Here is a 144179-nt window from a genome sequence, read left to right on the forward strand (position 1 = left end):
GTTGTTGAGAGGAAGAACCGTACGCTCATCGAAATGGGGAAAACGATTCTTGATGAATACAAGACACCAAAACACTTTTGGGCAGAAGCAGTTTAGACAGCTTGACATGCAACGAGTCGTCTATATCTTCACAATCTACTCGTCAAGATGGCATATGAGCCTCTCACCGGTAACAAACCCCAAGTTGGATACTTTCGGGTATTCGGCTCAAAGTGCTACATTCTTGATAAGCATCGTCGTTCAAAATTTGCTCCTAAATCTCATGAAGGTTTCCTACTAGGTTATGGCTCAAACTCTCACACATACCATGTCTACAAAAGTTTCACCCGAAAGGTTGATGAGATGGTAGATGTGAAGTTTGATGAATCTAACGGCTCGCAAGTGGAGCAATTGCGAATTTATGTAGGTGACAAAGATCCTTCAGAAGCAATACAAGACTTGTCTGTTGGCAAGATTTGCCCAACGGAGGTAAAGGAGAGTACCTCGTCTATCCAAGTGGAAGCCTCAACTTCACGCCAAGGTGAAACAAAAGTTGACTTAAGAGGCATCCACAAGTGGGACGCATCAAGACGATGGAAACGAGGATGTACAACAAGACGAACCCCGTCGACCTCCCTCTCCACCTCCACGAGAGAACAACAACGCCCCAACGAAGAAAGACAAGAAGAAGAACAAGACAATGAAGAGGATGTTCCACCCCAACCCAAACAAAAGCTCTCACGAGTTCGAGCAAGGGTCTCAAGAGATCATCCCGTCAAACAAGTCTATGATGATATTCAAACCGGGAGAATTACTCGCTCTAAAACTTCTTTGGCTAATTTTTGTGAACATTACTCATTCATTTCTAGTATTGAACCTATTAAGGTTGAAGATGCTCTTGATGATCTAGATTGGGTGAACGCCATGCATGAAGAGCTACACAATTTCGAGAGGAACCAAGTGTGGACGTTGGTTGAAAAGCCCGATGAGAAGCTGATACGTATCCAACGTATCAATAATTTTTTATTGTTCCATGCTATTATATTATCTATTTTGGATGTTTAATAGGAATTTATATGCTATTTTATACTATTTTTGGGAGTAACCTATTAACCGAGAGCCCAGTGCCAGTATCTTTTTTTGGCCTATTTAAGAGTTTCGCAGAAAAGGAATACCAAAAAGAGTCCAAACAGAATGAAACTTTCGCGATGATCTTTCTTGGACCAAAAGGAAACCAGAAGACTTGGAGATGAAGTCAGAGACGCAACAAGGTGGCCACAAGGCAGGAGGGCACGCCCCAGGGTGTAGGGCGCGCCCCCTACCTCATGGGCCCCTCGAGGGTCTCCTGACCTAGCTCCTTCGCCTATATATATACTCTTATACCCTGAAAACATCCACGGAAGCCATGAAATCACTTTTCCACCGTCGCAACCTTCTGTACCCATGAGATCCCATCTAGGGGCCTTTTCCAGCGTCCTGACGGAGGGTGATTCGATTACGGAGGGCTTCATCATCAACACCATTGCCTCTCCGATGATGTGTGAGTAGTTTACCACAGACCTTTGGGTCCATAGCTAGTAGCTAGATAGCTTCTTCTCTCTCTTTGATTCTCAATACCATGTTCTCCTTGATGTTCTTGGAGGTCTATTCGATATAATATTCTTTTGCGGTGTGTTTGCCGAGATCCGATGGATTGTGGATTTATGATCAGATTATCTATGAATAATATTTGGTTCTTCTCTGAATTCTTATATGCATGATTTCATATCCTTGCAAGTCTCTTCGAATTATAGGTTTAGTTTGGCCTACTAGATTGATCTGTCTTGCAATGGGAGAAGTGCTTAGCTTTGAGTTCAATCTTACGGTGTCCTTTCCCAGTGACAGAAGGGGTAGCAAGGCATGTATTGTATTGTTGCCATCGAGGATAAAAAGATGAGGTTTTCATCATATTGCTTGAGTTAATTCCTCTACATCATGGCATCTTACTTATTGCGTTACTCTGTTCTTTATGGACTTAATACTCTAGATGCAGGCAGGAGTCGGTCGATGTCTCGAGTAATAGTAGTAGATGCAGAATCATTTCAGTCTACTTGACACGGACGTGATGACTATGTTCATGATCATTGCCTTAGATATCGGCATAACTATGCACTTTTCTATAATTTGCTCGGCAGTAATTTGTTCACTCACCGTAATATTTGCTATCTTGAGAGAAGCCACTAGTGAAACATATGGCCCCCGGGTCTCTTTTCCATTATATTTAATCTCTTTTACATCTTACTAGTTTCCGATCTACTATTTTGCAATTTTTACTTTCCAATCTATAAACCAAAAATACCAAAAATATTTACTTTACCGTTTATCTATCTCTATCAGATCTCACTTTTGCAAGTGACTGTGAAGGGATTGATGTCGGTGTCAAAACCGGCGGATCTCGGGTAGGGGGTCCCGAACTGTGCGTCTAGGCGGATGGTAATAGGAGACAAGGGACACGATGTTTTTACCCAGGTTCGGGCCCTCTCGATGGAGGTAAAACCCTACTCCTGCTTGATTAATATTGATGATATGGGTAGTACAAGAGTAGATCTACCACGAGATCAGAGAGGCTAAACTCTAGAAGCTAGCCTATGGTATGATTATTGTTCGTCCTACGGACTAAAACTCTCCGGTTTATATAGACATCAGAGAGGGCTAGGGTTACACAGAGTCGGTTACAATGGGAGGAGATCTACATATCCGTATCGCCAAGCTTGCCTTCCATGCCAAGGAATGTCCCATCCGGACACGGGACAAAGTCTTCAATCTTGTATCTTCATAGTCCGGGAGTCCGGCCAAAGGTCATAGTCCGGTCATGCGGACACCCCCTAATCCAGGACTCCCTCAGTAGCCCCTGAACCAGGCTTCAATGACGACGAGTCCGGAGCGCAAATTGTCTTCGGTATTGCAAGGCGGGTTCCTCCTTCGAATACTTCATAGAAGATGCTGAACACAAGGATAGTGTCCGGCTCTGCAAAATAAGTTCCACATACCACCGTAGAGAGAATAATATTTGTACAAATCTAATATGCTGACGTATTCTGCAGCGTGACATCATGCCATGGCCAAGCCTTTATTCGAGTTGTTTTACGTCCCACCTCAGCGCGTTTAGTGAGGCGGTTTCCTTGGCACATCTTGTCAAAGCAGAGATCATGTCCCCTTATTCTGGGATTCTCATCAATACGGGCGTGGGTAACCCAACCGCGCCATTAATCACGGTGCTTGGGAGATAAGCGAGTTTTACTAGGCTGGTGGGGGTACATAGTTTCGTCCGCCCATATAAGGGGATAAGGATCCACCCTTTCCATCTACGCATTCTTCCTCCTTTGCTTATCCATCTCCGTGCACTTGAGCTCCAGCGCCCAAGTCCGCACTTCCCACCTCAACCTTCTCCAACCATGTCCGGAGCGGGAGGCAGGTGGATGGCCTCCTCCGTCATGGAGGGGCACATCAAAAAGTTGAGGAAGGCCGGATATTTGTCCAATGATATCGCGCACCGGCTCCCAGATGAGGGACAGCTCATCCCCACTCCTAGGCCCCATGAGAGGGTGGTGTTCCTCACCCATTTCCTCCGCGGACTAGGCTTCCCACTCCATCCATTTGTCCGGGGGCTCATGTTCTACTATGGCCTGGATTTCCACGATCTGGCCCCAAACTTCATCCTCAACATCTCGGCGTTTATCGTCGTGTGTGAGGTCTTCCTCCGCATTAAGCCCCACTTCGGCTTATGGCTAAAGACCTTCAATGTCAAGCCGAAGGTAGTGGGCGGCCGGCAAGCGGAGTGCGGAGGCACCATGGTGGGCAAGATGGCCAACGTCACATGGCTCGAGGGCTCCTTTGTGGAAACCATCAAAGGGTGGCAATCGGGGTGGTTCTACATCACCAAGCCGCGTGACCCTGAATGGGCAGCGGCCCCCGAATTCCGATCTGGCATCCCCACATGGCTCACCTCCTGGAAAGAGACGGGCCTGTCATGGGGTAATTCGGAAGAGGTGACTGGACTCCAAACCTGCGTCCAAAACCTGATGGACAAGAAGGTTAAACTTGTCACTGTAATCCAGGTCATGCTCTTCCGCCGCATCCTCCCGTGTCAATGACGGGCTTTTAACTTGTGGGAATTCGACCCGGCCCAGCACCAAACTTTGTCCAGGCTTTTTGACACAACGCACGAAGATGCCTGGAAGGTGCTATTCAAGGGCTCCGAGGTTCACCCTCCCACCACCGAGGATCGCGGATTCTGCGTGAAGTGCCAAGCCAGTGCGGTAAGTTTATTCTATCCATCATAGGATATTTGTTTTTCATAGTTTGACTCTATGCGGGATCTAAGCTCCCATTCCTTTAACAGGACTGGCAGAAGAAGTCCGGACAGATCGATTGTCCGGCTCCTTTGCTCGAAGACCCAGCAGATGCCCGCTTGGCGAAGCTGCTGGTCCCGGCACCTCACGTGGTGCCGGAGAAGAAGGCCACGGGAACTCGAAAGAGTTCCCGGCGCCTGGTAGTGTCGGATTCGTCCGATGACTCCGAAGCGCACTCCTCCCATGAAGGCGAGGAGGAGGAAGAAGAGGCATCTCCCCCTCCAACGGGGGGAGGAAAGAAAAGGAAGGCTACCCCAACTAGGGGGGCGGAGGGTCCAAGAAGGGGAAGACCCTTCTTCCGGACTACGCCACCGACGCCGAAGACGGCGGAGAGGAGTGGCCATCCAGGGCCAAGCCCTTGGCAACATCGTAAGTATTCGGATACTAGAATAACTCATGGCGTTCCTTTAGTGCACAGTATCTTCTAACGCCGAACATAATCATGCAGTCCGCCCAAGGCCTAGCTCGACGCTTCGTCGAGTGGATCCCTGGATTCGTCGGATGTGAATAGTCTTTCACTTCTAACTGCTACCACCCCTCGCCCCACGGACGATGCCGAGGTGGAGTCCTAGAAGGGGCCAGGCCAGAAGGAGGTAGCCCCGAAGGCGCCGCAAGGCGACCTTCCAGGCTCCAAGCGCAAAGGGGATAAAACCCCAGAGGGATCTAAGTCCGGTCCTGAGCCGGACGCCGCACCAGAACCTTCAGCGGTTCCGGAGTCCGGCAGGCGGCCCCTTCGTAAGAAGGGCAAGCCTACGACGCCGGAGACCTCCGTCCAACCAGAGGCACCAGATAATTTGCTGGAGGTGCTTAACGGCGCCTCCATCGACGAGGAGCACCACACTATTATGAGTGCGATGATCCAGAAGGTTCAGTCCGCCAAGAGTGGGCTGACAGAAGCCTGTGCCAGCCTTCTAACAGGCTTTGAGGTATGTGTTTAAGACATGTAAAAATATTACCGCATAGACAGTAGCCCCTGATGCTCAGTTCGGTGTTCGGAAAGAAAAGCCGGACTGAGGATCTGAAAAGATATACGCAGGAGTCTAACAGAAATATGTCAATATGGGAATGCAGGCTGCGCTGCTGACCTCTGCCGCACTGACTGCGGAGGTCGATGCATTGAAGTAGAGCCTTGAGCGGTCCGAGAACGAGCTCGGCCTTGCCAAGAAGCAGCTCGAGGACAAGGAAGGTAAGTAGTACCTTATTTAAGTATATAAAAATACCTGGTTGCAAATAATGACAGGACCAACGTGAATGTTACAGGGGCCACAACCAAGGTGGCAACCCTGAAGGAAGTGATGTCCAAGGCCGAAGACAATGCGGCCGTGGAGCGCACCGAGCGAGAAAAGCAGGAGGTGCGGGTGGAGGAAGTGCGGCAAGAGCTCCATGCTCTTGTGAAGAAACACGAGAGATTGGAGCTTGACTCAAAGACTCGAGAGTCCGAGCTTGCCTCGGCCCTTGAAAGCGCCAAATCCGCCAAGGCCGAAGCCCAAAAAGCCCTCCAGGAAATTGAGGCGATGAAGAAGATAGCGGCGGGTAAGGCATTCTTTATGCAAAGCAAGCATGTGAAAGGGAATTACTTGTTACTTACCCGAGTCCGGAGCTCTCCGGGAGCATTCGCAGATCTGCCCCACAGTGTCTCCGACGCCGCCGCATTCTACTGAGCCAAAGAAGGGAGCTCGACGGAGAAAGTCTTCTGGTCCCAGTATGTTGAGGCCGGACACCCGGTGCCCTTGAGCGACCAGCTGAAGCAGGTGGTCGAGCTCCATAAGGTAGCCGAACAGGCCATGAAGGGCCTTATAGGCTGGCTGTGGCCTGGGGAGGTCCTGTCTGCGAGCTACTTTGGACTGGTGAGGCGGCTGGTGGATGCCTGTCCATGGCTTGAAGTCGTCAAGTGCTCCATATGCATCGAAGGCGCCCGTAGGGCCCTTGCCCGCCCTAAAGTGCACTGGGGCAAGCTGGATGCTGAGAAGCTGGTGACAGATGGGCCACCGGAGGGGAAGGAGCATCGCAGGCCCGAAATGTATTATGAGGGCGTCCTGAAGGGTGCCCGCCTTGTGGTGAATGAATGTATCAGGGATGTAATTTTTGAGTAAACTCGCTCGTGTTTATCTTGTGCGCTGAAAACTTGTTCATATGCACTAAGCAATGCTGTTTGAATTTAAAATATTACCTTCTGTGTGGTCGTTTATTAAATTTGAGAGATGCAAGTCGTCGGCTTCTACCCCCATGCCACGAGTGCTGGGGTGTTCCGGATGAACCTGAGCACTCTTGTTCCCATTCTTGGGTCCTTCGAGGGAGGCGCTCAGCACAACGAACAAGGCAATTGGACTATAATGCTTTATCACTCTCACTTAGCCATAGAATTCTATAATTTTAAATTTCGGCGAAGCCCCTAGTATTCAGAAGACCGAGTTCGAGGCGCTATCCACGCCTAGGCCGGACAAAGCCAGCTCCTCGCTCTAAGCGGCATAAGTCTTTAGGGACTCGAAAAACCTCTCGAACAGCGACCGACTCTCGCCTTATCATGACGGTCAGTTTTAGCTTTCTCTACTGAGGTGCTTAGCCCAGCTCAACTGGGGCACAATCGCAGTAGTCCTCCCAGCGCTACCTTAGCCGGTATAACGGAACGTAAGGTACCAAAACATGGGAGCCGGGCAAACCCAACTATTGACCCAAGACATGATTCGGAGCCGATGCATATAATGCTATAAGTTCGGGGTGCCGCACTCGTGAGAGTGTTCGGACTTCTCACACCATATTCTGGGGTACTCAAGCCCCTGGTGTATTGGCCGTACCAAAGTGTACGGTTGCATGATGTCATAACTGAACATACTTACATAAAATATGAATGCAATAATAGACAAGAGTTGTGTATTATTTATTAAAAGGCTGTTGTGAAAGCAGAACGATACAAATAGTGCGATAAGCAAGAGATGGGATTATTTGGTATGTCCCCCTCCAGGGGCAAGCTGCGGGACTTTATGTAAGACAGGTATTTAGCTCGTTAAAGAGACCACCTGGACATTCGACGTAGCTTGCTGCCTCCCTGGATGTTGCATCGTGTGTTCGGCGATTGTACTGCCGGACAGGCCTTCCAGAGAATGGAGTCCTGAAAGTAAGAAAAAAGAAATGGCAAAATTTGGAGCCCCTAGTGCGGTTGAGCCGCTTGTTGGGCGTGCCGTGGTTGTGCCCCTTCCCTTATGCCCATGGTACTTCCAGAGCGTAATTATGTACGCGTAACACTGGTTGCACAATTTCCCGAGGGCTGGGGTTGGGGCCGCACTGCTACGCTTGCTCAGAACGTGCCAGGCGGTCTTGTTGTAGGTTACTCCGGGCGCGCTTGACGATGTCCGGACCTTTAATAGCCGGACTTGAGAATTGCCTTGAGAGGCTACTTTGTACTTCGCCGCTAGGGCCGCCGTATGCTCCTCTCTTCGGAGAGAGCGTTCGGTGTTTCCGTTGACCGTAATTACTCCTCGAGGGCCTGCCATCTTGAGCTTGAGGTATGCGTAGTGCGGCACCGCATTGAACTTTGCAAATGCGGTTCGTCTGAGTAGGGCGTGATAGCCACTGCGGAACGGGACTATGTCGAATATTAACTCCTCACTTCGGAAATTATCCGGGGATCCGAAGACCACTTCTAGTGTAACTGAGCCTGTACAGTTGGCCTCTACACCTGGTATGACGCCTTTAAAGATCGTCTTTGTGGGTTTAATCCTTGAGGGATCTATGCCCATTTTTCGCATTGTATCCTGATAAAGCGGGTTTAGGCTACTGCCGCCGTCCATAAGGACTCTGGTGAGGTGAAATCTGTCAATGATTGGGTCTAGAACCAATGCGGCGAATCCGCCATGGCAGATGCTAGTGGGGTGGTCCCTTCGATCGAAGGTGATCGGGCAGGAGCACCATGGGTTGAACTTTGGGGCGACTGGCTCCAACGCATATACGTCCCTGAGTGGAGGCTTCCGTTCCCTTTTAGGGATGTGGGTTGCGTATATCATGTTCACCGTCCGCACTTGTGGGGGAAAGCCCTTCTGTCCTCTATTGTTCGGCGGCTGGGGCTCCCCCTCGTCATCGCTATGCAGCCCCTTGTCTCTGTTTTCGGTGCTTAACTTGCCTGCCTGCTTGAGCACCCAACAGTCCCTGTTGGTGTGATTGGCTGGTTTTTCGGGGGTGTCGTGTATCTGGCACAAGCGATCGAGTATTCGGTCCAAATTGGACGGGCCCGGAGTACTTCTTTTGAATAGCTTTTCCCGCTGACTGGGTTTAGAGCCTCGGAATCCGGCGTTAACTGTCGTATCCTCCGCATTGTCACCGTTAATGCGGCGCTTGTGTTTGTTGCGATGCGACCTGCCATTGTTGTCCTTGGTATCCGAATTACCAGGGCTCTTGGTCATGTTATTACTACGAGCTAGCCAGATGTCTTCTCCCGCGCAAAAGCGGGTCATGAGTGTTTTGAGGGCTGCCATGGATTTCGGCTTTTCCTGTCCTAGGTGCCGGGCAAGCCATTCGTCACGGATGTTATGTTTGAAGTCTGCGAGGGCCTCTGCGTCCGGACAGTCGACTATTTGATTTTTCTTGGTTAAGAACCGTGTCCAGAATTGTCTGGCCGATTCCTCTGGCTGCTGAATGATGTGGCTTAGGTCATCGGTGTCTGGTGGTCGCACATAGGTGCCCTAGAAGTTGTCAAGGAATGCGGCTTCTAGGTCCTCCCAGCAACCAATTGACTCTGCTGGCAAGCTGTTAAGCCAATGCCGAGCTGGTCCTTTAAGCTTGAGTGGGAGGTACTTGATAGCGTGTAGATCATCGTCGCGGGCCATGTGGATATGAAGGAGATAATCCTCGATCCATACCGCAGGATCTGTTGTGCCATCGTATGATTCGATGTTTACGGGTTTAAAACCCTCGGGGATTTGATGATCCATTACTTCATCTTTGAAGCATAGTGGGTGTGCGGCGCCTCTGTACTGGGCTATATCACGACGTAGCTCAAATGAGCTTTGTCTGCTGTGTTCGGCCTGGCCGTATTTTCCATGTCCGGCATGACGGTTATCGCCACGTGCCGTGGGGCGCCCATGCGATCCGTAGATCGATCTTGTTTGCTTGCCTTGTCCTCCAATATGTCTTGCAGGTCTGGCGCGTTTCCCCGTGCCTTGGCATAGTGACGCCGGGGTGCGGCTTGAGTCGATGGCCGAGAGGCCTCTCTGTCGCGGCCACGAGGTGGCTGGTCGGCCGCGTCGTATGCTAGTGATGTAGGTTTAGGTGCTTCCTCCTCTAATCGGGGTAGCAGCCTGCGCTTTGGGTAGCTCTTGGAGGGGCGTTCGAGTTCATACTCTTCGGCTGCAAGGACTTCAGTCCATCGGTCGGCTAGCAAGTCTTGGTCAGCTCTAAGCTGCTGCTGTTTTTTCTTGAGGCTGCTTGCCGTGTCCATAAGCCTGCGTTTGAAACGCTCTTGTTCAACGGGATCCTCAGGCACGACAAATTCGTCGTCTTCGAGGCTTGCCTCGTCTTCGGAGGGAGGCATGTAATTATCATCCTCGACCTCCCTGTCTGCCGCTCTCTCATGAGGGCTGGCTTCTCCATCCTCCTGTGTTGAATCCTGCTGGAGGAGGTTGTCTTCGGCACTGTCCGGGGTGTTATTATCTCCCGTGTCGGAATCACCATTTTTGCTTTGGCGGGATTTAGAGCGGCGCCGCTGACGCCGGCGCTTAGGCTGCTTCTTGGAGGGGTCGTCCTCCATTGTTCCATCACCATCCCCTTCTTTTGGGGTGTCCACCATGTATATGTCGTATGACGAGGTGGCCTTCCAGTGCCCTAGAGGCGCTGGGTCTTGGTCGTCTCCTGCATCGTCGTCCATACCGTCGATGTCTTCGGAGTCGAAATCGAGCATGTTGGTTAAATCATCGACAGTGGCTATTAAGTGGGCGGTGGGTGGGCTTTGAATTTCTTTGTCGTCCGCATCCCATCCTTGCTGACCATAGTCCGGCCAGGGCTCTCATGATAAGGATAGAGACTTTAGTGAATTCAGAATGTCGCCGAAGAGCGAATGCTGAAAGATGTCCGTGGCGGCGAAATCCATGATCGGTGCCCAATCAGATTCGATCGGCAGGGGCGCGGAAGGTTCGGAGTCCAGAGAGGAGTCCGGCACCTTGGAGTCGCGAGCTTCGCAGAGGACAAGACTGGTGTTCGGCTCGATCGCCGTAGAGGTCGCAGCCCCGCGAGGCGGTGTCTAGCCATCTGTCCTCGATTGGTGCAGTCGGCTCCGAACTAAGGGTCGGAGCGGGCACCGGGGCGGCCTCCTGGGCACTGTTCTGCGGCAGAGCTAGATCATGCCCATCGCGACAGTGCGGCGCGCCCGGCCGTGGCTCGAATCCGTCGAAGATCAAGTCTCCGCGAATGTCGGCCGTGTAGTTCAAGCTTCCAAATCTGACCTGATGGCCAGGGGCGTAGCTTTCGATCTGCTCCTGATGGCCAAGCGAATTGGCCCGCGGTGCAAAGCCGCCGAATACGAAGATCTGTCCGGGGAGAAAAGTCTCACCCTGGATTTCATCGTTGTTGATGATCAGAGGAGCCATTGGGCCTAAAGATGACGACATAGAGGAACTCTCAATGTAAGCACCAATGTCGGTGTCAAAACCGGCAGATCTCGGGTAGGGGGTCCCGAACTGTGCGTCTAGGCGGATGGTAACATGAGACAAGGGACACGATGTTTTTACCCAGGTTCGGGATCTCTCGATGGAGGTAAAACCCTACTCCTGCTTGATTAATATTGATGATATGGGTAGTACAAGAGTAGATCTACCACAAGAGCAGAGAGGCTAAACCCTAGAAGCTAGCCTATGGTATGATTGTTGTTCGTCCTATGGACTAAAACTCTCCGGTTTATATAGACACCGGAGAGGGCTAGGGTTACACAGAGTCAGTTACAATGGGAGGAGATCTACATATCCGTATCGCCAAGCTTGCCTTCCACGCCAAGGAATGTCCCATCCAGACACGGGACGAAGTCTTCAATCTTGTATCTTCATAGTCCGGGAGTCCAGACAAAGGTCATAGTCCGGTCATCCGGACACCCCCTAATCCAGTACTCCCTCAATTGACAACCCCTTTATCACGTTGGGTGCAAGTTGTTGATTATTTGTGTAGGTATTCAGTGACTTGTGCGTTGTCTCCTACTGGATTGATACCTTGGTTCTCAAACTGAGGGAAATACTTACGCTACTTTGTTGCATCACCCTTTCCTCTTCAAGGGAAAAACCAACGCAAGCTCAAGAGGTAGCAAGAAAATCTTTTGCGCTTAGTAAATTAGTGTTTGTGCCAAGTGTAACCTTTAGGATAGCTTACAGTGATAGTTGTGTTGATCCTGCTGAAAATCAGAAACTTTTGCGCTTACTAAATTAGTTTTGAAATTTCACAAAAACGTGGTTTTGGTATGATTCTTTTTGCTATAGATTGGTACAGAAATTTCTCAGGTTTTCCTAATTCGGATGGATTTTTGGATTTACATAAGTATTCAAGAGTTACAGATTACTACAGACTGTTTGTTTTTGACAGATTCTGTTTTTTGCGTGTTGTTTGCTTATTTTGATGAATCTATGGGTAGTATCGGAGGGGGGGGGGTATGAACCATGTAAAAGTTGGAATACAGTAGATATTACACCAATATAAATAAATAATGAGTTTTCAATAGTACCTTAAAGTGGTGATTTATTTTCTTATACTAATGGAGCTCATGAGTTTTTCTGTTGAGTTTTGTGTTGTGAAGTTTTCAAGTTTTGGGTAAGGATTTGATGGACTATGGAATAAGGAGTGGCAAGAGCCTAAGCTTGGGGATGCCCAAGGCACCCCAAGGTAATATTCAAGTACAACCAAAACCCTAAGCTTGGGGATGCCCCGGAAGGCATCCCCTCTTTCGTCTTCGTCTATCAGTAACTTTACTTGAGGCTATATTTTTATTCACAACATGATATGTGTTTTGCTTGGAGCGTCTTATATGATTTGAGTCTTTGCTTTTTATTTTACCACAATCATCCTTGTTGTACACACCTTTTGGTAGAGACACGCATGAATCGTGATTTATTAGAATACTCTATGTGCTTCACTTATATTTTTCGAGCTAGGCAATATTGCTCTACTACTTCACTTATATCTTTTTAGAGCACGGCGGTGGCTTTATTTTATAGAAATTGTTGAACTCTCATGCTTCACTTATATTATTTTGAGAGTCTTTTTCAATAGCATGGTAATTTTCTTGGGTTATAAAACTAGTCCTAATATGATGGGCATCCAAGAGGGATATAATAAAAACTTTCTTATAAAGTGCATTGAATACTATGAGAAGTTTGATTCTTTATGATTGTTTTGAGATATGAAGATGGTGATATTAGAGTCATGCTAGTGGAGTAATTGTGAATTTGAGAAATACTTGCGTTGAGGTTTGTGAGTCCCGTAGCATGCACATATGGTGACCGTTGTGTAATAAATTTGAAGCATGAGGTATCTCTTTGATTGTCATCCTTTGTGTGGAGGTCGGGATCGCGCGATGGTTAAATCCTACCAACCCTTCCCCTTGGAGCATGTGCGTAGTGCTTGGTTTTGATGAATTGCAGATTTTTGCAATAAGTATGTGAGTTCTTTATGACTAATGTTGAGTCCATGGATTATATGCACTCTCACCCTTCCACCATTAGTAGCCTCTCTTGTGTCGTGCAACTTTCGCCAGTACCATACACCCACCATTTACCTTCCTCAAAACAGCCACCATACCTACCTATTACGGCATTTCCATAGCCATTCCAAGATAATATTGCCATGCAACTTTCCACCGTTCCGTTTATTATGACACGCTTCATCATTGTCATGTTACTTTGCATGATCATGTAGTTGACATTTTATTTGTGGCAAGGCCACCTTTCATAATTCTTTCATACATGTCACTCTTGATTCATTGCACATCCTGGTACACCGCGGAGGCATTCACATAGAGTCATATTTTGTTCTAAGCATTGAGTTGTAAATTTTCGAGTTGTAAGTAAATAGAAGTATGATGATCATCATTATTAGAGCATTGTCCCATGTGAGGAAATAAAAAAATAGGCCAAAGAAGCCAGTAAAAAAAGGCCAAAGAAGCCAATCAAAAAAATGAAACAAAAAGAGAGAAGGGGCAATGTTACTGTCCTTTTTCCACACTTGTGCTTCGAAGTAGCACGATGATCTTCATGTTATAGAGTCTCTTACTTTGTCACTTTCATATACTAGTGGGAATTTTTCATTATAGAACTTGGCTTGTATATTCGAACGATGGGCTTCCTCAAATGCCCTAGGTCTTCATGAGCAAGCAAGTTGGATGCACACCCACTTAGTTTCTTTTTGAGCTTTCGTACACTTATAACTCTAGTGCATCCGTTGCATGGCAATCCCTACTCACTCACATTGATATCTATTAATGGGCATCTCCATAGCCCATTGATATGCCTAGTTTATGTGAGACTATATCCTTCTTTTTGTATTCTCCACAACCACCATTCTATTCCACCTATAGTGCTATATCCATGGCTCACGCTCATGCATTGCGTGAAAGTTGAAAAAGTTTGAGAATACTAAAGTATGAAACAATTGCTTGGCTGAAACCTGGGTTGTGCATGATTTGAATATTTTGTGTAACGAAGATGGAGCATAGCCAAACTATATGATTTTTTAGGGATAAGCTTTCTTTGTCCATGTTATTTTGAGAAGAGATATCTGCCTTGTTAGTATGCTTTAAGTATTTTTTTTATGTCAATGTCGGTGTCAAAACCGGCGGATCTCGGGTAGGGGGTCCCGAATTGTGTGTCTAAGGCTAATGGTAACAGGAGGTGGGGGACACAATGTTTACCCAGGTTCGGGCCCTCTCTATGGAGGTAATACCCTACTTCCTGCTTGATTGATCTTGATGAATATGAGTATTACAAGAGTTGATCTACCACGAGATCGTAATGGCTAAACCCTAGAAGTCTAGCCTATGAGATTATGATTGTTGTCCTACGGACTAAACCCTCCGGTTTATATAGACACCGGAGGGGGTAGGGTTACACAGAGTCGGTTACAGAGAAAGGAATCCACATATACGAATCGCCAAGCTTGCCTTCATGCAAAGGAGAGTCCCATCCGGACAACGGGAGAAATCTTCTGTCTTGTATCTTCATAGCCCAACAGTCCGCCAAAGTATATAGTCCGGCTGTCCGAGGACCCCTTAGTCTAGGACTCCCTCAGTAGCCCCCGAACCAGGCTTCAATGACGATGAGTCCGGCGCGCAGATTGTCTTTGGCATTGCAAGGCGGGTTCCTTTTTCGAATACTTCAAAGTACCTGACTTAAAGAGCGATATTCGGCTTTCCATTTAAAGTCGCGTTCCTCGGCTTCTGCACCTTCATGATTTCGTCTTCCACGTGTCGAGCGAATGCGAGAGGTCGGGGCATTTTTGCATTTACCACCTTGACCCCATGAGAAAATTGCCTATTTAAGGAGACGGGGATTTTCAGATCTAATCCACACCATCCCCCCCCCCCCACCGAGGAATCCTTTGAGCTTACCCGCAAAAGCCACCCCAACATGGCTAACGCTCCCAGCTATTCCTCCCGCTCTCACGGCCCCAAACAGGGTGATTGGGTAAAGTGCTCCGTATCCCACGGCTAACTGGTGAAGCTGCAGACCCAGGGATTTCTTCCCCCCGCAGATCTAGTCCCCGTTCTAGCCGGATTGGCTTCCATTAACGGTGGGGAGTAGGCGGAGGAGTTCCCCAACCCATCCAGGGGGAACGGGTATGTTTTGTTCCCTATTTGTTGGGAGGCGTCGGATTTCCAATCCATCCATTCCTTTGAGGGCTTGTGGAGCACTATGGCCTCCAACTGCACAACTTTACACCTGCCTCCGTCCTGCATATTGCGGGTTATGTTTCTCTTTCCGATCTATTTATGGGTTGTGAGGCTCATTTCGAGTTATGAAAGAAGTTGTTTTGCCTAGTCCCTCGCAATCAGGAGGGATCAATATTCCAAGTGGGCGGAGCCGAGATATGGCGCATTGCCGGCACCGGATACCTATCCGGCACGCCGAAGAAGGCATCTGAAGAATGGTCTTCTGAATGGTTTTATGTCGAAGACGTCTCCCTTCCTGACCCAATTAGGAGGGGTCTTCCTGAATATTCAAGTACTCCATTGAAGAAGCGACTTAGCTGGCGTCCTCGGAGCCTCAAGGAGGAAGATAATATGGAAGTCTACTAGCTGATGAGCAACATAAAGATGCTCGCTCAATCCGGATTGTCAATAGTCGAGGTTATGGCAATATCCATAATGCAAGGGATTCAGCCACTCCAATACCGAGGGCGCCCTATGTGGCACTTCAATGGAGAAGATGATGCCACCCGCTATGGTCGGAAGGGTCCGGATACTTCCGCTGCTTTGGCGAAAATACTATCCGGATTATACAAAGGGGAGGAGGAGGAGTTCATCCACATTAAGCCCAGGGATGGATTTTCCATGTACAACCCTCCCAGCTGGGTGAGTTTCCGTCCCACTATTCTACTCCATCAACTCCTTGAATCCTTTTCCATAAATATTAATCCGTCATTTATAACAGGAATGGCGGAAAGTCGCTAGGGAGATCCACAGCCCCGCACCACAACCAGAGGACCACAACTAGGCCCTTGATCCCGGATTCGAAGAGGATCCGGATATATTCGTGGAGCTCGGGGAAGGGGTGTTTTACCAGGCAAGCTGTGATGGCACCGAAGTGGCCATCATTGCTGCCTACCCTGGTCTCCTCCCTACATTGCATGTAAGTAAATAGGAGACTTGTCCTTTGGGAGAATTTCCCCCTTCCGCCTTACCCACCGCATTATATCATGCTCTAAAGGGGAGGCGGTCGGCATGCCACGCTGCACCTAAGGTGTCGCATAAGAGAGTGGCACCTATAATGAGCAAGCCTTCAAAGAGGAAGGCAAGTAGAGATGTGGTTGGGCCTTCATTGAAGAGGTATAGTTTTAAAAATGCCCCATGGTCGTCATCTTAAATTATGACACTATATGTTGTGTCTTATCAGGAAAAACATCCGTCGGACTGTGTCCGGGGATCCTGCTGGTCATGCCTCTACTAGCCGGATTCCAGATCCTGTCACGAGGGCTGAGGCTAACGTGGAAGCGACACCGGATTGTCCTTCTGTGGAGGATTCGAATAAAGTATCGGCTACAAACTGCAAAGTGGAAAGCGCCATGAATCATCGGCGTCAGCGGGCCGCTCTCCGCGACCCTGGTTTTTCAGAAGAGGATTTCAATGCCTTCAACTCGGGTGATGCATACATCCGAGCTGCTCGAGATGGTCTTTCCAGAGCCACAGATCAGTATTTGAAGGACATGCGGGTAAGTTCGTACTTGCACAATTCTGATAAGTATATACCAGTAGCCCCCGAGACTTGAAGCAGTTTAAGAAACTGATTTAAGAATCGTTGTATACCCAGGTGCTCAAAGAGAAGAACGAACTATTGTCTCAAGATTTGAAGAGGTGTCAAGCCTAGCTAACTGTTTCTACCACCGAACTGGAGAAATCCAAGAAGGCAGCATCTGGTAATGTTCCCCTCTATCGAGAAAACATGATCATATACCAGAATTATTAATACAGGTGTGAATCTTATGACAGAGGCACCGGAGGTCACACAAGCGGAAAATCGAGGAGCTCAAAGGCAACTGGCTGCGAGCGAACGTATATTGACACAAGTCAGGACGGAGAAAAACAAACTCCAAGATGCCAACACCAAGCTCGGTGAAGAGCTAAAAGATGTGTGAGCCCAGCTAGCTGACTCCGTGAAGGAGAATAAGAAGCTGCGAGGCGGCATATTTAGTATGTGTTTAGACTTACCTTTACATAGCTCGGCAAGAAAATAAACTGACTATAATTATGTCTATAGGTATATTGATGGAGCCGTCCTGAAGAGGACGTGTCCGGATTGTCGAGCGATCTGCTACAAGAGTTGTCGCAAATGCACGAGCGAGCTTGGCAGGCGATGCAAAGTATTGCCAAGGCCTTGTGGCCATCCGACTCCCCTCTAGGAAATGTGGAGGGGCTTGTACAGCTGTTTAGGGGAGCGTGGTGGCGCTTCCGACTATGGAAGATATCAGACTACCGTGAAGGGGCGCAAGAGGCCTGGGCCATGGTAAAGACACGGTATACCAAGCTCGACCCGAATCACATGGCCCGGGTCAGACCTCTAGGGTCAGATGGAGAAGAAATTCCTGTTAGTTTGGTATATGACCAGGTACAGGTAGCCGCCAAGTATTCCCAATAGGATTGTAGGTTAGATAGCCTTTTGGATGGCATAGAAGAAGACGTTTTTTGAGTCTAAGCGACTATGTACTTCAAATGACAAATTATGTCTCTAGATGAATTATAAATATCACGGCGGGCCTTTTCGCTTCAACCTCTGGACCCGAGGGTGAGGAGTGCTTCCGAATACCCGCTCAGTAATATATACCAGGGTATGCGTGGAAACCTGGCGTAGGGGTCATAGTTGCTTGAACAGACAAGTATCTTGCTAGTTATGCTATATTATATTTCGATCGTAATTAACATCTTCCAGAGAGAATAGTTTCGTTAATGGTTCCTTTCGCTCGGTCGACATGTGTTAACATGCATGTCTGTACTGTGATTGAAAAAATCGCAGCATGCCTAACATCTGGGGGTTCATAGTGTAATGAGTAAATAACATCTTTAGTTCGCCGACCAAATATTCCCTTAAGAATGCTAGCTTTCGGCTTCACCTAGTCTGAGGTACATGTCCGGATAACCCGGCAGTAACAATCGCAGAGGTGCTCCCTTTATGCCCTAGCCGAACTAATGGGAACGTAGGGCATAAGCACCGGAGCTAGGCAACCCATCTTGGACAAAACTTAAGTCATATCAATGCATATAATGGCAAAGAAAAGGTACATATGCGGAAAAGACACATATGTGGCAAGCTTGATGCTCTAAAAGTAATAATAATAATAATAATAATAAGCTTCTGTACAAGAAGCCCCTAGGTATACTTCGACATACAAATTTTAGAATGTGTGCACCGAAGGTTCACGGTTTACCCGCACAAAAGCTTTAATGCTTAAGAAATTAAATGAAAAGAGAGGAAAAATAAGTACGAAAAACAAAAAAGGAGGGGAAAGGAGACGAACGAAGAGTCCGGCGCTAGGCATAGAACCTTTGGAGTCTGGCCGCGTTCCATGGGTTCGGCTCTAGGCGATTGTCTAACGCATCCCGCAGGCGGTACGCACCTCTGGTGAGGACTTCATCGATGATGAAGGGACCCTCCCACTTGGGCTTGAGTTTGTCCTTTTTGTTCTCCGGTAAGCATAGAACAAGTTCACCAACATTATAAGTCTTGGCACGTACTTCTCTGCTTTGATATCTGCGAGCCTGTTGTTGATAAAATGTGGAACAGGCCTTTGCGACGTCGCCCTCCTCCTCCAGGGCATCTAAGTTGTCCTACCGATCCAACTTGGCTTCTCTCTCTTTGTACATGCGCACTCGAGGTGAGTCATGGATAATGTCGCAGGGTAACACAACCTCTGCACCGTACACCATAAAGAAAGGTGTGTATCCAATAGAATGATTGGGTGTGGTCCGTAGCCCCCAGAGTACGGAGTCGAGCTCCTCCACCCAGTGCTTGTCTGATTCTTTCAAAGACCGCACTAGTCGGGGTTTAATGCCGCTCATAATAAGACCATTGGCTCGTTCGACTTGACCGTTAGTTTGTGGGTGATAGACGGAAGCATAGTCGAGCTTGATGCCCATATTAGCGCACCAGGCCTTCACCTCATCGGCTGTGAAACTGGAGCCGTTTGTCGGTGATGATACTGTGTGGAACACCATAATGGTGCACAACACCGGATATAAAATCTATCACAAGCCCGACTTCGGCCGTTTTAACTGGTTTGGCTTCTATCCACTTGGTGAATTTATCCACCATAACCAACGGGTATTTTTTCTTATGGCTTCCTCCTTTAAGGGGTCCAACCATATCAAGCCCCCAGACTGCAAAAGGCCAAGTAATGGGGATTGTTTGTAGAGCGGTGGGTGGCATATGGCTTTGGTTGGCGACAAGCTGGCATCCAACGCAATGTTGGACAAGGTCCTGTACGTCTGCTCGGGCTGTCGGCCAGTAGAAACCTGTATGGAAGGCCTTGCTTACAAGGGCCCGAGCCGCGGCGTGGTGACCGCTGAGGCCGGCATGAATTTCAGCCAAGAGCTGTCATCCCTCTTCCTTGGAGATACATCTTTGAAGTACTCCGGTAGCGCTTTTCTTGTAAAGTTCTCCCTCGTGGACTTTGTAGGCTTTAGAGCGCCGCATGATGGAACATGCTTCATTCTGGTCCTCGGGAAGTTCTCGCCTATTAAGGTAGGCCAGGAAGGGTTCGGTCCATGGGGCGATGATCGCCATGATGAGATGGGCCGATGGTGTAATTTCGGTGGCTGAGCCGCCGATGATATCGGTGTGTTCGGAATCTTGGGTTGTATTCGGATCCGGATTGGTATTGCTGCTTTCCCCTTGCCACACCACGGATGGCTTGAAGATCCTTTCCAGAAAGATGTTAGGTGGGACAGGGTCGCGCTTAGCGCCGATGCGAGCGAGGACATCCGCCGCTTGATTACTTTCACGAGCCACACGGTGGAACTCGAGCCCCTCGAAGCGAGCCAACATTTTGAGAATGGCGTTGCAATAAGCCGCCATATTTGGATCTTTGGCATCAAAGTCTCCATTTATTTGAGATACTGCGAGGTTTGAGTCCACGCGCGCTTCCAGGCGTTGTATGCCCATGGAGACGGCCATCCGAATACCATGCAATAAGGCCTTGTATTCGGCTGCATTGTTGGAGTCCGTGAATAATATTTGTAGGACGTACTGAACAGTATTCCCGATAGGGGATGTTAGGACAATGCCTGCCCCTAGGCCTGCCAGCATTTTTGAGCCATCGAAGTGCATGACCCAGTTGGAATATGTGCCATACTCTTTAGGGAGTTCGGCCTCTGTCCATTCAGCGATGAAATCGGACAATACCTAGGATTTAATGGCCCAACGCGGTTTGTATGATATGTCGAATGGGAGGAGCTCGATGGCCCACTTGGAAATCCGACCCGTAGCATCGCTGTTGTTTATTATGTTGTTAAGAGGTACTTCTGAGGCCACCAGTATCGAGCACTCTTCAAAGTAGTGTCATAGCTTCCGGGATGCCATGAAAACCGCGTATGCTATTTTTTGGTAATGAGGGTAACGGGATTTGCATGGTGTGAGGATAGTGGATACATAGTATACCGGCTTTTGGAGCGGTAATTTGTGTCTGTCCTCCTCTCGTTCGACAACGAGTACCGCACTCACAACTTGGTGTGTGGACGATATGTCTACTAACATAGGTTCGCCGACGTTTGGAGTGGCCAGGATTGGGTTGCTTGCTAGAAGAGCCTTTATTTCTTCCAATCCGGCCATTGCCGCGTCCGTCCACTCAAAGTGATCGGTGCGCTAGAAAAGGCGATAGAGTGGCAATGCCTTTTCTCCTAGCCTGGAGATAAAGCGGATCAAAGTTGCCACACATCCGAATAGTTTTTGGACTTGTTTAAGGTCCATTGGTGTAGCCAACTGTGACAAAGCTTGGATTTTAGCTGGGTTTGCCTCAATTCCTCTATTGAAAACGATGAAGCCCAGAAGCTTTCCGGTGGGAACGTCGAAGACACATTTTTTCGGATTGGGCTTAATGTCATAAGTTTGGAGGTTGTCGAATGTAAGACACAGATCATCTACTAATGACTCGACGTGTCTGGTTTTGATGACTACGTCATCCATGTATGCTTCAACTGTCTTTCCGATTTGTTTCTCCGCGCATTTTTGAATCATGCGTTGATAGGTGGCACCGGCATTTTTAAGCCCGAAAGGCATAGTGTTGAAGCAGAAAGGCCCGTATGGGGTGATAAAGGTCGTTGCGTCTTGATCGGACTCCTTCATCTTGATTTGATGGTATCCAGAATATGCATCGAGGAAGCACAGTGAGTCGTGTCATGCGGTAGCATTGATGATCTGATCAATGCGGGGGAGGGGGAAAGGATCCTTAGGGCAAGCCTTGTTGAGGTCTTTGAAATCGACGCATAGGTGCCAGGATTTATCCTTCTTTGGTACCATCACCAGGTTTGCTAGCCAGTATGGGTGTTTTATCTCTCTGATGAATCCGACCTCGAGTAGCATGGCTAGATCCTCTCCCATGGCTTCTCGTTTGGGTTCGCAAAAGCGCCGTAATGTTTGTTTGATCGGCTTATGTCCCTTCAATATGTTTAGGCTATGTTCGTCCAGTCTGCGTGGGATTCCTGGCATATCCGAAGGGTGCCACGTGAATATATCCCAGTTTTCACGTAGGAACGCACGCAGTGCGGCATCGACCGTGGGGTCCAGCTATGCCCCGATGGATGTTGTCTTCATGGAGTCCGTTGGGTGGACTTGGAATTTGACTATTTCGTCTGCTGGTTTAAAGGAGGTGGATTTGGATCGCTTATCAAGTATCACATCGTCCCTATCCACCGTGGAGCGCAATGCGGTTAATTCTTCAGCCGTGAGGGCTTCGGACAATGCCTCAAGGGCCAAGGCGGCGGTTTTGTTTTAGGCGTGGAGTGCTATGTCCGGATCACTGGCAAGATTGATAATTCCATTCGGCCCGGGCATCTTGAGCTTCATGTACCCGTAATGGGGTACAGGTTGGAAGCTAACAGGGTGTGATATCCATTGTTGAAAGGGCCACTTGAAAGGTTATTTCTTCAGACCGATAATTCTCCGGCGTGCCGAATACCACATCGAGTGTGATTTTTCCCGCACATCGCGCCTCCTGACTGGGAATAATTCCTCGGAAGGTCATATTACTTTGCTCAATGCGGCTCTTGTCTATTTCCATTTTGTTGAGAGTTTCCTCGTAAATGAGGTTTAGTCTGCTGCCTCCATCCATGAGCACTTTGGTAAGTCAAAAGCCGTCCACAATTGGACTAAGGACCAATGCGGCAGGTGCCTGGACTATTCTGAATTTTGGTTTGTCACTGGCTTTGAAAGTTATGGCCGTGTCGTTCCAGGGGTTTATTGCTGCAACTTGGCAGACTTCAGCGAGGCCGCGGAGTGCCCTTTTGCGCCTATTGTTTGAGGCAAAATTCTTGAAGACTATCAATACTGTAGGGTTGTTGTCTTCCATAGGATGTTGCTCTGCGGTGTTTTTGGGGAGGAGATCCTCGCCGCTCTTTGCCACCTGCCGGAGTATCCAGCATGCTCGAAGGCTATGGGTTGGTACAGTATCCGGTGTTGTGTGTATTTTGCATGGCCTATCGAGCCATCCCTCCAGGACGGTTCTGCGCCCCGTAATGGGCTTCGATTTTTTATTTATTGGATCAGGCGACCTACGAGGGTGCATCCTTTCTGTCTGGACGAGGTAGCAGAAACCGGCAGCTCCCAAGGGGCTGCCTGAGTTTTCCAGGCGCTTTCCATTGTGCAGTACTTCTGTACTATTGCTGCCAAGTCAGCGAAGTGTGATACGCGACGGCGATTGATTGCATTGAGGATTCCCTCGTCCATGCAGTTTTTGCAGAATAATGAGATTGCGTCCTCATCGCGGTAGTCCTTGATCCTGTCCTTGACAAGGCGGAATCTGGCACAGAAGTAATGGACCATTTCCTGGGACTACTGCCTGATGTGGATAAGATCGCTTGTCTCTGGGTGGGTGGGTGGCTTTAAATCCGAACCCTGGCCCAATCTGAGATCCGGAGTTTGAGAAATTTCCGAGCTTAGCAGCTCAGGCTCCGAAGTATAGGCCAATTTGTCTGGCCCACAGTCCGACTCTAGGTTCAGGATAGGAGGCGTATCTGCCTGTGGGTGGGTATGCGGCTTTGTGAGCTTGGAAATCCAAACATAATTCGTCCTCGATACAGAGGGAGAGTTATCGCGTTGTTCCTCCACTACCGCTATCTGATGGGTGATCGGCGGAGATTCAATCTCCCTTTGATCGGGTTTAAGCCCAATCCGATCGTAGTACGTAGCGACTCCCAAGGCGGCGATGCGATCCAGGAGTTCGTTTAAAGACGACAACTCCGTCGGATCCATATGCTCGGAGTATTCCGAGCTGATGCGGAGGCAATTTTTGATGACACAAGAAGTCATCGTTGGCCCAAGAGCTAAAGGGGCGGTCATAGTGAAGCCGCCCAGCCGGAGGGCTTAGCCTGAGGCCAGGGCTCCTCCGGAGGTGATGTTGTCCTTGATAACAAGGCGAGCCATCAATCATATCTTCGATGTCACAGTGGAACTCTCAATGAAAGCACCAATGTCGGTGTCAAAACCGGCAGATCTCGGGTAGGGGGTCCCGAACTATGCGTCTAAGGCTAATGGTAACAGGAGGCGGGGGACATAATGTTTACCCAGGTTCAGGCCCTCTCTATGGAGGTAATACCCTACTTCATGCTTGATTGATCTTGATGAATATGAGTATGATCTACCACAAGATCGTAATGGCTAAACCCTAGAAGTCTAGACTATGAGATTATGATTGTTGTCCTACGGACTAAACCCTCCGGTTTATATAGACACCGGAGGGGGCTAGGGTTACACAGAGTCGGTTATAGATTAAGGAATCCACATATCCGAATCGCCACGCTTGCCTTCCACGCAAAGGAGAGTCCCATCCGGACACGGGGAGAAATCTTCTGTCTTGTATCTTCATAGCCCAACAGTCCGGCCAAAGTATATAGTCCGACTATCCGAGGACCCCTTAGTCCAGGACTCCCTCAGTCAATATTAAACTTTTGTTTTGAATCTTTCAGATCTGAACATTCATGCCACAATAAATAAAATTACATGGATAAATATGTTAGGTAGCATTCCACATCAAAAATTTTGTTTTTATTATTTACCTACTCGAGGACGAGCAGGAATTAAGCTTGGGGATGCTTGAACGTATCTATAATTTTTTATCGTTCCATGCTATTATATTATCTGTTTTGGATGTTTAATAGGCATTTATATGCTATTTTATATTATTTTTGGGACTAACCTATTAACCAAGAGCCCAGTGCCAGTTTCCATTTTTTGCCTAGTTTAGAGTTTCGCAGAAAAGGAATACCGTACGGAGTCCAAACGGAATGAAACTTTCACGATGATCTTTCTTGGACCAGAAGGAAACCAGGAGACTTGGAGATGAAGTCGGAGATGCAAAGAGGCGGCCGCGAGGCAAGAGGGCTCGCCCTAGGGGGTAGGGCGCGCCCCCTACCTCGTGGGCCCCTCGAGGGTCTCCTGACCGAGCTCCTTTGCCTATGTATACTCTTATACCCTAAAAACATCCAGGGGAGCCACGAAACCACTTTTCCACCGCTGCAACCTTCTGTACATGTGACATCCCATCCAGGGGCCTTTTCCGGCGTCCTTCCGGAGGGGGATTCGATCACGGAGGGATTCTTCATCAACACCATTGCCTCTCCGATGATGCGTGAGTAGTTTACCACAAACCTTTGGGTCCATAGCTAGTAGCTAGATGGCTTCTTCTCTCTCTTTGATTCTCAATACCATGTTCTCCTCAATGTTCTTGGAGATCTATTCGGTGTAATATTCTTTTGCGGTGTGTTTGCCGAGATCCGATGAATTGTGGATTTATGATTAGATTATCTATGAATATTACTTGGTTCTTCTCTGAATTCTTATATGCATGATTTGATATCTTTGCAAGTCTCTTCAAATTATCAGTTTAGTTTGGCCTACTAGATTGATCTTTCTTGCAATGGGAGAAGTGCTTAGTTTCGGGTTCAATCTTGCGGTGTCCTTTCCCAATGACAAAAGGGGCAGCAAGGCGCGCATTGTATTGTTGCCATCAAGGATAAAAAGATGGGGTTTTCATCATATTGCTTGAGTTAATTCCTCTACATCATGTCATCTTACTTATTGTGTTACTCTGTTCTTTATGCACTTAATACTCTAGATGCAGGCAGGACTCGGTCGATGTGTGGAGTAATAATAGTAGATGCAGAATCATTTCGGTCTACTTGACACGGACGTGATGCCTATGTTCATGATCATTGCCTTAGATATCGTCATAACTATGCGCTTTTCTATCAATTGCTCGGCAGTAATTTGTTCACCCACCGTAATATTTGCTATCTTGAGAGAAGCCACTAGTGAAATCCTATGGCCCCCGGGTCTATTTTCCATTATATTGAATCTCTTTTACATCTTACTAGTTTCTGATCTACTATTTTGCAATCTTTTACTTTTCGATCTATAAACCAAAAATATTTACTTTACCATTTATCTATCTCTATCAGATCTCACTTTTACAAGTGACCGTGAAGGGATTGACAACCCCTTTATCGCGTTGGGTGCAAGTTGTTGATTTTTTATGCAGCGACTTGTGCGTTGTCTCCTACTGGATTGATACCTTGGTTCTCAAACTAAGGGAAATACTTATGCTACTTTGCTGCATCACCCTTTCCTCTTCAAGGGAAAAACCAACGCAAGCTCAAGAGGTAGCAGAAGCACAATGTCCTTGGAACCAAATGGGTGTTTCAGAACAAGCAAGATGAAGATGGACAAGTTGTACGCAACAAGGCTCGTCTCGTTGCTCAAGGCTACACTCAAGTCGAAGGTATGGACTATGGTGAGACATATACCTCTGTTGCTAGACTTGAATCCATTCGCATCATACTTGCTTATGTCAATCATCATGATATCACTTTTTATCAAATGGACATTAAAAGTGCTTTTCTTAATGGTGAAATTGAGGAGGAAGTTTATGTCAAACAAACTCCCGGCTTTGTTAATCCCAAGAAACCCGATCATGTTTACAAACTTCACAAAGCTCTTTATGGTCTTAAACAAGCTCCTAGAGCATGGTATAAATGCTTGACTAAGTTCCTTATTGAAAAAGGTTTTGATATTGGAAAGATTGACTCTACACTTTTTACTAAAAGGGTTAATGGTGAATTATTAGTGTGCCAAATTTATGTGGATGATATCATATTTGGTTCGACTAACCCTCATTTTAGTGAAATGTTTGGAAGGCTAATGTCGGAGAAGTTTGAGATGTCTATGATGAGTGAACTCAAGTTCTTTCTTGGTTTGCAAATCAAGCAAACAAAGGAGGGTACCTTTGTTTCTCAAACAAAGTACACCAAGGAATTATTCAAGAAGTTCAACATGCAAGAATGCAAAGGTATGAGTACCCCCATGCCTACTAGTGGACATCTTGACTTGACAAAGGATGGCGAACCGGTTGACCAAAAGGTTTACTGTTCTATGATTGGTTCATTGTTATATCTATGTGCCTCCTGTCCCGATGTTATGCTAAGTGTGTGCATCTATGCACGATATCAAATGGCCCCCAAAGAATGTCATCTTAAGGCTGTGAAAAGGATAGTGAGATACTTAATTCACACACCAAACTTTGGCATTTGGTTTCCTAAGAGGTCTTCCTTTGACCTTGTTGGCTACTCCGATTTGGACTATGCCGGTGAAAAGGTTGATAGAAAGTCCACTTCAGGTACTTGTCAATTTCTTGGTAGATCTCTTGTGTCTTGGTCCTCCAAGAAACAAAACTCGGTATCCTTATCCACCGCCGAAGCGGAATACATTGCCGCCGGTTCATGTTGTGCTCAATTACTTTGGATGACCCAAACTCTTAAAGATTATGGGATAATTGCTTTGTGATAATGAAAGTGCTATTAAGATTGCTCATAATCCCATACAACATTCTCGAACTAAGCATATTGAAGTTCGTCATCATTTCATTCGAGATCATGTTGCCAAGGGAGATATCAATCTTAAACATGTTCGAACTGATAAGAAATTGGCGGATATAATCACCAAACCGCTTGATGAGAAAGTACTTTGCCGTTTAAGAGGTGAATTGAACATCATTGATGCCTCAAACTTGGAGTAGAAACTCCATTTGGATGCATGCAAGGCATGAGCCTTCACATGACTAATCCTTGATATTTTCTCTTATGATGATGATCGTATGTCTTGGATATACTTGTACCCTTGCATGCTATCTAATTCTTGTAGGTACTTGGATAAGCTCAATTCTATGAGATTGCAACTCACTCACATCCAAAGCGATCTCTACATCGCCAAGTCTCTACAATATGGTGGTTGAAGACAAGGAAGCATGAATCCTTTCTAGACAATTTCTATATATCAAATTTCATTTGGTATCAAACATCATGATTGCCATTTCTGATACACAAGTTCTCTTCCTTGCAAAACTAACCCATGTAGGAAGATGAACTTCAACTACAAGCGATGCTCCCAACTCTTGATGAACTATATCAACATTGAGCATCCTACACAAGTTCACCTACATGATCAAGATCAACACCACCACCAAGGTATGTCATTCCATCTTAGAGAAGCTTTACCCCAATACATAGGTTAAAGCAACTCAACAAGATATGAATACATCAAAAATGCTTAAACAAAAAATGGCAACCCCATTTTGAGCTTAAACGATGAGTATGACCTATGATCAAGTGTCTTCACTTGACTCCTAAGTTAATATACTCTAACATAGGTGACTTTGTCGTTGACCAATTCTACATGAAGTTCTCTAGTGTTTCTCTGTTCTTGCATTTGTCTCCTGCATGTTTGTTTCCCCTTTCAAAAAAAACTTCATCTAGATTTCATTTCTTTTCTCTGTTATTTTCTGCATTCCCTGCATTTAATTCATTGCAAATCCTTTAGTTAATTCCTTGCAAATCTTTGTGAGATCCTATTTGCCTAGTGAGCTGAGATGACAAAATCTTTCTCTGTGTTGAACTCGGCCTCACCGATCTTTTCTTTTCGGCCAGACCAAAACAACTCGGTGTCACCGAAGAAAAGGACTCGGTGTTACCGATTTTCACTACTGTGGAAACATTTTTGCCATTTGCATCCTGCATTTTTAATCCAGCTCTACTCGATGATTCTTATCCTCTACTTGCATCACAACCTACATGCTGCTTTGTCATGTGACTCCAGGACCAAACCTATTTGACTTATACTCCAGAAGATCCCTTCTTGGAAATTGATGTCAAAGGGGGATAGAGAGATCACATCAAAGCTTAATCACATCAAAGGGAGAGAGAGACCCTATGGGAGAAAAAAGAATTCTTAATCTTCCTAGATGCTTGGAATATTCCCAGATGCTTGGTATACAAAGAGGAGAGAAGTTGCATGTCTTTAAGACGGGAAAGACATGTCAGTAGAAGATGTTTCTTTATGTTCCTTTTTTTCTTTGATTTTCTATTACCCTATCTTCTCCCATTATCCAATATCAGATTCAGGGGGAGAAAGACATCTAAGGGAAGAAAAACTTTGGAATTCATTGCATATCTTTACCCCTGGGGACATGTGAATATCCAACTAGAGTACTAAGTACTCACTCTCTACATGTCATCCCAGTCTTGGTACTCTTGTGGTTTCTCGTTCTTGCTCTGATTAGTAGATGTTCCTGTGTTATCTAACCCTGTTTTCTCAGGTTCATCCGTTCCAAAGTCAGCTCAAGACCACAAGGTAAGTATATGCATCACAATCATGTGCATGAGGATCTCTTGCCGATGTACATATTGTTTGCAAGAAGGACTCATGAACATGTAGGTATATTTTCTGCATTTCACATCATTTGCTCTGATGCATATAGCCAAGATACATGTAACTCATTGCCTGCTCTTACATGTTTATGCATTCACATACTTTCATAATCTATCTTCACATGATTGCATACATGTAGGGGGAGCCAATGCCTGTTGCATGTTCTTCCAAAGCTTTACTTGTTATACTTCATATCTTTATCTAAAGCTTTGATGTATGTTGTCATCAATTACCAAAAAGGGGGAGATTGAAAGCACAAATGCTCCCTGGCTGATTATGGTAATTAATGTCAACATATCTCTTGTTCGACTAATACTTCTACCTAGTATATTTCAGATGAGTTCAACATTGGAGTGGCAGGACAAGAGGATGTGGAACCCCTTCAAGATGCTAAGGACAAACATTGGCAAAAGCTCAATACTCTACATTTTCACTTTACTGATCCAAGATCACATTGAGTCCATAGGAAAGCCCATACTATTAAAAGGGGATGAGGTGTTGCTTAATGACTTGCTTGCTCAAAGTGCTTAGTGATATGCTCCCAAACCCTCAACCACTTTCTCATTTCCACATATGTCCTAAACCTAAAGTCAAACTCGGCCCCACTGATTTGATCTATCCGGCGCCACCGAGTTCACTTGACATAGCCATATCCAGAAACCCTAATCAGTTCGGTCTCACTGATAGGGATCTCAGTCTCACCGAGATGGGATTGCAAACTCTATGTTTCCCTTTGTAATGTTTCGGTCTAACCGAAATGAGAAATCGGTCCCACTGAGTTTGCCTGACCAAGTCTCTATTTGCTTATTACTGAAATTGGTCTTACCGAGTTCATGTGATCAGTATCACCGAGATGAGGTTTTGCCCTAACCCTAGCACATCAGTCTCACCGAGTTGATATTGTCGGTCCCACCGAAAAGCCTAACATTCACATTTTGAACCAAGTCGGTCTCACCGAGTTACACTATTCGGTCCCACCAAGTTTGGTAAATTGTGTGTAACGATTAGATTTTGTGTGGAGGCTATATATACCCCTCCACCCCCTTCTCCATTTCGGAGAGAGCCATCAGAACGTGCATACACTTCCACTACTCATTTTCTGAGAGAGAACCACCTACTCATGTGTTGAGACCAAGACATTCCAATCCAACCACAAGAATCTTGATCTCTAGCCTTCCCCAAGTTGCTTTCCACTCAAATCATCTTTCCACCATATCCAAATCTGTGAGAGAGAGTTGAGTGTTGGGGAGACTATGATTTGAAGCACAAGAGCAAGGAGTTCATCATCAACACACCATCTATTACCTTTTGGAGAGTGGTGTCTCCTAGATTGGTTAGGTGTCACTTGGGAGCCTCCATCAAGATTGTGGAGTTGAACCAAGGAGTTTGTAAGGGCAAGGAGATCGCCTACTTCGTGAAGATCTACCCAAGTGAGGCAAGTCCTTCGTGGGCGATGGCCATGGTGGGATAGACAAGGTTGCTTCTTTGTGGACCCTTCGTGGGTGGAACCCTCCGTGGACTCGCGCAACCGTTACCCTTCGTGGGTTGAAGTCTCCATCAATGTGGATGTACGATAGCACCACCTATTAGAACCACGCCAAAAATCTCCGTGTCTCCAATTGCGTTTGCACACTCCAATTCCATCCCTTTACTTTCTCGCAAGTTGCATGCTTTACTTTCCGCTGCTCATATACTCTTGCCATGATGGCTTGAAATGTATTGTGAATGTTTGAAATTATGCTAATTTCCAACCTCAACTTGAAAAACTTAAAAACTGCTACCTTTACTTGTTGAGGGTCTAATCACCCCCCCCCCTCTAGACACCTCTTCTCGATCCTTTCAAAATCCTAACAAAATAAAATGACGCTCCAAGTAAAACTCATATCATGTGAAGAATGAAAACATAGCTCCAAGTGAGGTTACCGATAATTCACCCCGGGCATAAAAACCGAAGACTGAAAACCAAACCTGAAAAGACCGAGACCGAACCCGAAAAGACCGAACTAAAAAAGACCAAATAAACTTCGGTCTGCAAAACTACATGACCGAATTTAATACGGTCAAATCGGTCCTCTACCCTACAGGACCGAAAAGACCATATAGACCGATCTAAACTCCTAATGTCTCAGTTGGTAGGTCGCGTTCCGGGTTTTATTTTCATCCCATCATTTTCGTCCCACCATTTTCGTCCGGTTTTTTTTCGCTGGTTTTTTTCGTCGTCCTTCCCTAACCCACGCACTAAAAAAACCTACGCTCCTCTGGATCCCCTCGACGCACTCTCCTCTCGCCACCGCGGACCTGACAGCGGAGGGGCGGTCTCGCCGCCGCAGACCTCACAAGGAATTCCCCTTATCAGATCTGGCGGAGGGAGACCCTATGTCGAACCCTCCCTACCTCTCGTTCCTCCATCCCCGTCGAGCGTCGCCGCCCTCTCCCCGATCCAGATCCGCGCCCCATCTTCTGGCCTACCTCTTGCTGAAGTCGTGGTGTTGGTGGTCAGGGCCCGATCTCTCTGGCGGGTCTGGATGGAGGGCGGGGGAGGGCGGGAGCGAGCTCGTCGTCTCCCTCGCGCTCGACGCCAGTGGGGACGCGGGCTTCGACGCGACCGCCTACATGGGCGCGCTCCGGGCGCGGCGCTTCGGGAGGTGGATGTGTTGGTCATCGCGGATGGCATCCATGCACGACCTCGTGACACAGTGAGTGCAAGATTCTGTTCTTTTGAGTCTCGCTCCATCAGAAAAAGAAAGAGACGATGAATTTCCTCTTGAAATCGCTCAAATTGGGCTTACTCTTTGCTTCCCCTCTGCCTATAGGAACTTCGCCAAACTTTCGATGGGCGTCGTGTGCGTCACAGACATGCAATTCAAAAGGCAGAGGTGCATCAAATATGTATGCCAATTGGTGCTTGTATTTGTTGTCCCTTTTAGTGTGTATCTCTGATGATTTTTTGATGACCGGCTTCAGTTTTTGAGAGCATACACAGTAGGTACTTATGTGCTAAGAATTTTGATGGGTAATCAATCTTAAGAGAGTAAAAGGATTGTTATGATTTTTCTCACGACTAAATGACACAACGGCAGATTTTTTATCTACACGAGAACATACAGATTCGGTAGCACACCTAGAACCAGAAAGTGCCAAGAACATAACAGGCAGTAGTGAGTTGACAATACAATAAGCTAAATTGTTGTTATGATTTCTGTTGTAACAAGTTGAAGTTATTAAAAATAATAATTGAAGTTTCTTCTAACAGCACCAACTTCAGTTCAGTTGTTAGAAAATATCTTCAGTTCAAGATTTAGGAACAATCAGTTGGCTTAACTGTCAGTCTGAAACCAACCATTCTTTTGTTGCAGTTCAGTTAACTCAAGCTATTACAATTCACTGAGCCGCGGCATCTCTAGGGGCAGCGGAAGAACCGTGGGTGTGATCCGTGAGCACAGTCACGCAGATCTGTGGGGAAGCAACATGCAGACATGGATGGAAGATGGGAGACCTAGCTCTAGCTGCCTGAGTTGTCCACCGGCAAGATGAACCCACAAGCGTCGTGGTGGACAAAGAGGTGTGTTCCCAAAAACTTTTTGTCTTGTGTCTGGCATGCTTGAAATTGCTGAATTGAAAAGTAATGTAGGGTGGGTGGATGTGTGAAATTAATATATTGGATTTGCCAGCCGTGAGTACTGCTAGATCACTGATGGTGCTTTGTTCCTTATGTTGTTTGTCTCTGCATCTATAGAGCTTTAGCAAATGGTGCTCTGTTCCTTATGTTGTTTATCTCTGCACCTATAGAGCTTTAGCAAATGTACATACTGATTCATGCATGCACTAACTCTGATTGATACTACAAATGCACACATGGTTGTGTAATTTTTTTCCTCAAATACACATGAGTGTGTGTACAATATTAAAGGAGGGGATGGGGGTAAAGAGATACAATCCCAACTGCCCACATTATCTAAGCTCTAAATCTCGCGTCTGCCCACGTTGCCAAAGCCCCAAGGAAGGCTTCGACTCTCCCTTCAGGATGCCCGCTCTCTTGGGGACTTTGTGTAAATTGGTAACTATCTTAGTCAGTTATAGAAGTAGTATTAGCGGTGTGAAATTACATCTTTTGTGGAGACGCTAGCACTGAGAAATTGTTGGCATATTTGGTTAAGGATAAGGTCTGGAAATGGAGGTTTGTTTTTATAAGTAAGCTATATTTCATTCTACTCCTGCCATTCTCAGCAATAGATAAATTATAAAATGTATGTACGGGTAGCCATGTTATGATTGATGCTACAACACACATAATTATATACTAAGTACTTATCTTCAGAATTTTGTGCATTGTCTAATGTGTGCATATGTACTTGTTGCTGTTGTTGTGTGTGGAAAATAAAAGGGAGCAGGGCATATGAGTTTGTACTGATAATGACACATCTAAAATATTTTATTTGGTTTAGTTATCTGGCCATACATTTTTTTTGTAACAACGCGCTGTCGGTGGCGGCAGAAGTCCAGTGCGGCGAGACGGCCGGTGTGTGCACTGGGGCACTGGCGAGACTCCCTGACAGGCATATTCTGGTGACTACTTGTGTTCTCGTGAAATCCATCCTCTGATTACATTGTTTCGGCATGTTTAGCTCGAAGGAACCACTACCATGTCCACCCAAAAAAGGGAAGCCAACATCAGGGAGTTCTATGGCAACTAAACAAACGTCCTGCACAATGTAGAAAAACAGGACAAAAAAGCATTTGTGATTTGGATATGTGATACTGAAAAATTCACACTATTTATCTACTACAGCTGTGATATTTCCTTCCCTCGTGTAACTGGAACAGGGGACCAGCAACTCCGACGACCGGAGGTAGAGGGTTATTTGCTCGAAGAAGTATGTGCTGCCCAACTGCAGCCATGACATGTGCATCAAGTGCTACAGTCAATGGTCAGTAGGAATACAACGCATGATCCCAATTATTATTTTTCCTACCATGTTCATTCAACTAGAGCAAATATGTTTGGTGTTTGGTTTAATGCGAGCTTTGGAGATATCACTCAACACTTCATTCTGGTGTTATTAAGTGCTTCAGCAGACACAAATGTAGCATATTTTTACTGATAGCAATGCACTATGAGTAATTAAGCTGGTGTGACCATCATTTATTGAAAATATGCTGCAACCTATGCATCTGCTTACTAGTATTGTCCTTGGCAACTTCAAACCAACTTTTATTTTAGTTGATTCCACCTTCTATGGTTTTAGAAATTCATTGTTTTTGTATGCTTAATTGAGCAGAGCTCGTTCATAGTGATCTTCTGCCAATGACACAAATGTAGGAATGAGATACACATGCAATGTAAGAAACAGAGAAAGGAAGCTGAAAGTTGAAAGCATTATATGTTTTTGTGACTATACACATTAGTATTGCCTTAAAAATTGAATAAGGAATATTTTTATTTGGTATGTACCACAAAATGTGTTCATCCAGTAGGTGATGGTTTGGTCATTCTTCTCCAAGGTGTGGATCTATTTGGACTTTTGCAACTATGCTTGTGCCTGGTTTTACTGATTACGAGACATCTCCAGATGATTGGTTATCTGGCCATATTGTCCAACTGTATAAGCTTTGTGAGTTCTTGAGATCTTCCTCGTTTTAGCTAATTCAGTGTTCTGTGTAACAGTGATTTTGCAGAGATATTGGATGTTAACTTATTCATATCCTCATCCTAAAGATCATATGACAAGTACTTGATATAATTTTTCTTTCAAAAATTAAAACACCTAGGTGATTATCCTGGCTATCATATTTGTACAAGGAAGATTATCATAATAACTAAGCAAATTTTTCTTCATGTTATTATGCAGTTTAGGTAGTGAGCTTTCTTTTTGCAGATTTATACAATGCCTAATTTGATTCAACAAGGATAATGATACTGCAAGGCTTGAAAATTTTAGACTATGATCACTTTTTATGCCAAGCTGGAAATTTGGCGTGCCTTAAAGCACCTATAGCTGGACTAGCAAATCCTTGTGACTCAAACGCCCTACGGATGTGTCTGCGAGCACTGTCCAGCCACTCCTCAAAAATCGCTGCCCACATCCGTGTATCTCATATCCAGTCCACATCTGTGTATCTCATATCCACTGACCTGTCATATCTCATGTCTTATATATGCAACCAGTAAATTATTTGGGATGCCTGGCTGTATGGGTGGCACCAACCGTCCCTGTTATTGCCTCCAGGGTTGGTCTGCCCCTCTTCCCATATGTCGATGCCGGTCAGTGTGCTCCTGGTTTCTACAGAAGTAGAGGCGACCAGGAGGGCACGTATGGGTGTGTACATGGAAAGGACCACTATGATCATGCTCGATTTGCTCCGAGCAGGAGGACTATGCATCAATCCCATCGCCATCTGTGAGATCTCCCTCTTCAAGGATGCGCAACATCCAAACATATGGTCAGTACCACCACCCTCTTGTCTTCCTCTCCCTCCAGGCATGGTGCTCGCCGTTAGGGTTAGGGTTTAGGGTGCCTTTTGGTCCCTCTTGTATGGGTGGATAGGCTTGATGTGTTTTGTTCTTTCTTTCTTTGTTGCCACGTAGGTTGCAGGACGAGGTGCACACCTGCACCATGAGAAGTGCATATGCCGACTCATCCCAGAGACCCGAACTTCAAGAACTTTCTCGTCAGGCGCCTCATGTGGAGAGGCTTTGAGAAGTTAGGTTTTCCTCAAGGAGGATCTTCTAACCAGAATAAACATTCTAGCCCAAAGCTCCAACTCATATGGGGACCAAAAATGTACCATTTTGATGATCTCCATTCCTTGTGAGCAACTTGACAGAGGTATACACATTGTTTAGAAAGTTAGGAGCTCCATTCATTTTGATTGGTCGGTAAATTGTAATGTTGGTGGCTATTGTTCATGAAGTGTTTCCGCCACGCAGTCGAGTCCAATTCCTCTGTTTGGAGCTGAAGCAAGTTGTCTCCTTCGGTCAGGTCGCCCCCTATTTTTCATGGTGGATGAGATTGGAGGGTGGGGGACAATACCTACTCTGGAGTCACTAGGTCTAAGTGTGGCAAAGTTAGGTCCAGGTAATTGTATTTTACTAATAATCAGTATTCCATTTTACGTTAGTAGATATGTTACGTTGGTAGATATTTTTTTTGCAATTATATGTTATAGTTGGTATTGTTTGCGTATGTGCGTAGTTAGAGAAGGAAATATATTTCATGGAGGAGAGAGTGCAGCTTTGGGAAGAGGTCTTAAATACTTATGAAAGAATGATCAGTTCAAGGTCTACAAAAACATTAGAAATGGCATGCTTGGTCCAGACTACACCAGTTCGTTGGGATTACTTGTATCATTTTGCAATTTTGTCTTTCATGTATATTATTGAAATAATGCACACATGTTTTTTTTGAAAAAGAGTCATGTCGAGCATAATCCTCATGTAAATATTGAGGTTCGAACCAATTCCCCCCTTTCCTCTCTCGTGACCGCGCCGCCTCCTCGCGGGCGGCCGGCCGCGCTTCCGTCCCCCTTCTCCAGAGGCCTTCCCCCGCCACCTTCCCCCCCGCCGCCGCCGGAATGCGGTGCGGGCTTGCCCCGGGCGGCGCCGGTGGTGGCGGCCCCTGCTTTTCCCCTCCCGGAGGCGACCTGCGCGGGGTGGCGCGTTTCCTGGTGGTGTGCTCAGGCGGCGGCGGTCCGGCGCGGCGGCGGGGCAACCTGGCGCAGGCGTGGGAGGCTGGCTGCACGGTGGCGCTGCCGTTGGCGGCGGAGCTCGCAGTGGTGGGGGTGGCGGCGCCTGCTCGGCCCAGATCTGGGCCCCTTCGGGCCCATCTGGGCCGCGGCGGGCCGGCGGCTTCTCATCGACGGCGGAGCCCCCTGGAGGTGCAGTTCGGGCGTAGGAAGGCTGGGTGGGGGCGGCACCGTCGCCGGCTTGCTGCAGCGGGGCGGCAGCGGCTTTGCGGGCCCGAGATGGGCCTGGCCGGGCCTGGGGTGGCCTGGTGTGCCACTGCGGCCACGTCCGGTCGGCACCCGCGACGGTGCTGGAGGCACAGGCCTCCCGCACAATGGTGGTGGAGGTGGTTCCCTCCGGCGCGGCTCCGGTGCTCCCCCTCCCGATTTCTGGCGCTCCTCTCTCCATCCTCTAGGCCTCGTGATGGCGGTCTCAATGAGGCGGCATGGATGACTTCAAGACCGTGGTGGCGTATGCTGGTTGGCGGTTGGCTGGCTGGTTGGCTCCGGATCGGACGGATAGTGGTGGTTGGGATGCGGGAGAAATCCCTGCCGGTTCTTCCGGCGCCGACGCGGTGTCGCCTGCGGGCGTCGCCTTTCCTTCCTGAGGGGCGTAGGTGTTACCCATCCTCCACTCCTCTCCGCGTGCCGGGGAAAACTGTAGGACATGTCCGGGCAGCAGCGTCGTCGACGTCGCACCCCTTCTTGGAGGTGCTGCTTGGTTACGCGGCGATTCGGAGCCTTGGTGTGTGGTGGGACGAATCCGGAGGGCGCAGCGGAGGCGGATCATCTTAGCTTTGCCGAGTTGCCGTTGTTGGCATTTTGTTCTTCTTTTTTCTCTTTTGGGCTTGATGTGCTGTGCGCCCCAGCAGTTACCGTGTGATTGGTGGAAGTTGCTTTATTTATAAAGCAGGGGGAAACCCTTTTTCGGTAATATTGAGGTTCATATTTCTAAATTTATTTTCTCAATACAAACTTAGAGCCTGGCATACAAACAAAAAGCATGTTTATATCAAGATGTAGTGCATTCCCAGCCTGAAGTGATGTTTTTCTGTTTGATTGATTTTATTTCTAGCCAAATTACAAATGGACTAGATCTCTCTCAAAGCTGCAATCACGAGTTCTTGCCAATGGTTAGATTGACTTTTATTTCTTTTTGTAGGCTATGAGGTCTGGTTGAGCTTGCAAATTGGAATTGTTGAAAACCTTAGCCTTCCTGATCTAGCTAACAAAGATGTATGTTTCAGACAATTAACATTCAAGTGTTAGCATACTTATACCCCAGGTGCAACACACGGGCTGATTAGTTCAAATTTATTTGTTTTAAGCGTTTTGGTAGGGATGGTGTATGTGGCACTTAAAAATGCTCTAAAAAATAATATCTTGTCTTCACGTCTTGCTTGTGCACTGCATAATTATATTGTCCACAAATAACATACAACAGTAATACGTTTCTATCTACCAATGCATACTTGCACTGCAAGTCTATAAAAATTAGGTGTTGAGATACGGATGATACTTATTCAACATGCTTTAGTTATGCTTCTTTGAAAATCCAGTTGTAGATTGCAGTGAAGCCCCATTTAGATCTTGGCTCTAATATTATTATTGTCTTATGACTCATGACAGATTGATATGCGATCCCATGACATAGCATATGTGGTACCGTGGTAGTCACATTTGACGGTACTTCTGATTGTTTGCTAGATTACAAGATAAAACCAAGTGCTTCTGTAACTTGGTTGCAGTTTTGATAGGAACATGAATACTTGTGCCATGCCATGGAGCATGTTTGATTAAAAGGAGTAAGTCAACATACAGCTTGTTTCTTATGTTTTATTTATAGAAAATGATTGTTCCTTGTGAGTCATCTTCTTCTACAAATGCGCAGCATAGTTGCTCCAATATATTGAGCAGGGAAGAAGTTTGTTACAAGCATTTTATAGAGTTGACGCAAGAGACATCCGACGGGATACATGGGTAGGGACTTCGTGAAAGGCGGACTCCATTTAATCCTTTCGAGCTGCTTACTGAACACCAAGCCCTATTTGATATGCTTAATGATTGTCATATAGGTGAAGGAGTCAACGAAGAAGCTTCCATTCAGCATGGTATGTTAAGGGAAGAATATCCGAAGCAAACCTCTGCTACTTCTCTGTTCCCTTTCATTTGTCATGGGCAGGCAAATTGGTTAAAATAGTTATCGGCAGGGAATACCTTAGGAAGGTAGGAAGACCTTAGGAAGAGCGGGTGGGAGGAAGGGAGGCTTGTGCTATAGATGTAGGCGAACAATGGTCCTTGGAAATTATTAGTACTCTACAAAATGTCTGTCCCCTGTGATGCCTACAATGAGCGAGAGAGGGTGGAAGGAAGGGAGAGCGGAGGAAGGAAGATGGGGATATATGTAGAGAGAGGGAGATCAAAAGAAGGGAGATGGGCATATATGTAGAGAGAGGAAGATCAGAGAGGGAGGGGAGATTTACAGGACAATTGTTGTTGAGCCACTCAAATGTGTATGTCTCTGTTGCAACGCACAGGCAATTAACTATAGAAAAAATCAAGGCTATTTGTTTAAAGTGACATTTATTCAGCGTGTTCCAACCTTTACATGCCTTAATTATAGAATAATCTAATATTATGATTTCTCCAGTAAGCAGTATACTAGGAATTTGAATTTGTGCTCTAGGAAAATTTGAACAGACATCGTCCACGCCGATAATTTCCTGCTACATCAGGTTGAACAATTTTGTTTATGTTGTGAGTGTGGTAAATATTCTTTACCACTGGCCACATATCTCACTTGTGTTGGTCCCCTAGAATATGTTAATGTTTAGTTTCCAATTTTTCATCTATCAAATATCAATGGACTTTACATGGTTTCTTGCAAAAATAAAATTAAAATTGACTCACATGGCTCGAGTTTGTTTGCTCAGGAGGTTTCTCTCATAGATTATAATAGTCTGTGGCTTAAAAGTATTGTCGGTGCTACAAACGTAAAACTGATGAAAGAAGAACATATTTGTACCTTATTGCTGGCTGACTATACACACAAGAACCTCGAAACTCTCATTAATGCGTTATATATTTAGTTGCAATAGTATTTGATTTTTCATGAAGCAATATGCTTACTTTTTCTTCATTCAGTTTCATGTGGTAATGACGCGTGGAGGACGACGGTCACGAGCGCATTGTCGCAAGCTCACCGGAGGGAGGCACACATCTCATCCAATGGAAAAGCACGCTCCAAAAAATCCCTAACCCTCCATGGAGCCATTGCTAGGGGGCGACGAGATCAACGCCACCCACCACGACCACCGAGTTGTACAAGGTATGTCCTGGTGCTTCCCCAGAATCTTTCCCGCCTCTTGAGAGACCACATGACGTTCTGGTGGCAGTTTTTGGCCAAGGCTGGAAGCCAAGAACACTTCTTAATTTTGATCATGGACTTGACATTGTGGTCGGCGGTGCATGGTGCAGTGCGGAGATTTCTTGCCTGGCGTATAACAATGCGTGTTCATTGGGGTAGCCTCTTCTCACGCACAAGTCTCAGAGAGGCAGATAGCGACAACTATTCAGAATAACCACAACAAAATTGTGACACAGGTGGTTAGTGGGAGAAGGAACCTGAGACCGCAGCCGATTCTGCTGCAAGGGTGGTGTGTAGAAGATAGTTAGCAAGCATATAAGTCACTCTGGAAAAAGTGTGTAGTTATTGTTGTACTAGAGATCCATTCCGATATTTTCACTGATATGCATGGTTGAATAGTACTATGTGTCATATGTGAGAGTAATGTAATACAAAATGAAACATGGGGGACAGGGCTTCGTGACTGAGCTGGCGAAGATGTCAGTGGTGGAAGCGGACATGTTATAGAAGATGTTGAGGGTGGCACCGGAGGTAATGACCAAATGGGGTTCCTCGGCACCGAAGAGAAGGATGCTGCAGCGACACCGACACATACTGGGCTCCATTTCCAACCAGAGAGAACTTATGAACGGTATGTGCGCGATCCATTCATTCTTCCGTTTGATCCTTCCTTATTCCTCTCAACTCGGATTAATTTTATTTTGTAATTATGCATGATTTTGATGGATCAATAAATTTAGTGGCATTAATTGCAATGAGAAATATCGTATATCCATAAACTTCACTTTGTTGTTTTTCAGCTGAACATGATAGTTTGTGTCTTTTTGTTATGGACTTCAATATGGTCGATGGTAGCTTGCTAAATAAAGCAAGACCCAACACATAATTTCATGCCGAGAGTTTGACCTGTTTAATTTTGTACGGAAAATATTTGCTGCTAATAATGAGAAAGTTCTGATTTGTAAATGCAATATTCTTCCATGTATACGGAATTATAGATTGAACAAAATATAAGCCAAAGTTGAATCTCAAGCCTTAATTAATACTAAAAATAATATAGGTTTGGTATATGTGTAGAACAGGATATTTTTCCTTGAGAATCTACTAGATGAGGCGGTCGTTGTCGACATCCTTGTGAAAGTTCGCATGATCTTAGCACGAACCAACTCACAATGTTATCTCGAGCAATGCTTTATTCACTTAAGTATCTTTTTTTAGGAAAACACTAGGTTAAAAGCCTACTGTAAAAAAATTTATGCAAAGTTATTATATTTGCCATTTATGATCACGAATGATCTTACTAAATGACGTTCTCATGGCCTTCAAAGAAGAGATATACTAGAAGTTGAGTGCAGTTGGAGGGGCCTTAGTCCTTCTGAGCCAAGAAAAGTAGATGGGGCCTGTCCAAGCTTTAAATAGTAGATGGGGGAATGTTAAAATATTTTGTGATGCCATGGTTCTAAATGGTTAGGTATGTGTCGGAACCTGTATTCTTTCATGGGATGATTGGTCTTAAGCATAAAAAGCCATCCATGTGCCACCTATCATTTGTAATGCACAATACCGAGTTTTATGTTTTTGTATCACTTTCTTTATTTTCTGCATTAGATCTGACAGTATATGTTAATGAATTACGTTTTTATTGAAATAGATTACAAGTGAAGAGGATTCCAATTGTTTTTTGTATGTTACTGGCTATCTTTTTTATACATGCGAAATTTGATATGCAATCAGTAACAACCAACCCACAACGAATAGGAAGACATACTAATGCTATGAATAACTCAATATCAATAAAAGAATATTTTTAATTTTTTAAGGCCTGTGGCAACGCACATGCACTTTACTAGTCTATTTTAAAAGCACACACGCACAACAATGTTTACCTAAGGCCCAACTGGCTAGCCCAATCCTCACGAGCGAGACACTACCTCACCTCCTCACGACGAGCGACACAGAGGCACGAACCGCAGCCTCACTCTCGTTCCTCCCCCTTCTCTGCCAAGGACCAACCCTAGCCGTCGATAAAGCCAAGGCCCCGTGACGACCACCTCCCCAAGGAGCGCTCCGATCCGCGGCCATGAGCGGTGAGGTCCGCGGTCCGTGTTGATCCGCTGCCGTGACCGGTGACGACCGCCCAGCAACCCAAACTCCCATACATCGATCCACAGCCTGCGAATCGCCATCCGCCAGCGGTGCTTCAGATCCCGTCCCCTTCCACGCTGCTGCACTGGCGTCAATCCGTCGCCACAGTCTCTTCCAAGCTGGCCGCCGCCTACTCTCCTTTTCCGGTGCTTCACCTCATAACTAAAGCTTGAAGATGAGCAAGTGACTCTTATGTATGTGCATGAGTGCATCAGATCGGCCAATAATGCCTAAGTGCAGAGCCTTGTGTCATGTCCAGATTATTGAATGTGTATGCATACCTATGTTAACGCATACTTATGTATGTGCAAAGCTATATTGTTCAGAATTTGTGATGTTAGCCCGTTATACATACTTTTGTTGTCTAACACTTGTCTAATTTTTCTTACACACACACACGCACCTCTGTACATACATTTGTTGTCTCAAATTTGCATAAATAAATATGTACAGATACTGGAAGTAATGTATATGAATCTGAGTTGTGTCACTAAATTTGGTTTGTTTGGTCGGGACCGAACATTGGTATGTAAAGACTGAAGACCGAATAGTGGAAAACTGAAAAGACCGAAATTATTCCGGTCTTCAATTATGGAGGACCAAATTCTTGAAAGAACGAAAAGACCGAACCGAACAAACCAAAAAGACCGAACGCCCAGGCTGACCGATAATGTTGAAGACGAAAGAGGGGATGCCTTCCGGGGCATCCCCAAGCTTAGTTGCTTGGATATTATCTTGGGGTGCCTTGGGCATCCCCAAGCTTAGGGTCTTCTCGCTCCTTATTCTCCTCATATCGATATCTCACCCAAAACTTGAAACTTCAGTCACACAAAACTTAACGGAACTTCGTGAGATATGTTAGTATGATAAAGAGCAAACCATTTCACTTTGGTACTGCCAAAGACAAGATTCATAATTGTTTTCACACAACTCCCACTATAGCCTATCATTTCCACAATTTATATTGAGCAATATAAGCCATAGAAACTAGAAAACAAGCAAACTATGCATGGAAAACAGAATCTATCAAAAACAGAACAGTCTGTAGTAATATGTACTCCAACCATACTTCTGCTACTCCAAAAATTCTGAAAATTAGGACAACACGGAGAATTTGTATATCTACCACATGTAAATACTTCAGATCAAATGCACGTTCCAATGAATTTTCAAATTTCCTGGACTGAGCGCAAAAGTTTCTGTTTTTGCACAGAATCAAGTCAACTATCATCCACACTATCCCAAAGGCTTTACTTGGTACTTTATTGAAACAAAAGCAATAAAACATGATTACTACAGTAGCATAATCATGTGGATACACAAAAACAGTAGGTAAAAGTGTTGGGTTGTCTCCCAACAAGTGCTTTTCTTTAATGCCTTTTGAGCTAGGCATGATGAGTTCAATGATGCTCACATAGGAAATAAGAATCGAAACACAAAGAGAGCATCATGAAGCATATGACTAGCACATTTAAGTCTAACCCACTTCCTATGCATAGGGATTTTTTGAGCAAACAACTTATGGAAACAAGAATCAACTTGCATAGGAAGGCAAAACAAGTGCAACTTCAAAACTTTCAACATAAAGAGAGGAAACTTGATATTAGTGAGAAGCCTACAAGCATATGTTCCTCCCTCATAATAATTTTCAGTAGCATCATGAATGAATTCAATAATATAACTATCACATAAAGGATTCTTTTCATGATCCACACAAGCATAGAAGTTTTCTTACTCTCCACATAAGAAAATTTATTCTCATCAAATTGTAGTGGGAGCAAACTCAACAAAATAACTATCATGAGATTGAAAATTAAAATCATGATGACAAATTTCATGATTATCATTATTCTTTATAGCAAACATGTCATCGTCATAATCATCATAGATAGCGACTTTGTTCTAATAATCAATTGAAACCTCTTCCAAAATAGTGGATTCATCACTAAATAAAGTCATGACCTCTCCAAATCCATTTTTTTCAATATTGTAACAAGATTCAACACCCTCCAAAATAGTGGGATCACTACCTAGAGTTGACACTCTTCCAAACCCACTTTCATCAATATAATCATCATAAATAGGAGGCATGCAATCATTATGACAAATTTGCACATCAAAACTTGGGGGACTAAAAATATCATCTTCATCAAACATAACATCCCCAAGCTTATGGCTTTGCATATCGTTAGCATCATGGATATTCGAAGAGTTCATACCAAAAATATTGCAATCATGCTCATCATTCAAAGATTTTTTGTCAAACATTTTATAGAACTCTTCCTCTATCAATTGAGCACAATTTTCCTTTCCATCATTTTTGAGAAAGACATGATAAAGACGAATAATGTGATGCCACCTCAATTCCATTTTTTTGTAGTTTTCTTTTATAAACCAAACTAGTGGTAAACAAGAAACTAAAAGATTTGATTGCAAGATCTAAAGATATACCTTCAAGCACTCACCTCCCCGGCAACAGCGCCAGAAAAGAGCTTGATATCTACTACGCAACTTTATTCTTGTAGACTCGTGTTGGGCCTCCAAGCGTAGAGTTTTGTAGGACAGTAGCAATTTTCCCTCAAGTGGATGACCTAAGGTTTATCAGTCCATGGGAGGTGTAGGATGAAGATAGTCTCTCTCAAGCAACCCTGCAATCAAATACAAGAAATCTCTTGTGTCCCCAACACAATGGCAAATTGTATTGGTGCACTAGTTCGGCGAAGAAATGGTGATAAAAGTGTAGTATGGATAGTAGATAGAGTTTTTGTAGTGCGAACAATAAAAAACAGCAAGGTAGTAAATAGTAAAACAAAGCACAAATGGTATTTCAATGATGGAAAATGAGGCCTAGGGTGCATACTTTCACTAGTGCAATCTCTCAACAATGCTAACATAGTTGGATCGTATGATTATCCCTCAAAGTGCAATAAAGACTCACTCCCGAGTTCCTATTAGCGGAGAACAAAAGATAGAAATTGTTTGTAGGGTAAGAAACCACCTCAAACCTATTCTTTCTGATCAATCTATCATAGAGTTCGTACTAAAATAACACAAAGCTATTCTTTCCGATCAATCTAACCAAGAGTTTGTACTAAAATAACACATATGACACACATCAACCAACTCTAATGTCACCTAGATACTCCAATGTCACCACAAGTATCTGTGAGTTAATTCTACGATATGCATCAAACAACTTCATGATCATAATATTCAATCCACACAAAGAACTACAAGGAGACCCCAAAGTTTCTACCGGAGAAAAGATAATAAAAACATTCATCAACCCCTATGCATAGATTCCTCCAATGTCACCTCGGGAATCCGCAAGTTGAATGCCATAACATACATCAAGTGAATCAATATGATATACCATTGTCACCTCAAGTATTCATACCGCGAGACATACATCATGTGTTCTCATATCTGAACATCCAATCCGACAAGACAAAACTTCAAAGGGTAAAGATTCATTTCATCACAACAAGAGTAGAGAGGGGAGAAACATCATATGATCCATCTATGTTAACAAAGCCCATGATACATCAAGATCGTGACATCTCAAGATCATGAGAGAGAGAGAGAGAGAGATTAAACACATAGCTACTGGTGCAAACCCTTAGCCCCGAGGGTGGACTGCTCCCTCCTCATCATGGTGGCTGCTGGGATGATGAAGATGGCCACCGATGATGATCTCCCCCTCCGGCAGGGTGCCGGAACGGGCTCCCGATTGGTTTTCGGTGGCTACAGAGGCTTGCGGTGGTGGAACTTCTGATCTAGGTTCTCCGCGAGGGTTTTTGGAACATTTGACGATTTATAGGGTGAAGAGGGGTGCGGGAGGCCACCGAGGTGGGCACAATCCACCGGGGCACGCCTGGGGGCCCAGGCGTGCCCTGGTGGGTTGTGCCCCCCTCGGGGCACCCCCAGGTGCTTCTCTGGCCCATTGGATGTCTTCTGGTGCATAAAAAATCCACAAAAAGTTTCGTGGTGTTTGGACTCCGTTTGATATTGATTTCCTGCGATGTAAAAAACAAGCAAAAAATGGCAACTGGCACTGGGCACTGGGTCAATAGGTTAGTCCCAAAAAATGATATAAAGTTTCTATAAATGATTGTAATACATCCGAGAATGATAATATAACAACATGAATACTTCATAAATTATAGATATGTTGGAGACGTATCATGCATCAAGGAAACCTGCGACGCTCCAGACGATCTGTATTCCAACATTTGTCTCTCATTGCTAACCAAATGAATAACTTCTCCTTTAAATGTGCCTTGTTCTTCCATAACATCTTGGCATAATCCCCTCCTCAGATCCAAGAAAGACGATAGAATAAGCAAAGCTAGTAGAGTACTGCCCATTCATCGAGAACCTCCACAGGAAGCAATCCTCATCCATAGAGTCGGAGCATCATGAATTACTCTCCATGGTTCAAGAAATTCCGCTAAAGCCCGCGTCGAGGGTGTCCTTCGAATATCCTTAATACATCCGTCATTATCAAGCCCTTCTGCCACAGTCTGTCGCCTTACCCCTCGAGCCTTAATGAAGGTAAGCAAATTTGATGCAATGTCAGTAGAGCTTCTGCAATCTAACCATTGATCATGCCAGAAATTGATGCCACCCCTTTGCCAAGAGAACAATGGTCAACGTGTGGCCGCTAAGAATAAGGATCTCACATGTGCATTAATCTGGACCGACGTACAAGACCATACACACACCAGCCCTACTCTTTCCAACTAGAACCAACGAATCTACAACACATCGTTCAGGTATTTAAGATTTTGAATTCCAAGGTGTCCCAATTGATACGGTCTTCAAACTTGCTCTGAGGCACATCACTGACCACCATTTGCATTGTCTGATCCCGTCCAAAAGAAACCTCGATGGATTTTGTTGATGCACTTGAACACACACTGCCACAGATCCAAGGAAAGCATATGATATACCACTACTACAATGGTTGCCAGCAACGAGTTGATAACACATGGAGGGTCCCGAAGGACTTGATTGGACATCATTTTAGCACAAGTTATTTGATCACACATGTCATATTAGAGCAAGCAACAAGACCCCAGAGAAAACAAAAATTACAAACCAATCCATGCATTGTAAAGAAAAGGACGAAAGAACATGAAATAGAAACGCAATTCGGTACTGAACAACATCTCCACCATGAACCATGCCCATCGCCTTCGGGGACGAAACCACTTGGGGCGGTGGTCTTGCTACCACTCCATCGCCAGTTGCTTGCCGGAAGGAGTCACATATGCCTCACATAAATCCGAGCCTCCACGCTCACTCTGCCAATGCCTCCTTCTCCGCCCTCTCCAGTCGACTCTTCGTGCGCTTCAACATCTTAAGATGGATGACTTGCACAATCATCCTTGCATCGTCAACCAAATTCTCCATCTTCAAGGTCAACATCTTCGCCTTCTTCGAAGCGACTCTCAACCTTCTTCTCTTCGAGCACGGTCTTCTTCTCTTCAAGCTTGAGCTTCTTCTCGGTTGCCGCCATCAACATGTTAGACCTCTTGGCCTTACATGCCTCCCTGATCTCGGAGCGCTTGACACATGCCTCCTTATTCTTCACCAAGATGTCCTTGAACCTCTTTGTCATCTTGTCCACCACCCCTCTCGCCTCGCCTTCTCCTCCTCCCACTTCTTTCCCTGGAAACCTCTTCTGACCTTCTTGGGCGAATCTTTTGTTAGGTTGGTTGGATCAGCCATTTCTTCCTCGGTGCCCATGCCGGTGGTCTTGACGGAGTTGGCACTAAATACATTCCACTTGGGTTGCCAATTCAACTTCATCCAAAAATGCATGACGATGAAGTTCTTCTTCTCCAACTTCGAGAACAAACTGAACACACGAGAAGACTACAAAGTAAAACATTGTCAAGAAGTTGCATATCTGATCCGGTCAAATGACCAACACATAGAGCATGTCTAGCCAACAAGTTGCATATCCAACCAAATGATCAACACATAGAACAACTTACTTGCTAAAAAAATTGTGCACCACTTGGCCATCGTATGATGAGTGGCTTCAAGTGTCCGCAATATTTGGACAACAACCTCTTGGATGACGTACCATTGATGGTTGAGAGACTTCACTCCATGGTTGCGGATGATTTCGTCGACATAGGGCTCGAAATGTTTGTGCTCATTGAACCAAGTGTGAATGTTGGCTCAAAATGTTGAGCCTGTTTGCTCCGTGATCGATGCTATTGGCCAACCATGCATCGCACAACAACTCTTCCTTCCTCATGTTGAAGCTTTCTCCTCTACCTTCTTCTTTAGATTGGCAACAAATTCATCCGAATCAAGGTCATCATCGCCGTCCTCCTCTTGCTCCTGCTAGACGGTGGCCCAAGTGCTCGTCTCCGTGCCCGAGTAGTTGTATGTGTCGGATTGGGTGTACATGCCTGACTGCGTGGAATCCGAGCCATCCATCCACCCGTCCTCGTAGTAGCCTCCGCCTTTATCGTGGATCATCTCAAACATATGTCTGTCTACGTCATCACACGACGGCTATCCCTCTTGAGGCATACCAGTGAACAACATGCAGGCACCGAGATATTCCACACCCAACATCTAGAACCAAACAAGTGGCGTGATGCAGACTCTGAGAAAATCAGCAGCGCCACGATGACGTCGACGCAATTAGGCAGGTTCCCTATGGAGGATGCCGGGGACTACCTACCGAGTTGTTTGGTGGTGTAGAAGTAGGGAGGCTTCAGGAATGTTGTTCCTGTAGATGAGGTGGTGCTGGCGGCAGGTGGTATGAGTTCATGCACACGTACCATGCACCATCTTGCACTCTGATGCAATTTTGCCAAAAAGGGAAGTTGCTTCATTCGACTTCATTTGATGGGATCTTGATTGGTTTCCATCCATTTCTGTACAACAGTAGGGAAAATATGAGTTTTTTTCTTTCTCAAAAATTAGCTTTAGAAAGACGCAAGAAATATTGAAACCCGTTGAAAACCACATCACAACCCTCTTATAAAAGTGGCAAAATATTGAGTCATCACCAAGCCCAATTTCCCTTCCCTCTGATCCATATTAATTGTCGCTGCTTACTTTGCTTCTCTTTTTCTTTTGAGAAACTTACAACTTATTCATCTTCAATCATGATAGGACAACAAACATAAAAAAATATAAAAATTATATCCAGATTCGTAGACAACCTAGCGACGACTAGAAGCACTGAAGTGAGCTGAAGGCACGCCACTGTCATCGCCCTCCCTCACCGGAGCTAGAAAAATTTGTTGTAATAGACAGTCGGGAAGTCATCGTGCTAAGGCCTCATAGGACCAACACAACAGAATAACAACCACCGCCGATGAAGAAACACGTAGATAGGAAGGATCAAACCTGAAAACAAAAGAACGGACAAACAAAGATCGAGTCCGAGTAGATCCACCAAAGACAACCACCGGCTGAATCCCGCGAGATTCGCCAGAGACACACCTCCACACGCCCTCGATGATGCTAGATGCACCATTGAGACGGGCTAGGCGAGGAGAACCTCATTCCATCTTCAGGAAGCAACCACCATCTTCCTGAGCCAGACACAAATCTTAACAGAACTCAGAGAAACATTTAAAATGGAGCCCTCCCGCCGATCGATAAGGGCCGGAATCCAGCATGCCTCCATGGCCCCTAGGGCTATCGAAGATGAGGCGGACCAACGACAGTGCTGGCAGGAGGCAGAGGAATCCTAGGCTTCTTTTTAGAGGCGGTGGCGGCTAGGTATCGAGGCTGCTTACATGTGGTAAGATTTTTTTTATTTTTTTTTGAGGAACATGTTTTTTTACACAATTTTGAGAAACATGTGGTATGATATTGGATGGACTTCTTTTGGGGGGACATACATGATGGACATGAGCCCAACGAAGCCCAAAATAAGAAATGGCCGAGACCCATGCCCATGACTTCTCAGCGGTAATTTTTCTTGTACTCCCTCTCAGACAGTAAGTACTAGTTCGTCACGGAGATGATAGACTCACGCTAACCACCTTCTTGTACTTAACCATCCAGAACCAGCAAACACCGCACAGCTTTAACCCCCCACCACCATCAGCCTGAAAACCCTGCAGCTCTCTGCAACGCCACTGTTCCGCACGCAGACGGCGAAAAGATCACGCGCCTAGGGTTCGGCACCGCCCTCCATCGAAATCGGCGGCGGCGTCGGCGCCCCTCCCCGCAGCAATGCGACCGCCGCCCGCGGTGATGACGGCCTCCTCGTCGGAGAAGAAGGCGGCGAAGCGGAGCGGACCACCGAGGCCCCGAGGGAGGAAGTCGCAGCTCGCCCTCCTCGGTGAGTGCCGTTCGCGAGGAACAGTGAGCCCCCTTGTTTGCTCGCTCTCCACTTGATTTGTTTGCGCTCTTTCGGCTTTGGAGCTCCATATTTTAGTGGCGGGACCTTGTTTTGGTGCTGTGCCTGTAGTCTTTATTTAGAGTTGTTAGGATGTGGGGATGATTTGGATGTGGTGTGGTGCCTGGGGAATTAATTAGAGGGCCCTTAATTAGAAAAGGTGATCTTGGAAGCGAACCGAGAGAACGACATCCTAACTACTAGAGCCATCCTAACTACTAGAGCTTCCTGTCGCGTGCTTTTTACTGCCGAGATGTAATGGTTGCCACTGTCAAAGTAATAAGATGACATTGTTCATGGACAATGTTCTCAGCAACTGTTCTGAATAAAAGGTGCTCCTTTTCCATGTGCAATGTATCACCATGATGTCCAAGAGATGTGCAAACGCCACGTGATCATAAATGTCGTCTAGCTTCTTCTCACACAGTAGAACGGGTACGAGTGTCAACTCTAAATGTCTAGAAATTTGACAGTCAAAGCACGTGATGTGTTTGTGCTTGTGTATAACTGGATGTTACATGGTGCCGCAGAAGTTTACTGCTCGAGAATTTCATCTCCTTCGATAGAAGGCTTGACCTTCTGTGTGCTCATCAAGTGCCCCTGAATTTATGTTTTGATGATCAACAGGGGGGGTGCTCACCTGGAAATGCATTTGCTCCACATATACTGCTTATCAATCGGGGAGAGGTATGCAGCTTCAGGCACCTACCCATCTAAGTTGCAAATTACAAGAACAATACCAACTTTTATTTTGCTTTGTGTATGTTTGTTGTTTTACTATTCATTACGTTAGATTAATATGGCGCTTCAGCTGCTGAGAAATGTTCCCATTTTTTCCATCTTACCTGGTTTATTCTGTTTCTGTTTCTCTGGGTCTTGAACCTGTAAATAATTTACTGTATGATGTGAATAAATTACAAAATTACTTTGCGATAATTTACTATGTGATGTCACTGATGTGTGAAAAGAGTGCCATGTACTATTTTTAGTTTACTGCTCTTTGGAGTGTATTGTCTGCAAGATGATCAACGTTGATGTTTGTCCACTCTCCTTGTTCACTATTCCCTCCGGTCCAAAATAAGTGTGGTGTTTTAGTTCAAATTTTAACTAAAACCATGGCACTTATTTCAGATCGGAGGGAGTAGCAAATTTCCAAATTTAGACAAGTGTGAACTTCATTCTACCAAACTGCAGGATCTCAACATTAACGTAATACATATTTATTTGACTACCATAAGGCCCATAGCATTTCAAACAGAACTTCAGTGTACTTCTATCTGTATGTTCTCGTGCAGTGAAGTGCAGTCTGTACGGGATCTTCCGTTCATCGTGTTTTATGCACTGGGTAGGTCCTTGATCCGTATATGATGGACTAAAGAATTTTGCTCTTGTCAGGCTTCTGCACAGATCTTTGATGTGGCTGTGTTTGGTCTCAATATGTGATAGAAAAATCACTTGCTTTCTACTTTTATCACTCAGTTCCTTTTTCTAAAGAAAATGAGCGTGGCCATACATTGAGTACACACTGTTCATATGTTGTAGATAATTTAATAGCAATACTGAAAGTACCTTTATGCACAGGATATTACCTCCAAGATTATGCTGTTATCAGAGCTGCACTCCAAATCCATCTGCATTCTATCAGCCAATGGCCCATTATCAGCTATAACTCTCCGTCTATCTTCACATTCAGGTGGCCTTGACAATGCAGTTTACCAGGTTCGCCTCAGTGTTCTCAGTGTCCAACATTGGCTAGCGGCTACTACTATTACCCCATTTTCAGCAATTAATGAATTGCTTGTCTTATATCAGTTCAATGTGTGCTAATAGACCAGTACAAATTCCTAATCCGCTTATGTAGCGTGGAAAAAAAATGGTTCCCCTCCTTCAGTCCATTTTATATCCTAAAACAAAGCATTTCCATCTCTTGGTCTTACTTTGAACTGATTTTGCAGGGTCAGTTTGAGATAATTTCACTAAAAGGCTCTTATCTGCTGTCTGATGAGGGTGGCTCAGGAAACAGCAGTGGGGGTTTAAGCATTATGGTTTCTACTCCTTGCGGCAGCTTGTTTGGAGGTAGCGTTGGAGGGCCGCTGATCGCTGCTGACCCTGTGCAGGTACATACAATTTTGCCACTTACCAAGTGGAACTGCAGGCACATGCCACAGTAAAAAATACTAATGCGTAAATTCTCCAAACAGTTGTGGTGACACTGTCGATGGCATCTTCCTGATGTTCTTTTCCGCCTTTGTTCTCTCTTGTGTAGAAGCTCACACAGTGTTTTGCTACCTCAGGTAATTGCTGGAAGCTTCAATTACACGGTGACAGAGGAAAAGAAGGAGCCAAAGACCAGTGACAGCCAACTTAATGAGCTGAAAGTACCTTGGGAGCTGGATGCAATGCCTTATGAACCATTTTCACCTTTGCCTCTGTTTGGGTGGTCCAGGATTGAAGATGTCAAACTTGATCGCCACGACTTCGACCTGACCAATGGTTAGCTCTTGGCTTCACTATGCTGCGACATATGCATGAAGATAATACATGATGGAGATATAACATAACAGTTGTAAGGGCAAGCTATTAAAAACTTTGGTTTCCAAAGATATTTTGTGGGCGGAAGTGTACTTCCAAACTCAAATTCGCGGAGGAAAAGTAGTTCTAAATTCTAACCAAGACTTCTAGAGACATGTAAAATTGATATGTCGTTTGCTAAGTCGGGAACAACGGTGTAATTCCGCAGACTTATATCAGTGGGAGCTATAAACTAGTAATAGCAAGTCATTTTATGTCGAAGGATTATGAAATGCACATTCAGATGACAGAAGCGCCTTCTGAACATTTGCGATACGTGGGATTTACCTATGCTATCCATGATCTTGGCACAAAATTAGGCTAAGTTTCTGTGCTACGCATTACCACCTATTGGTAGTTGCCGCTATTAAATGCAGAGATGAATCATGCTATCAAGCTGATGCAGCAATGTGAGAAATTATGTTATTCAGAAACTTGACCAGACAACAACACGATCCAATGAAAGGCACACCGAACAGCTACAATATTTGAATGCATTCATTAACACAACATATACAACAAGTACAGAGTAGGATGCTGAAAATATAGCAGATGCATCCTCTGAAATGCTGGGTACAGATTTTATTTCAACACGACATTATTCTTGTTTCTAGAATACAGAGTGCCGATTTCTCTCGAGGCTCCAGCCAGCGGCGGGTCTAAGAGCTCCCAAGCAGCTTCTTGATATCCTTCTGCAGATTATACAAAGCAAGTGTTATGTTGACCGCCTAGCGCTTCAAGATTCAACATGTGCAAGGGGATGTGAATCACAGTGCTGTTAGTTACCTCAATGCTTAGTGGGGAAGTGGTCGGGGCATAGCGGTCAACAACGTGACCCTCCTTGTCAACCAAGAACTTGGAGAAGTTCCACTTGATGCTGTCGCCGAAAAGGCCACCTTTGCTAGACTTCAGGAACTTGTACAGGGGGGAAACATTGCTGCCGTTGACATCAACCTGACAGACAATACAAACTAGGGCTCAATACTGCAGCATAAACCTTCTCGGATGGATTATTCTTAAGATAAAATGGAGATTCATGGGCATCCCACTGAAACATTTGCAACATTATCACACTGAAACAGATAAATGCATTGCTTTCGCCTAGGAAGATCACAGCACAAATGTACCTTGTCGAAAATGGGGTACTCGGCCTTGAAGCGGGTGCAGGCAAACTGAACGATCTCATCATTGGTGCCAGGCTCCTGCCCACCAAACTGATTGCATGGGAAAGCCAAGATCTCAAAGCCTGTAAACCACAAATTGGCAATAGAACACAGAGGTTAGCATCCAATAACCAGAGTATGTTGTGTAAATCGACTAACTAGTACATCATGAAGCAATATGTAGATTAAACCCAGTAATCCATATGACATAGATATAATAACAAGGTAAAGGGGAACAAAAAACATGGATGAAGAAAAAAACCTTGGTCCTTGTACTTCGGGTACAGCTGGCTCAGCTCGGTGTAGTTGGAGTTGGTCAAGCCACTGGAACAATTGGTCACAGACAATAATTAGCAGCGTAGCTGAAGAAGTAAGGTCTTCTATGGAATTCATTTAATAAAGAGTCGATGTTTAATGGCGTAGACGATCATTATTTTGGACAATCAAGCAGGACACGGCATATAATAACCTATTGATTTGGACTGTACTTATTTTTCATTTGCTGCGGACCAGACAAAATAATTTGATTCAACGCACTGCTTGCAAGTTGGAGATATCTCATAGCCGAGCTGAAAGTGAAGTTGGAATGCCAGGTTTACAGGTCGTACGTACCACTGGGATGCGACGTTAACAATGAGAAGAACCTTCCCCTTGTAGACGCTGAGGTCGACGTCCTTGCCGCTTGCATCCTGCACGCCAAGGATAACTCGTTCAATACAGTCGTACTACTGCACAATTCACCTAAGCGGCTTCTAGAAATCAGGCGCAACGAAATACCGGTCAGCGAATTCAGACGGTTCAGCAGTCTAAATCCAACGGATCGGCAGCGGAATTCACACGAAGATCCACCCGAGCAAGCAAAGCGCAAACTAGGCACACCTCGAGCTAGCCCGGAGTCTGGAGCAGGCCGAGCAGGCGATCTAGCAGCGTGTGAACAAAATACAGAGACCGAAGGGGATGGGAGGGAGAGCGGGGATGACCTTGACGGTGAAGTCGTGGACGGAGGTGGCGGACGACGCGGCGGCCATGGCGAGGTTCCCCGTGCGAGTTGACGGAGGCGGCGTCGGTGGCTGCGGCGGGGATCGACCGGGCTCAGAACTCAGGAGTAAGCGGGTAGTTGGGAGTTTGGGGGGAGGAGGCGTTAGCGTGGAGACGACGAGATGGGAAGGTGGGCCGGGACGTCACCGGGAGATTTATAGGGCCAGGCCCACGGCCAGGGGGGAGGTTGGGGCTTGGAATCTTGTTATGGACAGAGGTGTGAACGCCCGCGGCAGTAAATAATGAATGCGCGTGGCCCGCGACGGAGGAAGCACGTAGCCGCCGGGACCCGTCCGTGCGAACGGAATCGAGGCGCTGGGGTCAACTTAGGGCGGCTGAGGCCTCGCCGTCCGATCGGATCGGATGGTCTCGGCGGATCGCTCATCTCGTACGCGGAACTGGCGGTGGTGGGAAGGCAAATCCGCAAATGTCGCACAAGCGCTACTGGAGGCCGATTTTCGGCCCCGTTTGATAACAAAGCATTAAAAAAACTAAAGTATTGAAAACTACAATAATTTAGTCTACAGGTACATAATACCACGGTTTTGCCATAATAGAGTATTTTGAAGTATTTAGAATACATTGGACCTGTTTGGCAAGAGCCATTGGAAGCAGTTTCGAATTATGCGTTGAGCTAGCTAGACATCTGCAAACTGATGAACTGCTATGCACGGCACCGACGTACGATCATGCACTAACTGAATGGCCAAGCTAAACGTGCCATGCACAATCTCGCTCTTACGCTTACCAAAGTAGTGATCTAAACGCTCTTATATTAGTTTACGGAGGGAGTAACAAATAGGGAGGAGGCGGTCAATGGCAGAGCTGCACGTTGCCGGAGCCGCTTGGTTTTCTTTCACATCTGGGATAATCAGGAGCTGCGCATGGAGGCAGTGGACCATACGGCGAAGCTGCTCGTGAACCAAAACAGCTTGGCCTTCATCCGCGTTGCCGTCGGCGTGGAAAGAGACAAGTCTACCAGCTTGCTCCGCCCCATCGACCATGGCAGTTCGCAGTGCACTGTACTTGTACTGCCGTTCCTTGATCTGTTCATGGCTGCCCGATCAAGACGAGCTCCACAGACAATAGGGCGGCGGCTTGGGAGCGAGCGAAGATAACGATGAGCTCTCGTTCTTTTCGCGTGCTCGGTTTTTTTAAAAAAGGTCCGAGGTTCTTTTTTTAGAACAGAGAAAATACCATAGTATTGGAAAAACTGTAGTATTAATAGCATAGTTTTTAGTGATTGTCAAACAGCTCAAAGTAATTAAAACCATGGTAATCCTAAAAAATGTAGTATTTCCGGAATACTTCGAAAATACAGAGCTATCAAACAGGGCCTTCATGTTTTCACTCTTTTGCGAAAGTTTAGCAAGATCTGTACTTTTTCTAGCGTCTGATTGCAGGGTATAACAATCCACCGCTAAGGGTCTTGATGGTAGACGTGCACACCCTATCGTAAATTTTTTCTAAGTAACAAATACATTGTGTGTACTCACTTGCCGTCGGACACATCGGCGGTATGGGTACACAGGCTACCGTCAGCTTGTTTGGCGGTAGGGCAACATTGCGCTGACGTGCATAAGTTGCATACCTTCAGAGACTGGCGATAGGCTATTATACTCTACCGTCTCGACTCTGGCTTAGCAAAAGGGTTTGATCCCGAAATACTTTCGGATGGGGCCAGATCCGGCTTAGAGCAACTCCAGCCACGCCCCCAAGAGCCCCCAAGGCCATTTTTTTAGCGTCGGCGTCCAAAAAACGTCCCGGTCACGCCCTAGGGTCTCATTTTTTGCCGGATTAGGCCAAAATAACAGTCGGCGAACTCGAGCCGAACCCAAGCCCCCGGGGGTTGCCTGGAGGCGCCGGCCGAAGCAAAAAGGCGCGTGGGTCTGCTTTGTCGGCTAGAGAAATCCCTTTTCCCACTGACCCCCCTGCTTTTCCCCCTCCGTTTCCCTCCATCCCCCTTCTCCCGCCATTCTCCTCCCTCTCCCCTCCATCCGGCCGCCATGCCGCCGAAGAAGTACGCCGCCCCTCGCGCCGCTGCCGATGCCGATGTCACCCAGCCAAAGCAGAGGAAGCCGAGGGCGTCGCCGTCCAAGCCCCTAGGCATGTCAAACGTCGACTGGAAGGCGGAGGTTCAGCGCCAGGAGGCTGTCACCACTGGCCAGTGGTACAGGCTCAACACCAAGAAGGCCCGGGACAGGGCGGCGGCGGCGGGCGTGGCAGAGCAGGTAGATCACGCGGCGGAACAAGCAGAGGTGTCTCGCGCAGGGACGATGAATCCGCCCGGCGGCCACGGCCCGCACGTTCCCTGGAGCCAGCAGAGCGTCAGGTCGTCGGCTGGCTTCTAGTCATCGACACACCCCTAGGGGTGCGCGCCCTCGCCTGGCTACGCCGACGGCGACGCGCGTGGCGGGTTCAACCCCAACATCACCTTTCCACATGGCCACCCCGCCCAGCGCACGCCCTCGCTCGCGTTCGCCGGCGTCCAGTACCCCCCATACACCTACTCGCGCCGGCTTACGCATCCTCCCCGACGCCACCTCTGCACCGTGGCGTGCTGCTCTTCTCACAAGCCTCACCGTCGCATCTCGGCAACCCCGACGGGACGGAGGCCGACATGGACGACATCATCAAGACCGGCTCAGTCGCCGCCACCTTCCCCGAGTTCAATGCCCAAGAAGATACAATCGACCTCAACGACGACATGGACGACAGGCTCGACTACGGCAAGGAGGAGCCATAGGAGGAGGAGGACGGCGAGGAGGAGGAGCCGGGGCCTGCTCCGACGAGGAAAGGGTAAAAGAAGAGGCGGGCGGCCAGAACCGGCGAGCCGAAGCGTGGAAGATCGTCTGCCTCGACCCGATCACCGGCACGAACCAGAACGCCGACACGTACGTACTGGGAGCGCATCAAGTCGAAGTCCCAGCGCAAGCTAGTCGATCCCTACTTCGTCGACGTCCACATGCAGCACGGCTCTAAGGCCATGGCCAACCATTGGGCGCTAATCCAAACTGCGTTTAACAAATGGCATGGGATCGTCGAGGAGATCGCGGGTCGCCCGGAGAGCGGCGTCAACTACGAGAGTCAAGTATGATGCCGGTCTCTCACTCATTTTTCACCGTGTACGTCGCTCACACTTGTTCCTCGGCGCAGATGGTCCGGATGTTCGTCATGTATCGTCAGGACAGCAGTTCTGATCAAGAGTTTCAAGTACCTCCACGTGTTCCTGGATCGAGAAGTGCGAGAAGTGGGCGAAGGTCTGACGCACCCTCGCCAACACCAAGGAGAAGTACAAGCCGGACGCGCCCACGCTGGGCGCGGCTGATGGGCGCCCTGACAGCAACTAATGAGCCAAGTCGGCGAAGGACGCCGCGCCGGCTACCACGCGTTTGCAAGAGTTCATCAAACACTGCATCGCTGACGCCAAGACCCGCGCCGCCCAGAGGGAAGAGAAAACTAAGGCGCGATGGTCGGCGTTGATGGCGAACAACGCCGTCAAACTCGACCTGCTCTGGACCAACGTTGCCGCGAAGAGGAGGAACACCGACCTGGCTTTCCTGATTGGGGGGCGGGGGGGGGGGGGGGCATGTCGAAGATGGACGATCGGGTCAAGGCGTGGTTCCCGGTGGAGCGTGGCCTCATCCTGAACGAGATGCCATCGACAGCGGCGCCAACTCCCACGACGACCCCAACGCCGCCGCCAAGCCCGAGCGACGCCTCAACGACGCCCAGCACAGAAGCCGCGCCGACGCCGACTCCTGCCAGTCCGACGCCGAAGGACGGCACCACCGTTTGATGCATTGCCTACGTGTCCTTTTTTGAACGCTGAAGTTTCAAGTTATTGATCACCGACCTGTGGCATGGTGATCGCCTGACCTTGTGGCGCTGATCACCTGACTTGTGGCCTTTTTTGGTAACGGAAAATGTCAGGTCCCTAGGAGCGTGACAGGGACCTAAATCGCTCTGAGAACCTAAAAAGCGTCGGGCGATGGAGGTCCGAAATAGCGCCGGCCGCTTCACTGGGCCGAACGAGTGGAGTTGCTCTCAACTTTAGTGAAAAGGGCCGAAACACGAAAATCGGCCGCTAGTGAAACTCTGGAAGCATCCCTGTACCGCTGTACGTGTACGTGGTCTCGTGCAGTCGCCGACTGCACGTGGACGGCTTTCATGCATGTCGTATTCTCGTCGTCACGAACTTGACAAATCTTTGTCGTCGGAGTAAAAATAATAAGAAGAAAAAACTCACAGATCTTGAGACACAACACCGTGCCGAAAAAGATTTTGTGGCTGAGCCGTGGACCCGGAAGTCTGACCGAGAAAGCATCGATGTCCGGAAGGCACCTTGCTTCTGGAAGCGTCATCCGTCCGCGGCTGGATCGGACCAAGCACGGTCACGCCTCCTGCATGCAGATGAGATGAGATGGGCAGGTGCTTGGCTTGGACGGAGCAACTCACGTGGACAGCTTTCAGCGCAGCATTTTACTCCTGTGGCTCCGGCCGTCCCGCTCACACGCGCACGTCCTTTCACATTCACACGTATGGTATGATCGTCGTCGCTACTCGCTAGTCAGTAGACACACGTAGTCTATAGCCCGTGCGTTGCCACGGGCTTTTGAAATATTTTGCTAGAGTTATATAAACATAATGCATGTTAAATTATATATATTAAAAAAAATAACACAAACACAATCGGGTAATAATTAAAGTATATTTTACTTGCAATGTAAATTATTAACAAAAAGACAATTGGAAGATGTATACACGTAGACTGATTATCCCACTAAAAATCTTTAGAAACTAAGATTTACTTGGTGTGCTTAAGAAATCTTTGTGCAATATCAGAAATATTGTTTTTAGCTTCGTTCGCATAATACCTGAGCAAGTATAATAAAAACCTCTTCCTTGACTTATATCCATTCTGTACAAGCAATATATGTAATTAGCACAAATACTTCTCATCAAAGATCTTAAAATATGTAATGGAGAGTATACACCGTACAAACCGTACACCCACCAGAGCATAAAACAAAAAGTAAAATAGTCGGACACATCCCTTCCATTTCCTAAATTAATTTTATCTTGAATATAGTGATAAAAAAAATAAATACCTGTATTTTATATGTTATGATAATGAAATATATAAATTTACCAATCTATGCTCGTTGGAATACCAAACAGAAATAAACGTTGCCATCTAGATACATCTGAATGCCCGTGTGTTGCCATGAAACAACAAATTTAATGCATTGATAAAAAAATCATTTTGATTCACAACATGTCGCTTGCGGCTTATGATTTCTTTGCAACAAATATCACTCTGTACTACTCTTAAGACAAAATCATGACTACTGTTAAGACAAAATCCATGACTGCATTCAAGTTTGAGGTGGACATATTTACCATGACCAAATATAGGGAACTCATGCCTTCTACTCTACAATGATGACAGAGCCGACAATTGAATTGCCTTCAATTTCTCCATGCACTCTAGGATACACTAATGAGGTCTCTTCTCCACCCAACTCGAACAAATAAATACTACTCTCTGTGTCACAATTTACCTACTGCACAGGCGTCACACATTTCAAAATTTAAATGTACTCAAGCACTTTGATCAACAAATTGTCGCTTACATGTCACAAAATTTATCATCAAATTCGTATTACAAAAAACTCCAATGGTATAATTTTATGACACATAACACATATATCATCAATTAAGTTTGGTGGTCAAAGTTAAATCACAGAGAGAGTATATACACACTACTTTTCTTACAAAATTTAATCTACGAAAACATCTTCTCTCCCCCCTTGCAATCCATCTCCTCGGCTTTGCCGCAAGCTTTTTTTGCAATAGAAGCCACACTTTAATATGAAAATGAGACATACATCATTTGGTAATATCCACACATTCAATAATGGACTTGAATGGTGCTAACTCTGCTCTGCACTACAACGGGATCTACCTTTGCCATACACGGCACTTCCAACACAATCACAACAAATGCTCTGTCAGCTAACAAATGCTCTGTCAGTACAAATGCAGTTGATGTTGTCAAAATAGTTCATCTTCTTGGTCCATAAAAGAGGAGAAACTTAACACCAGAGCATCTTATCATAAGTGAGCCAAGTTGTTTTCTTGCGAGAGTGGGAAATCTTGGAATATCCTTCAACCATACAAAGTTGTCGACATTTTCAACCCTGAACCTGCGGAAGATTGATGCCCATGGCCCACCTCATATTTTCATGAAAACAATTACTTGACAGGATATGCATAGGAACCTTGCTATATGGACGACAAAATTCAGACGACTCCCATGTCCACAACGGAGTAATGGCCACTGGATTTGTAGTCGTCCACCTTTTGTCTATATAGAGCAGTTTCATATGCATAGAAAACTACTCCCTCCGTTCCTTGATATAAGGTGTATAGATTTTTGAGAAAAAAAATCCTAAATATAAGGTGTATTGCGCTGCACCACTCGTTTAGATAATTTTTTGAGGGATTTGTTTACATTTCCTTATATCACGCAAGCTCCTCTATTTTCTCATGTCAATTAGTCATGTGTAATGTCGCCCAAAATTTGTGAAATTTTCCCTCCATGTGTGTTCTTTAATTTCTGTGCCAAAAACTATACACCCTATATTTAGGAATGGAGGGAGTATTATGTAGAGATGGAACCTTCATCAAGCAAGGAAATATGCCAATCATGACTCAAGGAGATAATTTCACTTACATACATTAGTGCATCTATCAGTTGATGCAACCAGCTTATAAGCCCAATTAATCAAGTCATTCTGTTGGTTGGATCAAGCCTTTTTTGGACAACATGATCAACTGCAGCTCTTACTTATTCATTTGAACTTCAAAATTTTAAATGAACAGAGTGTCAAAAATAAATGAATGAATCGGAAAGTAAAGAAGAGTGTTTTATATTCGTTTGAAGGGAAAAGAATCTGATGTCTACAACTTGCCAATTTGAGAAGGAAACTAACACAAAGAGAAACCAATTTGGCATGTGATGCTGGTATAAATTGTGCATGCGCCCTTCTTCTCGGTTTCTCACATATGAAAAATTGGTAAAGCATTAGAATATTGAAGGAGAGAACTTTACATTCAATTGAATAAAGCAGGATTCGGGCATCAGCGGTTTATAATATTTGAAAAATAAATAACACAAGATAAGAAGAAATAAATTAACCTTGCGTCATGCTAATAAAAATGTATAACATTAGAGCAGAAATAACCTTCAACTCTGAACGTTCAAAAGAAGCAGCACACACAGTGCACAAAGAGTAACAACTTGTCAAACTATATGTTTAGAAAAGTTGCTTCTTAGCTCTGATAATCGGATTTAGCAATCAAAAAAGCTTTCCAAAAGTGCATCTGTTCTATCTTAGATTAGGCTAACTCAGTAACTTCTTCCACGGTTCTAGTCCTTGTTTACAAAAGAAAAGGTCTAGTTTCGTGAAACATTTAAATGGAAAGCTTTTCAGACCATAAAAATATATTCAATTACTTACCTAATTTTGTAGTCCAAAAATTGCCCGACTGCTCTGCTGAGGAAGGGAATGGCCTGATTCGCAGTCCAGCGAGTTGCTACAACCATTCCACAATGTGCATACCCAACAACTGGATCAATGGCCTTATTGCGACACTTCATGGTGAGACGGAACCCAATAGTTGTCGCGGTCAGGCAATCCTTAACATTTATAGCCCCTGGATGAACAGGAGGAAGCATCATGACGTACATAGCAGCACATGATTTACTTTAGGATGTTTCTTGCTCAGAACCTGTACTAAGATGATTAGAAATTCGTCTTCGGGTGATACATACTTGTGCCTTGGACTTCCTTATGAAAATATCACTCCGGTCATATCCACCAAACTCTAGGAACACTTCATAAGGATTCTTTTAGAGGGCTTACTGCAGGACGTTCCAAGGGCACACCATTGCTACATGTATATTCATGTTGTGGATTGCCCTGAATAAAAATTAATAGTTAACCAATGAAGAAGCGATACATTTTCATCAATCAAATCATGTCAATGATGGGTAAATGTCATGAGTACTTCATAAGTAACAAACTGATTGACACTCCACCTAAGACAAGTAAGCTTGTTCGTTTCAAATGGACATCCCTTTATTCAGGGGGTTCGTTCATTGGGAATTTACCTTTTCACATAGCAGGAGCAGAAATCTGCGAGGATGAATGTCTCCATGATTTGTGACAGGAGAACTATAGCCCACCAGCACGAAGCCAACATACAACCACGAGTAAGCAAAACCTACAGAAGACATTTTAGTAGTTTAACAATCAACGCTTTCAGAGAAAAGGCTATGACAGCCCAGCTTTTTTATAAAACAAAAGTATTGGGAACACCTGCGTTTTACAGAGAAAACCAATGGCAGGGGTAAAAAGAAATCCCCATGGATCAACACAATAGCCTGCTGGGAACAAAAGAGCACGGAGCAGGCGCACACATAAAAAAAATAGGAGAGCAGTCCATCATATAGACTGGGTTTTCGTCTCGAACAACTCACGAAACAAGTAGCTTCCAAGTGGACACATGCACACCTGTATTTGGAAATTAAAATTCCTTGAGATGCCAGCATGAGCAAGTATCAGTTTTGATCCATAAGACATGTGGTGTCTCTTTTTCTAATTATTATATATATCCTATAACATCATTAAATGTTATCAATCTATATCTATAAAAGATGCAAAATATCAATCAAATTATGATCTCAACTGTGGAATGAAAGTGAAATCGAGTCATGATATCTCGCTGAATTGGACATTGCATATGTTGTCCAACTTGAGTTCAAGTAGTCACCAGCAAGACCCTCCTAACTAACCTCGTACAGAACCTTTACCTCTAGATCTAAATTGGCGAACTTGCATGGAAATTGGAACTAATTTTTAGCATAGAGGGAAAGGGGAGAGGAGCACTTACCTGCCATGTTGCATGACCTTCATCGACCCAACGGCATTCAAGCCAAAATATGCCCTTAGTGTTCTAAAAATCTGCAGAACATCCCATAAAACATTAAGTGTATCCTACATACAGAACATGAGCAAGATCGATGCATGCCTGTAAAATCAAGAACCACTAAATCTGATTCAAACACAAAAGAACAAGGGAGAACTTATGATATCCTGGTAGGCCACAGCCAGCACCACCGCTCCACAATGACCTCCTCGTCAGTCCCGCGACCAGCAACCACATTAACATGAGGAGACACAGGGGCGCAGGCCGGCGAACATAAACGATGCATGTACAGTTGAGATATAGCAAAATAAAGTGAATCACTCAAACTGGGAGGGCCAGGACGTTATTCTGTAGGCGATAATGGATTCATGAAATAAAGCGGGCGGCCACCCTATTTCTTCATAATGGATTCGTGAAATCTGTGGACAAGAAAAGAGATTCACCACAGGTGACTTTAATGTTAACTGAAACTACACAGTAATTGGCAAGCTTTATAAAAGATGCAAGCCTTAGTATTCGTTCAAGATCATAATAAGAAATTGTAATTTAAGGTAAAGACGTCTTAGCAAGTTCATGAGTGGCCTCACCTCGAAGCATCCCAGCAGAAGCCATCCCACAGCCAGGCGCATCAGCACGATCAAATGAGTGTACGACAGTGGATGTCTCATAGGCAGTTGTCCGATAACCGGTGGACAAAGGAGGAGAGCCTCATCAGTAGCAGCATGGTGGATTTCAACCCCAGCATTGTGCTCCGCCCAACGAACATGGACGTCGCCGCCGCGGCCCGGTGGAGCTCGAACAAGAGAGACTCTACTGCTTGCTGGGAGGGGTCGGGGAGGGTCGAAGCACATGAGCATTGACGGGTGAAGAGAGAGTAGGCCGGGGATGCGGCGTTCTGAGCAATGTTGGTTGTCTCTGCAGATTAAGCATATTGTAATTGCAAAAAACAACATAGCTGCTATTGTTATTTATCTATCTATATTGCTCAAGACAAGAATTTGATTAATGTGGCAACGACTATAATCTGGCTTTCTGGGCTATAATACTTAAGGAATATGATTGTACTAAACTATAATATTAGTGGTCGCAGCTTGTTAAAGTGTTAGTGTATTGTAAGTCTCAATCAGGCTTGTAATGTCAATTTGTTCTTTGCCATCGGAAGTGATGCACTGCTTTGAACAACTTCCTTTTTATATCTTTTCTGGCCATAGCTATTGAATCCTTTTGAACTTCATCCACAGCCGGACTGTTACATAAGATAATCCAGTTTTGATATATTCGCAGGTGATAAACTAAAAGTGTGTATGGTTCACACATGAGAAAGGGATATTGGCAGGTGTCAAGACACGGCGTTTTTTGCCTGATAGAAATTTATTGCATGGTATATTCAGGACAAAAGGAGCACGGGACTTACCGATGACAATGAAAGGCGGTGAGTGAAGCTGGACTGAAACTTCAACAAGTCGAGTTTCATGAATCTGATCTATAGAAAATGAGTTAATATGACTAATTATTGTACAAAACAATATAAGCTATATGGCAGAAACGACACATTGCGAAATTGAATAGTGCAAACCTACCCCATCATGGATAGAACATCCCAATCAAGCGTTTGACTGTAGAGGAACAGATGGCTCAACCTGTTATCCTAACCCACGCACGGATTTTGCAGGACTCACAATTTCCATCATCCATGGTTGCAGCCGCCAGCAGCGCCGCCGACCCGATGGCGCTCTTGTTGGGGCAGTATGACGCCAACGAGCTCGCCGACATGGCGACCTTGACAGCAGAATTCCATCGTGACGCGAACTTCTCCACAAAAGTCAATGGCTCTTACACAAAACAATAGAATTGCATGTGTGCAACATGATGCAACAATGGTATATAAGAATCTCATATCTTGCGAGGGAGAGAAGCAGATCGAAGAGTCGCTGATGTGCTTGGAGGAGGGGCAAAGTGAGTTGTCTTCCCATCTTATTAGCTGCTGCAGCATCCTAACCAATCACCCTCTTTTTCAGTTTACGGGATGTTTAGTTGGATCAGGGGAGGAGATGGGGGGCGGGCGGCGGCGGCAGCTCCTGCACTGTCTTCTGTGTGATGGCGGCGGCGATCCAGACGGCGGCGGTGGCTGCGATCTGGAGATACATCAGCAGCGATCCAGACGGCGGCGGCGGCGCTGCCGGTTATCCGGAGAGACGGCGGCGACGACAGCGGTGGGGGCAGCGATCCGGAGCGGCGGTGGCGGTGGCGGCGATCCGGAGCGGCGGTGGCGGTGGCGGCGATCCGGAGAGGGGCGGCGGTGAGGGGATCGCGCGTGGCGTGGGGTGGGGTAGGGTGCGAGTGCGTGCGACCAATTCCCTAGTGTTGGTTTTTTTTGGCACCGGTTTATTTCGCTGGAGGGTACCGAGTAAGCAGAGGTGAGAGGATGACGAAAATAAAATGGAGGTTGGAGGATGACGAAAATAAACCAGCGAAAATAAACCGCACAGACTATTCGCCAACTGCTCCATTAAGAGTAGATATATACTTATACTATTAAATAAAAAAACATATTCATCGCTAAGTGTACCCAGCCTAATGTACGCAAAACAACACAGACCAATGACAGCCTCACGATCAGGATCATTCAATTTAATCTAACCGTTAAGATTTTATTAACCTCAGCCGAAAAGTACGTTTAGCAATTTGCCCGGCGGACGAAAACTCTGCCGAAGGAAACATTCCGCGCCGTGCGTCCCGGGGCCACCCCAAATACATCGCTTCCCTGATAATGATCCATTAATCCAAATTGATTCCGTGTTTAGTGGCACAGCACGGGGCTAAACGCATCTCCCCGACTGCGCATCGGCATCCATCTCCAGTTATCCACCGCCGCGCTCGCTTGCACAACACCAGCGCCGCCAGCGCAACCTCCCTCGCGCCGCTCACCCCCGTCCCTCGCTTGTCCGGCTATCCTGTGGCGCACGGCGACCGTCGGCGGCCCGCCCGTCCGCCTCACCGTCGGCGGCCGTCCGACCGTCTCTCCTGTGGCGCTCGGCGCCTGTCCCTGGCCCGTCCCCCACACAGCCGATGGCGACTCCGCCGTCCTCCACACGGCCGTCAACAAAGACTACACGACGCCGCGACAACGTAGAAGCTCCTCCCTTAGCAGATGCGTTCTTCCTCTGCGCCACCTGTGGAACAGTTCGTGCGCCCAGTGCCACCGATTCGATGGTCTGCAGGTAAGAACTGCTTCCTTGAGTGACTTTCGGTCCGTCCTACAACGAGGTTCTTGTTTCCTACTACTGCGTCTTGTGCAGATCCACAATGTTGAGGTTGCAAAACTTGCAGATGTTTGATCTAAGATGCCCGACTGTACTACATGTACATGGAAGAAGAAAGCTCAATGAACCGAAGCTGGGGAAAAGGAATAACCAAGGAGGGGAGGGGAGGTCACATCCTTGAAGCCAACGGCAAATTAAGGCATCACCTTGAATTTGTAACTCCAGTAACTAAATGGAGATCCTTTTTTAGGTCGAACTTGTGATCCTTCTTATTACTGAAACCAAGTATCAATCTGAGAATGATTGTTCTCTTATTGTGGTCTGACAAGACTTAAATGTTGGTATAACCTGAACAGTGTCTTATTGCATTAGTTTTTTTTATATCTGCAGAGTGTGCACATGAGTTTCTTCCCTGTATTTACTTATTAACGAAACATAAACATCAATGCATGTTATCTTCACTAAATTAATAACACTTAGTAGGAATTCAGAATAATGACGTACTAATAACAACAAGTAGGAATTCTGAATAAAAATAGTGCATGAGAAATATGGCATGCACCTTAACATAGAAACTAGATCATCGAAGGCGCGCGTTGCCGTGCCCGTCCATTTTTACAATGGATTGGTAGGAATTCCCATTAATATATTAATGTACAGATCACAAAAGTTAAATTAACATAAATTGATTCATATATTTCCAAGTCATTAACGGGAAGAGTTTAATCGGTTGGCTGTGCAGCACAAAGGAATACTTGACGCATTGCTGCGCCCATCTATCTGTGGCGAGATTAAGGTCTGCTGAAAGTTCATCTACCGTCGTGTCTTGGATATGAGATCCCAGAAATCTACACATTTATATTCATTAAAAGAGTAGAAATAATCTCGTGCTTGAACTAAGTCTTTCCAAACCATTGTGGTAGTGCATGAAGCTTTAAAAATCTGAGAAAGATGATACAGGGCCTTACTTATCAATCACATTAGAAATATATTGGGGGAAGAAAAGCATATGAAAATACAACCAGAATGTGCCAATGAAAACACATTTGTATTGGTAAGTTAAGTTACAATTTTCCTTTCAGGAAGATAAATACATGTTTTTGACCTGGAAACTATTAGGACAAAAGTGGAACCTGATTGGATGTTATTTCCCTACAAAATAAATCGAAAGCTAGCCATTCAAATGATAAAAAATTGTACAGAAGATATTTGCAAGCACGAAAAATGGATCAGACTACCAAAACAGCAAAACACTCACTTCTGGAACCAGCTAGCTAGTAGCACTATGAAGGATGTATCACTTCAGCATTGGCATCCATAAAAAAAACATCCATCTACCTCAGAAAGAAAATCAAACATTTTGCTTCCGAACGAGCTTGGATGAAGGCAACACTATGAATTGATGTAATACATCTAGTTGGTACAACTTACCATTATATTATATGTTAAGACGCACGCAAAAAATTGGCACCAATGCAGGAAAGCATCATACATACACCAAGAAAATGGAGGATTCAGTTCTTGCTTGCTCTGATGCGTACATGTATCAGAAGTTCAGAACATCGGCAATGCACTAATTAAGAATTTCTAGGTAATTTGCTGATAGCAGTAAGCAAAGCAATTGACATAATCAAAAGAAGGGGGAGATCTCTACCAGCTCTCCCAAGAATTGAGACGAAACTGAAACTCTTCTGACAGCAATTATGGAATCTAGCTACAACAAAATCCTCACAGAACAAACCACATAATTAAACCAGGAAGAACATTGGTGGCCCATAGAGCAGGCAAAGATTATGGTGGATCCATGGCCAACAGGAAGTGGTGTCAGTCCACAGGTGACAGTTGCGATGATGTTGTAGCAAGGTCATTGTTGAGAAGGAAACACATGCCAGTATCCTAACTTCCATGAACCCAATGCATAATTGTTATGATAGTTAAGGTCACAAACTGAAGAAGCAAACTATCGTATTGCAACGGCAACATACTAAAAAACACTACATAGAACCAATAAGGTTGATGTAGTATTATCTATGTCATGCAACACGTAATTTGTGAGCATTCTTCAGATAAGCATCTTGATAAGTTCATGTATTTGATCAAGGGCCGGCTCCTTCATGACTATTTTTTTTAAATATATGTAGTACTATTCTGCGATAATTGATGTAAAGCTTAGAAGACATATTTTGTCACTACCTCACAAACCGAATCTGCAGATCATAGAAGATTCAGGATATGCTTACCTTTTCATGTCTTATGCCAAGAAGTTCCAAATTATGACTTAATGCTCGACTAAATCAAGATCAGGAGACGGGATCGCATGGGGCATGACCAAGCTGTAGCGCCACTGCCTGGAGAAGATGTAGGGTGGTGGCTGAGGGTATGGAAGTCACGAACAGCATCTCCGATGAGCTGCGAGACGAAGCGCAACACGGGAGAGAGGTAGATGCTGTAGTTGTCACCGGCCACCACCACCCACACTCCTCCCGCCTCGTCCTTGCCTCCCCCGTTAGTAAGATCTTCGCTTCACCATGCAGCGTTGTCACCCGCCTATTCCCTTCGGGATGTCATCTACTTACAAAGGATCTACTATAAATAAACAAGTCAGATGTAGAATAAATTGGAAGTTGCACATGAAGGAACCTGTCTTACAGATTACAGCCATTCGATCCCCTCGAAGTGGCGCATGTCGTGAGCCCCTCCCAACCGAGAGGCCCCAATTGAAAACGGTCAGATGTCTGACTGTACGTACCTCCGGCTGGTTGCTCGACGTGGTGGATCTGGCGACGGCGCGCCCGAGGACTCCAGATATGGCTTCAAAATCGGACACATGCTTCAGGGATGTAGTGCACCACTGATTTGGGGATGGAGCTCGTCGCCGGCTCGAGAAAAAGATGCTCACTGCTGCCCTTTAGGGAATATACAGGAGAAGGAGGACAACGGCGGGCAAGCGTAGATGGAGGCGCCGGTCCGACAGCGCGGTTAAGGGGCTGCGAGATGAAGACCATGGCGGCGGCGGCACACCTAGGGCTGGTGAAGGTAGGTCGTGCGCGAGTAGGACTGCGAGGGAGACGAAAGGAGGAGCGTCGTGTTTTTTTTCTAGAAACAGGACGGAAGTAGACTCGTAGAAGCCCGTTAGGCCCAATTTCACACCAGACGTCCAAAATAGTCATCGGAGTAGCGGCCCAGCAAGGAAACCCTCGGTTTTAGCGAACACAAAGAGTAAATCTGATGGCTGAAAACATCCTAAACTGATGATCCAAAGGCTAAAAATGCTAATAGCCTGAGAGGGCTAGGAAGGTGCTCAGTTATAATGTATCTAAATATCCTTTTCAATTGCTCAAATGTCAATGTTGCAAATGTTCTTTTTTTATGTTCACTTAAGAATGGTTTTATATAGAGAGCTACGCCCATGTTGTATGCCAATGTTAGTCCTTAGATTAGTCAATGTTTTGTTTCAGCATATGCCCTCTATAGATTTTTTTTAAAGGTCTATAGAATTTGATCTGCAAGTTTTTTATCCTAATGGATACATCCTTATGAAGCTATTTATTGTTTGTAAGATGAATATTGTCTATGTCGAGTGAAGTAAGAGTGGATAACATTGGCAGTTGTTGAATCCGTAACCAGTTAGTTCTTCAACCCAGGTAATCACTTGAACCAAATATTTTCTGAGTTATAATTAAAGGTGGATGGTTACTTACAGATCTAACATATACCTTTTTGAAACTTGACCTTGTTTCAGTATATTGCTTAGAGGTAGCATGTCATGTATGAATTTAATTTCCAATGAGTGGACGCATTTATGCTCTTAACTTTCATATGCAATTAAGACTTTCCATTTTGGCTTTATTAGTCAATACATGCATTGCACGAACATGATTAACAGGGACAAAATGCCAAACACTTATGAGTGCACTTTATTATCAGTTCATCCCACATGGATTGTGCAACGTTTTGATGTAAGAGTAGATTTAGGTGGAAGTGAAGAGGAAGGAATACGAGTATTAAATAGGTTATGTGCATTCTTTACAGAACTCTTTCCCTTCTGTTACATGTTTTAGTTATATGGAATCATCCACCACATCTGTATCACTCGACTGCAAGCTTTGATTGGTTTGATGCTGCTCAATTGGACTTGTTCTGCGTTTCCTTGAAACATGGTGCGTAAGCTTTTGATTGACCTGTAGCAGTTAGCTTGTCTTTTTTCTATTTGACCAGTTTTGTCAAAAAGAAATGGACACCAAAATTTCTGATGAACTTTCCTGTACTATATAAATTTTACATGAAACTACAAGATAATCAATTAGCCTTGGTCTACTTTTCATATGGTCAAACTAGGCAGTAGTGTCAGGGTGATTGTTGTTTCATGTGTCATGTTATATGGATTTTGCTGCAATCACTAATTCTGAATTCAGGTTGAGTACAGGGTGGTTGTCCTTGTGCCCACTTAACGTTGTCAACTAGATCCTTTGTGCATTAGAATTCAGGTTGTCATATTTTTTTGCCTACCGCGCCCATTATGTTGTCGAGTGATGTTGAATTAACAGTTCAGTACATCATATTTGTTTCGATTGGTGATCCTATTGTAAATCATATATAACATTTTTTAAGTTAAAAAATGCCCAAATTGCTAGGATGGTCAAAGGGTATTACAAAGAGTGAGATAGATACATGGAAGGACATAGTACATAGCAAGGCACAGGGCACAGAGGACGCAAAGTTTCACTTATGGGCAGCTGAGCGAAAACAGTCGACCCAAGCAAGGCCCTCGTGGCGGCGGCCGGCACATAGCAAGGAGTTATATTCTTATTTTGTATGGTTAATTACCTAAACACAGTTGCTGCATAGCGGTTCCGCTTGCCGACAACGGTGAGGTGACGTGGAAATTGCCGTAAGATGCATATATTTCTGAATTCAGCAAAGTTGTCAAGAGCTAACATGTCTTCTTTATATTTGTAAAAGGCACATTTCCAGTAATTCTAGATACATGTTTGAAATTTTGAGTCCAGATATTTCTAAATTTGTGGTGACTAAGTGAGCTTTCATATTGCATTCATCATAGATTATCCAATGTAACGTAGACAATGCAATATAGACGGCTTAGAAGGATTCTATAAGCAAAGATTTTTTTGAGGAGAGACGTGCATCGCACGTGCAAGCTTACTAGTACGCGCAAATTCGCAAACAATCACAACGGAAACCCGGCGTTCCGTTGTGCGTTTGGGGCCTGGCATAGCGCCACGCCATCATGCATGACGCACGAATTGAATGGGCCGGTCTAGAAGGGCCGGGCGGATATGCCCGGCCCGATGCGGGCGGGCGGGCGGTGGGCGAGCGGTATTCCCCTTCTGCTTGCGAGATGCTGCAAAGCGCATCAACGACGAATGACTAGCGAGCAATTGAGACTGACGGACGTCGACGATCAGCTTGGTTTATGGTGCAACCATATATATAATACAGTAGAAGCAAGTGGTGAATATGAAAAAGTTGAATGTGGATAGATGCCTTGGGCCGTTGAGAGACGTGGACGGCATGCTGTTCGCCGGTCGCCGTCTGACGGGCCACAAGAAGAAGAAGGTCGACACGGCAGGCAACCGTGGAGAACCGGTTGAGCTTTGTTTGATGGATTCGGTCTAGCATCTTTCGCGCCATCTTTGCTGCGACTTGTGTCTTATTATTACTTTACTAGGAGTATCATCGTTATAGGAAAACACCGGCTACTGCGCTCACTTTACAATCCTCTCGAAAGAAATTAAAGCTGTGTCACTTTATATCAGGTTCCTTTTGGTCGCAAAGTTATATCAGTTGCTCATTGCGTTCTTTTAACCGGCTTCGTTAGGTAACTGGCATCGCTCAACAGGGAGGACAAGTGGACAGCCCACCGTGAACAGGCATGCTTCTTGCCGGAATCTAGCGCAGTCACAGAGCACCATCTTTACTTATTGCTTTCGAACTTGACCCCGGTCAGTCACAGCACCTTGACCCCTGACCCCTCCAAAGCTGTTCAATTCCCTTCATCAAAGGTCGAAGTTGCGATCTACTGGTAGTGGACTAGTAGTATGCTACCTAATTTATTCCCACCTGTTAACGCGAACGGCACAGCACAATACATGCATAACTTGCACTAAGAACATTCATATTACTTGCACCGGGAGTACTAGAATTATATACATTTTCATCAGAGGACTGCTGCTTCGTCATTCTACCCCACGTTTGTTGTTACAGATATCTACAGCTTATTCTATGTACGTATCTAGTATTATCTATACGATGATGATCTCTTCTCTATGTCTGCCGCTCCTGTGTGATCAACGGCCTCTTGTAGTACCTCAGCAGCAGGGACCAGCAGACGACGCTGACGGAGGACGCGGCCATCGCGGCGCCGGCGACCCACGGCGGCAGTCGGAACCGGGTGGACGGGAACAGCACCCCCGCGGCGATCGGGATGCCGATGATGTTGTAGCCGAGGGCCCACACGTAGTTCATCCGTATGCGGAAGAAGGCCTTCCTGGACAGGTCGATGGCGGTGATCACGTCCTCCAGGTTGCTCTTCATGAGCACGATGTCCGCTGCCTCGATGGCCACGTCGGTGCCCGCGCCGATGGCCATCCCGACGTTGGCCGCGACCAGCGCCGGGGAATCGTTGATCCCATCGCCGACCATCGCCACAGTTTTTCCAGACAGCTGCAGTGATCAATCAAAAGATTTAAAGGCAGCGAGTGGATGATGCGTGGCTGTATCCTGTTAATTACTGTGTGACAGCACCATCAATCAAAGTAACAAAGCAAAGGATATGGCCCTTTGAGACAAAGCAAGGACATCTTCTAGTCTAGCTCACCTGAAGCTCCTTCACCTTCTCAGCCTTCTGCTCCGGCTTCGCCTCAGCTATGATGTTTTCGATGCCAACCTCTTTGCCGATGGCGTTGGCGGTTCCCCAGTTGTCCCCGGTCACCATTATGCACTCCACCTTCATTGACTTGAGGTATGATATCACCTCATGGGCGTTCGGTTTTATCGGATCAGACACAGAGATTATGCCCACTATTTCTTGATCCATGGCCACGATGATCCCTGTGTGTGCCTTCTCTTCCTCTTCTATGAGGATTTCTGAAGCTTCCACAGGGACATCAATGTCTAACGACAGCATGAAGCTCTTGTTGCCCACAATGACACTCTTGTCGCTGATCTTTGCCTTGACACCGTGTCCGGTGACCGAAATGAAATCCCTTGCTTCAGGCCAGATATGGGTTTCTTCCGGGTGGAATTTCTTAGCATGCTCCACTATCGCTTTCCCCAGCGGATGCTCACTGTTGTCCTGAAAATCAGTGAAATTTAAGCAAGGTATCCTCCCAAGACGGTACAACAAAGTCTACTAAGAAGACGCTGCAGACACATATATAGTTAGCAAGCATACCTCTGCTGCTGCGACATAGTCATAGAATTCACGTAGGACCATATTTTTAAAGAGCCTGGTATTGACGACAATAGGCTTCCCAATGGTCAGTGTTCCTGTCTTGTCGAAAACAATGCAGTCCACCTGTAAAATATCATACAGATAATGTTCGTCAACAATATGAAGGACTATCTGCTAACACGTTTTCACTTTTATACTTATTGTTGATACCTTCTGCGCACTCTCCAGGGCTTGCCCACCCTTGATCAGAACACCTTGCGAGGCACCGACTCCAGTCGCAACCATCACAGCAGTTGGAGTTGCAAGTCCTAGGGCGCAAGGGCAGGCGATCACCATAACCGATATTCCGAACTGAAGAGCTAGCTGAAAGCTATCCATGGAAGATGGTATCCACGAGCTAGGGTAGCCATGAAACCTCCCAGCTAAGAACCATGTAAGCCAAGTAAGCAAAGAAAGAAGGATGACCTGCAAGCATAAAGCTGATTATTCAGTACTCGTAAGAGTACAATGTTACTGGATTAACACAATGCAACAGAACTCACCAGGGGGACAAAGACTTTGGATATCTGATCAGCAAACTTCTGCACAGGAGCTTTTGCCATTTGGGCTGACTCTACTAGCCTTACAATCTGTGCCAGGGCACTCTCGGATCCAACAAATGTGGCCCTGACATGGAGCACACCATTCTCGTTCACCGTCCCTCCAATCACAGTGTCGCCCTTCCTCTTTGCCACGGGCCGTGATTCTCCGGTGATCATGCTTTCATTCACATGGCTCTGGCCCCAAATAACAAAGCCATCGGAAGCAACTTTTCCACCAGGTATGACTTTGATCACATCATTTTTCTGAATCAACCGACTGTCGATCTCTTTCTCGTTTACAACATTCCCTTCGTTGTCATATATCAGCACAGTTGCAGTTTCTGGTGCAAGATCCATCAGCTTGGCAATAGCCTCAGAGGTCTTTCCTTTTGCCAAGATCTCGAGGTATTTTCCGAGAAGGATAAATGATATGAGCATGGAACTTGTCTCAAAAAAATCAGTTGACATATAATTCTCAGAAGTGGCAGCTCGGAGAACCGAGTAAACTGAGTAGAAGTACGCTGTGTTGGTCCCCAGAGCAATGAGCACATCCATGTTGGGTGAGCCATGACACATTGCCTTGTAAGCACCAGTGTAAAATTTGCGGCCAATTACAAACTGGACAGGTGTTGACAAAATCCACCGCAATAGTTCACCAATGCTCATCATGTTGACAACCTTTTTGTCCAGCCCATCCTTCAGCCCTGGGATGTACATGAACACCATGGAGGTTAGGAACACTGGAATTGTGAACAGTAAGCTCCACAAAAAGGACTGCCTGTACCGCGTTATCTCCCCATTTCTATGCTGCTCTCTTCCATCGGCTTCCGGATATATTGATACAGCAATATGACCAGATCCAGCTGACTCGATGACCTCGATGAGATCTCGTGGACCTGTTTGGTCAGGCTTGTAAGAGATGGTTATCTTTTGGAGCTCCGTATAGATTTTTATGTCTTCCACACCAGGAAGAGCTTGGACAGAACTTTTCACTATCATTACTGATCTCTCATTGAGAATGCCATCAACTTTGAGGTCTATCCTGCTCCGATCTTCTCCTGCGGTGACCAGTATTGCTTCAAAGCCAGATTCTTCAACTGCATTGACAAGTTGGATAGCAGCAACAACCCTCCGATTATAACGGATTTCCGCCTCTTCAATAGCCAGCGCAACGGAAGCTCTCTGAACCCCTGGAACAGCTTGCAAGGCAGATTCAACTGTATTTGCACAAGACGTGCAGGTCATTCCTTTTATGTGCAGCCTGCATACTAGAATGCTCTTTTCCTTAAGCTCCTCGTCGATCAGTTTAGCTCCGAAACCAACATCTTCAATTGTTTCCCTAATTTTCTCCTCCTGTAAAAAAATGCAGACATGAACTTCAATCTCCAAACAAAATTATCAACAAATAGACACAAACTCTCTGTAAGAGCATCGACTAAAGATCATGAAAAACATCTATCTGTACATGCACAGTTATTTCCAGAATTTTTTTAGGTTGCCAAATACAGTGTTCCCCCCCTTCTAAAAAAGGGCTCCGTGTAGCCCAGGCTCACTTTCGACTTTTCACTATGTTGGCCTCTTACTCACTATACTTTAGCCCTAGATGGTACTGCTATATTCAATAGGACACCTAAGTGTGGCACTATCTTCTAGCAATTACTGATTAAAGTTACTAGATGCAGCAAGAAATGACATCAGCCCAATCATAGGTGCCATCCAACAAGGAAGTGTGTGAGCAAGCAGCCATTATGCTGAAATAGAGATGAACCTTTTTTGGATCCTAAAATTCCAATCAAATGAAGTATCTCTCATCATCCAACTACAGTAGTGCACTTACGCTGCAAGAAAAGGACTTCCAATAATAGGAAAAGTACCCCTATCGTTCCAATAATTTTCACGATACTGATAAAAAGGTTATGTACTTCTTGTTTTCTCAAAAATAACAGTTCTTTCCCGAAAGATAATCAGAGATAACAATGGTGGGAGCGGGACAAGATCGCACCCCAAATGCTCCACTGATGAAAGAAAGTAATCATGAGATGAGAAACATGAGTTGCAAGATTTTCACGAATAAGAAAATATTTACCAGCCTGAAAATTTAATAGTCAGTTGACATAAGCTCAAGTCTAGTGGGAGGAAGACCAAATGAACATATTTAAAAACTTGGAAGTTATGCAACAGAGTGCACCAGAACCCAGTTATAAGGAAAAAACAAAGGGTAGTATATCCTTTTTCCATGTGACCACTGTGTACATAGGTAGCCGAGTTCCATTACTTCAGCAAAGGCACAAGAGCTCACAAGTTCAAAACATCTAATAAAAGATTTTTGAGAAGATAGATACCTAAGGGTAACAATCTCCAGAGGTAAGACACAAACTTTAGTTGATAAACTTTGAGATTCTGTTGTTGTACATACATGGGCATATAATTTCTGGCTTGCAGTGCATTTGTAGTTGAAAATTGTAAACATCAACAATAAGTAGGAACCATCAACCTGTTTTCCACAATCAAGCTTCATACTGAGCCTGCAGCCTTGATCACATCACAGTATTTACAACTAGGAATGTAATGAGAACCCAAATCGACCACTCGATGTTTTAAAGACGCGCAAAGTAGTTAGCGGTTTCACATCATAAGCAAAGTTGCCTACCTGTAGCCTTCTGAACCACACAAAGTCAATAAATGCAAGAACTTTCGGGGCCACCGCCCCTTTAAACGTTTCTCATCTAAAAAAGAAAACAAATTAAGGCCACATGAATCCTTCCTGGAGTGATGCTATTAACCATGCGTACCAGCATTGGTTGTTTAGCAGGAGTTTTTGTTTAGTCTCTGCCACTGGATTCTTCCCCCCCCCCCCCCCCCCCCCCCCCCCCCCCCCCCCCCAAAAAAAATATATGCACACTCGTGCATATTCGAGAAAAAAAATAGTCTATCACCTCGGAAAGTTGCCAATTCTCCCAATATCAGCCAATTTTGTGATGCTGGGACCTCCTAAAGCTAAACGCCCGTGTATCAGTTTTCAGAGTTCTGGTAAGGAAGCAATGCATGTGACTTGACGTATAAGCACAGCACCCATGGGCCACCACGCCCAAAGGATGAAGGGAGGATGAATCCTTGTACTCATCTACAACTGTACATCAAAAGTATGCACAGCATTTTCACTAAAGAAAACCTCAAAATAATCACACGCGACCATCTAAAATCCTAAATTCATCCGACCCCATGGCCGACCCCCCACCCCCCCTAAAATGCCAAACTGCCTGCGGATGTTGAGCTGAGCGTGCTTAACAATTGAGGAAGGGCCCCAAAATCAGGGTGCTCTGCTCTGCTCACCGAGACGAATGCCGGGTAGAAGGCGACCTGCGCGCGGCACCCGAGGACGTCCACGGCGGCGTCGTGGATGCCGGGGAGCCGCTTGACGGCCTTCTCGACCGAGCCGGCGCACGCGGCGCAGGTCATGCCGGTCACCTGGAACACCGCCACCTTCTCCTCCTCCTCCTCGGCCGCCCCCGCCGCGGCCTCCAGATCGCCGGCGACCGCGGCCGCCTTGGTGCGCCGCGGCACGGGCGCGTACCGCGGCCGCAGCGCGAGGCGGTGGCCGCTCCCCTCGGCGCCGCCGCCGCCGCCGCCGCGGAAGCAGGCGAGGAAGAGGGCTCGAGTGCCCGCCGCCATACCGAGAGAGGGTTTCCGTCCGGGAATGGCGACCGCTGGAGCTCGGGACGATCACTGGGGGGTCGCTTGAGAGTGCTTCGGACATTGCCGGATTTATAGGGCGGGGAGGGTGGCGCCGATCGTGTGCGCTTCTTTTTCCCGAAAATGAGATTGTGGGAGAGCGTCGTTAAAGCAAAGCGAATTCATAGTGCTCGCAGCGTCGGACTAGAATATGGCTGCTAACACGTCAGTCGCGTAGGCAGGTGGAGAATTCCGGTATAACCGATTGGAAAGATCAGACTGCAGACACGAGCAAATATTGTTTGGGTTCCGTCGCGTGGCCAACACATGATGTACACGGCCTTGTACCCAATGGCGGAGCTTAGTGCATGGTTGGGGAGGCTGTGGCCCCCCAAGGATTGGCACATGCAGGCATAAAAATTTGAGAGAGAGATTAGATGATGAAAATGTATTTGTTTGGCCTCCCCACTAGCTCATACTCCCTCCGTTTCTAAATACTTGTCTTTCTAGGCATTTCAACAAGTTACTACATACGGAGCAAAATGACTGAATCTACACTCTAAAATATGTCTACATACATCCGTATGTAGTAGTCATTTGAAATGTCTAGAAAGACAAATATTTAGGAACGGAGGGAGTATATTCTATCTAGCCCCCCAGCGAACTTCGTCAAGCTCCGCCACTGTTGTACCTGTAGAGCGCAACGCAAACGCTGGCAACTTTCATGAGCGAAACCTACGCCACCGCAATCTTTTCTCTCTCCGGTCCCTCCAAATTATATACAGTCTCTCTCTCTCTGTATGCCTTCTTCCTAAAAGGTAAAAACCGCATCAATAGTCACACCTCTTATCGCTTCCTTTACTAATCCTAATTAAAGACAACGTAAGGTACCGTTGTCCTTCGTCCATCCTTACAAACTCTCCCTCACTCTTCTCTCCCCCTATTTGGTTTGATAGAACAATGCCTGTGCGTTGCAACGGGATATAAATATTCTAGTACGTTTGCAATTTACCTGTCAATAATTATGAGATTTTTTAAATAAATGTTCATCAAAATCTGACCGAATTACCTTATATTTGATTAGAAGTTTGGTAAGTAAATTAAAGTGAAATTGGTTCAGAAGGTAAATAAATTAAGGTGATTGATTATCATATGCATGAAAATTTTGACAAAAGGGTGATGGGAAGAAAGATGAAATAAAAACCTTACGTTCTTTTTAAGTAGTAGAGACTTCGTACTCTCATCTTTGTCTTCTTACCTCTTTTTCCCTTGAAAACCACATCAGTTTGTCCAACCTCTTGTTTATTTACCATATAAAGTTTCTTTTTTTCTTTGGTAAGTCAACAAAGTCTTAATGAATGGGGATTTACCAAAAACATCCTATTTTTAAAACACAATCACACTTATGTGGGGCAGATAAATCACGGGATAACCTACTAGAATATTTATCGCCAGGTTGCAACACACAAGCATTAAAACATGTGCAGCCACAAAATACATTTGGAATTTTCTTTTCTCATAACATGGATTGAGTATAACTTGGACACTTTTTACGATTGAGCAACAACAACAACTTGCCAACGAAAACATCTCGCGGTGACTAGGATTGCCATAGACAACATAATTTCAATACACTAGTCCAAAATTTGCGAAAGTTAAATAGTAATAGTGTAATGTAAACAAAACATCATTATAATTCCAACACACACACACACACACACACACACACACACACACACACCTAAAAGTACCATTAAGATGTTAGAAAAACAGTATTAAGTTTATACTCTAAATTGTTTTGTTTTTTTGTATTGGCACCCATGGTAGCCCATAGATCATTCCTTTTTTAGGACCATGGAGATACTTAAACCATGGGTGTTACAAACTCGTCTCTCATTACATTTCCAGAGCCATAGATCAGTCCTTGGCGGTGAGATCAACTCGTCTCTCATTACATTTGATAGATGCTCGCTGCAATGATTCCACACATGTGACGATCTAGCTAACACAAACAAGTAAAATTACATATAGGAATCCTATTTTAAAATCTAGTGGTTTTATTTAAAAAATAGTAGTTGATTATTAAAATGTTGTAAAAAATCTAAAATCATGAATCACTAGAAATAATTGAAATGGAACATGAATGTATTATATAAATTTTAGTAAGAATGGGATGTCCACAATGCAAAAAAACTAAGAAATAGGAAGACAAGTTTTCAGTGTAAACATCACAAAACTTGCCATACTAGTGCTGCATATTATAATTTTTAGGAAAACACAAATAATTTAAGAACTTGTGTTTTATTTTGAAAAATCTAGAGTTACAATATAATTTCATATTTTATAAAACCGCAAATATAATTTTTTAAAAAGAAGTATTTAGGGAATAAGATCATAAACATTCCCTAAAAACAGAAGTTTATATTAAAAAATCTAGAGCTACAGTATAATATCATATTTTATAAAACCGCAAATATAATTTTAAAAAAAGAAATATTTAGGGATTAAGATCATAAACATTCCCTGAAAACAGAAGTATTTACGGTAAAATATCATAAACAGAAGTATTTAGGGGAAAATATAAGTAAAAAAACGCCTTATATTTTGAGATAGAGGGAGTATTTCTTTGGAAAATCGTAAATGATTTATGAACAAACATGGTGATTATCTATGACAGCTCCTAAACTTATTTTTTATATAAATTCCGGAGTTGCAATATAACTTCGTAATTTCTAACTTGTCCTGTTTCCATATTTTTTTACATTTACTGCATGTATTTAGATTTTTACTGCTAAATAAGATTCTTTTTTAATAGACTGTCGCGTGCGTGAAACCATTGTCATATCATGGATCAAACCATATTGGGTCATGTAAGGAACCAAATTTATCCGAGGTCGAGGCCCAAACCATATTGTTTTCTTCAAAGTTGACAACATTCTATATCTTTGCTAGTCATGTCTACTTCTACGCCGAATTTCACTCGCTTTTGCCTACCAGCTTTGTTTGGATGAATTACTTTGCCATACTTATAGTTTGCTGTTATTTCACTGTAGATGATCCTTGACGAGGCAGTTAAAATTTAGCATAGTAATACGGACATGAGTTTCAATCACAAAATCTCAAAAGAATCGCGCACAAGCATCTAATTGTATGCCTACTCGAACCAACTGTCTGATCATCTGGAAACGGCCCATGAGAAAACACGCAAAAAGGTGTAGGCAGAACAGATGCCACACGGGCGCGCAGAAATATTGTGAGTATCCAATGCTCACCGAGACGAGTGCCGTGTAGAAGGCGACCTGCACGCGGCCGCCGAGGACGTCGACGGCGGCCTCGTGGATGCCGGGGAGCCGCTTGACTGCCTTCTCTACCGAGCCGGCGCACGCAGCGCACGTCATCCCGGACACCGCGAACACCGCCACCTTCTCATCTTCCTCCTCCTCCGCTGCCTCCAGATCGACAACGGCTGACCCGCCTTCTCCTCCAGCACCCTCGCCGGCGATCACGGCCGCCCTTGGTCGCTGTGGCATGGACGGGTACCGCGGCCGCAGAGTGAGGTGGCCGCTCTCATCGGAGCCGCTGCTGTGGAAGCATGTGAGGAAGAGGGACCGAGTGGCCGCCGCCATTGGGAGCGTGAAGAGAAGGTTTTAGGTTGGGGGTTCTGCTCGGGGGTGGAAAAAAATGGTTCGAACATTGGCAGATTTATAGGCGCGATCGAGTACGCCGTTCGGTTACGCAGCTCATCATTTTGTAATGGGTGGGCTTGGGCCGGAAGCAAGTGTTGGATTGGACGGCTAGTTTCTTCTTAAGCGGATTCGACGACCTCGGACTGTCGAAAACGTCGACACGCAGCCCAGGTTCCTCTGGGGAGAAATGGAATTTTCATTCATTCATTTTCTAAATGACGCTGGGCAAGAAATCGAGACTTGAAACTTTGACATTCGTGCTCGCGTTTCAATGTACTACACGTATTCCGTCGGTTTGTGTTTAAAAAAGCGTGCAAGTTGCATGATTGTAGGCAGCACGCCACACAAAATTCCAATTCGAATTTGACTTGGAGTTGCTTGTGGTAGCAGGACGCTGCTACGCACATCGCCTCGGAGCTAAGCAACGTGATGTGATGTCGAATTCGAATTAAATTATCGGAAGATCTCGGGTGCCCACGAATCAAATTCGAGCCCTGGTTCTGATTTGTCTTTGTCTTTGAATTTGGAGGTCCCCCGTTTCAAAAGCAACGAATGCCAGAAAACATAATGCCACGACAGGTGACCTTGCTAAAATTAATCAGCCGTTGTTTTCACATCTCCCTGGTGTACGCCTACGTGCGTGGAATGTAGAGCAATCTCCCTGGTAGCAGGAGCCAATCATGGAACCTCTCATGCATTTGTTTGAAGAAATTCGTGCAATAACGCAGAGACATAAAACGCCCGGAGGACGGAGGATGGTCTAGGTTCACTGAATGATTCATCAGACGGTTTGGTTCACCGAATCTTTGCTTGCTGGACACTTGGTTCAGATATATTCCTTTTGTTAAGAGCCTGAGGTTGCCATTTCGTTAAACTACCCCACGGACGATCGCGATCATGTTTCTTTATGGATTATGGAAGCGGGCTAGCCCAATCAGACGAATTCAGAATTCAGAGGAAGTAAGCAAGCTGAGCGTGTCATGCGTGCATACGTACGTACGTGGACGCTTTTCACTGTCTTCGCCTGATAGAAGTCAGCGCAGTGTATCTCTACTCCTAATGTCTCAGTTGGTAGGTCGCGTTCCGAGTTTTATTTTCGTCCCACCATTTTCGTCCGGTTTTTTTTCGTCCTGAAAAAACCTACGAAAAAAACCAGGACTCGCACGCACGAGCGAGACTGCCCTCGGGGGGAGGCCTCCAGATCCCTTCGCTGCCAGATCCCTCCTCGCGATCCTCCCGACGTCCTCGCGCCGCCGTCCTCTTCTTCTCTGCGACTCCTCTGTGCACGACGCCCTGACCGACGCCGGCGAGTCCTCGGCACTCCGCGTGCGCCTCGCATCCAACGCCGGGGAGGATCGCGTGACTCCGCCCGCGTCGTCGCCTCCGACGCTGGCCTCTCCTTCACCACCGTCCCTGCCGGCAGGGTCCCCCTCGTCATGGCCTTCCTCGCCTGGGTGTACGTCACCAGCTGGTACGCTTATGCCTTCCCTCCCTCCCTCTCCTTCCCAGATCTCTCCTCTGCTCAACACCTCTGATCTCCCATTGATTCGTCTGCAGGCCATATGGCAGGACGCGCAGACCCGGGCGATCCTCTCCGGCCTCCTTGAGAAGAGCTCGACTCCAGCCCGGCGACGACGATGACCTGATTCCTACCCGTGGACGATGATGTGCTCTGGCCCAACCGCATCGACCTCAACAAGCCTCGTCAAGAATCGTCACCGTGGGCTGCGCCCCTCTCTTCCTTCACGACCAGGAGTTGTCGAGGAGAACCATCAACTTGATTGATTGGTTGTCTACTTGAAAAGAAAAGAAGATGAAGTACGTGACCGTTGTAGCTACTGTTGAATTCATGTATATACATTGATTGTTCATCCAATTTTGTCTACTGTTTTCCTAAAGGACGAATGAGTGGATCTGAAGGAGAGAGGGCGAGAAGAAGAGGCGCCGTGTGTCTTGTAGTGGGTGAGAATTGTCTAGCCGGCAATGGATTTCCAGCAAGGGTGGCAGAGAAAAATCCATGACGAGATGAACACCACCACGACAGCATCATGAATGTCATCGAGGTACCTATGTTTCCTCAGTCCTACCAGGAAAGTTTTCAGATAGTTACTGCTAAGAACTTCTATGCAGTTCTCTTGGGCAATAAAACTGCAGTCACTGGAGGGAGCAAACCAAATGACCATATATCTACTACTCAGATCACGGGGGTTCTGGAGTCCTTGGCGTGTGCAAGTTATATCCACTGTTTTGTTGTATTAATTTGTTTTCTTCATCTTGTGTATTGACCTTTGCAAGTTTCAGGTATGCCCAACCTGCCATATCTCTATGCTGCGGATTTTATCAAGGTCTTACAAGAAAAACATGCATCCAACACCTACGCAAAAATGGTAAGGCTGCCCTTAGTTACTTTTTTGTGGTAACCTTGTCCTGTATATATGTGGAAGCTTGTGAAAGTGGCAGTATTTTTGAGGGTTTGATGCTTGCAGACCTCAATATTTATGTCACAACAGCATCTAATGCAGAAGAAAGCACCTGGGGTACATACTGCCCAGGAATGGAGCCATCGCCTCCTTCTGAGTATATTACCTGCTTAGGTGATCTCTACAGTATTTCCTGGATGGAAGACAGGTATGTAACTCGTAACCTGAATTCACAATGATAAGATTAATTTACAGAGTACCAGTGTTTAGCAGAATAGGGTACAATGACCAGAATCTGATGAGTTATATTTGGTTGCATTACTTTGCACTGCATAGTACCTCAAGGAGGATTTTGTAACAAGTCATGTCCATTCCTTCCTTTAGTTCCGAAGTACATGGCATAGAACCTGCTAATTTGGATTACACAAGTCTGCTGAAGAATCTGTTTGTATATTAAGCATTCACTTAATGACATGTTTGGTTATCCTGGTTCCAGGCTCAGATTGTTTGTAGAGTAATCATACATCAATAGTGTATGTGTGGTCTGTATAAAATGGATAGGCGTAGATTTTCTTAATCAACTTGGTGCGCATTATTGGTTCTAGCTGAAATATCTTTTCCCCTGCATCTTACACTAAGGGAGATTCAGGGAAGAAGTGAGGTGCATAAAGTATAACAACAAGGCAGGCAAGATACTGGTGGTGTAGGCTTCAACATTCAGTCGTTGTGGCCACAATGCACTCTTATTTCATAATATACCTTGCATGTTTTTTATTTGAGAGGGAATTAGATTTAGCCTAGCCGTGCTATCCATCCCAGATGCTAATAAATTGTGTAACTACGTAAGTTCTTTTTTGACTCAGAAATAGCATCGGCTGCATAGATGGAGTACGTTTTACATGTTTTTTTGTTGTTGGAAAAAGTATGCTTTTCATCTTAACCATACACTTGAAAAAAAATGCTATTTTGCCAAAGAATTTCTTGTCAGCTATGGTATTTAAGCTCAGAGTTACTAACTCAATGAGGTGTATTATAAATTTGGAGGTACTAATTTTTTTTTCATATACATAAATGTATTTGACACCTCTGAGCATCTACAGATCTTGCAATTGCTAGATAGCATTTGCCTTCCAAATTTTTTCCTTGAGACCATGTGGGTCTGAAGATAAATTGTTTAATAGTGAATGTTGTTATGTTTATGCAAGTTGGATGCTATTAAAAACTTCTTATTTCCCATTTTGGGTATGAATTATGCTTTATACTAGCTGTTAGAGAAATATTAGAACACAGTGTGCATGATAGTTCTTTTTAAAATACCTAAAGAACTTTGGGTCCTGATGAACTCACAGAAAAAGAGATTTGAAATTAGGTCCAAGCCTAAAGAAGGGCCACGCCTAAAATAGAACACGGCACCCCTTTCTAAAATTACTAACGGGGTTGATGTTGTTGCACGTCGTGGCGGGGACGGTCGTGTAGCAGCCGTATGTGCACTGCTTGTGCTAGGCGCCGATCTGGAGGCCCCTGATCGGAAGGGAAGCCACTGGAGCTGCTGCGGGAGATGGTGGCGGTACGCTGGTAGAGCTTGGAGCAGACGTGGAGGGGCCGGACCTGCTGGTCCTTGAAGGTGCTGAAGGTGCTTTGAGAAAAAAATCAGTTAGGTATGATTCTCAGTTCTCACTACCTCCGCGTGATGCAATTAAAATTTCAAATCTTTATTGTTATTTCCAATTAATTTCGCGGCTGATTCGACAATATCAGTTACTAACTTAATTCAAATGGCTGACCAATTATCCGAGACAATTTTATAGTGTTTTACTTTATTTCTATAACTGTTATCCTGTAAATTTAGTTTGTTTTAAAGGTTTGCCATGTTTCTTTAAAATTTATCCGTTGAATTTGTATGTCTGCTCCACTGGGCTGCTGCTGCAAGCTTTCATGTTTGGCTCTTGCACCATTGTTTCATATTTGTATGCTCTATTTTCCTGTTCAGTCATTTTGGTCTTTATATATGGCTTGTGTTTGTGGGAATCTTATTCAATCAAAGGTTATAAGATATATTACATTGCCTTTGTTGTTTCTCATATATATCTTACATAGATCACTATATGAAAAACTTAACCCTTATGAGGTCGCGGTTATGTTACGTGTTGACTACATATATAGTTTGTTCTATAAATCATGGCATTGAACTTGCAAAGTCAGGTTGGATGTAGCTCTGATATAATTATGTATGAAGTGATATGAAGGTGCGCTCATGTCTTGCAAGACATCCCGCTTCTGTGTCAGGCAAATGTGCACATCATTGACACCATTGATGCATGAGCACTAATAATTTTTTTCCATCTTTGGATGTTCCATAGGAAGTTCAGATTTTTATTGACCATTTTTGTACATAACGATTTATTTTTTTCATTGATAATTAGGTGAATTCATTACAGTTTGAAATGATCTATATGGAGGTCACATTGTTTTTTAGGGTATTAGTCCCCTGGTGAAGTGGTGGTCATTATCAATGCTGCTGCATTTTAAGGTAGTGGTCAAAATGCTAGCTAGGATAAATTGGAAGGAGCCGATCATAGTTTTTCGGCTATTACTGTAGAAATTCATGGTATTATCCTTGCTATGACAGTGATGTATTTGCATTGCTGCATAAATTCATGGAGTGATTCATATTTTCTTGACTCATTTTACGTGTATTGTTACTGCAATAACGACACAACTATTCTTTCATCTATGGTGTTAAAAATAACGACGTGTAACATATAGAAGGGTAGGACTTTCAGTTTCTTATTTGGATTTTGCAACTTAACCATGAATGTGAATGTGTAGGAATAATGCCAAAATTACCTAACCGAATTGCAATAAGATTTTTACGTTTATTATTTAAGTCAAACCTTACCACTAGGAGATGAAATGGTTGTTTTAGGTGTACATGTACTAAGAAAAGGAACGGCTTGTGTTCCACGATGGTACGTGCCGCAGTATACTCAACGGATGGCAGGTTCTTATATGCCATATGGAGAGGGAGAACCAGGTGCCTGAGGGACATCGAGCTTTCCCATGTCTTCTTCCTTCCATTCAACGTTGTTAAGATTTTGAAGATTTTTGGCGATCTGAACTCGTGTGACATGGACCCTCTGCAACGGACTCTTGGCTTACATCAACCATTTTGTTGACCAAGTACCTGTATTGCGGCATGATCCAAGGAGTGGATCACTGCATATATCCTGACATGACTGGGTAAGTCACCTTATTGTAGCAATTCAAGCATTTGTCAATGAACCTTGGCAAGTGTAGTTCAGTGATGTGGTCTTGCCATGCTCAGCTCTGTTTATTATGCATCAACGGCCATCAATGATAAGTAATAATATATTTAGTAAATATTATGATGTGCAACGCCAACCATTGGAGTGATTTAATGCTTCCAATTATGCATTGTATATATTCAAATTATGCACATGTGATTTAACGCTTCCAATTATGCATTGTGTATATTCAACCATTGGAGACTTGAAGTAGGAATTAGTGGAGAATAGGAAGGTGGATAGTACATGGGAACCAATCAAATACGTGTAGGTATGACATGGTGCTTTTTTTAATCTCTTGCCGATGTCAATATTTTTCTACAGGTACATATATACAACTGAATCACAGAAAAAAATTGATTAGGTACACCATAGAATAGTCTCACATCTTGGTTTATTTACTACCCTGTTTAAATATCAACCAACATGCATGTCAAATTTATAATTTGTTAATTGCTTGCCTCAAGGCAATATATATATATTCAATCACTGAGGATGCAGAATAAATTATTATTCACATGTGTGTGTGTGTACTTGGACAGAAACACTCCCATACCTGAGGTCTCAGTTAATGTACTGATGTTGAATTCTTCTGTCACTCCTGATACAAAGCTATAGCTATACTTCCATTTGCCAAGATGATAAAATTGGTAAAATACAGTGATTTAGTTACTTTCAGATTTTGGTATTTTCTGAGAAGTGCTCCACAAATATGAACTAAACAAGCTTGTATTTTCTCTACTCCTAATGTCTCAGTTGGTAGTCTCGCCTCACCCACCACATCTCACCACTCCTATCTTTCGCCCACCACTTCCATTTGCCACTGAAATGCTGCTATTTTAAGAATTCAAGAGATTGCCTTTTCATTTTGTAAAATATTCCTGTTTCATTGTACCATCTGAAGTGACCAAGCATGATCATGGTTTGCCATGTATGATACAACGAAGTCATTTTATTAAGCTGGCATTAGTAATTTTGCATTTTACATGATTCGTGTGCAAGTTTGAACGTTAATATTAAGTTTATAATACTGGCACAGTCTGTTATTGTTATCTTCTTGGGAGTACTTGAGAAGGCGCGGCGGGGAAGGTGGGGACACGCCATGGCAGAGGCCAGTGGCAAACCTACGTGTAAGCCCTGAGGTCCGGGGAAGGTAGCTTTATTTGGCAATGCCAATGATCAAGTTAGGGATGCACAAGTCAACCATGAGATGTGAGTCACACGGCCATCTTTCTTTTCCTCAGAAATTTGTCTCTCCAGTAACATGGCTCCTTAACAGAACCAACTATGGTTTGCTAAATTTATTTGGATGGAGGGGTGATATTTCCTTTCTTTACAATAGATATATATTTATTTCCCTCTCTATCCATGGGCGTTAATATATTTATTGTAACAAGGTCGGAGACTGATGTGGATGCGCAAGGGCAGCGCTGGCCTCTGCCTAGAAGGGCAATCACAGTGTACAGAGCTCTAGCAGCACTACGCCGTCATCCTCTGCCTCACCCCGGCCGCATGAATTTCAAGAGATGGTGAGAGTATCTCTGCAAATTGTGTATTTTTTAATTTAGACCTTTTTGCTCTAAGTGCCATTGCACGATTTCGACTTGGCGGTGATATTTCTCAAATGCTGCAAATTCAATCTTAAGTTAAAAATAAATAACACTGCGTAATTTAGTAATGGGAAATCTACAAGTTCTTAACCATCCTTGATTTGATTAAGTAAGTATCTGAGAGACAGTAGGTGGATATATTACTATAAATGCTTAAACTTTTTAGCCTGTAGCGCTTCCTAATCATAATACTTATGTATACTTTTCGGCTCCTACTGAGTTAACCCTGCTACATCTGTACATCTGCCTTTGGGTGGTTTTCCCCTTCCTTACATATATGTAGTTCTGTATTTCCAAGCTATTGTTATTGTACTAGACTGAGTGGTTGGGTACGCATCCCTTTGTTTCGGACAATTACAGCAAGGAAGTAGGAGGAAGAAGAAATGCAGGCGACCTCATGAAAGTCACAGCAGCAAAGATCCACAGGTGAGCAATCTTGGTTCCTCTGCTTCTGCACTGCATATATATTTATTTTCTAGAAATCTTCTCTTTTTTGCAATTTCTGTTATTTTGCTTACTACAAGTAACATGAAGATGCCATATGATTTTGTTCTGTTTGTGAAGATGGAGAAGTCAGAGGAGGAACCATGATTTTTGAACAAGCATTAGTTTGTGGCTCATGGATGAAGATTGCAAGTACTACTTTGTAACTAATTTAGCTAATCGCTCACCAAGTAGGTGATTTAGCTAATCGCTCACCAAGTAATTAATTTTTAATCTGAAGTTGTATATTGACTGTAGGACAATAGCAACTCAGTTTTCAACAGCTGCAAAATACTGAAATGATGCTATTTTAAGAATTGAAGAGATTGCATTTTCATTTTGTAAAATATTCCTGTTTCATTGTACCATCTGAAGTGACCAAGCATGATCATGGTTTGCCATGTACTCCCTCCGTTCGGAATTACTCGTCCAAGAAATGAATGTATCTAGATGTATTCTAGTCGTAGATACATCCATTTTTATCCATTTTTGTGACAAGTAATTTCGAACGGAGGGAGTATGATACAACGGAGTCATTTTATTAAGCTGGCATTAGTAGTTTTGCATTTTACATGATTCGTGTGCAAGTTCGAACGTTTGTCGAATAATACTAATATTAAGTTTATAATACTGGCACAGTCTGTTATTGTTATCTTCTTGGGAGTACTTGGAAGGCGTGGCGGGGAAGGTGGGGAAACGCCATGGCAGAGGCCAGTGGCAAACCTACGTGTAAGCCGTGAGGTCCGGTGACCCACAACTTTTTTATAGCACCCCTTTGTTTTTCCATAATTTACTCATTAGTCCTTGTAACTTGAGAGGGTTGACCCCACAGATTTCTAATGACCTCACAGGGTATTCTTGCTGGCGTCGTCGCTAGCAGAGGCGCATGGTCGACAGGAAGAGCCGGGGCATTGACACTTTTCGTGCTACCAACACTACATACCAGCGTGAGTGAATGTTATAGTGGCCTTAGATGCCCTATCAAATTCTTGCTTGACTTTTTGGTTTTGCATGCTTGGATGTATATTTCAGTTCCTGCATGATATTTCTCATGTGGAGTTGAAACCACGTTCGTCCAATAGGAAATAATCATATCTTTCACTCTGAAATCATATTGCATATAGAGTGATGATATGTTCTTGTGCGAATTACTGCACACATATACATTTAGTTACCTGAAAAGGTCTCACAATTGGGCTCCTACAAGTAACACTATCACTCGCTTGTAGTGTTTGCAAATGGTGATAATTGTCATACTACTCCGTAACAGCCTTACTCGAATCAGCCTTGACCTTGTATAATATACATAGTGATTTGGTGCATGGTATTTTTTAGTGAATTTGATCAAGATTTTGTTATTTTAAGTACATTTGTACATTCCGTTGTTTATTTAAATAAATTTCCCAGTAAGTTGATTTTCCAGCATGGTCATAATGTTGACATTATGAATTGATTTGTGAAGCACAAAAACACAATAACAGTTGGGAGGGCTGCTTTATATCCCTAGACCCCCACCCACACCTGACCGCCATCTCCCTCTTTCCTCGGTATCATAACCTGATGCGACGTTGGCGGCGCAGCAGTCCGGAGGAGGCCAGCAGTGCCGACGACGGCTCTGCGATGGGGAAAGGTCGATCATTGCGGCACCAGCAGTTCCACGATCACATTATATCCGCGTGTTGATGAGCAACATGACTCTCCGCCCTTCCTCCCTCCAGGTACCTCTCCAAACCCTAAACACCCCTTAGGTTCACAGTTTATCACTATACTACTATTGTTTAATTAGATGGTAACATAAAACTTGGAGTGTCTGATCGGAATTCTTACTCACTGCTAGAGATGCTAATTGGGTTCTCTCTGCCTCTCACAAGTTTATCCTTGTGTTATATCTTATTCAGGGTAAAAAAATGCCCAGAATAAAGAAATGATGAATTATACTGTACTCATTATTGTAGTTAAAGATTACATTTAAAATTGATCATCGATCACGTGGGATGCTGCCAACTTGCAGGGTCGATGACACATTAAATTGCCATATTGCTTTTCCCTCTTCTTCGCATGTTAGGAATATATCTTTATCAATAGAATTTAATATTTGTGTTTTCGCATGCAGGAAGAGACATGATCATATCGATCACCAGTCATGGAGTCAAGTGGTTGTTGTCGTCAAGCTAAATGTTGGTGAGTGCCAAATGAGAAGATATATGTTCTAATATTCCTGAGCTGGACATTATGGTAAAATATTAATTTTAGAAATTTTGCCAATCATACCGGTCTGTAGCTATATCACATTGCAAAATTCCATGAACATGTGGTCCACATTATTTTTCACATTGCAAAATTCCATGAACATGTGGTCCACATTATTTTTCTATTATATTTTTCCTGCCCAAGCGTGGATGCAGGTGGATGTGGGCGCCGCGGCTGCCACCAAGGATGTAGGGGTCATGCTACAACCGGTGAGGACACAATAGGCACTTTTTTTTGGGATGGAGGGAGTATTACATTCCTTGTAATCGCATGCTATATTTTCAGTGGGAATTCATTGACACAGTTCCTTACAAAAGTTGTATCTTTGACATAGGCAAACTGCTCAAGTGATTATATCATCCATTCTGATTTTGAGGGAAATATATCCAAATGAACAGTATGATGAACCTAATGGCTCTCTATCCTCATTTCTCTAACATGCAAGCGTCATAAATTTTAAAAAGCCCGTGGCAACGCACGGGCAGTCTACTAGTTATTTTCTATATGGACGAGAGCAGCGTTGAACGAGTGTGGGAGAATTATATGGTCGATGAGAAGGACTTCGGTACAACCCTCCCCCAATAAACGTATAAGGGGTAGTATTGTCCATACTAAATTACACGTACACTATACCCGCCGTCCGTCGTAGGGCCGGCCGCCCGTGTACGTCGCGCCCCGTACTCCTGCGCGTCGTACGCGTGCGGTTCGGTAGTGCGATCGGGAAAGGAAAAAAAAAGTACGCCCCACCCCGAGACCCCAACTCCACGTACGAAACCCTAGCGGCATGAACGCCGCCGTGGTCCACCGCCGTCACGACGTCGGGCGGCGTTCGTAGTCACCCACGCGCCGTGAAACCGACACCCCATCCCCGCCTAGGAAACCCTAGCGTCATCAACGCCGCCGTGGTCCACCGCCGTCACGACGTCGACCCCGACGTGCCCGTCTAGTCGCGAGCACCGACGGCGTCCGTAGTGACCACACGCCGTGTCGCCGGTGAAACGCCCAGCGCTCGCTCGCCGTTCTGTCCTGGTACGCGCCCTCCACAACGTTGGTGGCAGCAACGCATCGGCGTCGACCCCAGGCGAGGACCCCTCGACGGCGCAGAGTAGGTTAGGATGGCTCTTTTTGTTCTTTTTTTTGATGATTTTGATTTGTCCATTGCATTTTTGTGCATTTTTGTAATGCAAAATGATTCCCTACTTAGTTAAATAAGAGAAGAGAGTAGTGACTTCTTAATGACCTCATAATGATTTTGTATGTTCAAATTTGTATGCATGCCACATAGTCATGTCACTGTTGACGAATTTACTGTATTCGCGATGATTTTTTGTGGAATGTTAGCATTGATCTCACACCTTATTTGTATGTGCATAGATGGAGCAAGTAACCGGATACGCCAGTGATGATTCCGGTAGCGATAATGGATCCTCGTCATTGAATGCGAACCAACCTCCCGGAGACAACTATATGAGTCAGGATGAATCGTACAGTGGTAATGTAAGTACCTTGAACGTTGACAAAAATATATTGAACAAAAACTAGTTATTTGACACTAACATGTCCTTTTAAATTTGTACAGGTACATGGCAATGCTGACGATGAGGAATATGATATAGATGAACAATTTTATGCAGATAGTGTGAGCCAGGTATGTTGAAAAAATTGTAGAGAAATGATTGACATTAAAATTGTATGACCACTTATGTTACTTTATATGTGCACAGATAAATGCTAATAGTGACAATGAGCGTAATAATATAGATGATGACAATGCCGAGAGCGAGGTCCATGCATCTCGTAGTGTGAGCGGTAGTCAAGTAAGTTCTTTACATTAATTTTGGTTAGTAAGAATATAAGAAGAGATTGACATGCAAGGTTATATGTCATATTTTGCAGGGAGGTATTGATGGTCCTAGCGGGAATGATGAGCACATCGATGATGATCAGTTTGACCTTGACATGTGCTATGATGAATATCAGCAAGAGTCACTTGATATGCATTGGGCAGTGATGGTAAAGACTTTCAGGTCATTAGACGAGGTTTACACGTTCTACAACAAGCACGCGAGAGAACGTGGGTTCAGTATCAGGAAGGACTCGCTAAAATTTTCGAAGGATCGCGCAAGGACTCGGCGCTTGAGGAGGTATCTCTGTTCCGCCGCAGGAAAACGACAGGCCAAGTTCTGTACCATGGAAGGCCGGACCCGCAGGCTTAGACCGGAGAGTCGATTCTTATGCGAAGCCCATTTGACAGTTAAGCTTGATAAAAAGCTCAATCTTTGGTATGTCAGCAGTTTCTCCGATGATCACAGCCACACTCTTGCACGACCGGACGAAGTCCCTTTCCTCCGATCTCATAATCAGATGAAAGCATTTGAGAGAGCTGAGATCTTAGCTATGTCTGGAGCTGGGATAAGAAAACATATCATTTTTGACAACATCGTTAGCAGGTATGGGTCGTATGCAAAGTCACCATTTCAGAGGACAAAGTTGTACAACATGTGCTATAGGGAGAAGATGAAATTGCTTGCACAAGGTGATGCTGATACTGCCGTAGGAATCATGTTGACCAGAAAGGACAGAGATCCAGACTTCTTCTTTGAGCACACGGTTGACGCTGAAGGCAGGCTCCAAAACCTCTTCTGGTGTGATTCGCAGTCACGCCGGGATTATCTAGACTATGGTGATGTTGTTGTCTTCGATAGCACATACAAGATGAACAGGTATGGAATGCCGTTCATCCCTTTTGTGGGTTTGAACAACCACCGTTGCACTACTGTATTCGCCTGCGCCATTGTTTCAGACGAGACTGAGGCTACATATGTCTGGTTGCTTAACACGTTCTTGAAAGCTAACTGTCAGAAGAGGCCCAAATCAGTTATTACAGATGGAGATGCAGCGATGATAAGGGCTATTAGGAAGGTGCTTTCTGACGTGTGGCATCGTCTATGTTCATGGCATATTGAAAAGAATATGCAGAAACACCTCAACCACAAGTCATTGAAGGAGTTTAGGGCATTATTGTACTATGCCACTACACATAAGGTTTTTGAGGAGAGATGGGCCGCGTTTGTGCGCAAATGGCAGACGGAGAAAATAAAAACATGGCTCCATAGGATGTACAGGAAGAGGACGCTTTGGGCTGCATCATATTTGTCTGGTGGGTTTTTCCTTGGTATGCGCAGTAATCAGAGGAGTGAGAGTCTGAACTCCAGCCTGCACCTTCATCTTGACTATGGTATGACAATTGTTGACATGATTGTACACTACGAGAATTGTATTGTTCGCCTCCGTGAGAATGAAGCTTATGATGACTACACGGCCTCACAGACTCTTCCAGTAACAGTGACTGAGTGTCAGGCCATTGAGTCGTATGCTGCGAAAGCATTCACGCAGGCAAACTTTTATATGTTGCAACAAGATATGAAGAAGGTACAGGAGCTTGAGGTAATTGATAGACTGACAGGGACCGGTAGTCAGAGATTTGTGGTTGCGTGGAAGAATAACATGGATCACAGATTTAATGTGGACTATACGCCAGGTAACTCGGCAGAAACTATAAAGTGCAGTTGCCGAAGTATGACTCGCAAAGGGCTTCCTTGCAAGCATATTATTCATGTTTTGAATGCACTGAACTTACCTGTGATACCCAAGTGTTGTGTCCTGCGAAGATTCTCAAAAAAAGCACGAGCTGGACTGCCAGTGAAGCGCACCAGCGATTTGTTTGCGTGGGGTTGGTCGAGTGGTGAGGACAGAGCTAGATATAGTGAGTTGACCATTAAATCTTCAGAAGCCTGTCATGTCGCATGCAGTAATCCTTTCTTATTCGACAAGTTGATGGCAGCTCTGGATGATATTATAGTGAATAAGGATATTCAGGGAAATGAAGATGATATTCAGCGAAGCTTCGTGAACAGTAATCCATTTGAGCCTAACCGAGATCATATTCTGGTTCGTGATCCAGTAAAGATTTCCACCAAGGGCGCACCTAAGCAGAACAGTAGAGGTCGCGGTAAGGGTGGCCCAGATGTGACAAAAAATGAGAGGCCTAAAGCATTTGACGAGAAATCTGGACGAAAATGTAGCATATGCAGCGGCTCAGGTCATAACAGGAGCACATGCAGCAAAAATGAAGAGTATGTCTATTATTTGTTTATGTCAGTTTTGTTGTTTCATTAACGGTGCATTGATTCTCATATTTTTTGTATGCAGCAACTGGGCTTGAAGACTCAAGTGTAGACGATGCGAGTGTTTTACCTCTTCCATTTATATGAAGAACATTTGTAAAATTTATGTTCGTGTTGAGTATTTTATGTGTGAAACATGATTATTGCGTACGGACCGTTGTCATTTCAGACTTGTTATTTTGTGTCAACTACAATAAAATTACTGTGGTGACAATTGTTATGTTGAGACAACATTGTTGTTGATATAAATATTCACTATTCATTGTTTATTTTATGAATTTTGCATGTATTTACTACAGTCCCGTCGGCTGTCAAATATATCAAAATAGAAGAAGCACTCTGTGAACTGTTGTTGAAAAAAAAAAGAAAAAAAATGCCCGCCCATCTCCACAGCGTGACTTAGTAAGCCCGTCGTTATCAAGCCCAACGGGACCCTACAACAAGCGTTTCGGAGCACGCCGTGGAAACCAGGCCCAACAGGGGAGCATCGACGCGGCACATCGACGGGGTAGTAATCAGAGGTTTCAATACAACGACGGGAGCTGAGTATATAAACTAGTCGGCGTCGCCTTCGGCCGTCGAGGTGGGACTAAACTTGTGTCAGTTTCACTGGCGCGGCGTCTCAGCGGTGGTAACTGGGCTGGCCCACGGCGCGTCGAGCCGTCGAGAAGACCGCGCCGTCAATAGCTTTTTTGGGCCGGCCCACGTCGCGTCGAGCAGTCGAGAAGACCGCGCCGTCCAGTGCCTTTTTGGGCCGGCCCACGTCGCGTCTGGCTGTGTCCAGGTCGCCCCGCGGCCAACGCAAGTTTAGTCCCACCTCGCCGGCCGAAGGGGACGACGACCTGCTTATATACTCAGCTCCCGTCGTTGCATTGAAGTCCCCTGATTACTACCCCGTCGATGTGCCGCGTCGATTCTGCCTTGTTGGGCCTGGTTTCCACGGCGTGCTCCGAAACGCCTGTTGTAGTCGCTCGTTGGGCTTGATAACGACGGGCTTACTAAGAAACGCCGTGGAGACGGGCGGGCATTTTTTTATGTAAAATAATTTTTAAGTAAAACGCAGTGTGCTGCCATAGTTTAGTGCACAAAAATTTAACGACGACATGATTACATATAACTATTCGGCAACAAAAAAAACATGTAAACAAAATAAATCATTATATAATATTTATGAAACGAAATATCATGTGGACAGAAAAAACATTTGGAAAAGTGCCGAGTCTATTACATATAACTATTCAGAAGCAGAGTGTATTACATAAAATTTATAAGCAAGTGCGCAAAGCGTTTGGAAAATAAAGTCCTCCAGTACCACCCAATCACATGCAAAACTCCTCCGTGCCGCATCTATTTCTTCTTCTTTGATATCCGAATAACTTTGTTTTTCACTTCATCAAGCTTGTTTCTTTCCGAAAATATAAGTTGCGCAATCATTAACTCTCTTGAATCATCAATTGAGGTCTGAAAAAAAATGGTGTTAGCACAGCGTTCATTGTACATCGTAGTCCAAACATGACTTGCGTACCTGTGAAAATAAGCCTGTCCATTTGTCACCATCCCAATTTTGAAAGCATCGAAGGAGAAATAGTCCACACGAATTCCTAGTGCATACAATTTACGAAGATTAAATATCTACTGTACATACAAGACCAACATTCCGTCGAAGTAAAAACTCACCCATCATGTTGTTTTGGCATGTCATACGTTTGAATAGGCCACTTGGAAACATCCGGATAATTCACAATTCCGGTTGCATTTGCTTCTTGGATATCTTCTGCTAGTTGTTTTCTCTAAAGATATAACAAACATGGTGGAAAGCATGTCATTCAGTGTACTAAAGAAAACGAATGTTACCAAATGCACATTTGCAAGTTAAACCTACCAGGTCCTCAACGAGTTCTCTAGTAACAGTGTCAAGTTTTTCGGTCATCAACGAGTCAAGAACCTGAAACTCTCTTTTTCTGCTATGCATGACGACAGTAATCCAGTGATTATTTTGCTTGTTTAGAGAAATGTAAGTCTGCATCACAAGGACCATAAAACACAATCATCACATAATATCGTATGTATGTACCGTGTTAACAATCAAACTTACCTTTGATTTTTTGAAATACTCGTCCTCACATCTGTTCACGGGTCCATTACTATGCGACTCTGCTTCATAATCATTACCGGCGGTCTTCTTTCCGGGTCTAACGTGAAGCAACCAATGTATCCTCCAAGTTGTTAACATGAAACGATCATCATTAACTTTGTCGACCAAAAATGATGAGTATGCATCAATTACCTATAAATAATGTGTTAGATTTAACAATGGTATTTTCGAATGAATTGTAAAACAATATATGAAATTAACTTACGTCGCCACTTAGCCACTCATGGTTAATAATCTGACAAGCTCTCCTCACAGTGAGACCTTCTTCCATGCCATCATTGAAAATTTCTGTTTTGGCATGTTTTTGTAAATGCTCATGCGCATGCACGTACTTGATGGATGCTTTCACCACATCATACTCATCACCAGATTTGTTAACATCACCATTTTGGAACAATTCTGTAACGCACCACTCAAATACTTACAAACTCAAATACATAAATAATTGTTACGCAATAACAATTAGAAACACAGAAAACTTACTTCCTTTGGCAGAACGTTTTGCACGTTTGTTTGGTTTAGGGACCACATAAGGAGACTTGACATGTTGTGATCCTTTGCGCTTGCGCCTGCCAGTAACCTCCTCCACTTCCTCTTGTACTCCTTGAGAACCAACCGACGCATGCGATGCGATTTCGTCCGTCTCTAAAGATGTGGCAACTTTTTCATCTGATACTTCTGGTACTTGGACAGGATCATCCATATCACCCTTGAAACTATCCCAGTACTCAGGTGTGCAGTAAAAAGGTGTGTTTTCACGAGAAGTTACATCAACGCCGTTATCATCCTTTTGCAAATTCATTTTGGAAGGTGTGCGGAACCGGTCTGAATCATCTTTTTGATATACAAACTCTTTTTGCGGACGTCCAACATCGTTTGAAGACTCATTAATGCCTCCGTACAGATTCTCTTCGTCCTCTTCCAGGTTACTGGGTTTGTAGGAGACGCCGGTTTTGTTCAGTTTCTCAATCATCCTCTGCAAGAAAACATTTCATCTTAGTTCTTCAATTCAGTGATGGACATTAAAGAGACGTGCTCAAGTGTTACCTGTGCGCATAACTCTGGCAAACGAAGCATTTCCTTCCGAAGCTCATTCATCTCACTCAAAATCCGGTCCATAGTAGGCTTCTGGCTCGAAGCCTCTGAGGTACTGCCCTCTTTCCTCGTTCCAGTAACGTTAGATTTTTTGCTACTAGCTTTCTTGGTTTTTTGAGCTTCTTCTTCCGCAATTTTTTTCAACCTATACTCCTCTGTAATGTTGTCATCGATCTACAAGTGGAACAAGATAATTATACATAAAAACCATATGCACACTTTACTTTATTTCATAAATGTAAAAAAATGATTACTAGGATTACCATCCCAACACCACGACCATATTCGTAGTCGTATTTGTCTCTTCTCACAGCCATATCTTCCGTCCAGTTCCTCATCAGCGGGCTCAACAATGCCAACGGATCATATTTTGGACCGGTGATTGGTTGCACCTTCTTCCAGTATAGGTACTGCAAAAACACATAAACTAATTAAATTACATGTTCTTCCGTGCCATTTTATAACAAAAGTGTTGAAATTAATAAATAGAACGTACTTGCAAAAGGGCGAGGTTCCCCTGGGGCCACTTCCTAACATGGCCGTCCTGCAGAAGCTTACCAATCTCCGATAAACAGAATCGTGAAGTGAATGCATTCCAGTTGAACTTCCTTATCAACTTAATATTTTTCACTAAGGCATAGTACTTTTTTGGAACGTATTCATGAGACACTGGTGCAATTATAGTTCCTAAGAGAACTAGAAATGTCATCCGAATAAAGTCATCATCAGTGCTCTTATCCTTCACAATCTTTTCTATGAGATCATCAATCATGATCTTACCATTTTTCTTGCTAACAAAACTAACTGGTATTTTTTTGGTTGCTTTTTCTCCTTCAGTACTAAGAAACCCAAAAACATCCACTCCATTGTTTTTCCAACCAAATATGGAGTACACATCATCAGGCCTTAATGAAATAAGACCTTTACATCCAGCAGTACTTCCAGAACTCTCTTGAACCATGAATTTTTTGCTACTCGGATTGTAACTTTGGAGTAAAAAGTGAAGCAAAAAATCACGCATCCTTATCGATGGTATTCTAAACATGCCCTGCATATCCGTTTCATAAAACCTGAATTTCTGACTTGGTGACAGTTTGTCAACTAGGCTAACCCACTTTTGAACAGAACATGGAATCACACCGTCGATATTCATACTGCATCAAATAGATTTCTGTCACATACCATCATACTGTTATGAGCCTCGTTGTATAAAAGAACTGGAAAAAAAACTTACACGACGACGACGATGGGAGAGGCACCGGCGGCGTATAGTGGCGACGGGTGAGGGGACGCAAGCCGGCGCGGGCGCACCGACGGAGTTTGTACGGCGGGGCGACGGTGGGAGAGGCAGCGACAACGTAAACAAGGCGACGGGTCAGGTCAGGGCAGGCCGGCGCGGCCGCACCGGCGCCGTTTTGGAGTGTGGGGCGACGGGCGGCGTACGGTGGCAGCACGTGCAGATCACGGCGGCGGCGAGACGGGGTGACGTACAAGGAAATTTTGCATGCACGTCGGCTAACGACGTCGCCCGAGCGCTGATTGCGGCGTCGTTTGTTAGTGGGACGGCCCCATGCACGCATGCGCGTCGGTTAGCGAGACGGCCGGCGTTTTTTTTGCAGGGCCTCATTTTTTTTACTAAATGAAATAGGCATATTTTTTTAAACTATATCAAAAAAATTTATCTTAACCAATTTTTTAAACTTAATCAAATATGCTTTTTTTTAACTTAGCCAAACGTGCCCAATTTTTTTCCACGTGCTACTGTGGCCTAGCAGGGCACGCACGCAAAAAATTATCCCGTTTCGAGTCCGTATGCATTTTCTACCATTTTCCAGGCAAAAAACCCAGAAAATATTGCCCGGACGTGACGCAACGTGCGTTCGTTGTCGGATTTCGTTCATTTTGGCCGTGGGGTGCCCGGGTGGGGCCCCACACGCGCTCCCAGAAGTTGGGTGCAATCCGTCAAACCGCTCAGGTACTTGCTGTGGAAGGGGGTGGTTTCGGTATGGCCGGAGGGGACCCTCGGTCACACCTCTCCGCTTCGCATCCGCCAAACGTGCCCAATTTTTTTCCACGTGCTACTGTGGCCTAGCAGGGCACGCACGCAAAAAATTATCCCGTTTCGAGTCCGTATGCATTTTCTACCATTTTCCAGGCAGAAAACCCAGAAAATACTGCCCGGACGTGACGCAACGTGCGTTCGTTGTCGGATTTCGTTCATTTTGGCCGTGGGGTGCCCGGGTGGGGCCCCACACGCGCTCCCAGAAGTTGGGTGCAATCCGTCAAACCGCTCAGGTACTTGCTGTGGAAGGGGGTGGTTTCGGTATGGCCGGAGGGGACCCTCGGTCACACCTCTCCGCTTCGCATCCGCCAAACGTGCCCAATTTTTTTCCACGTGCTACTGTGGCCTAGCAGGGCACGCACGCAAAAAATTATCCCGTTTCGAGTCCGTATGCATTTTCTACCATTTTCCAGGCAGAAAACCCAGAAAATACTGCCCGGACGTGACGCAACGTGCGTTCGTTGTCGGATTTCGTTCATTTTGGCCGTGGGGGGCCCGGGTGGGGCCCCACACGCGCTCCCAGAAGTTGGGTGCAATCCGTCAAACCGCTCAGGTACTTGCTGTGGAAGGGGGTGGTTTCGGTATGGCCGGAGGGGACCCTCGGTCACACCTCTCCGCTTCGCATCCGCCAAACGTGCCCAATTTTTTTCCACGTGCTACTGTGGCCTAGCAGGGCACGCACGCAAAAAATTATCCCGTTTCGAGTCCGTATGCATTTTCTACCATTTTCCAGGCAGAAAACCCAGAAAATACTGCCCGGACGTGACGCAACGTGCGTTCGTTGTCGGATTTCGTTCATTTTGGCCGTGGGGGGCCCGGGTGGGGCCCCACACGCGCTCCCAGAAGTTGGGTGCAATCCGTCAAACCGCTCAGGTACTTGCTGTGGAAGGGGGTGGTTTCGGTATGGCCGGAGGGGACCCTCGGTCACACCTCTCCGCTTCGCATCCGCCAAACGTGCCCAATTTTTTTCCACGTGCTACTGTGGCCTAGCAGGGCACGCACGCAAAAAATTATCCCGTTTCGAGTCCGTATGCATTTTCTACCATTTTCCAGGCAGAAAACCCAGAAAATACTGCCCGGACGTGACGCAACGTGCGTTCGTTGTCGGATTTCGTTCATTTTGGCCGTGGGGGCCCGGGTGGGGCCCCACACGCGCTCCCAGAAGTTGGGTGCAATCCGTCAAACCGCTCAGGTACTTGCTGTGGAAGGGGGTGGTTTCGGTATGGCCGGAGGGGACCCTCGGTCACACCTCTCCGCTTCGCATCCGCCAAACGTGCCCAATTTTTTTCCACGTGCTACTGTGGCCTAGCAGGGCACGCACGCAAAAAATTATCCCGTTTCGAGTCCGTATGCATTTTCTACCATTTTCCAGGCAGAAAACCCAGAAAATACTGCCCGGACGTGACGCAACGTGCGTTCGTTGTCGGATTTCGTTCATTTTGGCCGTGGGGTGCCCGGGTGGGGCCCCACACGCGCTCCCAGAAGTTGGGTGCAATCCGTCAAACCGCTCAGGTACTTGCTGTGGAAGGGGGTGGTTTCGGTATGGCCGGAGGGGACCCTCGGTCACACCTCTCCGCTTCGCATCCGCCAAACGTGCCCAATTTTTTTCCACGTGCTACTGTGGCCTAGCAGGGCACGCACGCAAAAAATTATCCCGTTTCGAGTCCGTATGCATTTTCTACCATTTTCCAGGCAGAAAACCCAGAAAATACTGCCCGGACGTGACGCAACGTGCGTTCGTTGTCGGATTTCGTTCATTTTGGCCGTGGGGGCCCGGGTGGGGCCCCACACGCGCTCCCAGAAGTTGGGTGCAATCCGTCAAACCGCTCAGGTACTTGCTGTGGAAGGGGGTGGTTTCGGTATGGCCGGAGGGGACCCTCGGTCACACCTCTCCGCTTCGCATCCGCCAAACGTGCCCAATTTTTTTCCACGTGCTACTGTGGCCTAGCAGGGCACGCACGCAAAAAATTATCCCGTTTCGAGTCCGTATGCATTTTCTACCATTTTCCAGGCAGAAAACCCAGAAAATACTGCCCGGACGTGACGCAACGTGCGTTCGTTGTCGGATTTCGTTCATTTTGGCCGTGGGGTGCCCGGGTGGGGCCCCACACGCGCTCCCAGAAGTTGGGTGCAATCCGTCAAACCGCTCAGGTACTTGCTGTGGAAGGGGGTGGTTTCGGTATGGCCGGAGGGGACCCTCGGTCACACCTCTCCGCTTCGCATCCGCCAAACGTGCCCAATTTTTTTCCACGTGCTACTGTGGCCTAGCAGGGCACGCACGCAAAAAATTATCCCGTTTCGAGTCCGTATGCATTTTCTACCATTTTCCAGGCAGAAAACCCAGAAAATACTGCCCGGACGTGACGCAACGTGCGTTCGTTGTCGGATTTCGTTCATTTTGGCCGTGGGGGGCCCGGGTGGGGCCCCACACGCGCTCCCAGAAGTTGGGTGCAATCCGTCAAACCGCTCAGGTACTTGCTGTGGAAGGGGGTGGTTTCGGTATGGCCGGAGGGGACCCTCGGTCACACCTCTCCGCTTCGCATCCGCCAAACGTGCCCAATTTTTTTCCACGTGCTACTGTGGCCTAGCAGGGCACGCACGCAAAAAATTATCCCGTTTCGAGTCCGTATGCATTTTCTACCATTTTCCAGGCAGAAAACCCAGAAAATACTGCCCGGACGTGACGCAACGTGCGTTCGTTGTCGGATTTCATTCATTTTGGCCGTGGGGTGCCCGGGTGGGGCCCCACACGCGCTCCCAGAAGTTGGGTGCAATCCGTCAAACCGCTCAGGTACTTGCTGTGGAAGGGGGTGGTTTCGGTATGGCCGGAGGGGACCCTCCGTCACACCTCTCCGCTTCGCATCCGCCAAACGTGCCCAATTAACGCTTCAGAAAATGTTAATGAATTCAAAAATTCTCGGATTCATAAATATTACTGAATTATAAATATTCTCTGGTTCATAAATTTAAATAATTTAAAAACATTTCGGAAAATGTAAATGAATTTAAAAATTCTTGTATTCATTCATATATTTTAATGAATTTAAAACTATTTCAAAAAATGTTAATGAATTCAAAAATTCTCGGATTCATAAATATTAATGAATTATAAATTTTCTCTGGTTCATAAATTTAAATAATTTAAAAATATTTCGGAAAATGTAAATGAATTTAAAAATTCTTGTACTCATTCATATATGTTAATGAATTTAAAAATATTCTCTGATTCATAAATGTTAATGAATTTAATAATATTTCAGAAAATGTTAATGAATTAAAAATTAAAATATCTCAACTTTCACAGAATAATTTTTTTCAGATAATATTTTTTATTTTATGTGTTTTCGATAATTGCATACCTTATTCTGTGCTATGTATATTCGATGCAAATTTTTTAAATATATTACAAACATTTTTATGCATTTTGAGGAAAATTTTCAATTTTTCTCAAAATAAGCGTTCAATATTTAGCTAATTTTTTGAACAAACTTTGAAGACAAATTTCAAACTAGATTGAACATAAATATATTTTACATAGTCCATTCAACATTACCGAAACCAGACGAGTTTTTTCGAACATAAGCGATACATAGTTCATACTTAGAACATTTAAAAAAAATAACTACTCCTCGTCGTCACTACCCAACAGATCGATGACCTCCCCGACGTCACCGGCGTCACCCCCGCCCTCGTCGTCGTCGTCGCTGTCTTGGGCCAGCCGCTCCCAGTCGATGACGTCGTCGTCCGACGACTCCGGCGGCTCCGCCTCCGCCTGCGGGACCACTGGCGGAATCGCCGCCGCCGCCTGGATCGCTGCCGCCTGCTCGGCGGCCTCCCTTGCAGCCGCCGTCGCCTCTGCAGCCGCCGCTGCAGCCGCCGACGCGCGTAGGGCGACGAGATAACCCGGCGTATCGTCGGGATCACCGTCCTCCCGAAGAACTAACTGCTCCGGCGGCAGTTCCACCTCCGGCGGGGCGGGGGGATCGGCGGGCGCCGGCGCAGGTGCGGGAGGAGCCCGACGGCCGCGCGCTGCTGGACGGGGGCGCGGGACAAGAAGGCGGCGACGGTCGCCGACGAGGTCAGGCGTGACGCCGGACTCCGCCAGCCGGAACGCGCCGATGACGGCGGCGTACTCTTTGTCGTCCCAGAATGCGTGACGGCCGGCGATGTTGTTGCGGCCGCCGGTCCGCTTCTCCTCGGCGGTGGCGCCTGGCCCGCGCGTCGGGTAGCCGTCCTTGTCGAGCTTCCAGTCGTGCGGAAGACGGCAACCCGGCGACACGAGGAGCCCGAACCGGTGCAGCTCCTCCGTCTCCGGCGTACTCAGGCTCGACGGCCACGCGTTGGGTCCGTCGTCGCCGCCGGTGCCGGAGCTGCTGCCGCGGTGGAACGACATGTCGCCGGCGGGATTTTGGGAGGTGGAGACGGGAGAGGAGCGGTCTTTGCGTCGTCGGGCGGGGAGCGGTGTTTGCGGCGACGGGCAGACGTGGGGATTTATAGGCAGACGGCGGGGGGCAGCGGGCGGTCGGGTCGTCGGGCTATCAATGCGACGGCAGTCGAGGGCGGCGGCGCGGCAAACGAGGGGACGGGGCGGCGGGGCGGCAGACGAGGCGACGGGACGGGGCGGCGGGCGGTCGGGCCGTCGGGCTATCAATGCGACGGCAGTCGAGGGCGGCGGCGCGGCAGACGAGGGGACGGGGCGGCAGGCGAGGGGACGGACGGGACGGGGCGGCGGGCCGCAGTTCACGCGCCACGACGCGCTTTCAGCGGGCGACGCGTGGTTTGACCACCGACGCGCTTGACCACCGACGCGGTAAAAAAACGTACGTCGCCACAGTAAAAAGAAAATGCGTAGACGTACGTACGTCGACGGGCCGCGCGGGTACGTTGCGGGGCCGGGACTGGGGGAGGGGCAGGGGCAAAGACCATCCTACCCTTTTTTAAGTTTTCAGGCGAAGGGGTATAGGACGATCTGGACCGTTGATGTTTTCAGGGGGGTTGTACCGAAGAAGAAGTGATGGTCGATGGATATGTTTTGAAGTTGAATCCGTTGCAGAGGAAACATAAAATATTTGAATCGCTTGGAACGACATGCACAGGTAGCCTATACCAAATGGTATATCCAGGAAATCAAATTCAGACATACCATTAAGCCATTTGGTTGCTATAATCAAGTTCAGACATACCAATACGAATGACGCTATAATGACTTGCTATAATCATGTGTCAAAAGATGACATACCAATACGAACTATCCAGGAAATCAAATTCAGACATACCAAATGGAATGACGCTATAATCAAGTGTTCCTTCTTTTGACACCATCCTGGCATCGTCGGATGAAAATAACTTACTTGCAACCAAATGACTTGATCTCTCAAAAAGTTTATGTGCTTATAAACTTTGATCTCTCAAAATCATATGCTAGGAATCACCTTAAGCAAATGGTGCAAAATGCTTGGCTTCGCTCATCGTAGGGTGGATTGGATAATGTCTTGTGTTACCTTGGTGAGATATTTCGTGAAATTTAATTGAGCCATCTTGGATTTTTTTTGCACGTTCGCACGGGACACAGTAAGGTGATCAAGTATCCACATACTTATTTTTATTTGTGGCCGATTGTCTCTCCGCTCTTATTGACAAGGGTATCGATTCTGAAAATATTACCCCGTTGAAAATCATGAGATGATACTATGCTATTTTTCAACGCGTGTGAGCAACAGGCTAATTATATCAAAGGGGTTTTAGAGACTTATGGACATGCTACCCCACCAAGTTCTCGTTAATATTTGGATTTCCTGATGGGGTCGCCTACCAAGGGTAGGGTCATAGACCTGACATCTAAGGCCCACCTAGGGCCAAACGCCATCATTGGAAGGTCCCAGGACCACAAGCGCATTCGGATGTGCACCCCCGGGAATCCACTCGGATGCACCAACAACACTCGGACTTCCCTCCAGTCGGCCTCACCGGCACCACTCGGACAGAGGAGGTGTAGAGGCAACGTGGGAGTTGCAATGGCTTAACGTTGGACTTCAAGTGTAGTTATGGTTGCCATTACCAGTAACTGTTGTAGTTATGCTCATTCAACTCCCTTGTAACGTGGCATTTATGGTCGGACGCGCACTCTATATAAGCCTCCTCCCAGCTCCATGGCAAGGGTTCAACACCCATTGTAATCATACACCTCAAGAGAAACACAAGCCCCAAGGCACTTTACGTAGGGTCGTTTACCTCTCCGAGAGGGACACAAACTCGCTAAATCTGAGTGATACGATTGCGCCGTAGCTAGGCTCCACCCCTTGTTCGTACTCCTAGCACTCATTGTCAGGTTGGTTGCCTGTAGGATCGAAAGTATGTCTAGAGGGGGGGGGGTGATTAGACTACTTGACCAAATAAAAATCTAGCATTTTTCCAATTTGAAGTCTAGCAACTTAACACAAGTCAAGCAATCAACCTACACATGCAATTCTAAGAGTATAGCAGCGGAATATAAATCATTGCATATGAAGGTAAAGGGAAGGAGTTTGGAGGGAGCAAACGCAATGTAGACACAGAGATTTTTGGTGTGGTTCCAATAGGTGGTGCTATCATACATCCACGTTGATGGAGACTTCAACCCACGAAGGATAACGGTGGCGCGAGTCCATGGAGGGCTCCACCCACTAAGGGTCCATAAAGAAGCAACCTTGTCTATCCCACCATGGCCATCGCCCACAAAGGACTTGCCTCACTTGGGTAGATCTTCACGAAGTAGGCGATCTTCTTGCCCTTACAAACTCCTTGGTTTAACTCTACAATCTTGACGGAAGCTCCCAAGTGACACCTAACCAATCTAGGAGACACCATTCTCCAAAAGGTAATAGATGGTGTGTTGATGATGAACTCCTTGCTCTTGTGCTTCAAATGATAGCACTACAAAAAAATACACTTTCGTGATGATACATCATAGTAGGTCACGTTTTCTGTCATGCATGTACATCTATGACGATTTTATGACAGAATCAAGATAGTCATACCTGTGCTGTCGTAGAAGTGTTCCATGACATTACCAAAATTATCATCACAGAAGTGTCTACTTCCATGACGATAAATCATGCGTCATAGAAGTGCTTTCGTCAAGGGTGACCGACACGTGGCATCCACCGTAATGGGACGCCGTTAAGCTATCAGGTCCGATTTTGGATCCGATAACCCGCTAACAGCCACGACCAATGCCGATTTTCCATGTGTAAAATTCTCATTGGCCGACAGAACCACGTGTCAGCTCCGCGTTGGCACGGGTGTCACTCATCCAATGGTCGAGATGCGCCTATGATATGTTGACATGTGGACGGGCCCAAAAGTTGCCCATAAAGTTTAAATGGGCCGGCCCAACTAAAGGCCCACAAGATTTAGTGGACCATAATGGGCCGGCCCAGCTAAAGGCCCACAAGATTTTGCAGACCATAATGGGCCGGCCCAGCTAAAGGCCCAACATTCTTAGTTAAGGCCCGTACGGCTAGTGTCAAATCGGCCCATCAACGACCCGTCCTAAACTTGTCATCATCGCGGCCCATGGTCACTTCTGGCCCGTTAACAGTCCGCTAAGTATTTGGGCCGAATTACGACCTGGTGTATTTCCAGCCTGTTAAAGGTCCTGCTTCATTTGGGCCCATTTACAGGCCATTGAAACTTTTGGCCCATAAACGACCGTGAAGGATTTAGGTCATATTCGGCCATGTCTGACATTCAGCCTGTTAGAGGCCCACTATAGATTTGGGCCACTTTCAGCCTGTTGTGATTTTCGGCCTGTTAACGTCGGACGGAATCAATGGGCCATATGTGGCCCAACGTCACATCAGGTCCATTAACGACCCATATAAAAATGACACTAATCAAGCCCGGCCAAACTTCTGGCCTGTTAAAGGCCCATGTAGTAGGTCGGCGCATTTACGGCCCGTCTGAATTTCGGCCTGTGAATGATCCGCATTGTAAATGGGCCACCATTTCGGCCTGCTAAGACCAGTGGGTTATTTGGTACAATCAGGGCCCAATCTCACTTTCGGCCTATTAAAGGCCCATGTTTTTTTATGGGCTCGAGATATTTACACCTGTAAACGGCCTATTGTTACTGAGGGCCGAAATTATGTTTAGGCCTGTTAAAGGCCCACTATGGGCACATGCCTACCAGAAAAAAATGAAAGCTTATGCTGATTTAGGCCTAGATATTTTTAGTGGGCTACATGCAAATTTCGGCCCATAATCGTTTTTAGCCCAATTGGAATGGGCCCGACAAATGTTGGCATGTTGGGATCCTACGAAGCTTTCGTCCGAATACATTACTAAGATAAATCTACACTATACAAAAATAACGTCGTAATTACTGTAGCCTTTGGCAACATCATAAATGCTGTATCACAACAAAATAAATTCCAACCATACAACAAAAGGCCTGTTGACATAAAGTTTACAGTTCTTGCAGATAAAAGCACCATCAGATGTATAGAAGCACAGATCATTTGACCCGAGTGCTAATGTTTCAGGCTGTAAAATCTGATGGAGCAGCACGATCTTCACCTTTTTTTCCGCCATTGCTCTTGAACAACGAAGCGAATGTCTGATAGTCTGGTTTCAAAACCATTCATATCTTGACCACATTTGTCAACCACTATTCTTGTTTTCGAAACAACGTCCATTAGGGATTGGACTTGTGTCTGGAGCACAGATATATCACTCTGTCTAGCCGGAAGATTTTGTTCAGTAGGTGATTTGGACGAGGTTACCTTGATAACCAACCCAGAATTACACAGGAAGGTGATTTTTTGCACTGTTAGTGGAGAGATACTGACGCACTGCAGCAAGAGGTGACATTGTGCCTGTGGTAGCCTTGTCACCTTTAGGTGGTTGTGTCTGTTCAATCATTTATTCCATAGCTTACTGAAAGTTTGAATTTGTAGATTAGTGTACCAGATAAGTTACTAATCTATACTACTATTAAATGAGCAAACATGAATTCTCCTAAAGCCACACAACAAATTGTACACAAGATAACCAGGAGCTTCCGATCAAACCAACCTAAACATATCCTACTGCTCATATTACGTTACTGGTATGCCAGCCAAATCAACGACCCAGATCCAATGTTCTGCCGAGCAAACGCGGCGTCTGCCCAATCTCCCAACGCTCCGCGTCCACGATCCCGCAGCCTGCCCGCAACAGCCGATGGATTCCACCCGAATCGCGCTAAATATTCCTAATTTCTCGCCCCATACCCACAATCCTTTTCTTTCTCTCCCCAATCATACTGCCCTCCCCACCGCTCCGCCCTATCGCCACCACGCCAGCCCAACGCCGCCCTACTCTCATGACTCCCCCATGCGAGCCCAACGCCGCTGCCCGCCTGTGCTGCCCCCACACTTGCCACCGATGGGGTGGCTGCGCGCGTGCTGCCACCATCTCCTCCGCCACCATAAGCCCCAGTCCGGCGCACTTCCCCGCCCATGTAGGTACTCTTTCATCGGCCGTGGTGGTCGCTGCCGCCGCGCTCCATCTACTGGGCCTGATCCGGACGTCGGCAGAAGCTGCTCCGGCCTCCAAGCCTCCACAGGAGGAGGAGGAAGAAGGCCTAGTACGCTACATCCCTGTCAAGGCCCTACTTCCTCTCCACCAGTTCAGTTAAAACATGTGGGTCCTTGTATGCTGGGTGTTTGATGATAGTTGTGCAAGGAAGACCATGTGTGCTACTGTGTTTTTTTCAATCTCTCATCTAACATTGTTGTGGGATGGTTTTAAGGATTGGAGTACCTCTACATACAAGTTACAATGGGCCTGATGGGGTAAAGGGGTCTTCCATTGATGTTTTCAAATCTGCAACAAGCTTGTTGTCTTACCCCGTGGGATGCAGTTCTGTTTTATTTGGAGATGGATTGAAAAAATCCGAACTACAATGACCTTGTACAAAGGTGTCTGAAAATGCGAGTAACATCTCCATATCATTGAGTCTAAAAAACTACTGCACCATCTTTATTCGGATTTTATTAATTTTATTCATTAGTGATATAGGTATATATAGATGATTTGTTCTGCCCTCAAGTTTTGCTTCTTTTTTCTTTTTAGTTGGTTATCATCTGGCAAAGTATGCTTATTTATTTGGCTTGCAGCCAATATTCTATAGCTGATATACATTTTCCAGGTATATTTGGTTGTAATCTTTTATCTGCTTATTCTCTGAATTGATAATGATAAGTTATGTTCTCCACACTATCATTTTCATGGAGCACGGCTTGGCAAAAGCACGAAACATGAAATTCGTGTTATGCTTGTTCGAACAATTGTCCGGGCTAAAGATTAACTTCCACAAGAGCGAGTTGTTTTGTTTCGGAAGAGCCATTGATGAACAAGATGCATACAAGCAATTGTTTGGGTGTGAATTGAGGGCTTTGCCTTTTACGTATTTAGGTATACCAATTCACCATCGCCAGCTAACAAACAGAGAATGGAAGTGCATTGGGGATCGGTTTGAGAAGAAATTGGGCTGCTGGAAAGGCAAACTGATGTCATACGGAGGACGATTAATTCACGAGTATGCCAATGTTTCTTCTCCCGTTCTTCAAGGTTCCGTTGGGAGTCCGGAAGAGGCTAGACTTCTATCGATCACGATTCTTTTCGCAGAGTGATGAACTTAAGCGAAAATACAGACTTGCTAAATGGGATATCATATGTAGACCGAAAGACCAAGGGGGTCTAGGTATTGAGAATCTGGAAGTGAAGAACAGATGTCTCCTTAGCAAGTGGTTGTTTAACCTTTCTATCGAGACGGAGGCCACTTGGGCTCAAATCTTGCAGAACAAGTACCTTCACTCCAGAACCTTGTCCCAGGTGATAGTGAGGCTGACTAATTCACCATTTTGAAAAGGACTGATGAGAGTTAAACCACTCTTTTTCAATAGGACAAGATTCATAGTTGGAAATGTTACTTCTACGAGGTTTTGGGAGGATACCTGGCTAGGGGAGACGCCCCTCGCGCTCCAATATCCTTCTCTGTATAACATTGTTCAGCGTAGAGATGCTTAAGTTGCAACAGTTATGCAGTCCACTCCGCTTAATATTCAATTTAGGAGGACGCTAGTGGGAACCCGTTGGGAAGCTTGGCTCAATCTTGTTCGAAGATTAATGGATGTTCAGCTGTCTCAACAACCCGATCAGTTGTGCTGGAAACTAACTAAGAATGGCGAATTCTCGGTTAAATCCATGTATTTGGATGTTATCAACTCTAGTGTGATTCCTAGATCGAAACATGTTTGGAAAGTTAAAGTTCCTTTATAAATCAAAGTGTTTATCTGGTTTGTGCATAAACAAGTTATTTTAACTAAGGATATTTTGGCAAAACACAGTTGGACAGGATCTACCAGATGTAGTTTCTGTGACCAACACGAATTAATCAAACATCTCTTTCTGGATTGTCCTCTGGCAAAATTTTTGTGGCAGTCGGTCCACATAGCCTTTAACATTACTCCACCAAATTTTATCAATACGTTATTTGGGACGTGGCTTGATGGGATAAATTATGATATAGCGAGACACATTCGTGTAGGAGTGTGTGCTTTATTATGGGCAGTCTGGAATTGTAGAAATGATTTGGTTTTTAACAGAACAACAAATATTATTTTTTGCAGGTTATATTCAAAGCCACAACGTTTATCCGTATGTCGTCGCTACTCACTCCAACGGAGGTCAGGGAGCGTTTGGTTACTGGGTCTATCCGATGGGAGATGGTAGCACGGGATATTTTTAACCGGTTTGGATGGCGGTCATGTAATAGGATAGGCATATAGTGCTCTTATCTTTTTATGCCAGTCGATTGTGGCTTTTCCTTTTTACTGTTAAGCTCTTATGGAGCCTTTTTTCGTTCTTTGTTCGAGACTTGGAGACTTATGTTGGATATTTTTCTTATTAATAATATTGGCCCTATGCATCATTCAGATGCAGAGGCTGGAGCATACCCCCTTTTCGAAGAAAAAAAATGTTTGCCACACTTCTGCCACCACCGTCAACGCCGTTTCAATGACGGCGGCCTTGGTGCCGGAGTGTGGGAGCTATTTCTCAGCCTTGCTGGGGTCGACGGCGGCGACCCAGTTAAGTTACAACACTATGTGTATTTCTTATTTTCTTATGAGATAGTGTAAAACTTCTGTCCAGCGTGCATGGTATCTTGAGACCGAGTGTTCCACATTATTCTCAATCTTCAAATGTTGTTGTCTTTGCAGATCATTAACTTTGGGTGCGTTCATTTGTATCAAGTGTTCTGGAGCTTATACAAGCCTGGGGGTGCACATTTCCAAGGTAGCCAAAATATCTATGTATTGCTAGCTATTTGTCAGTAGTGTCCTTCCATTTTCAGTTTTATTTCTTCTTACTTGGAATGATTTTAAATTCAGCCGTAGGAGATGTTGGCTAATAATGGATTAGACGTTTCAGTTATATAGTTGGGCTTTTATTTGCTAGCCCTTTCTGAAACTAGGCAAGTGCAACCATGAGGCTTACTTTAGAACTTGTAGGGACCCTTTGATATTTTCATGTCCTAGCGATTTCTACTGTCCCAGTGTGGAAGGTTGTCAGGCAATAGACAATAAAGCAGATGTTTCAAGTTTTCTAGGTTGTACATTTCTTTGTAAGTTGAGAAACACCTGCATGGAGCCACACCCGTATATTAGCAAATAAATAGATAAATTAGTGTCTTTTGACAAAACAGAATAAGATCATAGGCTTTTTACGAAAGATGCCGTATACCTTTTTTTTTCATGTAATAGGTACGACAAGTGATAATAATGTCAGGTGACCAGTGCAGATATAATGTTTGGTTGTTCAACTATCCGTTTCTGGTGTTTGAGTAGAACCCTGTTTACTTTAGGTGGTCTCAGTGAAGCTAGATGAATGGACAGATGAACAAGTTGATTTTTTGACCGACTCAGTTGAAAATGGTGCAGAACACACTAGATATGAGGCATTTCTTGGAAATTACACAAAGCCAAGCTAAGATTGCTCAGCGGATGACCGAAATGATTTTATAAGGTATACACTAAGTTAGCAGATTCTCATTCTTTGGGATGCATTCTCGTAGCATAGCAGGGTTCTTCCATATTTGCTCAACACAACTCTATTGAAGAATGATAATTCTCCTTATTCGCACATGCGTACGCGAAAATACGAGTTTCAACAGTTTTTGTCTAACCAGCAGCTTTCATGCGCTTCACAAAACAATGACAAATCATTACCAACAGCCATTTAAGTTGTCCTACATAATAGTTATTGGTTATTCTCTATTATGTCGTTCACTTTGGCTTAGGACCCCTAGATGGTGATCAATAGTGTTGCAAGTTTGATAAAAAAAAGGGGTGAGTACTGGTCATTTGAGTTAGAAGCTCTTACATGAGGAAAATATTGGGCGCTTTCTTCGAGACCATCTTTGAAAAATGGGCATGTCTCGAAGACTCGGACTAAACAAAGATCCAACCAAAGCCAGTTATATGCTCTTTAATGCGGGTTCATAAAAAAACTATTTTTTATACAGGTATGTCACACATATTTTAGTGTAATTATAAATCTCCACACATTATATATGATGCCACCAATGGGTCATTCCGACTAGGTATTTATATTTTGAAAAGATGTTTCTCAGTTTTGTAGATTTTCCTTAAGAGGCATAAAAGGGCATCATGACTATGTAAATTTGGGTCTATAATTTGTATTTTTCTGTAGAAGAGGGCAATGAAATTCATGGTTTTTTAGTTTATACTGTATTATCCATGATTAGTTGATTACCAACTGATGTGAAATACTAGCTGTTGAGTAAATAGGCAATTTCTCGATTAAATTAATTCACGAGTAAATCACTAGCATGACATTGACTAAGTTGATGACGTATTGATTTTGATCTAAACATGCACATACTAAGCAAACAGTAGACAAATCTACACATACTGCTAGTACTGCTAATATAAAATTAATTAGGAGCGGGATAAACGAGTTATACCCTCCAGTAGGCCATGCAGAGGCCGCGGCTTTGGTGGCAGCAGCGGCGTCCTCGGCGGCCTTCTTGTCGGCTTCAGCTTTCTCGGCGGCGGCACGGTCGGGATCGGTGGACATGGTGATGATAAAGGTGACGCGGACGTAGAGGAAGTAGACGATCGGAAGCGAGCAGTCGCGTAATCGCTGCCCAAAAACCTATTCGCCCCTCACCCCGTACAGGAACCAGAAGGGCGTGGTTTCGGAGACCTTCTCTCCCATCGACCGTGTACGCGGCGGACGGGATGGAGTCACCGGCGGCAGCAGCAGCAAAGGAACAACGGTGGGCGTGCGCGTGAGCAGATGTGATCTGTTCGTGGCAGCTAGGGTTAGGGGACACAACACACTTATATAGACGCAGCCGCGTGGAGAGACGTGGGCTTAACCCACGTCCGAGTCCGTGACAGCCCATGATTCGACGTCTCGGATCGTGGCCCTGCTGCCAGAACCTCTCCATTAGTGACTGGCAAAAATAAGCGCATAGGTGTGAGCTCGGCTCGGCTCATTCCCGCAATCCGCGGCGCGTCGTGACGAGGCGAGGCGAGGCGAGGCGAGGCGAGGCGTGGCGAGGCGGGCGGCGGAGGAGCGCGCGAGGGCCTCTTCTCTTCTCAAGCTCCAATAGCATGTAGAAGAGCCACCCTTATAAACCACTCTAACTTTCCTTCCACTAGCATGGTGGGACTAAACTTTCCACCACCTTGTCATGCCACCTACATGGGCCCTTAGAGATCAAATCTGGAATTGTTATATGAGCTCTAGGCCCATCTCGCATTTCAACAATCCCTCACCAGATCTCAGGGGCCCACTTTGTCCTTTGTTCCAAATGCTGTTTTGATATACTAGCGTTTCAGTGAAGACCTGTTAAGGTTGAGCTTCACCTAGAGCAAGTAGCTACACTCCTTCACAACTGAACAATGGACTATGCCTTGAATTGTCAGTTTGGCGTAAAGAAGTTTCACCACATGTCTTACTAGTACTGGGCTGCCGAACGCTGACCCCTTGGGTGGAGCATATAAGTCACATTCCTGGCCTATTCATGAGCTTACTAGAGATCACCCCAATCTCATAGACTGCGACTAGCAGTCAGGATCACATAGGTGTGTTCCTCCAAAGATCGCTCTGTAGGATAGCATCTTGCTTATACATATAAGCCTTGGAACACATTAAGACAATAGTCATCCTTCCATACAGTTTCCGAGAGTATTGCATCTCCAACGGAGTGGGTTAGTAAAGTTACTCTCCTCAGTTCACCACTGGCTTGTTTCCCAGGTCCTACTTCACGGGATCTCCGATCACATAGGTTGGGTTACCACCATGGCAACTCATGTGGGTCTCATACCCATCTCCCTCGATGCACTATCTATCACTACACGTGATAGCCCTTTCATAAAGGGATCTGCCAGATTCTTAGCCGTATGGACATAGTCCAGCGCTATCACTCCGGAGTTTCTTAATTTTCTGATAGCTTTTAATCTCATTCTTATGTGTTTGTTGGACTTCATGTTGTCCTTTGAACTCTTCACCTTGGTGATGACAGTCTGATTGTCACAGTTCATAAGGATAGCCGGAACCGGTTTATCAACCAGTGGCAAGTCCATCAAAAGATCTCGAAGCCATCCTGCTTCAACACCAGAAGTGTCTAATGCTGTTAATTCTGCTTCCATTGTCGATCTTGTTAAGATCGTTTGCTTGCAAGACTTCCAGGAAACAGCGCCACCTCCAAGAGTAAACATATACCCAGTTGTGGCCTTCATCTCATCAGCATCAGAGATCCAATTCGCATCACTATACCCTTCAAGTACCGACGGGTCTCCGGTATAGTGAAGTCCATAGTTCATAGTACCTTTCGGATAGCGCATAACTCTTTCAACAGCATGCCAATGTACATCACCCGGTTTGGAAACAAACCGGCTCAGTTTGCTCACAGCAAACACGATGTCAGGCCTCGTTGCGCTCGCTAGGTACATCAGTGAACCAATGATTTGAGAGTATCTCAATTGATCTTTAGCCATGCCTTTGTACTTTCGAATCAACACGCTAGGATCATATGGTGTTTGAGATGGTGTGCAGTCCGAATATCCAAAACGACTCAACACCTTCTCAACATAATGGGATTGCAGAAGTGTGATCCCACCCTCATTATCTCTCAGTAGCTTGATGTTCAAGATAACATCAGCCACACCAAGGTCCTTCATCTCAAAGTTCTGAGACAGAAACGATTTGACCTCCTCAATGACTTTGAGGTTTGTTCTGAATATCAGTATGTCATCAACATACAAGCACAGTATAACTCCTTCGCCCCCACCATGGCGATAGTATACACATTTGTCAGCCTCATTAACAACGAAACCAACAGATGTCAGAGTTGTATTGAACTTATCATGCCATTTCTTAGGTGCTTGCTTCAGGCCATATAAAGATTTCAGCAACTTACACACCTTCCTTTCCTGACCATCTATCACAAAGCCATCTGGCTGTTGCATGTAGATTTCCTCATTTAGCTCTCCATTCAGAAAAGCCGTCTTAACATCCATTTGATGGACGAGAAGACCATGTGAGGCCACCAACGAGAGTAATACTTGAATGGTGGTCAGTCTAGCCACAGGTGAATAAGTATCAAAGAAATCTTCCTCTTCTTTCTGGTCATAGCCCTTGGCCACAAGCCTGGCCTTGTACTTTTCAATCGTACCATCGGGCCTAAGCTTTTTCTTGAACACCCACTTACATCCCAATGGTTTGCAACCATAGGGACGCTCAGTGATCTCCCATGTCCCGTTAGCCATGATGGAATCCATCTCGCTACGGACCGCATCCTTCCAGTAGTCAGCTTCTAGAGAGGCATATGCTTCTGAGATAGAAGTGGGAGTATCATCCATGAGGTACACGAAGAAATCATCACCAAAGGTCTTTGCAGTCCTTTGTCTCTTGCCCCTACCAAGGGTTTCCTCGTCATCCTCCTCAGGATTTTCATCATGTGTTCGTTCATAATATTCCATAGGAATGGCAGGCTCACGAGTCTCCTCAGATTCCTGTCTAGAAGTGCTTTGCATATCTCTCATAGGAAAAATATCCTCAAAGAATGTAGCATCCTTAGACTCTATGATTGTACCGACCTTCTGGTCAGGTAACTCAGATTTCACTACTAGAAATCTATAGCCAACGCTGTTCTTAGCGTAGCCCAAATTAACGCAGTCCACAGTCTTGGGTCCAAGCTTACGCTTTTTGGGGATCGGCACGTTGACTTTCGCCAAACAGCCCCAAGTACGCAAGTACGAGAGTGTTGTCCTTCTATTTGCCCATCTCTCATAGGGAGTGATCTCATTATCCTTTATCGGAACTTTATTCAGGACATGACATGCCGTCAATATAGCCTCGCCCCACCATGCCTTGGATAAACCCGACGTATCTAACATGGCGTTAACCAGATCCATTGGAGTACGGTTTTTCCGCTCGGCAACCCCGTTTGACTGGGGTGAATAGGGAGGCGTCCTCTCATGAATAATGTCGTGTTCCGCACAGAAGGAATCAAACTCACTCGAGAAGTACTCTCCACCACGATCTGAACGGAATCGTTTAATTTTCTTTTCAAGTTGATTCTCAACTTCTGCCTTATAGATTTTAAAGTAGTGTAGAGCCTCATCTTTAGTATTTAACAGATACACATAGCAATACCTAGTGGAATCATCTATCAATGTCATGAAGTATTTCTTTCCACCTTTAGTCAATACACCGTTCATCTCACAAAGATCAGAATGTATGAGTTCTAATGGTGCCAAGTGTCTCTCCTCCGCAGCCTTGTGAGGCTGGCGAGGTTGCTTAGCTTGCACACATGACAGGCACTTAGAACCTTTGGCTAAAGTGAAACTCGGGATTAAATCCAACTTAGCTAGCCGCGTCATAACACCGAAACTTATGTGACAAAGACGTGAATGCCAAACCTCAGATTCATTAACACTCGAATGAATATGGTTCACGACTTTATTACAGAAATCTGCGAGGGAAAGGCGGAACATCCCTCCGTTCTCATAACCTTTTCCAACAAATAGTCCATACTTAGTAACAACTAATTTATTAGACTCGAATACCAACTTAAACCCTTCTCTACATAGAAGGGAGCCACTAACGAGGTTCTTCTTGATGGCGGGGACATGCTGCATGTTCTTCAGCTGCACGATCCTTCCCGAAGTAAACTTCAGATCGACCGTGCCAACACCATGAACAGAAGCACTCGCGCCATTCCCCATCAATATGGACCCGTGGCCTGTGACCTGGTAAGAAGAGAACAATGAAATGTCAGCACACACATGAACACCTGCACCTATATCCACCCACCAATCAGTAGGCTGAAACACTGAAAAAACAGTAAATAAATTACCGTACCCAGATGCACCATTCTCATTGTTGCCCACAATCATGTTGACAGACTTGGAGTCCTGTCCTGACTTCTTAAACTTGTTTGGGCACTTGTTGGCCCAATGTTCAGTTGAACCACAAGTAAAGCAGCCCTCATCCTTCTTGTTCTTCTTGAAGGTCTTCTTACCCTTCTTCTTGAAGTCGGTATTCTGTTGGACACCGTTCTTTCCCTTGAACTTGTGGGATTTGAAGTTCCTCTGGTTCACCATGTTGGCAACAGAAGTCCCTTCGGCCCCTTTTCTGTGCGAGTCCTTTGCCCTCGAATTCTGCTCAACACTTAGATGGCCAATGACATCCTCCACAGAGAATTCACGCCTCTGATGTTTCAGAGTGGTGGCAAAATTCCTCCAGGAATTGGGGAGCTTAGCGATTATGCAGCCCGCGACAAACTTTCCCGGTAACTCGCACTTCAGAAGCTCAAGCTCCTTAACAATGCATATTATCTCATGAGCCTGCTCCAATAGAGGACGGTTCTCAACCATCTTGTAATCGTGGAACTGCTCTATAATATACATCTCGCTCCCTACATCGGCGGCCCCGAACTTAGATTCGAGCGCCTCCCACAAGTCCTTGGCGACATGCACATGTAAATATGCGTCGACCAGTTTATCTCCGATCACGCTAAGAACTGCTCCGAGAAACACAGTGGTTGCCTCCCTGAATGCCTTCTCCTGTTCAGGAGCAATCGTTCCCGTGGACACACCGGTGACCCAGAACACGTTCATAGCCGTGAGCCATAAAGTGGTCTTTGTCTGCCAACGCTTAAAATACGTACCGGTAAAGTTATCCGGTTTCAGTGCTGCGGCAAAGCCACTTGCCGAAAAATTCCCTCCACATAATAGGTTTTTGGATTGTTAAGTAAATAGGCAATTTCTCGATTAAATTAATCCACGAGTAAATCACTAGCATGGCATTGACTAAGTTGATGACGTACTGACTTTGATCTAAACATGCACGTACTAAGCAAACAGTAGACAAATCTACACATACTGCTAGTACTACTAATATGAAATTAATCAGGAGCGGGATAAACGAGTTATACCCTCCAGTAGGCCATGCAGAGGCCGCGGCTTTAGTGGCAGCAGCGGCGTCCTCGGCGGCCTTCTTATCGGCTTTAGCTTTCTCGGCGGCGGCACGGTCGGGGTCGGTGGACATGGTGATGATGAATGCAACGCGGACGTAGAGGAAGTAGACGATCGAAAGCAAGCAGTCGCGTAATCGCTGCCCAAAAACCTATTCGCCCCTCACCCCGTACAGGAACCAGAAGGGCGTGGTTTCGGAGACCTGCTCTCCCGTCGACCGTGTACGCGGCGGACGAGATGGAGTCACCGGCGGCAGCAGCAGCAAAGGAACGACAATGGGCGTGCGCGTGAGCAGATGTGATCTGTTCGTGGCGGCTAGGGTTAGGGGACACAACACACTTATATAGATGCAGCCGCATGGAGAGACGTGGGCTTGACCCATGTCCGAGTCCGTGGCAGCCCACGATCCGACGTCTCGGATCGTGGCCCTGCTGTCAGAACCTCTCCATTAGTGACTGGCAAAAATAAGCGCATAGGTGTGAGCTCAGCTCAGCTCATTCCCGCATCCCGCATCCTGCGGCGCGTTGTGACGTGACGTGACGTGACGTGACGAGGCGAGGCGAGGCGATGCGTGGCGAGGCGGGCGGCGGAGGAGGAGTGCGCGAGGGCCTCTTCTCTTCTCAAGCTCCAATAGCATGTAGAAGAGCCACCCTTATAAACCACTCCAACTTTCCTTCCACTAGCATGGTGGGACTAAACTTTCCACCACCTTGTCATGCCACCTACATGGGCCCTTAGAGATCAAATCTGGAATTGTTATATGGGCTCTAGGCCCATCTCACATTTCAACACTAGCAAAATTACAGAGGGAGTTGATTATACTCCTACAAAGACCAGAACGGTGGTGGTTGTTCTGGTGAGGGATGCAATGTGATAAAAAATGGAGATGCATGTGTTGTTTTGCGGTGTTTCCTTTGTTTGGGAAATCAATATTGTTGAACAGGTTGCCAGGAACTTATTTGAAGGATTGCAGTAGTTGGGATCACAGAGCGAGCTCTGTCGGGCCAAAGGGAGATCAAAAACGTGACCAGGGTCCTGGTATGATGTGCTCGTAATAAGAAGACAATGACATGTGGCGAGGAACAGTTTAACGGTGTTAAGGGACTAATTAACTAGGCCTAATAGTATAATACTGCAGGCCTGCAGCTAAGGCCATTTTTGTCTAATCTAACATAAATCCTTAGCAACTGGATCTGGTCACTATGGATGGAGAAAATTGATTGTATTAAAAGTGGTAGTAGTTTTATGTTGTGGACAAATGAGTGCAGTAATACTGCTTAATGCAAGTTATCAAAATGAATTAACATATACTAATATATGACTTTATGATTGCTTCAACCTTTATCTGAGAATTATTATTACATTCATCCCATATCATTGTACATGGAGGATAAGAGATGTAAGTTATGTATTCAGATTTTAAATTTGAGACGTGCATTGCACGTGCATGTTTACTAGTGAGACAAAAACAAACAAAGTAGGTTACACATTTATACATAACTTATTTTGGTGAACTACTGTAATACATTAGCATGTATTGTAGTGCCAACTACTCCCTCCGTCCGGAAATACTTGTCATCAAAATAAATAAAATGGGATGTATCTAGATGTATTTTAGTTCTAGATACATCCCTTCTTGTCCATTTTGATGACAAGTATTTTCGGACGGAGGGAGTACATAATAAAATCACTTTCGGAACATATGTCCATGTAGCATGCCTACTGTATTGTCTATTTATTCACATTCGTTGACATCTAAGGATAAAGAGACATGGTTTAAAGTAGGATGAACATAGTATGACATCATTCATATCATGGGCAAATAGATATAAAACAAACAGGGTATTTTATCATTGTGTGTGCATGTGAACATCATAACTAGATTACAGATCAAGCCCAAAAGAATATCCTTCATATCTTTTAAACCATGCAAGGTGAAATTGATATGTTAAGACAACTGTGTATAAAAGTGAACAGAGTAACTGACATTGGCTGCAAACCAAGCAGTAAAATGAACACAGCACAGTACCAAATAGTTCAAAGGCAGGAGGAGTAAGGACTTACAACAACGGCTTGAACTGGTGTGCTCATGCCCTTCATCTTGCTGGTGTGGCAATCCTTGAAGATTTGCACTGCATTCGGTTCAGGTTATTTTTGGTCCGCACGGGCTTTCCTTTGTATTTGGAACAAGTCAATATAGATACGATAATATGGCACAGAAAAAAGGAAGTAGCAGCTATTTACAAGAGCCTCGTAGTGTGCAATATAGCTACGAGATCCTGTTGTCTGTTGAAATTTCACTTTAGAATGATTGGTCTTGTTCTTCAAACAGTTAACCTAGAAGAAGATACACTTGTAAGGCACATACATAAATACAAGTTCAATATGTGGTCTGATCAAATACATATAGCCTACCTGATACTTTGGATCAGACTAGTGTTTAACAAGGGCTGTCCAGTCTTCATCTGTAATATATTCCACTGGAGATGTTTGAGCGATTTCATTGTTAGCCTTGCCTCCAAAGTGAGATTTTCTAAGGTGGTACCGATACTGTCACAGAGCAGACTGAAAAACATGAGTGCATGCTTGTTTATTGCATCATCTTTCGGATCCAACTTGAACCTCATCTGTTGAAAAAAGAATGTGAGTCTTATTAGGAGGAAGCTAGAAAGTATGGGACAGAGCAAGAAAATATTACTAATTGCGATGAATAACATTACTTACAGATAAATGGTCAAGGAAGGTGTTAAACAGGCTATTGTCTTTCTCATTCCTATACTGGATTCACGTTGGGAGGATACGTGCATGCCACCTAACGGCAACAGCTGCCTCTGATACTAACTTGGCTGACTCTGTAGCATCACGTGGCCTTTTTAAACCTGCCTCAAAATGGATCTCCATTCTTCCTCCTTTAGATTTTGTTAACCTGTCAAGCATTATCCCTGATGTCTGTTTCCGCTTGCGCCATGGTGCTAGTTCAACAACCAATATGGAAAGTGTTAGCGTACATCAAACTGTGAGAGTACATATAAAGGAGCATGCAACTGCAACTTGAGTCGGTCAGGTACCGTCTTGGTGTTGATGCTCATGAGGTTCATCTGATCTTGCCAAGTCCTATTGTGTCAGCAGTGCTTTGGAAGTAGTGTTAGGTGTGAAGGCAGATTGGGAACTGGTCAGTTCCGGAGCAAATGAACGAGTAACTTGTTGAGATGTTGGTAGAGTTGAAGCGGATGCTGCAGCTGGTGGAGCAGGTGATACAGTTGAAGTGGATCCTTTTCTGTTTCACCCGACGAGTAACACCATTCCCTACTATATTCTTTTCTTACTCTTTTTTGACTTTGCCATGTCAAGTCGTACCCACAACACAAAAGAATAAAATCGGTCTTCAGAACTCATTGATGCACGATACAGACAGGCAATATTTTGATGTAAGACAACTGTATGAGGATGGAATATGTAAGAAAAACAGGACGGCGTGACATATTCACTGCTATGATGTGTAAACTAAGCAGAAGGATTTTCAAGAAAATAGAAGTAATGCAAGCTAGACACCATATGAAAGATGCAACCAATATTACTCTGCCAAGTTAAAAGTGTCTTGTCATAAGTGGCAATTCAAAAAATTAGAAGCAGTACAACATAGAAATCAATGCAAGATGCAACCACTATCAAACTGCCATGTTAAAAGCGTCCAATCATGAGTGACTGATGCGGGATACACAATAGCAGTACTTTCATGTAAGAACATGGTATGATAGATAGACGCAGTGTATTCTAGACACAGAAAGCCATGTCATATGCACATGTATAACGTATAAACTCAGCAGGTGCAATTTAATCAAAATAGAAGAAATACAGGCTAGACAACATATGCAACATGAAACCAATTATCACACTGTCAACTTAGAGCAAGCACCTGGTGGAGTACGGGAGATGAACTCATCATGTAGACTTGGGACTTAAACTTCATTAGCAGTAGCAGTGGCAAATCTAGGGAGTCTCTGTTTGCATTGGTGCGGAGGACCACTAACATCCCCTAACTTACTCTTTTCCTGCCTATTTTTTGATCTTGCCTTATGAAGTCAAAACCACAAGAAGATGAATAAAATTAGCTCTGCATAACTGGTTGATGCATGATACAGACGAACACTACTTTTATGTAAGGCAAACATAGGATAGGAGGATGGAATATATAAGAAAAAGACAACGTTGCATATTCACACATACGATAGGAGGATGGAATATGTATGAAAAAACAGTAAGCAGAAGGCATTTCAACAAAACTAGAAGAAATGAAAGCTAGGCACCATATGAACATGCAACCAATATCACTCTATCAGGTAAAAAGTGTCTCGTCGTAAGTGCCATTTCAAGAAATTAGAAGCAATACAAGCTAGAAGACAATGCAAGATGCAACCTACATCACAGTCCCAAGTTAAATGTGTCTTATGGGTAAGTGATCATTGCAGGTATAAGTTGTAAGCTACGCAGATGCAATTCAACATAATCAGAAACAATACAAACTAGACATCATATGGAACACGCAACTACCTATAACAGTTCCAAGTTAGAGTAAGCACCTGTGATGGTGGAGTAGGGGAGATGTGCTCATCATGTACACGCATGTTCTAGAAACAGAAACACATGTCATATTCACAGGCATTATGTGTAAAGTAAGCAGATGCAATTCAACAAAGTTAGAAGCAATACAAGCTAGACATCATACGCAACATGCAACCACATGAATAGTGCCAAGTTAGAGCAAGCACATGTGATGGTGGAGTAGGGGAGATGTGCTCATCATCTACACAACTACGTTGACTATCCAACCTTGTGTTGTCTTGCGAATCTTGTTGGGAGGATGGCAGAGTAGAATCTATAGAGACCCCATGTTTGAGTTGCTACGAAGGACCACCATCATCCACTGTCGGACTAATTTCCTTCAGCTATAATGATTTTGCATTGTGAAATCAAACCGATAAGAAAAAGGAATAAAATTTGCTCTTCAGAACTCATTCATGCATGATATTGACGAGCACTACTCGGTTGAAAGGAAAACACATGATGCGAGGATGGAATATGTACGAAAAACAGGATGTCGTGACATATTCACACCTATGATGTGGTAACTGAGTAGAAGGCATTTCAACAAATTAGAAGCACTGCAAGCTAGACATCATATGAAAGATGCAACCAATATCACTCTGCCAAGTTCAAAGTGTATGGCGTTTCAACAAATTAGAAGCAGTACATGCTAGAAATCATATGCAAGACACAACCAATATCACAATGGCGACTTAAAGGTGCCTTATAATAAGTGATTGATGCAGGATATGCAAGAATAGTAGTCTGATGTAAGAACATGGTGTGATCATATATAGCATGTTCTACAAACAAGAACACGTGTCATATTCACATGCATTATGTGTAAAGTAAGCAGATGCAATTCAACAAAGTTAGAAGCAATACAAGCTAGACATCATACGCAACATGCAACCACATGAATAGTGCCAAGTTAGAGCAAGCACATGTGATGGTGGAGTAGGGGAGATGTGCTCATCATCTACACAACTACGTTGACTGTCCAACCTTGTGTTGTCTTGCGAATCTTGTTGGGAGGATGGCAGAGTAGAATCTATAGAGACCCCATGTTTGAGTTGCTACGAAGGACCACCATCATCCACTGTCGGACTAATTTCCTTCAGCTATAATGATTTTGCATTGTGAAATCAAACCGATAAGAAAAAGGAATAAAATTCGCTCTTCATAACTCATTCATGCATGATATTGACGAGCACTACTCGGTTGAAAGGAAAACACATGATGCGAGGATGGAATATGTACGAAAAACAGGATGTCGTGACATATTCACACCTATGATGTGGTAACTGAGTAGAAGGCATTTCAACAAATTAGAAGCACTGCAAGCTAGACATCATATGAAAGATGCAACCAATATCACTCTGCCAAGTTCAAAGTGTATGGCGTTTCAACAAATTAGAAGCAGTACATGCTAGAAATCATATGCAAGACACAACCAATATCACAATGGCGACTTAAAGGTGCCTTATAATAAGTGATTGATGCAGGATATGCAAGAATAGTAGTCTGATGTAAGAACATGGTGTGATCATATATAGCATGTTCTACAAACAAGAACACGTGTCATATTCACATGCATTATGTGTAAAGTAAGCAGATGCAATTCAACAAAGTTAGAAGCAATACAAGCTAGACATCATACGCAACATGCAACCACATATAATAGTGCCAAGTTAGAGCAAGCACCTGTGATGGTGGAGTAGGGGAGATGTGCTCATCATCTACACAACTACATTGACTGTCTAGCCTTGCGTTGTCTTGGGAATCTTGTTGGGAGGATGGCGGAGTAGAATATGTAGAGAACCTCCATTCAGTTGCTCGGAAGGACCACCATCATCCAATACCTTACCAATTTCCTTCCGCTTTATTGATTTCGCATTGTGAGGTCAAACCGACAAGAAAAAGGAATATAATTCGCTCTTCAGAACTCATTCATGCATGATACTGACGAACACTACTCTCATGAAAGGCAAAGTCATGATACGAGGATGGAATATGTACGAAAAACTGGACGGCTTGACCGACACGTGGTAACTAAGCAGAAGGCACTTCAACAAATTAGAAGCATTGCAAGCTACACACCATGTGGAAGGTGCAATCAATATCACTCTGCCAAGCTAAAACTGTCTCGTCGTAGGTGGCGTTCATCTAACTAGAAGCACTACATGCTAGAAATCATATTCAAGACGCAAACCAATATCACACTACCAACTTAAAGGTGTCCCATCATAAGTGAAGGATGCAGGATACACTAGAAGAGTAGTTTCATGTAATAACATGGTGTGATAGACAGATATAGTATGTACCAAAAACAAGAAAGCGTGTCATATTCACATGTATCATGTGTAAGCTAAGCAGATGCAGTTTACACTAATTAGGAGCAATACAAGCTAGACACCATATGCAACATGCAACCATATATCACACTGCCAAGTTAGAGCAAGCACCTTGGATGGTGGAGTAGGGGAGCGGAGACTTGGACCTTGTAATGCACTAGCAGTATAAGGAGAATCCATACAGATGCTCCATTTATGTTGCTGTAGAGGACCACCATCATTGCCTTCCTTAATATTTTCCTTCCTCTTTCTTGATTTTGCCTTGTCAAGTCAAACCCACAAGAAAAAGGAATAAAATTTGCTCTTCAGAACTCATTGATGCATGATACCGATGACCACTACTTTCATGTAAGGCAGCCGCATGATAGGAGGATGAAATATGTATGAAAAACACGAGGCGTGACATATTGACATGTATGATGTATAAAGTGTAAACTAAGCACAAGGTGTTTGAACTTGTTAGAAGCAATGCAAGCTAGAAACCAATATCACTCTGCCAAATTAAAAGGGTGGCCTAACAAATGTATTTGACCAAATTAAAAGCAATACATGGAACAGGCTAGAAATAATATGCAATATGCAACGAATAAAGGTGTCTCATCATAAGTGATTGATGCAGGGTACAGAAGAGAGGTAGTTTCATGTAAGAACATGGTTAACACATAGATGTAGTGTGTACCAAAAATAGTAAAACATGTCATATTCACATGTATAATGTGTACTAAGCAGATGTAATTTACCCTAATTAGAAGCATTACAAGCTAGACACCGTATGCAACATGCAACCACATATCACACCGCGAAGTTAGAGCAAGCACCTGTGATGGTGGTGTAGGGGAAGTGCGTTCTTCAAGTACAGAGCTACGTTCAATATCTTCATTTAGGCTTGCTGTTTCTTGAGAATCATGTGGAGAGGATGAAACTGCACTCTTTATAAGAGTAGCGCGTCTCATACTAACCCACGGGCGTGACTGTCTCATCATAAGCGATAGATGCAGGATACACAAGAACAATAGTTTGATGTAAGAACATGGTGTGATAGGCAGATGTAGTATGTAGCAAAAACAGGAAGGCGTTTCATATTTACATGTATAATGTGTAAGCTAAGGTGATGCAATTTAACAAATTAGGAGCAATACAAGCTAGCCACACCATATGCAAATGCAACCAGATATCACACTGCCATGTTAGAGCAAGCACATGGGGTTGTGGAGTAGGGGAGATGATATTTGGAACTTGCACTGCAGTAGGAGTAGCAGGAGAATCTGCAGAGATCATCTGTTTCGGTTGCTCCAGAGGACCACCATCATTCCATGCCTTCGTCCTTTTAGATTTTGCGTTGTCAAGTAAACACACAAGAAAAAGGAATGAAATTCGCACTTCCAAATTCGTTGATGCATGATACTGACGAACACAACTTTTATGTATGGCAATCACATTTAGGAGGATGGAATGTGTATGAAAAACACTAAGCAGAAGACATTTCAACAAATTGGAAGCAATGCAATCTAGACACCATATGAAAGATCCAATCAAAACCACTCTACCAAGTTAGATGTGTCTCATTATAAGTGGCACTTCAACAAATTAGAGGCAACCCATGTTTGAAATGATATGAAAGATGCAACCAATATTACACTGTCAAATTGAAGGTGTATCGTCAGAAGTGATTGATGAGGGATACACAAGAAAAGTAGTTTGATGTAAGAACATGGTTAATAGAAAGAATAGTATGTACCAAAAACAGGAAGGCATGTCATATTCACAGGTATAATGTGTTAACTAAGCAGATGAAATTTACTCTAATTAGAAGCATTACAAGGTAGACACCATATGCAACATGCAACCACATATCACACTGCCAAGTAAGAGCAAGCACCTGCGATGGTGGTGTGGGGGCATTGTGATCATTAACTACAGAGCTATGTTGACTATCTTCATTTAGCCTTGCTGTTTCTTGAGAATCATGTGGGGAGGATGACAGTGCACTCTTTAAACGAGTAGCGCATCTCACAGTAACCAACTGGGGTGATTGTCTCATCATAAGTGATTGATGAGGGATACAAAAGAGCATTAGTTTGATGTACGAACATGGTTAATAGACATATGTAGTATGTATCAAAAACAGGAAGGCATGTCATTATCAAAGGTATAATGTGTAAAGTAAGCAGATGCAATTTAACCAAAGTGGAAGCAATACAAGCTAGACACCATATGCAACATGCAACCACATTTGATAGAGCAAAGTTAAAGCAAGTACCTGGGATGGTTGTATGTGGCAATTGAGATCATCAACTGCTGAGCTATGTTTACTGTCTCCATCTGCTGACACTGCACCCTTTAGAGCGCTGAAACACTTAGTGCTTATCTTCGAATTACACTGGAGCGACCTCTGTCTTTTATTTTTTTATTCATCAACACTGCGTCAGAGTCTAAAATACCCATGCATAAAAAACAATAGTGTGAGTATGGGTGAAGTGTGTGTACAAGTAGTATAGTGTAAAGGTAGCAAATAGCAGGTCGGTGAGAAATAAATGACAGGAGACATTTGACAGCTCTACAACATGCATGGCACACGAAATTACTACATGATTCGATGAAAATAATAGTTGACTGAAAACAAATAGGTCAGTACATTTTTTCTGCACCATCCGATGTACAAAGAATGGGCAGATTGCCTTCATCTACCTCTAGCCAGTCAGCGTTACGATCTTCCTCAAAATGCCAACGACCACCAGCCCAGTCCCCTGCCTCCGCCCTCCCCTTGACCTCACTGCACCGCCATGCTTAGCACCGCCCCCGGCCATCCCTTTAAGCTCCACCGACCTCCAGATCGGTCCCAAGCAACTCCTGCGCCCACGCCCCTACGATAGACACCAATGCACCGCTTCCCCGGCAAACAGGTGGACTAGGTGCTCCACGCGCCTAAGCGGGTGCCGCTTCTTTTAATTGTGGTTCGACTAACCCTGAATTGAAATCCAGGTGGGCTACTGACCTCTAGCAAAGGTTAAATAGTAAATGAGAGGAAACCTTGTGCATTTAGTATCACGAAGAAGATGAAGTAATAAGCGCTCAACTAGTTTCTTTCGTGGGATGAATATGGTGTGAGTAGAGACGTAAGATTTGCATGAATAAGGGAAGAGGAGTACCTCTTTCTGCTGGCAGTGTTGTGTCCTCCTTTTGTTTTTCCAACGATCTTCTTGTGGTTCGCTAGAAACAAGAAGTTGTGGAGGACGGTGGAGCCTTGGACGAACACATGGCCAAGTTGTTGAGTGTGGTGCGGTGGCCGTCTGTCGGCAGCGGGGAACCAGATCCGGGGCGGCGAACGACGATGTAGCGGGAATAGCTCCGGTGCGGTGGACGGTTGCGATAGTGGAGCGGCAGCGGTGAGGCACATGACGGCGTGGTCAAAGTGGTTCTCGTACGGCGCACGTCAGCGTCGGCATCATGGAGGCATCTCTGCCTCAGCTTTAGCTGCTAATTCCTTGAGGGCGTTGCGTTTGTGGTTGTGTTGGACGACGACGTCGGGGTACCGGCTTTGGCGTGATGGAGGAGGGCGGCAGTGGATTGGGCACTATGGGGTGGAGGACGGAGGAGGCTGGGGTATCGCGGCTGGTGGAGAGGGTGTTTTGGCGCCCACGGAGTATGAATAGGGAAACTGAGGGAGGTGGAACTAAGGCGGAACAATGTTTCAATTTGGGACGCGCTCGTTTGAAATTGGGGGAAAGTTACAAACTTTGCCCCCATCTAAAATTTCAGACATATTGCGGGTTGGGGGTAGGACAGTAATCTCAGGTGTCCCAAATGGTGGGCGGGATAGATTTTGGCCGAGCGCATGGATGTTTAGGCGTCCATGACGTATGAATGCTTCTCGGAGGCGGTTGAGACTGACGTCTTGGTGAAGTTACAAACCTACCCGGGTTTACACCTTTGGACATCGGGCCGATAGGCTACACGGGCCAGAGTCAGGACAGTAATTTCCTACCACCAAACATTAGTCTCGCGCGGTTTCGGGTGACCAGAGGCATATTTGGCGCTTCGTTCAATATTTAGGAGCAGAATCATTAACGTTTTTTGTTCTCCTGAATTGAACTTTCAGGATTTGTCAAACTTCACAAATATTTACTCTTGAAAATCCTAAAGCTACGATTATTTGGAATGGAGGGGGTACATTTGATATACATTGTACATGAGTATATATTAAAAAATATGCAACTTACCTTAGTTCATGCATGGTTTCAGATATAATCTCCTTGGTTGCAAAAAATATATGTAGACATGCTATGAATATATAGCATGTTCAAACGCACAACAAAGATTGATGCCCCCTTTTAGATTTGATTTACAAATGCCATTATCTCGGGTTCAAATAGATGAATGCACTTCCTATGAATTCGAATCTTCGAAACCCCCTTTATGTTGAATTCAACATCTATTCTATTTCGTAGCTAGAAATTTGGAATGTATCTATGTAAGTGACAAATGTATAAAGTGCTTCACACTAACAACATGGAGTGTACTAATTAATGTTTCTATATGAATTGCAAAAGCAATGCATTGCCTGTATTTCAAACTGCTCTCACTCTATGGATCGATAATATGAAATAAACACATGCACATGCTAGAATTCAATAGAGTATGGGTGTCTGATAGACCGATTTTCGTTCATACGCAAATTGCAAAATTCATGATCTCATCCAAAAATAATAATGCCATTTATATTTTAATTTAATGCGTAGAACTGCCTTTTACACGTAGATGCACTATGCTTCAGCCCGTTCTCACAAACACGCTATATATCTCTCTATCTAACGCATAAGTGCTCACACTTTATATGCATCAACATTTCTCTTTCACACATGCTCACAATCTCTCCTGGGGTATCGGGGTGTCTCACGTACATGCTCTGTCTATCTCTCTCTCTCTCTCTCTCTGACTACTATGTACCACTCTTTTCACTAATCTCAGTTGGAAAACACTATTTCTCTCACATGTATACATACACACGCACAGTCTCTACTAGCCCTCTATACGCACATATATGTGCCTACGTGTCTCCCGCACACACATTATCTTTAGGCCTCTCTCGCATACATTGCCCCTGACCCCCCTCCCAGACACACCTCTCTCTTAGTAGTTGGCAGATATGATTCCATCAGATCATTCAGTAGGATATCCCTGACTGTTAGGTTGGATGGTAATACGAGGCAAAGTTTTACCCTAGTTTGGACCCTTGCAGTTGAGGAAAAAGCCTACTCTTGGTACTGTATATTAGTGATAGGGGTGTGTACAAAGTACACCTGAATACTAGGCATTGTGCGTGTGTGTATACTATCGAAGAACTAGTCCCCATGATTCTATAACATACTTGAGGCCTAGGGTTACAAATCATATATAGTCGGCTTATCACCAGTGGGGATAGAGTCCTCCACGGCTCTGGTAGCTTTGTGTTGTACACTGAGTCCTCCACATGGGTCTTCATATAATGCGTCTCGGTCCAACCTATGTGGCGCAGGATGGAACCAACCCATGAGTCCTTATGTTGACCCACCACAACTAGAAATGATGTGCCCACCCCAACTAGAAATGATGTTCCCACCACACCACACACGCAATCGGCCACTAAGAAAATAAGCATATACAATAGTACAATGTTATACATGAAAGTTAATTGCATGGTGCATCCAAAAATATTTGTTCTGCATTGTGAATGTTTATATTTTCTCCTAAAATATTAGTCACGGGAAAGAGAAACGAAGGGCATATCTCTCCTTGTCTCCACCAGACACCCCCTCTTTCTACACCACTTTCACGTACACACACAAACTATCTCTCGGCCCTCTAAAAGTATGCATGCCCATGAAACATTCACGCATGACGGTCATTGTCGGGGATATACCCCGCGATATGACCCGGCCGGAGTTGTAAACCGGCTGGGACTTGGTAAACCGGCGGACAGTTAAGACAGACAGTTAAGACAAATGGCTAAGACAGACGGTAAACCGGCTGGTGGTAAACCGGCAGGTGTTAAGTCAGATCTTAAACTGGCAGACCATCTTAAATTAAACCGGCAGACCATCTTAAACCGAAAAATAGTGATAACTGGGTTGCGAAGGGTTATGAAGCCCGAGACGTCATGAAGCCCATAAAGAGAAGTCAGAATAGTTAAGTCTTAAGTCCGAGTTGGACTCCACATGTAACCCGCCCCTTCAACATATATAAGGAGGGGCAGGGCTCCCCAAAGAGGGAGAAGGCGACAAGAAACAATCTCTAGGGCTAGACACAACTAGAGGAGAGCCGGTTTATGGCGACTCCCTCGTGATGATAATGATACCTAACCTCAAACAACATGCAGGGTTGTTACCGGATGATGTTTCCCGGGGCCTGAAGCTGTCTAAACCCTTGTCTTGTGTTGTGTTTCTCGATTCCGCTCAACCCCTCTCAAGCTACCACATAGATGTGTTGGCCTCGCGACTAAGTCCTCACACTAGGACATCTGACGTGACAATTTCATGACAGTTGGCACGGTGGTGTTGAGTTCTTGGAGGGATTCTTCTCAGGGTTTTCGAGAGGTTGCAAGTTTCTGAGTGAAGAAGAGCCGGTTTCGAAGGATCTGCATGTGCTTTGAGTTTATCAGTTCAGATTTGCGATCTGTGAGGTTTAAAGTTTAAGGAAAAATTAGGGGCACGATCGGATGCTGCCACAAGTCGCTGGATCAACTGAAGTTCAACTTGTTTGTCATCGGGATCATCAGTGCAATACATGAGGTTTTAAGTAGCTATCGTAAACCGCCACCTTCGCTTGGCCTTGCTTCAAGCCGTGGGGCACCATCGTCACCCCTAGGGAGCGAGAAGTTGCAAGTTTCTGGATGAAGAAAGCTCCGAGTCCTTCCCGTAGCGTCAGATCGATTCCAAGTCATCTATGTTCCGGGTTGTTTCTGAGTTGCTTCCAAACCGCCAGGGCCATCTGCCATCTAACCAAGCCGCTGAAAAGCAACATCGACTCGGCCATGTCTTCTCAACCATATACAGCTTCAAGTCCCGATGGGATTAAATTTTGTGGTTACATGCTACTACCGCATCAAAACAGTCCAAAGGAAAAGGAAAGGATCTGCCGGGTTGGAGAGTTATTTAAATACTACTGCAGACTTGGATGTGGATTAGTAAAATCACCACAAGCCAGACTCTTCCATCGAAGCCGGTTTATCTCGCCTTCGCATACTCGCGGCCTTTCGTCACCGCCCGTCCGCCGGAGCACCGGCTACCACATGGAGCCACTGGCCTTCGAGCTGCCGTCCGCCTCAAGGCCTTCCTTGTTGCGAGCAGCCTCCTCGTGTTTAAAGCCGACCATATATCTTTTTCTGCCGCTTCAACCACTGCCGGACCGGTGTCGGGCCGCCCTGGACTCAGCTCTGCAATCTCCACTTCATTGCTCTTCTCCTGCAAGTCACCGGCGCCCGCCCATGGCTAGACCGCAGACGCGCGTGGAGCTGCTCAGTTACGACGCTTGCCTCGCCGGCCTGCTACCTCAGCGGCCGCGAGCCGCCACCGAGTGGGTACTGCTTATGAATCCCTGTCACCGACAAACCGGGATCCTTGGTCATCTCCACGCTGAGCCGCGCCTGGATTCGTCTCTAAAAACGCCACCTCTGCTGTTGTTAAACCGCTACCATGGTCAAGTCGACTTGTCTCTGCTGCTGTTGGTGAGTTACTTGCGAGTCTCCAAAGCTTCGAGCTACCGCCGGATTGAGTCTCCCTCATGACGGCGCCACTCTAAGCGGTCGGTTCACCTCCACTGCCTCGCCCTGTCAGTCAACACCATTCGTGGGATGCCGATAGCTCGTTCCCCTGATTAAAAACCGCCGGCGCCTTGTCCCTCCACTTTGCCGCGCCATGGGCTGCCGCCGCACGTTGACCTGCCACAGCCTTGCCCATGGGTCGCTGTAAACCGCCGAGTTGTTGTTGCTGCCTCTATTGCTCGGCCGGTCCTGCTTCCGTTAAACCGCCGGGTGCTGACTCGCTGAGGGAGTCCTGGATAAGGGGGTATCCGGACAGCCGGACTATATGCTTTGGCCGGACTGCTGGACTATGAAGATACAAGAATGAAGACTTCGTCCCATGTCCGGATGGGACTCTCCTTGGCATGGAAGGCAAGTTTGGTGATTCGGATGAAGATTTCCTTCTTTGTAAACCGACTCCGTGTAACCATAGCCCCCTCCGGTGTCTATATAAACCGGAGGGTTTAGTCCGTAGGACTGGACAACAATCATAGCATAGGATAGCTTCTAGGGTTTAGCCTCTCTGATATCATGGTAGATCAACTCTTGTAATACTCATATCATCAAGATCAATCAAGCAGGAAGTAGGGTATTACCTCCATCGAGAGGGCCCGAACCTGGGTAAACATCGTTTCCCCAGCCTCCTGTTACCATTAGACTTAGACGCATAGTTCGGGACCCCCTACCCGATATCCGCCGGTTTTGACACCGACATTGGTGCTTTCATTGAGAGTTCCTCTATGTCGTCGCCGTAAGGCTCAATGGCTCCTCCAACCTTCAACAATGCCGTCCTGGGTGAAACTTTCCTCCCTAGACAGATCTTTGTGTTCGGCAGCTTCACACTGTGGGCCAACTCGCTTGGCCATCTGGAGCAGATCGACAGCTATGCCCCTGGCCACCAGGTCAGGTTTGGAAACCTAAAATACACCACCGACATCCGCGGAGACTTGATCTTCGACGGATTCGGGCCCATGTCAAGAGCGCAAAACGATCACGACGTGCATGACCTAGATTTGCCGCCAGATAGTATTCGGAACATCGCACCTGCTACGGCTCCGGACTTTGTTCCAGAGCAGGTCGTGCCTTTCGAGGACGGGTGGATGGACCCCGCCCTGGAGGCCGCACACTCCTCGGTGTTGGAGCCGAACACAGACTCCATTCCTAAGGAGATCTGTGTCTCCGGACCCCCGGACTCACCTTCGGTCGTAGGTCCCGGACCGCGTGCATCCATGCCCATCGAATCTGATTGGGCTCCAATAATGGAATTCACCGCCGTGGATATCTTCCAGCACCCCCCCTTTGGCGATGTGCTAGATTCATTAAGGTCTCTCTCTCTATCAGGAGATTCCTAGCCGAACTATGTTCGGCTCGAGTGGGAAGCAGGCGACAAAGAAATTCGTCACCCACCCACCACCCACTTAATAGCCACGGTCGATGACTTGACCGACGTGCTTAACTTCGATTTCGAAGACATCGACGGTATAGACGACGATGCGGGAGAAGAACAGGAACCACCGCCCTCAGGGTGCTGGACTGCCACCTCTTCATATGATATATACATGGTGGATACTCCCAAAGAAAACAATGGCGATGAGGCAACAGGGGATAACCCCTCAAGGAAGAAATCAAAGCATGGGCGTCACCGGCGCCTCTCCAAGCCCCCCACAGCAACACCGGCATTAGAGAAGAAAATCCAGATGGTGCCGAAGAAGAATACGATCCTGATCAACCGACCTTCGAGCAAGCCGAACAGGAACCCGGGCAGGTTAGCCCAGACGAACAGGCGACAGACGGATACTGTCACGCCCAATATGCGACCCTATCCAAAAGGAACTCGAAGGTCCCACCAAGGATAGACCCGCATATTGAAACGCTTTTGCAAGGTGGATATCATTACATCAACATTACGTAATAGATGGGGATACATACAAAAGGCATACAATGCCACATGAATACAACATCACAATACATAAGAGCATCATCCGACTACGGATGAAACACAAATAGAAACTCAAAAGACATCCACCCTGCTAGCCCAAGCTGCCGACCTGGAACCTATCCCCTGATCGAAGAAGAAGCAGAAGAAGAACTCCAAAACATGTAACCATCGCTCTCGCATCATGATCATCGCAAAACCTATACCTGCAACTATTGTTGTAGTAATCTGTGAGCCACGAGGACTCAGCAATCCCATTACCATGGGTATCAAGACTAGCAAAGCTTAAAGGGAAAGGAAGGGGTAAAGTGGTGAGGCTGCAGCAGCGACTAAGCATATATGGTGGCTAACATATGCAAATAAGAGCGAGAAGAGAGCAAAGGAACGGTCGTGAAGCTAGCAATGATCAAGAAGTGATCCTGAACTCCTACTTACGTCAAACATAACCCAAAACCGTGTTCACTTCTAAGACTCCGCCGAAAAGAGACCATCACGGCTACACACACGGTTGATGCGTTTTAATTCGGATCTGGTGTCAAATTATCTACAACCGGACATTAACAAATTCCCATCTGCCTATAACCACAGGCACAGCTTTCGAAAGATTATATCCTGCAGGGGTGTCCCAACTTAGCCCATGATAAGCTCTCGCGATCAACGAAGGATATACCTTCTCCCAGCAAGACCCGATCAGACTCAGAATCCCGGTTTACAAGACATTTCGACAATGGTAAAACAAGACCAACAAGACCGCCCGATGCACCGACAATCCCGATAGGAGCTGCACATATCTCGTTCTTAGGGCAACACCGGATGAACACTACGTACAACTAAAACCAGCCCTCGAGTTTCCCCGAGGTGGCGCTGCAAGTGGCTCTGGTTCGGACCAACACTTAGACAAGCACTGGCCCGGGGGGGGGGGGGGCTGTAATAAAGATGACCCTCGGGTTAATTACTCCCAAGGGAAATATAGGTGGTGGTGAGGCAAATGGTAAAACCAAGGTTGGGCCTTGCTGGAGGAGTTTTATTAAAAGCAAACTGTCGAGGGAGTCCATAAATCACCCGACCGCGTAAGGAACGTAAAATCCGGGAACATAACACCGGTATGACGGAAACTAGGGGCAAGAGTGGAACAAACCACCAGGCATAAGGTCGAGCCTTCCACCCTTTACCAAATATATAGATGCATTAATAATATAAGAGATATTGTGATATCCCAATAAAAATCCTGTCCACCATGGAGCAATCTTCAACTTCACCTGCAACTAGCAATGCTATAAGAGGGCTGAGCAAAGCGGTAACATAGCCAGGCAATGGTTTGCTAGGAAGGGTGTCAAAGGTTAGAGGTTCATGGCAATTTGGGATGGCTTGATAAACATGTGATAGGTAGCGCAGCATAGCGATAGAACAAAGCAACTAGCATAGCAATGATAGTAGTGAGATCCAGGGTAGCGGTCATCTTGCCTAAAATCCCGCTAGGAAGAAGAACGAGTCCATGAAGAAGACGAACGAGAGAAGTCGAACGAATCCTCACAACTCCGGAACGAAACCGAAGGCAACCCGGAAAGAAGCAGACAACATGGTAAATGCACGAGCATAAACATGGCATGATGCACAAACAAGTATGATGCATGTCCGATTTAATGAGGCATGGCATGGCAAAGTGCAACAAACAATACTACAAGTTAAGTGGAGCTCAATATGCAACGAGTTGCATATTGACGAAACACCACATCTGAGTTATTTAGTTCGCTATCGATTAGGTACACAACAATATTAAATGTTATTAAACATGGCAATGAGTGAAGCATATGAAAACTACCTATCTAGGCAAGTTTAAATGAGGCCGGAAGCAACAAATAACAATTCCGGAAAATCCCCATATGCAAATTATGTATTTGGTACTGTTCTGCCCTAAACACAATTTTATTGTTGTTAAACAGGAAAATAAAGTGCACCATGTTAATCTAGGCATTTTCCACCCCATTTACATATAAAGTTTATTTAAAACCGAGCTATGGTTATTTAGTTATGAAATAAAGCATTTTAGCATCGCATATTAGCAAATTAATGCAAACAACAATTTAAACATTTTTAACATGGATGAAAATGGCATATTATTAATCTACACAAAATTCTAAGCAATTTACATGTTTAAACCATTTTAATCCGATGCACGGTTTGTGAGATATTATATGCATGAAGTTTAGGGTCCAATCTGTAAAAATGCAGTTCTCTGGATAATAGGCAAATTCGCAGAACGGGAAAAAAACTACTCTGGGCCGAATTTGGCTGGGCCAGCAGTGTACAGGAGGGGGAAGCTGGAAGGGGCTGCTCACCCATGGGCCGTGGCCCGGTCGGAGGTGAGGTGAGGCCGGCAGGGGGCGGACGCGGGCCGGCTTGGATCTGGCCCAGGAGGCGAAGGAGCTGGGCAGGCCGGCGCTGGGCTAGTTCTTGAGGAGGCCGGCAACGAAGCTTGACGAAGTAGGGGAAGCAGGTGCCGATGGCTGCAGACGGCGCGAGACTTGGGGGCGCCGGCGGTGGGATCCAAGCAGGGAATGGATGGATCCGGTTGCCGGGGTTCGGATCCGGGCAAGGACGACGGAGGATGGAGCAGCCAGCACCATGACGACGCCGGATCGAAGGAAGAGGCCGGCCAGGAGATCCTATAGAGGAACAGCAAGATGAGCGGGAGAAAGAGAGAGAGAGCCAACGCGGTGGAGGGGCTCGCCTGATGAAGGAGGTCGCCGGTGGTGAGGGCGCTGGGATCCGGCGAGGCAGCAGCGCAGAGGCGGCGACGGCGGGGTTCGATCTGGATCGGGAGCTCCTCTCCCGATCTGGATCGCTCGGGCGAGCGGGGAGACGACACGGCTCGGGCGCCGATGGGCTTCCAGGGCCCGAACTGGGCTTTGGCGGGCCCTCGTCGGTGGGACGGGAAGGCAGGGCGACGTGGCGCGCGTGGGTTGGAGGAGGACACGGTTAGGCGGCGGCGCAGCGAACGGGGCGGCGACACTTGGCGGTGGGGGAGTGCGCCAGTGCTGAAAACGAGGAAGGGGGCGGCGACGGATGATTAGGGGCATGGAAATTTAGGAGGAGGGGGGTAGGTAGCTGCCCAAAAATGGAAGGGGAGGTGTTTTAAATAGGAAAGTGGCTAGGGTTTGGGTTTAGGGGGGGTTTTAGGAGCGTTTCGGAGCCTCCGATCGCGATCCGACGATCAGGAACGGAGGGGGGGTTTTAGGTGGGGGCTGCAGATGGCTGTGCAGAAGAGGCCTTGGGCTGAGAGAAGAGAAGAGGAAAGCAGCCCGGTAGGGTTTTCGGAGACGGAAAACGTCCGACGATAGACCGGCTATATTGCGGTTGTAGGTTTAACGGCTGGGCTATCAAATGGACTCCGAATGCGACGAAACTTGGCAGGCGGCCTGTCTACACTACAATAAGACCGCACGACAAGTTGCAACCCATTCCGAGAACATTTTTATGCCACTTATAAAATAATATTTCGGAGGTGCCGCGGGCGCGTGCAAGTGTGGTCGGGCTCAGAACGGACAACGGAGAGAACCGGGGAAACCCGAACGGATGCAAGTTTTGAAAAACATGCAGATGAAATGCAGATAAAGTGCAGATGATGATATGGCAAAATGCAACACGCAAGCAAATGACATGGCAACAACGGCAAATAACTGGCAGACACCTAACACATCGAATCCGGGGCGTTACAACACTCCACCACTACGAGAGGATCTCGTCCCGAGATCTAGGATGGCACCGGAGGGAAAAGGAAGAGGAAGAGAGGAGGTAAACTAAGTTGCTTCTTCGACAAACGAGTGAAACCATGAACCTTGAGAGGTTGAGCAATATAAAAGAAAGAGTACGAGGATGAACGAGATTGCAAACAATCTGTTAGAAAAGAGGAACAAGGAACATTACGAGAACTTGAAGGTTGCAAAGACATGAATGACGAGCACAATGGACAAGAAGGAATTGAAACCACTCTGGTTGAAACGAGATAAGACTGAATAAGAATGATATAATTTGGGCAGCACTCCGGTTGAACATGGAAGGAATAGAACATGAACTTACAAGATGAGAGGATACTTGATGAGACTACCTCCGGAACTATTGAAAGAATGGCACAAGGGGTAAAAATATTTCAGACAGCTCTCCGGTTGAGGAAGGAGGCAAAACTAGATAAGATGAGAGAACTCGAATGAAAACACGACACTCTGGTTAAATGGATAAGAAAGAAAATAACACGATCCTCACAATTTGAGATGATGAGTGAAAAGAGCAACATCACAATGCCTCCGGGAGAAAGAATAGAAGATAGATCATTTAAATAAAAGAATGGAGAAGAAAATGCCAACTTCTGCCACAAATGAGCTTGGAAAGCACCCTTGCAAAGAAGAATAGAACGGAGTTGTTGGAGAACCAACCACGAAACGAATAAGCTTGTTGTGGGCTTATGGAAGACAACTCAAAATTATGAGGTGACAAACGGCCACAAACGAAAAACAAATGATTGCTTGAGAGCAACGAAGAGATGAAAACTTCTTTCGCCGAGAGGATAGGAGAAAACTCAGATCATTGATAAGCACCACAAATAGCAACATTCCTTAGGGAAGGCTTTTAGGTGAAATTATAACCCAAGATAACTCCAACAAAGAGATTGATGGATTGAAAAGATCTCATGATCGAAGAGAAAAATGATGGGTTTAACTACCTCATTCTTGACAACTGTTGAATCATGAAACATGAAGGAAATTGTCAAGAGTGACATAACACCACCTCAAAAGATAAGGTAGAAAGAATTGCACTTTGGAATGCAAGATGAAGAATACTTGAGCTCCTCAAAACAAAACATGTGTTGAGCACCATGTTTATTTAGAGTATAGCCTGGCGGGTCATAACTTCGAGAGAAATCTTGAAGAACAATTGAAGAATGAAAAGAATCCTTGATGAACCATCATGTAGATCTTCCATGAAGAACTCTGGTAATAAAAGGATGATAGAAAGAAAGAAAAGTTGGAAACACAAGGTGAAGCCTTGCAATGATTTAGATACAAGTGAACGAAGAGATCATGAGCTTATTAGAGAATACTTGAATGATGCACCGGTTAGATTTGGATAACGAGAGCTAAAGGCTGGAATGAATGATTCTGAGATGATGTGCTCCGGGGAATCAAACTGAAAAGACTCCTGAATAGATCCGGATTGGTGAATAGAATTCTCACAATCGAAAATAATTATGAGAGGATGACATCAAGCTAGAATCACGAATCTTTGAGAGAAACAGATAAGATTTGGAGTAAAACTCTTCTTCGGTCTTCAAAATCCGATAATGACGACGAAGAACACCACCATGAATTGTTGAGATACTCCCGGAGAATTAAAAGAGGAAAGGTTGAGCCAA

The 144179-nt window shown here is 45.2% G+C and overlaps 4 protein-coding genes, 3 long non-coding RNA genes and 1 pseudogene across 43 annotated transcripts; 3 read left to right on the forward strand and 5 right to left on the reverse strand.

Annotated features, from left to right (window-relative positions):
- Window positions 1-50228: 50228 nt before the first annotated feature.
- LOC123046366 (AT-hook motif nuclear-localized protein 10) lies at window positions 50229-53436 on the forward strand. Of its 4 annotated transcripts, none has more exons than XM_044469712.1 (5): window positions 50232-50594; window positions 51256-51315; window positions 52210-52347; window positions 52584-52745; window positions 52923-53436. In XM_044469712.1, exons 1-5 carry the CDS (start codon window positions 50463-50465, stop codon window positions 53124-53126), a joined length of 696 nt encoding a protein of 231 aa, XP_044325647.1. In that variant the 5' UTR covers window positions 50232-50462; the 3' UTR covers window positions 53127-53436. The 4 variants fall into 4 exon arrangements, with proteins under 4 accessions (XP_044325650.1, XP_044325647.1, XP_044325648.1 ...); XM_044469713.1 differs by having other exon boundaries at window positions 50232-50571; window positions 51257-51315; XM_044469715.1 differs by lacking the exon at window positions 52210-52347 and having other exon boundaries at window positions 50229-50594.
- Window positions 53437-53679: 243 nt separating this feature from the next.
- On the reverse strand, window positions 53680-55623 carry LOC123046367 (probable phospholipid hydroperoxide glutathione peroxidase). Its single transcript, XM_044469716.1, has 6 exons — window positions 55343-55623; window positions 54975-55051; window positions 54625-54686; window positions 54327-54445; window positions 53986-54153; window positions 53680-53891 (listed from the first exon to the last, which is right to left on the reverse strand). The coding sequence occupies exons 1-6, from the start codon at window positions 55388-55390 to the stop codon at window positions 53859-53861; spliced, it is 507 nt and encodes a 168-aa protein (XP_044325651.1). The 5' UTR covers window positions 55391-55623; the 3' UTR covers window positions 53680-53858.
- A 5402-nt stretch (window positions 55624-61025) lies between these two features.
- Window positions 61026-66791, reverse strand: LOC123046368 (uncharacterized). 4 transcript variants are annotated; one of them, XR_006422238.1, is made up of 9 exons: window positions 65978-66791; window positions 65812-65880; window positions 64985-65312; window positions 64362-64816; window positions 63788-63982; window positions 63580-63692; window positions 63241-63388; window positions 62140-63122; window positions 61026-61609 (listed from the first exon to the last, which is right to left on the reverse strand). It is a non-coding gene; the product is annotated as an uncharacterized lncRNA (long non-coding RNA). The 4 variants fall into 4 exon arrangements; XR_006422237.1 differs by having other exon boundaries at window positions 61026-62266; window positions 62927-63122; window positions 65978-66788; XR_006422236.1 differs by having other exon boundaries at window positions 61026-63122; window positions 65812-65875; window positions 65978-66788.
- Window positions 66792-67054: 263 nt separating this feature from the next.
- LOC123041800 (uncharacterized) lies at window positions 67055-68058 on the forward strand. The gene is made up of 2 exons (XR_006418635.1): window positions 67055-67618; window positions 67728-68058. It is a non-coding gene; the product is annotated as an uncharacterized lncRNA (long non-coding RNA).
- Window positions 68059-73767: 5709 nt separating this feature from the next.
- Window positions 73768-79584, reverse strand: LOC123046369 (copper-transporting ATPase HMA5). The gene is made up of 6 exons (XM_044469717.1): window positions 78989-79584; window positions 75617-77008; window positions 75285-75539; window positions 75075-75197; window positions 74499-74975; window positions 73768-74344 (listed from the first exon to the last, which is right to left on the reverse strand). Exons 1-6 carry the CDS (start codon window positions 79325-79327, stop codon window positions 73946-73948), a joined length of 2985 nt encoding a protein of 994 aa, XP_044325652.1. The 5' UTR covers window positions 79328-79584; the 3' UTR covers window positions 73768-73945.
- Window positions 79585-82502: 2918 nt separating this feature from the next.
- LOC123046370 (copper-transporting ATPase HMA5-like) lies at window positions 82503-82982 on the reverse strand (annotated as a pseudogene).
- Window positions 82983-84165: 1183 nt separating this feature from the next.
- On the forward strand, window positions 84166-93472 carry LOC123046371 (uncharacterized). 30 transcript variants are annotated; one of them, XR_006422259.1, is made up of 17 exons: window positions 84166-84484; window positions 84571-84831; window positions 84913-85076; window positions 85144-85245; window positions 85315-85400; window positions 85500-85641; window positions 86910-87091; window positions 87857-88673; window positions 89778-89950; window positions 90136-90267; window positions 90709-90774; window positions 91471-91572; window positions 91683-91778; window positions 92294-92549; window positions 92945-93012; window positions 93226-93290; window positions 93416-93472. XR_006422259.1 is itself a non-coding variant. In XM_044469719.1 (8 exons), exons 3-8 carry the CDS (start codon window positions 90265-90267, stop codon window positions 92954-92956), a joined length of 417 nt encoding a protein of 138 aa, XP_044325654.1. In that variant the 5' UTR covers window positions 87098-88673; window positions 89778-89950; window positions 90136-90264; the 3' UTR covers window positions 92957-93472. The 30 variants fall into 30 exon arrangements, 5 of the variants coding, with proteins under 5 accessions (XP_044325654.1, XP_044325653.1, XP_044325655.1 ...); XR_006422260.1 differs by having other exon boundaries at window positions 93237-93290; XR_006422241.1 differs by adding an exon at window positions 90913-91022 and having other exon boundaries at window positions 92945-93472.
- Window positions 93473-98601: 5129 nt separating this feature from the next.
- Window positions 98602-99274, reverse strand: LOC123041801 (uncharacterized). Of its 2 annotated transcripts, none has more exons than XR_006418636.1 (3): window positions 99151-99240; window positions 98946-99058; window positions 98602-98793 (listed from the first exon to the last, which is right to left on the reverse strand). It is a non-coding gene; the product is annotated as an uncharacterized lncRNA (long non-coding RNA). The 2 variants fall into 2 exon arrangements; XR_006418637.1 differs by lacking the exon at window positions 98602-98793 and adding an exon at window positions 98808-98869 and having other exon boundaries at window positions 99151-99274.
- Between the last annotated feature and the right edge of the window lie 44905 nt (window positions 99275-144179).

Source organism: Triticum aestivum, chromosome 2B, assembly GCF_018294505.1.
Source record: "Triticum aestivum cultivar Chinese Spring chromosome 2B, IWGSC CS RefSeq v2.1, whole genome shotgun sequence".
NCBI lineage: Eukaryota > Viridiplantae > Streptophyta > Magnoliopsida > Poales > Poaceae > Triticum > Triticum aestivum.

Coding starts and splice junctions, on each gene's coding strand:
- LOC123046366 (XM_044469712.1), top strand. CDS start 50,463: ATGCGACCGCCGCCCGCGGTGATGACGGCCTCCTCGTCGGAGAAGAAG. Junction 52,348..52,583: donor TTGACAATGCAGTTTACCAG/GTTCGCCTCAGT, acceptor CTGATTTTGCAG/GGTCAGTTTGAGATAATTTC. Junction 52,746..52,922: donor TCGCTGCTGACCCTGTGCAG/GTACATACAATT, acceptor TTGCTACCTCAG/GTAATTGCTGGAAGCTTCAA.
- LOC123046367 (XM_044469716.1), bottom strand. CDS start 55,390: ATGGCCGCCGCGTCGTCCGCCACCTCCGTCCACGACTTCACCGTCAAG. Junction 55,052..55,342: donor TCCACGACTTCACCGTCAAG/GTCATCCCCGCT, acceptor CTTGGCGTGCAG/GATGCAAGCGGCAAGGACGT. Junction 54,154..54,326: donor AGTACCCCATTTTCGACAAG/GTACATTTGTGC, acceptor ATTGTCTGTCAG/GTTGATGTCAACGGCAGCAA.
- LOC123046369 (XM_044469717.1), bottom strand. CDS start 79,327: ATGGCGGCGGGCACTCGAGCCCTCTTCCTCGCCTGCTTCCGCGGCGGC. Junction 74,976..75,074: donor ACTATGTCGCAGCAGCAGAG/GTATGCTTGCTA, acceptor ACTGATTTTCAG/GACAACAGTGAGCATCCGCT. Junction 74,345..74,498: donor AGAAGGTGAAGGAGCTTCAG/GTGAGCTAGACT, acceptor TGATCACTGCAG/CTGTCTGGAAAAACTGTGGC.
- LOC123046371 (XM_044469719.1), top strand. Junction 91,573..91,682: donor ACCTACGTGTAAGCCGTGAG/GTCCGGTGACCC, acceptor ATGACCTCACAG/GGTATTCTTGCTGGCGTCGT. Junction 91,779..92,411: donor TACCAACACTACATACCAGC/GTGAGTGAATGT, acceptor TTGGCGGCGCAG/CAGTCCGGAGGAGGCCAGCA.